The 135,463-nt window shown below is 35.4% G+C and overlaps 2 protein-coding genes across 11 annotated transcripts; one reads left to right on the top strand and one right to left on the bottom strand.

Moving 5' to 3' along the window:
• The first annotated feature begins 17,863 nt into the window (after window positions 1-17,863).
• On the top strand, window positions 17,864-99,126 carry LOC145291906 (uncharacterized). Of its 10 annotated transcripts, XM_080137737.1 has the most exons (7): window positions 21,088-21,281; window positions 28,949-28,999; window positions 33,721-33,812; window positions 50,140-50,270; window positions 59,487-59,535; window positions 64,766-66,738; window positions 93,789-96,852. In XM_080137737.1, exons 1-3 carry the CDS (start codon window positions 21,139-21,141, stop codon window positions 33,740-33,742), a joined length of 216 nt encoding a protein of 71 aa, XP_079993863.1. In that variant the 5' UTR covers window positions 21,088-21,138; the 3' UTR covers window positions 33,743-33,812; window positions 50,140-50,270; window positions 59,487-59,535; window positions 64,766-66,738; window positions 93,789-96,852. The 10 variants fall into 9 exon arrangements, with proteins under 10 accessions (XP_079993858.1, XP_079993863.1, XP_079993856.1 ...); XM_080137727.1 differs by lacking the exon at window positions 50,140-50,270; XM_080137730.1 differs by lacking the exons at window positions 50,140-50,270; window positions 93,789-96,852 and adding an exon at window positions 98,263-99,126.
• LOC145291905 (uncharacterized) lies at window positions 95,070-111,254 on the bottom strand. Its single transcript, XM_080137726.1, has 2 exons — window positions 110,979-111,254; window positions 95,070-97,081 (listed from the first exon to the last, which is right to left on the bottom strand). The coding sequence occupies exons 1-2, from the start codon at window positions 111,074-111,076 to the stop codon at window positions 95,149-95,151; spliced, it is 2,031 nt and encodes a 676-aa protein (XP_079993852.1). The 5' UTR covers window positions 111,077-111,254; the 3' UTR covers window positions 95,070-95,148.
• Window positions 111,255-135,463: the final 24,209 nt, after the last annotated feature.

Genomic DNA, 135,463 nt, shown 5'->3' with positions numbered 1-135,463 from the left:
ACTGCTTGCCTGTGGAAGTTTGTTCTGCTGGTCTGCTTTACAGCTGACTACAATATCATTATCTTCAAGTCCAACATAAACAAGTTCTTGTTGAGCCGTCCTCATAAATGATCTAATTATACTAAATTATTTCTACAAACGATTATTACACAACTGTCCCAATGTACAATACATACATTAACCCTTATCCTCGAGTGGCCTCTGAACCTTGATATATGGTGACCTCTTTATAAAAAAAAAAGTTCCAAGTTTTCAAGGATCATCATTTTTCAGTTGTTTACCATGAAACACTGTTTTGAAGATTTAAAAATAAAACAGTATATTAAATCATGTCTCCAGCAGTGTTGATCAAACACCACTTCCCTTAAACAAAAGAACAAAAAATTTTTCTAGATATTGGATCCAGTTTTTTACTCCAGATTAATTAGACTAACTTATTCATGCTATCAAAATTTTTTTTACTTACCTGCGCCATTCGTTTTTGTCTCCGAAAAAGAAACTTGTATTTATTATTTCCAAATCTACTGTATTTATATGGTTAGTATATATATATATATATATATATATATATATATATATATATATATTGGGTCAGTGAATCTCTGTCCCATTTGAGGATTCTTGGTAAAGTGCAGAAACGTATCTGTAATATGTATTTGTAATATATATATATATATATATATATATATATATATATATATATATATATATATATATATGTTATTATCTTATAATATTCCGAATTTTATTATGTTTATGTAATTGAGCATTTGGTAATCGTTCATAAACCAATAAATTTTAAGTCAGTATAAATTACTTAATTTGTAAGCTTCTAAATTACCAATTTTTGTAATCGAGCATTCATATATTATTTTCATACAAAAACAAGACAACAAAAGCTGGATTGATAGCAACAAGTAGTGTATTTTCATTGTTCGTTACAAATGTTTTGCAACCATTAGGACAATTTCAAACCTTATATCGTTTGAAAATATTCACAAGAACGGCCTCTCATAACACTTTTTATTGAACAATATGGATCCATTTCCCTTTTAAGGAAAACTACAAAGTCGTTGCACTCCTTCTGAAACCAAGCCTTGGTCTTTTTTGACTTATGCGCTGGTGCCAAGTCCTGCTATCACATCCAGGGTCTATCAGCGACCACCTGATTGCATCAGGGGATCAGCACACTCTTCAGTACATCCACGTACACTTTGGTGTTGACTTTCAAGCCGACTTCGAAGATATGAGGCAGCATGATATGGCCCTCACTTGAAACCACACCGAAAACCATAAATGTGGGTTGCTTAATGCGTTCAGCTGTACCCTCAAGCATTGAACCATCCAGATTTGCATCTAGAGGGTGCTGGCAATGGTCCTGTTGTCATAACTTGGGTCGGTAGAGTGCATGAGTTATACAGTGGCTCAGCTCTGATGTCGCTCGTTGAACATTGTGTCACTTTCAGACATGATAGAAGGCTCCTATGCTCTTGGGATTTGTACACAACTTGCCAACTAGAAGATGATCTGCAACAAAAAAAAAAAAAAAAGAAAGAAAACTGGTGTGGAAATAGAATCATGTCGTCTTTTTAGGGCGACAATTTTATTGTTCCACCCCGTATACACTTTACTATGTTATCAGTAACCAAAAGATATCTATTCTTTATGAAAATCATTGTTTTGTTCTACGTGGAAACTAATATTTTTTAAAAGAAACTACTGGATTAGGAATTTGTATTGCAATAACATATCAAAACAACAAATTGATGGAGACAAGTAGGCCAACGAGCCAAACGAGCTAGAACAAATGAAGCAGTGAATAGTTTAGACAATTCTGAAGAACACATACCATAATAGTATTTATAGAAAAGACTGAGACTAACACCACCACATCTTTGAGAGAGAATGTGTAAAGAATAAGATTTGGTCTAATTAAATTACAGATATGTTTCTGCTTTTTATCGAGAATCCTCAAATGAGACAGAGATTCATCATCCCAAATATATACTCTGTACATGGTCTTATTTGTATAGATACAGAATAGTCTTAGATGTGAGAAAGTGTTTGGAGCAATAGAGAGAACCGACTTTATGAGAAGTAGAAAGAGCAATGGATCTAATATATGAACCCCAAGTAAAGTTTGATGAGAATGAAAGACCAAGAAGTTTCAAAATCAATTTCTCATCAAGAGCAGAGCCATCTATGAAAATCTCAGGAAGAAAAGAAACTTGCCTATCATAAAAAGGCATGTGCTGTGTCTTAACAGAATTAAATGAAACAAGCCATTGTTAAACCCATGTACAGTTGACCATTACGAAAAACAAGCAATGCACATTATATAAATCAAGAAAAGATATTTAGTTTTTACTCTCTATTTTAGATAGGAATACTGATTCCTTGATTCATCATTTTGTTGGTCCAACCATGGTGCTATTCTTACTACTTTCTGGTCCCTTTCTGGCACAATAAGGGGAACACAATCATCAATGTTCGAAACTGGTACACCATCAGAATCAGTTCGCTACAATAATAATAATAATAATAATAATAATAATAATAATACAATTTTGCCCTGTTATGACACATTTTTTATGTCAGAGATGCTCCATGTTAAACTTGGATATTTGTACAATGACTGGCATTTTTTTTAAAAATCTGATTCGAAGTTGTGTTTTCTACTGAGCTCCATGGGCATGTAATGGACCAGAGTATAATACCCTAGCTCGCTACAAGAAAATAATGAAATGAATGGAATTGAAGGAAACAAAGACTCAATTGATGGATAAGATAAACGTCGTTTATTTGCTATTGAAAGAATGAACGTTTTAGTTATAACATGTGTTCATGTCTGCACGTGTGTAACCAATGTTCGTTGCGGGACTGGTGTTGTAGCAAGAAAGGGAATGTGTGTTCATCTCAAGTTCGGGTCACTATCGTTTGTTCGCGTGTGGGAATTGAAGTGAGTGTTGTAGTGGAAATGAGAATGATAGTCCAGCGTGTAGACGAAGAAGAGGATAGAGGTTAAGCTGTATGCCATGTTAGCAGTCAGCTATGCGGTGGTGTTCTCAGGGACCAGTAGTAAATAGAGAGAGAAAGAGTGTAGGTACTGTCTGTTGGCTCGTGCCCCATACATAGTCGCAGGGGACGTGAACGCGCACGAGTGTGCGCCTCCCTTTCGGGAGGCGGCTGGTTAGCCCAACCTCTCTGGTCGAGAGCTGGTCCTAAAAGGAGGAGCCGCTTGTTGCTTTCTCTTTTTATACTCGTTTCCGGTGGTCATTTGCACATGTGTATATTTCCTTAGAAAGTGGAAGTGATGTCGTCCATGTGTGCGTTCGTGTGCGCGTTAGCATGTGTGTCTATACATGTGAATGTGAGTGTATGTACGTGAACGTGAATATATGTATGTGTGTGGACATGGGCGTGTATGTTTGTGTGTGCGTATGTATATGACATAGCTTGAAATTTGAATGTGTGTTTTTGTGCGAGACTAGAAAAGGCTCGCACAATACTCCCCTTCCTAGGAAAAAAATATATATATATACGCAGTGTGTATATATATATATATATATATATATATATATATATATTTTTTTTTTTTGTGAGTAATGTTTTCGGCAATTGATTTTTCGTCCTGTTTTTTTTTTGTTTTTGTTTTTTTTTTGCTGTTGGTGTGGTTGTTTGAAAAAAAAGGGACAGAATGTCAAAAACGGAGTGTGTTTGTAAAAAAAGTATCTACTTACGCGTGGAAAATGCGTTTACTCTTTTTTTTTAGGCTGACATTTGTTTGTTTGGTTTTTTGTTGTGTGCAAAGAGTTGCTTGGACAGAGAAGTGAATTGTTCGTTTGGAAGGAAAATTTTTGTTTTGTGGTGACGGTGTGTGTTCCCAGTTGACGGTATCTTCGCAAGTGAGTTGCGGTAATGTGTGCATCGTTTGGACTGGCGCTAGTTGCGCGTTCGTTCTTGTTGAACGGGGTTTGGTTGCCGGCTGTCAACGAAACTTCCAAGTTGTGAGTTTATCAGCGTGCGTGGTGCATCTCAACTCGTATTGTTGATTCAACTTCTTCCTATATGTTGATAGGGATGTCCTGTTTCTTTGTTGTTGCGTCTGCTGTGCGGGAGGGAATTGCATAGGCCTATGCGGTTTTGCTGCTCGCGTTTGTTGCAAGGTAATGTCAGGAAACTGTGAAAATGTTTGTCGAGCTCGAATTTTTTTAAAATTCGCTATGAAGTCGACAGCTCTGTATTCGTTTTTCTGACGAGGGGTTTCGTCATTGTAGTTCGTTGAGGTCCTTGTCGGTAGCAGTTTTCTTGTTGAAAAGTTCGTTTTTTCTTTATCAAATAAAACGCGCATCTTGCTCAAAACAATTAATTTAAAAAAAGGTAGGGTCGCCATGCTTGTTCGTTTTCGTGTCAGTCGGGCGCCAGTTTGTTGTGGACTTATGGCATAGGAGGAAATGCGTGATCCTCGCGCGTTCATGTGTCACCAATTTGTTGAGGCGGTGAAAAATAGGGAAAAATGAATTGTCTCGAGGAAGAAACGAACGACGTGTTAAATTGAATTAAACGAACAGGAATTTCTTTCGTGAAAGAAACAAATGAAAGAAAAGGGTACCACACGTGGTTAGTTTTGCGTGCGTCTCTCGCTGTTAACTGGTGAAGAGGAAGGTGTAAAGTTTGGCGTGCGTCTCTCGTTATTAACTGGTGAGAAGAAAAGTATTGTTTGGCGTGTGTCTCTCGTTGTTAGCTGGTTTATTGTTGTAGAGAGAGAGTCTGTGTGTGTATGAGTACTTCGTTCAAAATCATCCATCTCATTTTAAAAATAATGGAGTCACCATTTCATGTTGCTTGTGGCAAGAAAAGGAAATGGAGTAGAGTCTCAAGTTCGGGTCACTATCGTTTGTTCGCACGTGGGAATTGAAGTGAGTGTTGTAGTGGAAATGAGAATGATAGTCCAGCGTGTAGATGAAGAAGAGGATAGAGGTTAAGCTGTATGCCCTGTTAGCAGTCAGCTACGCGGTGGTGTTCTCAGGGACCAGTAGTAGATAGAGAGAGAAAGAGTGTAGGTACTGTCTGTTGGCTCGTGCCCCATACATAGTCGCAGGGGACGTGAACGCGCACGAGTGTGCGCCTCCCTTACGGGAGGCAGCTGGTTAGCCCAACCTCTCTGGTCAATAGCTGGTCTTAAAAGGAGGAGCCGCTTGTTGCTTTCTCTTTTTATACTCGTTTCCGGTGGTCATTTGCGCATGTATATATTTCCTTAGAAAGCAGAAGTGACGTCGTCCATGTGTGCGTTCGTGTGCGTGTTAGCGTGTGTGTCTATACACGTGAATGTGAGTGTATGTACGCGAACGTGAATATGTGTACGTGCATATGACATAGCTTGAAATGTGAATGTGTGTTTTTGTGCGAGACTAGAAAAGGCTCGCACAGGCATCCTGACACAGAAATATGATTAAAACATAAAACTGTCATCATAAAAAAATAACAAAATAACATCATGAAAAATTAAAAAAATAGCATTATAAAGAAATAACATTAAATAATATTATAAGAAATAAAATAAAAATTATACAAATACAAAATCCAATATAACATGAAAATCAAAAAATGGCATTATATAAAAAAATAGTATTATAAAATAACGTTATAAAATAAAAACTATCATTATAAAATATAATCATTAAAATGTTAGCTTAAAAAATAGCATTATAAAAAATAAAAAACATCATAAAAAGGAAAAATGACATTATAAAAATAACATTATAAAAATAAAAATAACATTCTAAACAATGAAAAATAAGACTATAAAAATAAAAATTGTATTATATAAATAAAAAATAACGATAAATGCTATTGCATTATAAAAACAAAATAAAAATCTTATGAAAATAAGAAGTAAAATTATAAAAATGACATTTAAGTATAAAATAGTGTTATTAATATAAAAATAGCATTATAAAATAATAAAAATATCATTATCAAATATAAATAATAATACTATAAAATATATAATAATGTTATAAAAATAAATACTAACATTATAAACATAAACAATAAAATTATAAAAAATGAAGTATAACATTATAAAAAATTTTTAAAATGACAAAATAAAAATTAAAAACTAACATTAAAATTAATTAAAACAATAAAAAATAGCAATACAAAAATAACGTTATAAAAATAGCATTATAAAAATAGGAATATAAAAATAACATTATAAAAATAACATTATGAAAATAGCATTATAAAAATAAAATAGCATTAGCCAACCAACATGACCTCGCATTATAGAAAATAAAAACATCATAAAATAAAAAATGACATGATAAAATAACAAAAAATACAAACTATTATAAAAAATAAAAAGTAAGGTAATCAAAACATTATAAAATAAAAAATATTATAAAAATTGTAAAATAACAAAAAATAAAAAATTACATCATAAAAAATAACGTTATAAAAATAAATAATAACAAAAAATAAAAAAATAACATTATCAAACTATCATTATAAAAATGTAATACAAATTAAAACAATATAAACGATATAAAGTACATTAGAAAAGTAACAGTATAGAAAATAAAAATAACATCACATAAACAAAAAATAGCATTATAAAAATAAAAAATAGCTTTATAAAAATAAAATATAGCATTATTAAAATATCATTATGAAAAATAAAAAAATAAGATTATAAAAATAAACAGTACCATTATATATGTAGCAGTACGCCAGAGACATTAAAATAAATGAATAACATTTCAGCTACGCGCATATTGCTGTATACACCCATGCGAATTCTGGGAAGATAAAAAGTAAAACTTTGTCTTTTCATGCAGATGTAAAACAAAGCATACCACGTGACAGAGGGTATCTACTTTCCGTCCAGTCAGCACTCAAAGAAAAACACATGACAGCTTCGCTGAAGCCACCCAATACATATAAAAGGCATCGCACGAATATCAACTGTCTCTTTTCTCCTTGCTGGCTGGCAGCAAACCGTCTGGAGGCTTAGGACCCAGGCCAACCAACATGACCTCGCGCATCATGCACCTAAATACTCACCCAAAACTGAGCAGAATAACTACTTGGACAATCGACTCAGACACATCTGCATGGAAAGGATTTACCTTTAATTGGATCTGATTTATTCTAAGAAGATGTTTAATTCTTTTTTGACCCTATTTCTTTAAAGAACATTATTTCCTCCGTCCAGAAAGACTCATTTAATTCCAAAATCAAAAGCAAACTTTACCATTTATTTTCTCCTGCACGATGACAAAGCACAAATGTGCACATATAAAAAAGTGATGTTTCCTTCAATAAATTTCTATATTAAATGTTGAAACTCGTCTTCATATTGCTAATTACTGACACATTTTATTTGTTTTTAAGAGTTGGGAGATATTTACCTATACTCATGCCACGACTTTGATACCAGGCATCGGTGAATATCGACCAAACGTACTTTTGCACTGGTGATCCAATGTCAGTTAATTAGCTGAACCCGTAACTTTTGCAACCTACAAACTGGTGATGCCAATTTTGGACATATGCGCACTTTCTTTTGCTCCTACTGATTTGGCCATTTCGAGTGTGCACCTCTAAAAACACAGTTTTTCACACTGGTAAATCCAGCATCAGTTAATTAGCCAAGACACAGACTGAGTACCCACAATGGAGAATGACACTATCATTGACCACAGCCACACAAGCCGTACTCAAAATCCTGCCTTTTTGGATAATCGACCAAACCCCTTACATATAGAATGAAAAATAGCATTATAAAATGTTGCATTATAAAAAAACAATACACAGGCGAATCAATTTCATTGATATGGGACATTTTGCTTTAAGTAAATCTGCTTTCCTGGTGAGGTCAGGTGCACTCAGAAAGAGGAATAGGATCATTAAAAACAAAATAATAATAAAAATAAACACAGGAAGATTATGTTGAGATATTAATTAATTAATTTAATTTATGAAACTCACTATGTCTGTCTATCTGTCTCCATATTCTCAAACTCTATCTCTTCCGAAATTAAAAGTCGCAGAGCAGCGCTAGGGGCCTCAAATGATTGGATTTTTTATGAACCGTTCTTTTATGGGTCTTTAGCTGGTTAAAATAGTTTTATGGGGTCAAAAATGAATCAAAATTATACAAAGTTATACATTTTGTACATTCATCTTAGTTTATATTTAATCAGTTCATATGCGTGTCACTTTGGTATTGTGGTAACGTCACCAGCTTTGAATGCTACAGTTTTGATTTCAGTTTCGATTTTGGCTGATGGCACCCAAATGCTCTTAAAATATCATATTTAAGTGTATTTTACGACTAGGCAAAGCTGCCTGTTAAGTGTTGAGACATTATGTTGAACAGATTGCAGTCTCGATACTGAGTGTGAAGTAATTTCCAGTAACAAAGATGGCGGCTAAGTATTCAAATGCAGTTCATGACATAGCCAACAGCGAACTGATTGAATTCAAATTTCGACAATTTTTATAGTAACTTTGGAACATTTTCATTAGTTGGTTACAACAACCGGTGGTTATAAAAACGATTGTCGAAATCATTGGTGTCATACCCCCTCCCCGCCATTACTCGTGTTTGGCAAAGTATTATTATCATTCTTCTTATTCTTCTTCTACGTGTTATTCCTGTCATCATTTTTTTGTTGTTGTTGTTGTTGTTGTTGTTGTTGGTACCCACTTTTTTTTGCTGTTTTTTCTGACTGTTAAACTTTTATAACAGTTTTTTTCTGGACTTTTTAACCGTTTTATGACAGTTTGGCTATAGTCGCTTGTGTGAGCCAGACGCCTATTGTGGTTGACTCTATGGAGGCAGAAGACGCTACACCTTCTGTGACACCTGGAGTAAACCAACAAAAGTGGAAATAAATGTCAAAGAGTTTGTAGAGAAAGTGAAACAATGCCTGGATTATGTTACAGAAACAGGACTAATCAGAAACCTGCCTAAACTGGAAGAAATACAAAAGAAATGATTGACCTTGTTCGTCGTGGACTGAAAAACCAAAAAAGTAATAAGAGCTACAGCAGATATCATCATAAATTTATTGGCTTCAACTGGCGTCAGACCCTTACGCATTATAAAATATAAGGGGTACAACACATGGAGTGCCTTTTTTAACTCTATGGATGAATGCTTAACGATATCACAAAAGGAAATTATTACACAGACCTATATATTAAGAACTGAATATATGGGTAAATGGAGAACGACTGTCTCTGTTTTCCACATTCCACATCATGTAGAAGGGGAACACATAGGCGCATTTTTACTAAAATTTGGTGAAATAGTATCTATTCAAGTAGACGAATTTCATTGCATTTGGTCGTTTGATACCCTATTAGACAAAGAAAACTTAACAAACATTCCATTCTTCCTCGAAGTAGAGGAAGAAAAAAAAATCTATTATTGTAGCAGGCAGGAGGCCAACCTGCTGGAATTGTAGTGAAATTGGTCACCTCACATCAGAGTGCCCCTAAAGAAACCCCCTCCGAACCCCAAAACAAGAATAGGTCATCACTTAGGAATTCAACTATCAGTAAAAGACACCAACCCCCTCCCCCACGAAACAACTAATAACGACAACCCGGATGAAATTCTCAAAGGAGAACCCTGGCAAATCGCTGCTGGTAAAACTCCTGGCCGTCTGAGTCTTGATCAAATGAGAGAAGAGGCAATGCTGAAAAACGATCCCGGCAAAGCCAAGTATATCGAGATTGTTCAACTAAAGAAAAAACTTGATGGCCAAAGACCAACAACAGCAAAATCTCCCTCCCTCTCCCCTTGTAAATTGCAACCCCTCCCTCCAAAACAAAGCCCTAAACTCTCTACCAATCCTATCACACAGTCTCCAACAAAATCAAAAACTCGCTCTCCAGTCAGAATGCCCCCTCCTGTCACATTTCCTGTTCCCCACAAACTTCCCAAGTTAATTCCCCTTAGTCCAATGAAAAAACCAAGTAAACAATCTTATCCTGTTTCCTTCACCTCTGTATCCCCTCACATTACTCCTTCTGCATCCCCTGCAAAACCATCCTCCAACATACACACTGCCATGGACATCGAGAAAAGCCACTCCCTAGACAAGAAAAAAAACCCTCTACCTCCCTGGAAAAGACATTTGCATCATTAATAATGTAGCTTTAAATAATTATAAAAACTTTAAAGGAGTAGACATAACCAAACTAATCGAATTCAGGGAGGTAGGTGGGAAACTCATTGATATACCCACAAACTTTCCCAATGCAAAAACTTACAGTAATTAGGAAAAAGGAAGAAGCGAGGGACCTGTGGTCAATGCTCGAAGAGGAAAACAAGACTTTTAATCTTTCCCCTCCCCTAGTTGTTTTTAAAGATTCTGACATCAAAAACCTAAAAAAATGTTGTTTGAAAGGGTCCCGATAAAAATGTACCCCTTTCTGTATAGGATAGCAAAACTAACCTATCCTTTGCGTATCTCTCGTGACGGACTCATCGATACTCAGATGGGAACCTATTCCCTCATGAGAGCCATTGGCACGCTCATGACCACGATGTTCATTTCTGGTTCTCAACCCTAAGGCACAATCATGGATCTCAAACTTGCTAGTGTGAATGTCGGAGGGCTAAGGGCCGACTCGCGAAAATGGTGCTTGAGTTTGGACCTGCAGCACCTCGGAGTGGATATTTGTTGTGTGCAGGAAACCCATTTTATTCCTGGTAACCATTTACGTGCACTGCTTAAGACCTTTAGGGATTACTCAGCGTACTTTAATTCTTACTCTAGAGGGGTTTCCTAGCTAGTTAAAAGGTCCCTAGATGTGTTGTGTGACCTGTGCTACATGGATCCCGAGAGAAGACTATGTGTTTTGGATGTTACCATAAAGGGCAGGACGTTTTGTCTTATTGAGGTTTATGCGCCCAATAGCCACATTGAGCTGGTTGCCTTTTTTTGGTGAATCGAACAGTTCATATATACTTCTCGAATGGTTATCTTAGCGGGAGACTGGAACGCGGTTCTGGATCCCGAGTTAGATCGATTTGGGTTACCTTCTGTCCACTATTGATGTAACAGAAGAGACTGTGGAGGAAGAAATAGAGAGGGACGAGTTAGAAGAGGAAGAAGTAGAATGGGACAAGTCAGAAGAGGCAGGTCAGAGTATGCAGGTGGAACAGTTTGATCACAGGGAAAGATGTGATAGATCCAGATCTCCAAGGAAAAGGAGAAAGATAAAGGAAGATGTTCAGGAGGGCACGAGAAGAAGTACAAGAAGTACTCGCAGCATAAAGCCCCTCCGTTATAGGGAGATGTAGTGATATGCAAATTAAGTATAATTTGCATATGACCAGATTGCTTCATATTTATAAACTGACACCAACTAGAATAGGTTGGTTTTTGAATGCTTACTTAGCGTTATACACAACATATCAAGATAAATAATAATAATAATAATAATAATAATAATAATAATAATAATAATCGTAGATTTTGCTATTCCTGCAGACTATGGAGATGGAGAAGTGAAGCAAATACACTGAACTGGCCAGAGAGCTAAAATAGATATTGACAGTGAAGAATGTCAAGATAACACCAATAATTGTAGGTGCATTAAGAACAATCCCGAAAATTAAAAAAAATGAATGTGAGAAATTGGAATCACGGGTTTGGCCGAGAAGATACAATGGATAGCAATAATGAAAATGGCTGAAATATTAAGTAAAACCCTTGAATATGGAGATTAATAAACATGGGCTACAAACACTAACCAGCTATATACTAACTGCAACAAAAGTAAAACAAAAAGATAGAGGAACACCACATGGAACCAAGACTGAACTGAAAATGTATAATTGTAAGTTAACCTCTCACCCTCCCAAAAAAGAAGTTGTCATGTTGATATTAACTGGCGCTATACCAAATAGTCAAGAAGGGTCGAGGAGAATGGAAAGACAGATGTGAGAAACCACTAACCAGATCTCTGCTGTGTAAGTATGAACACTGGTACCTTGGGGAAATGACTAATGATCATTGCCTGTGATAAGTCAATGACAAACGGTTGTTGTGATGGTGTAAATTCATTTGCAAATGTTATCAGAGAGGTAGAGAGTATTGAAAATTTGGGGAATTTTGTCACCTAGACTTCATGGAATACCACTGGTTGTTGTCAGTGAACAATCTCTGATGGTGACCTGTGTGAGAACTCCTAGTGAGTACAAATAATCTATATATCTATAAAAGTAAACGTGTCTGTGTGTCTGTGTCTGTCTGTGTACATTTCCCTATGCAATAACTTTGTCAATTTTCATTCTACAAACTCGAAATTTGATATACAGGGTACTGAGATTTGGGAAAATCTTTGTAATCCATTTTCCGCCAGAAATTTGGCCAAAGTTCAACGATTTGACCTTTGAGAACTCTACCAAACTCCTCCGACAATTTTGGGTAAAAACAATTGAAATTTTAGATTTAGGTTCCTTGGACATGGATCTAACTTAATAACTTGATTTGAGCCTAAAAAAATAAATGTTAAGGGGTCATAATAAGGGTCAAAGTTAAAAAAAATTTGACCTCTGCGGTCTCTACCAAATTACTCAGACAATTTCTGGTCTAAACATTTGAAATTTTACATAAAGGGTATTCAGAGATAGAGCAAGCTTTTTAATCGGTTTGGGTTGAAAATTTGAGCTACCATTATATAAATGTATGAATGTATGTTTGCATGTCTGCCTAAAACTTTCGACAGAGACGACAGATTTTCACAAAATAAGAATCGTTTTGAAGCTCGACCCTTCAGATGAAGAAAAAATTGACTAAAAACATTAATTTCTTCACCCTCAACTGGGCACTTTTCAACAGGGAGGGGTCGCTTTTTTCACCGATATTTTCGAAAGTCATCCCCTCTTTTCGATTGTCTAGCCTTAATTTAAACCTACGTCACTTTCGATTTGACGGTGGTCATAACAGCAAAGACTTCATGTTTTTTCCCGTTATTTTCCTCCTTTGTGGTACAGGTTCGAGCCTGCCTTCCTACTACCACTTTTTTTTTCTTTTTTTTTTTTTTTTTGCTCAACACCCACCTCCAAACACCCGGGCAACACTGGGCTGAAATGCTAGTAATAATCATAAAAACCAAATAATAACTGCATACGCTACTGTAAAACTGTTGCTTGGATGGAACCCCAGTGCCTCAGTGATGTAACTAGTCCTGGGAGATTAAACCCCTAGGCCAAGTGGAGTGGGGCTGAAGCCGTCCGTGAATGTTTATAATTCCTACAAGCCACTTATTACATTACATACATCCTTAGTAGTTTTAAGGTAGGTGTATATGTGTGTTTTGGCTTAGTAAGAGATTGGATGCATTGATCAGGCGAAATAAAAAATAATTGTTTGAATTAAAGATTTATTTCTAAGCAAAAGGGGAAATGTTAATTTGCTGAGATTTCGATTGATGACAAAAGAAATGTCAGTTCTTTCTTGTTATCTATTATTGATTGTTTCAATGATCTGAACCATGATGCTCATTAAAATATAAATGTCTGACAGATCAAAAGAACGGCTTGTGTTATTATTTTATCTATATCGCTCTAACAGCGAGCAACGCTTCTGTTTGCTTTGTTTTTCTCTTTGTCTTCAGGCTGAGAATAATGACACATCAACCTGTCTGGTGAGAACTTTCCATGACTAACAACACCTCAACCCATTGCACGAAGAAATTCTATGCAGTACATACAGTAATTTTATCACATTTTAAAGTCGTGGTGTCAAGAACATTAGAACTCCCCCCTTTTATAGAGCTGACTTTATGGATAATGGTAACTTCCATTGATGAGAGCCCTGTTATATTACATGTGCTGACCAACCATATGGGATCTACAATGCAAGTAAATTAAAAGGATGGAAGGAGCACCACATAAACCCAAGGAAACTGAGACTGCAAGAAATCTTAAAAACTTCTTCTCCCCCAGCAACAATAAACCTCACCATGGACCCAGTACTCTTTGCATTCGGTTAGTGGAGGTCTGGATAGTGCTTTCACTCCTTGGTCCCTTCATCATCCTTGACCCTTCATGAATATTGAGAAAGCTTATTGTGAATATCAAATTCACAAACGGTTCCCAACTGCATGAGTGGCTTCCGGGCCTTGATAAGTGGTGATCACTGTGTAAAAAAAAAAAAAAAATATCCTGGTCATGGGAAATGACATGCAGTGACTAGCATTATTAAATGGTCACCCATCTGGTAGTGACCAGGCTCCACATCGCTTAACTTTGGTAATCTAGCAAGAACCTGTGTGCCAACATGATTATGTCATATCTTTATTTTAGAAGATTTAAAAATCTAAAAAAAAGGTGCTTGGTGATCTTTTAAACCAACACATTTCAGGTGAAAACATTATTAAAATGATCCAATAAAGATGTACTAGATGTATTTTTCACAAAAAAATCATCCACAATTACGTCCTGCTTAAAAATTGGCAGACCCTTAATTTAAGTCAATTTAAGTCAAAAGAGCTAAGTCAGTTTGTCATGTTGAATTGGTCACAAAACATTTACACATTAAAACATATGATAAAACTCAATAAAATTCAATAAATTCTATTTTTACTTGTAATTATTTTCCAACTGAATCATTTTTTTGTAATTTTTGGAAGCATGTAATAATGTTTTCAACTGAAATACGTTGGTTTAAAAGATCACCAATTTACATAAGCACCAAAAAGTTTGATTTAGCTGCCTTGGATGGGTATCAATGGTGTCGTTTGAGAATTATGCTTGTTAGTCTACTTTCTTATATAAAACTAAAAATACTTGACCATTTGTTGTAGCTTTTGGCATATTAGTCCAGTCAATCTAGCTCATTTTTTGGCTGAACCTCAAACAAATTGCTAACAAAGGTTTTTAAATTGCATTGTGGGCAAGAATATCTCCTCTTTCAGATAAAAAAAAGTTTACCAAAATTGACCTTGCAGAAAGGGGTCAACGACCGCCATCTTTAAAGGGTCCCCCCGATTCTAGTTTCCCTCTCAACTCAATTATTGTAAGTATATCTTAAAAAATTACAAATGTATCAATGTGAAATTTTATAAATCAACAGTTTTCATGAAGTTGAATATAATTATAAACTCATTGGTTTGGTTTTATTTGATTTTGGTTTACGGCATATCAACCCTTTTAGATTATTTGATACTAGTCCAGTCAATCTAGCTGGTTTTATTTTTGTCTCAAGCTCATATAAATTGCTAACAGAGGTTTTTAAATTGCATTGTGGGCAGGAATAACTCCTCTTTCAGATAAAAAAAAGTTTATTAAAATTAACCTCGGAGAAAGGGGTCAACGGACGCCATCTTTAAAGGGTCCCTCCGATTCTAGTCTCAATTACTGTAAGTATTCTTTTTTTATTAGCCGCACCTGCTTGCCGTCCCTGGCACGAAAATAAGCAATAAATTATTTTAATATTCTGGTGGTCATAAACCTGGCGCCTGTAGGCTGTGGTACTGGTCAAGTCTGAGCAAACTCTCTCTCCCATAAAAAAAAGTTTATTAAAATTAACCTTGGATAAAGGGGTCAACGGCCGCCATATTTAAAGGGTCCCTCCGATTCTAGTCTTCCTCTCTTAACTCAATTACTGTATAGTCCAGTCTTTGGTGTTGTGGCTGAACCTCAAACAAATTGCTAACAAAGGTTTTTAACTTGCATTGTGGGCAGGAATATCTCCTCTTTCATATAAAAAAAGTTTACTAAAATTAGCCTTGGGGAAAGGGGTCAACGGCTGCCACTTTTAAATCATTTGGGCCCTCTCGTAAAATGCGATAACTAGCGAAAAGGATGATACGCAAAATTAACAACTACCATAATGTAAAAGGACAAAATATCGACTGTGTCATCTTTTTTGCTAAATCGCCAAGGCCGATATATTGGCCTGAGTCTTAAGGGTAAAAATTCAACTTAACAGTATTAAAATTTCGATGCATAAAATTCCTGACAAGAATGTCCATTAAAACAATTAATTACAAAAATAATCATTTTTGGAAAAAAAAACCTTTATTAAATTACACAGAACAATTTATGAACGGACCATCCTTTTCTAATTTTAGGCTAATTTTAGTAAACTTTTTTTATATGAAAGAGGAGATATTCCTGCCCACAATGCAAGTTAAAAACCTTTGTTAGCAATTTGTTTGAGGTTCAGCCACAACACCAAAGACTGGACTATACAGTAATTGAGTTAAGAGAGGAAGACTAGAATCGGAGGGACCCTTTAAATATGGCGGCCGTTGACCCCTTTATCCAAGGTTAATTTTAATAAACTTTTTTTTATGGGAGAGAGAGTTTGCTCAGACTTGACCAGTACCACAACCTACAGGCGCCAGGTTTATGACCACCAGAATATTAAAATAATTTATTGCTTATTTTCGTGCCAGGGACGGCAAGCAGGTGCGGCTAATAAAAAAAGAATACTTACAGTAATTGAGACTAGAATCGGAGGGACCCTTTAAAGATGGCGTCCGTTGACCCCTTTCTCCGAGGTTAGTTTTAGTAAACTTTTTTTTATCTGAAAGTGGAGTTATTCCTGCCCACAATGCAATTTAAAAACCTCTGTTAGCAATTTATTTGAGGTTGAGACAAAAATAAAACCAGTTAGATTGACTGGACTAGTATCAAATAATCTAAAAGGGTTGATATGCCCGTAAACCAAAATCAAATAAAACCAAACCAATGAGTTTATAATTATATTCAACTTCATGAAAACTGTTGATTTATAAAATTTCACATTGATACATTTGTTATTTTTGAAGATATCCTTACAATAATTGAGTTGGGAGAGGGAAACTAGAATCGGGGGGACCCTTTAAAGATGGCGGTCGTTCGTTGACCCCTTTCCGCAAGGTCAATTTTGGTAAACTTTTTTTTATCTGAAAGAGGAGATATTCTTGCCCACAATGCAATTCAAAAACCTTTGTTAGCAATTTGTTTAAGGTTCAGCCACAATTTGACTGTTCTAAGGGAGATAAGTCATGACAAGAAAACTTATAAATTATCTCCCCTTATTGCAACAACCACTTGACAAGTTTAGCAAAAATAATAAAATTTTATTTTTACCCAGAATATTACATATATATATATATATATATATATATATATATATATATATATATATATATATATATATATGCATGCTATTATTAAAAAAAAAAGAAAAAAAGATTTGATTTAAGAATCTTAAGTAGGATGATCCCCGGTGTGTTTGTGGTATTATGGTGAATGTGTACTGTAGCTAGGATTAGCATAGACTACCCAAGATACAGTGACAAGGATGACCAAATACACCCCCCATCCCCCAATTTTTGAGGTGCCTGTGCCTAATTTTTTGTTTTTCTATTTTGTTTTTTGTAACACATCATGAAAATTAAAAATATATAACACACACACACACGCGCGCGTGCGCACACACATACACACAAATAAAAAAGAAGACAGAATTAAAGGTTTATAACGTGAAACTGTGACTTAATTTTAAGTCCGTTGGTAAACGTTACTATTAGCAACATAAATTATTTTAAATGAAAATACAATTGGGAAATGAACGGTATTCATTTTGAAGAAGACCCTGCTTTGATAAGCTTCTGGGTTTAACCTTCACTCCTAAAATAGAAGGCTTATATCATATTTATAATGAGTTGTTATGGCTGCTAACACATGGACACAAAAGAAATTGCATGAGTGTAGCACACACACAAAACAGTGTCGATCCAGCATTTGACATAGTGACATGACATCTAGGTCATTTCCTTTGACCTTTTACCTCTCTATCTATCCACTTCCATTTCTCCCCTTTCTCTTCTTCTTTTTCACCTCGACATGAAGCTGGTCGCACGCAATATCACATTACTCCGTAAAGATGTACAATCGAAGAGTAAATCTTCAGACTGTATTCAAGGTAAGATGACTTAATTCTCCATAAACTATTGGTCTGTCATGAACAATTGAACAAAATATCTACCACAATATTAAAAAACTATTCAGTAATTTTACATGTTTAGACGCATTTACCCACAACGAATATTTCAAGTTTATGTAAGTTCATACATGTGCACCCGCACACACACATGTACAACAGCTCACACACTTTCATGTTGTTTCTACATTGTTCATAAATAGATGTATTTTTTGTAAATATGGTATTTGTTGTCTCATTTTGAGGACAGAGTTGTGAACATGCATTTTATAATCCGCTACATATCTATTGCCAATGTTGCTGATAAAATGATCATTCTACTGTTTTGAAATGTATCTCACTCCTGACGCAATCCTTTACTTGTATAAAAGGCAAATATGTTCTGAGATGGAGTACTCTTGTCATATCTGGGGAGGAGCTGCTAAAAGTATGCTTTTCTGCCTTGAAAGGGTACAAAAAACTAGTATTTGAATCTAGTGTACGAGGAATTTTTCCCTTCCCTAATTCCTGTGTCCCACAAAAGGGATGTTGTGAGTCTGTTTCTGCTCTATCGTTATTTACATGGCAGGTTCTCGACTGAAATTCAATCTATAATCCCCTCTTAAGAACATTCGTCTAGCTACAACAATTGCCAACAATTTCCCTTATTCTCTATCTGTGCCTGAATCTAAACAAAAATTCTATGAGCAAAGTTTCTTTCCTAGAACTACCTGTGTGAAACATGATATCGTGGGGTTGCTTTCCAACTGACTATAACATGGTCATTTTCTAGACTAATGTAAACAAGTTCTTGTTGAGCAGTCATCTTAAATAATCAAACCCAACCCAAGTTCCACCATCATTAATAAAGGATTTTCAACCAATGGAAATCTTTCCAAACCCCCCAAATAGTTGGAAACCCCTATAAAGTGAGGAGGAAAACAACTAAAACAAGAGAGAGATTCTACCAGCTGAATGAAAAGAACCCAAGAAGGTCTTCTCCTGATTAAAATCTCTTTCCACAACTAAAATAAAACCATATGCCTGGAGCCTCAAGCTCAGATTTTTATCAAGAAAATCAGATAAAAAAAAATCAGCACACTGTTAACCAAAGGATTACATTCCATCTTCTCTTTGGAATTGGGGATGCTGATATTCTCTCACATGCACTCACACACACACATCCGTACAGATGCACAGAAACACACACATACTTATGTACTTTGACAAAAAGCGATACAAACATACATACACAAATGCCTACACTGTCCGAAAATAGTTAACAGACGCCTAATCAATTCTAAACTTATACACACATGCATACACACACATTCATGCACTTATTCAGCCTTGGTGGAGGAGAGACTAAAACTTGCTGCTATGGTTTCAAATGATCTGAAATAACAGCAAGGAGAGACTTGATTCCAAATATTTCTCATATGTTATAGCTCCCCTTTTTGGTTTTCATGCATAAAGTAAAGTTCACAGTTTATAAGGATTATTTGATACTGGAGATATTCATAATCATAGCCTATTTCCAAAAGAGGAGAGAAATATTTAGAATCAAGTCTCCTCTTGCTGTTATTTCAGATTATTTGAAACTATAAGAGCAAGTTTTCGTCTTCCCTCCATTAAGGCCAGAGGTTTTGGGGAAATATCAGATATATATCCTCTATATAAGCTCCTCCTTAACTGTTAAGCTTTCCATTATTTCGATGTTTCTTTTTTAAAAAATTCAATCATAGGATCACTCTAACAGTCTAGACATATTTATATAAATGTTAATTTCAACTGTATTTCTTGCCGTTTACATTGGCCATGTGGTTTGTTCCTTGCTAATAGAGTTAGAGATAGCTTCATGGCCGGATTCGAATCTCCCGACTGGCTGTAATCATAACTCTCTGCACTGATGATTCCCAAAAGGATGGAACACTAATGCATATAGGTATTAAATAAAAAATAATAATAATTATAGCAATATCTATATATATAAATCCGTATTCCTGTTTGTTTATTTGTTTGTTCACAATTTGATTAATATATACAAAAGGTCCATTACTTTATTATTTCATTCATTCCTATATATATAGTATAATTCTTGCAAAATATACGATTAAGAGGTGACCTCATTTGCATTTACATTAAAGAAAATCGATTTTATTAAATAACAGTGTATTAGTTATTGTTTATAGTGAGAGAATTGTTTTAAGTGTTCTATTTAAGTTTATTATTTAAATTTGATTTATATTGATAGCATATCTAATTTAATTTATTTTTACCAACTTCAATTTTTTTATAAATCAGTTTGAGTTATTTCCCCTATATGCTAACTTTGTTCTTTTTGTTTTTGTTTTCTTTTTTGGCGGATATTAAAACTAAAAACTTTCAAGTATTATTTTTGGAATTAGTTTAAATAAAATAATTTCCGTGATTTTGCAATTAATGTTCTAGTCCAGTGGATTTTTATTTTAAAATAAACAAACAATCCAATTCAACCACGATTCTCTATTTAAAACAAAAACCAAAAAACTTTCATTTATATTTTCTTACCAGTTTTTTCTTCACATTTTTCTGACATCGTAACTGTAAATTTTTTTTCTTTTAATAATGCAATAACTTATCATTTTTATAACATAAAAACGTGTATTTCGGTTAATACAAATTCTACTTTGGTATTTTTGAAATTTAATTATTTACAGTTTGTTTTTATTTTTTTTTTTATCTTTCTAGCCTGAGGTAGCATAAAAGAAATTCGCTTAAACTGGAATATAGTCATAAAATATCCAGAGAATAGCTTCTCTTTGTATCCCTTCTGTTGAAATATCTGGTGGAGAGTTTGTCACGTACTACTTTTTTTTGTGGGGGGGGGGGCGGTTACATTTTCGTGTTTTCATTTGTTCTTTTATTTTTGAAATTTTTGTTGGGGTAATGAAAAACTGTTCAATATTCTTAGTATAGAAGGTGTGACCAAACCAAACTTCATGTTGACCCTGCCAATGCTGGGTATCCATGCTAGTATATATATATATATATATATATATATATATATAGGGTGGAACGATAAAATTGTCACCCTAGAAAAGATGACGTAATTCCATTTCCTATTGATGAAAACCGGTTTTCTTTTTTTTTGCAAACCATCTACTAGTTGGCCAATTGTGTACAATCCCAAGAGTAATAGGAGCCGTCTATCATGTCTGATGGTGACACAATGTTCAATGAGCGAGATTGGAAATACACCACTGTACAACTCATGCTCTCTACTGATCCAAGTTATGACAACAGGACCATTTCCAGCACTCTCAAAATGCATCACTGGATTGCCATGAATGACAGGTATGTGCCCAGGCTGGTGAAACAAAATTTCCAGCTACGGTTATGGTCTTTGGTGTGGTTTCAAGTGAGGGCCACATCATGCAACCTCACATCTTCAAAGTTGCTGAGGATCTTGATACTGAGATACTTGGCGGTGTCCCATTCATGTGCAGTAATGACCAGTGAGACCCGCTAAGTTTGAGATATGGATTAGCGACACACAATTCAGGTATGGCTTTACTACATCCCCTCTCGACACGAGACTGATCATATGTGCTCATGTTTTACGTGTTCCACACCAACAAACCACAGTGTGGCCTGGCAAGTACTTGGAACTCTCCATGCCCGATGATGAGGATGACGAATTTGCCATTGAGCCTCATTAGGATTCAGGCCGTGTAGTATCAGTTAAACCTTGGCCACTACCCATAATCACAAGGAGTGTAGGAAGAAAAGTGTGTCTTGTCAACAACATCAGTTAACCACAACAAATACGTTGATCACAACACACTTGCCAGGCTATATCTATGTTCATTCCAACAAGAATATCTTCTGGCATGGCAAGTACCTACCCAATTTCAAGCAAAGGCCATGACAAAATCGCTTTCTGTGTGGTTATTGAACCAGATGACATGTTATCCTCTGCAGAGAAGTTGAAATTTCAGCAGCTTAATTCTGAGTTTTATGAAATTTTTGGAGAGGATCTATTTGGGTATAGTGGCTCGTTTAGCTTAACATGGGTCCTACTCAGCTGCCCCAACTTCGAGGCTGACTTCCACTATACAATGAAAACAGACTTTGAGAACTGCAACTTAAGTTCGATGAGTTAGAAAACATTGGTGTATTTTCCCGTCCAGAAGATATCAGAGTAGCAGTGGAGTATGTGAGGCCATCCTTCCTTGTTGAAAAGCTTAATGGAGGACATCACCTAGTTACTGCATTTTCCAGCATTGGTTGATAAGCGAAGTCTCAGCCATCTTCCATGCCGAACATTAACTCCACTCTAAGGAAGATAGGTATAGAATAAGAGACAACGAAATGGAATTTCATTCTATATTAATAAACAACTTTATTTGTCACCTTCGTTAGTAGCGTTAGTAGATAAGAGAAACGGGTTAGCAGGTGGAAGTGTTTTTGTGTAAAGATAGAATTAATATATTGCCAGCTGGTTGAAGGAGAGAATAGTTCCATTATACATGTTTATAGCTAGTAGTCACCGGGCGAAGAAAGCCGATTAAAGGAGAAAGGTTTTCAATGTGTTTTTGTGGGAGTGTGCATCTGATAGTAGAGACAGAACAAAGGGTGTGTGCATGTGTGTGTGTGTCGGTGTATCGATGAGAGCAGTTCTTTAGCATGATAAAGAATGTTCGTTTGGGTACCGCACGTGGAAACAAATGGGAGTTAAAAGGTCGCTATGTTAGCTTGTACTCTGTTTGGCCTGGGGCCAAAGCCCCAGGCTAATGTGTGCTGCCCAGCAGGGTAAGGATGAAAGAGGGTTAAGAGTTTCAGATTTCGCCTTTTATGTACTTGGTCACATGATTGAGAGCTGGCTTGTGATTGGACAAGCCAGGGAGAAAATAGATTTCAAATCTCAAGTCGCAAGAATTAGCTTCTGTCTGTGACTGTAGCGAGTTTCGGCTGCTACATAGGTCAGTGACAATGGATTATCAAAACCGACCTCACTAGTGCCTTCTATCAGATCCTCTTGGCAAAGGAATCTATGAAATATTGTGGTGCTGTGACCCCTTTCAGAGGCATGCATGTTTATACAAAATGCACAATGGGTATGCCAGGATCAGAAACAGCTCTGGAAGAACTAATTTGTAGAATACTAGGCTACTTGTTGGTGGAGGGATATGTGGCAAAGCTTGCTGATGATCTTTACTGTGGAGGGAATAGCGTTGAGAACCTATTATCAGTTTAGCGTAGAGTCCTTTCAACTCTATCTCTGGCCAATTTAAGACTATCCACCAGCAAAACCATATGTCCTTGAGTGGATATGGTCAGAAGGATCCTTGTCAGCTGGGCCTCACCGTATCACTACACTTAGCTCCTGTCTCCCAAAATTGTGAAGGGTCTATGATCATTCATAGGAGCCTACAAGGTCTTAAACCATGTCATTCCTAACTGTTCCCACTTTCTTAGCCCTTTAGATGAAGCCACTGCAGGAAAAGAGTCACAGGATGCTGCAAACTGGTCTGACAACTTACATGAGGTATTCTTCGCTGCTCAGAAGCACCTTACTTTGGCAAAAACCATTCATGTACCCTGTCCTGCCAACCAGTTGTGGATCATGACTAACGGTTCTGTCAGACAACACAATATTGGTTCCCTGATGTATGCAGACAGAGAAGGGAGACTACTGCTCTGTGGTCATTTTTCTGCGAGACTACACAGCCACCAACCCACCTGGTTACAATGTGAAGTCGAAGAATTGGCTATTGCTGCAGTGATCAAATATTTTGGCCAATACCTGATTCAGTCAGACATCATCCCACTGTCCTCACCGATAGCAAGCCCTGTGTTCAGGTCTATGAAAAGTTCTGCCAAGGCCAATTTTCGACCAGCCTCAGATTAACATTGTTCCTGTCAACTGTCTGCCATTTTCTGGCTTCCATCCAACACCTTGTGGGCAGAGGTAACTTGCCTGCTGATTTTGCCAGCCATAATACTTCTGAGTGCAGGCATCCAACATGTCAGGTCTGCTCCTTCTTACAGGTGCAGGAGGAGGTCGGTTTGTTTAGGACTTCTCTTAAAGAGATAATTAAGAGATCATCAAACCTCCGTATACCAACGGTTCTACATGGAAAGGAATTAAAATGAGTGCTCAAACCTTAGACGAACACGGGCACACCTGATGCAGGGAACTTGCCTGTCAAAGCAACTTAATGGCATTAAGGATATGAAAAAATATCTTCAGGCCGCCATATTAGCCTAGGATGGCCTTGCAGTTGTTTGTTAAAAGGATCCTCTTCTCCCACAACAAGATGCAATTATTTTTCCGAGACATGCCCTACATGCCTTACTGACGGTGCTGCATATTAAGCTGGGACACCCTACCAAACACCAAATGCAACAGGTAGTTAGCCAATATTTCTATGCCTTGGACTTGGCTGAAGCCATGAACAAAATTGTATTGTCATGTCACCACTGTGCTTCATTGAGCAGTTCCCCACTTGTAGCTGTTCCTCAGTCCTATAACCCCCCCCCCCCAATGCACTGAGGCTTGGATTTGCTGCTGTGGTTGTTGCAATAAGGGGAGAAATAGACAACTAACTTTTGTCTTACGGGAGCACATCAGTTCTTATACTGTGGCACTCCTTATTTCAAATGAGCAAAAGGACACATTGCAAGAGGCTATTCTAAAGACCTGTTTGTCCATCAGGCCCATCAATAATCCACTTGCTGTCGTAAGGACAGACTCTGTCCCCAGCTTCAATTCCTTAAAATGATGGGTTTCTGCTCACTCACCATATCTCAATAGAGATAGGTAACCCTAAAAACCTCAATCATAATCCTGTTGCTGAAAAGACTGTCCAAGATGTACAGCAAGAGCTCCTCAAGTTGATCTCAGCTGGTCTGCACATCTTTACAGTCTCTATCTCTGTAGCATGTTGAACTGTAGGTTTGTATCACTCGGTTTGTCCTCCAGAGAAATCTTGTAGCATAGGGACCAGTTTACCAATGAATGCATTCATTTCAATGATATAAATCCTATAGAAGAACAACATTATAGGCACAAGCCCAACCACGTTTACAGTGAACAGTGTAAGGCTCCCAACTACTCATGTAGGCTTTATATGGAGGTGAATGTTGGAGACATTGTGTACCTTCACAGTGACCTTTCAAAAAATAATGGATGTGAGTGATACTTAGTTTCATCCTAGCAAGATGAGTGGATATACATTCGAAAGTTTGCTGGCTCCCTGTTAAGGGTCGGTACATACAAGGTCCACAAAGATGATTACTTCAGGGTCCCTTCTACTCTAGGTAACAGCCTGAGGATTAGTTTTGAACATCCAGATGACAGTGATGAGGAAGATAGCGACCTGGCCTTACATACCAAGACCTCCATCCCTGAGATGATTAGCAGCATAACCAGCAACAAGAGGTTACTACTAAACAGTCAACCAACAAGCCCCCCTTCCCCATTGTCGATTCCTCCCACAGAAATGACAAAATACACCCCATCTCATTGATGGTCGATAGAAAAAGACATGCATGTCTCTCTCAGATGTAGGGCGAAACCATCCTACCTGAAAGATTATGCTACTAACCTTTTGTGACTGGCTTTATGAGCTTTAATCTTGAGAAAAGATAAAGAAAAAAAGAAAAAGCGTCACATCAGTATTGAATTATGATCGAATATCAGTCAAGAAAGATAACTCTGCATAAGGGTGTTATTTTCACGTGTTGTCTGCTTCTTCCATTTTATGTTTACGCTTTCAGTTTGATTTTGAGTTTCGTTCTGTACGCTCGAGAATAAAGTCTCTTTGTCCCTTCAAACGGATATAACTTATTTACTGGTGCTGTGCATATATATATACCATTTTTATTTATTATTTTTAAACAGTAATCTACGTACACGCGTGTTTCGAGTTAACTAACTCCCATCAGCGTATATATATATATATATATATATATATATATATATATATATATATATATATATTCAGTAATGTGATTGATAATTTAAAATTCAAATTAGAATTAAATTAAAAATCCGTTTCACAAGAAGGAACAACAACAAAATCAATAATTTGTACGATCGTTTTGGAAAGCAATGTTTTTATTGTGGTAGACATTAAGCCACGGACAATAGTTTTTACATATAGTATTTTTAACAAACAAAGTTTCCTCATCAGCAAAGTATTGGGAAGGGTTTTTAATATATGTAAAAGACACCATAAATAAAGCTAGCATTAAAAGTATAGGCAGATGTATCTGGAAAAAATTAAAATAAAGGTATGCATTTACTTGATAAGAAAATTAATATGGGTTAAAGATAGAAATAAAATAGAATACAATTATAAATCTGAATTTGGTTTAAATATAATATAATAATATATTTCTAATAAAATTCATAGACACACACACATATATGTATACATACATATATATATATATACATATATATATATACATATATATATATATATATATATATATATATATATACACACACACATATATATATATATATATATACACACACATACATATATATATATATATATATATATATATATATATATATAAATATAAATATATATAATTATTTACCTTTTAATTCTTCGGCTTTTGAAATCAACAATTAAGGTCAAAGCATTCATATGGATGTTTATTATAGCTTTCCAACTTATGAAATGATAAATTTTCAAAAAGAATGCTAATGGAATATTTTATATCGGTTAGCATACGTTTGATTAAAACGCTAAATTTTAAACTGAAGAAAGAAAAGGGGAATATAATCTTATTTCTTTAATTAAACAATGCAAGGGAGATAATTAGTGTTTAACTTAATTTATTAAGGAATAATAAATCAAGCAAACAATATATTATAATCTATTTTAAAATTATTGAATTTAATATTTGATAATTTATTTATTTATTGAAATTAAAAATATATAGGTTAAGGTTAAGAATATATTTTAATAATATATAATAATGGTTGATATATCAGATCAATTAATAATAACAATAATATTGATGATCAAAAATTTTTTTTAATAAGCATGTCAAGTTATAGTTTAATTTTAATATTGAATATTAATAAGTAACATTTTTAATGATTTAAGGTGGTTTATATTTATTAAATTTAAACCAACGTTTATGACTGCATGCTAAAATAAGTTCTTCTCTTGCATTTAATAGGGTGGTTCTATTTTTTATATCTTCATATTTTAAAATTTTTAGGGTCTTTTTTGTACACAGTGCACAGAATTTATCTCCTAGTTTGTATGCTTTATAAGACCCTATTATTTGCCATTTCAAATTGAAAGAAATATTGTTATCCTTGAGTCGCAAAATATGCTTGGATAGGGTAGTTTGGTTTAACAGGGAGTGATTTTTAAATGAATATCTGTACGTTGAAATTCTATGTTTTATTAAGCCAGATGTGGAACCAAAATATATTGCCTCTTGTTTAGTGTAATTATTTTCCGGTAGATTAGGTGTTTGATTATTATATGGTGGGTTGGTTTGTATTTGATTAGTAGATTGGTTAAAGTTGGTGTCATTATTTAATCGGGTGGTTGAGTTATGGTTGCTATTAAATTCATTTAGATTTGGGGTTTTTGATACTGTGCAGCTATAGACTACATTTTTTATTTTACATGAGCCTTGTAGGGGACATTTATTTTTTTTTCTACAGTTTCAGCCTGCTATATTTTGTATGATTGTATTTTGTAGCTTATTAATTTTTTTATTGTTAGAACTAATTATTTTTTGATGAAAGTTTGGCATATATATATATATATATATATATATATATATATATATATATATATATATATATAAATGCGAGCATGAAAAGTAATATGGTTAAGCTTAAACATGGAAAAGTAAAGAGAAGGACAAGATATCCTAGTAAAAAATATAATAAATTTATAACTTAAAATATTGCAGCATTAAGAATTGATTATATAATGTTATAAATTGAATTTTAAAAAAAATTCATAATGCTGTAATATTTTAAGTTATAAATTTATTATATTTTTTACTAGAATATGTGGGGAAAATAGAGAAGGTTTTCTGCAAAAACATGCTCGCATCTGTCTGTTGTGCGGGCTGAGAAGGATAAAAATGAAAAGATCCAAGATGGCGACCATGGTCTTTTAATGTTCACAGTCTCGAACAGTTCTTGAAAAATCGTGCCTCACACATGATTTTGAGGTGTGCCTAGGCACCATAAAAGCAAGTTGCTAGGGGGAGTGGGCAGAAGTGTTCAGACCTGTGTAGAGTGAACATCGTCAAACTTTTCCAAACTTGTTTACATTGGACTTGAAGGCAACGATATTGTAGCCGGTCAAGAAGCAAACCAGTAGAACAGTGTTCCATAGGCGGGCAGTTCTAAGAAAGAAGCGTTCAGACCTGTGTAGATTGAACATTGACGTGCGACTCAGACTTTTCCGATTCCTTTTCTTTTCGTTTTAACAACTAGTCCTTTACTTTTCCATGTTTAAGCTTACCATATTACTTTTCATGCTCGCATTTTTCTATTATAATCCATGATTTTTCCAGGCTTCCTGCAAATTCACTTGTTTTTTGTTTAATTCCAGTCTTATTTTTTTGCCCCCATAAACATAACATGCACATAACAATGTATGGCACTCGGCTGCTTTCAATAAAATCCGCCCAATTATCTCTCTTTTGTTCTTCATTCTCTCTGTTTCACTTGTTACTTCTCTTTTCGTGAGAGTGGTGAATTGGTAGAAACAGTAGTTTCACAATACAGCTGAGAAGGTTATCCTGCCACTTAACCATATATTCAAACACGGTAGTGTTTGAATGATATATTCTGTTTTTCATCCTCGTGGGAATTCTCACAAGGATGAAACATGGAAAATTCCGTGTAGCTTAATTGCCACATATATTTTAAAATCTTACTACCTAGCCGCTAACTCTACTCACATATTACGTACTGTGTCATGTTTCACGTCAGCTCATGGTGCCATTTTCTTTTCCAGGAACAAGTTGCCCTTACACTGTTTTCTCGTCAGTTCACGTGTCATCTCAAGGTGATGTGATTATTATATTCTCCATTACATACTGGGACTTTTAGTCCCATTTATCTTCTTTCCATTTCTCTGCTCTTCACCCTAGCTTGCTACATTCTATATTATTTCTTTACCCAAAATGTTATTTCTCTCATTTATGGTTAGCCAAGTGTACAAGTCCTCCTTTAATAAAGGACCTCTATTATCATGCTTTCTGAAACAGTTTTACAGTATCTTGTAAATTCAATTCATTGAATTCGATATAACTCATAATATAATGAATTTCTTGAACTACCGATATTACCATTGAATTAAGCATTGTTTATTTAATATTTTCACAAAAAAAAATTATAATAGCAAAGATATTTCTACTTTTTTATTTAAATTACAGATTTTCCATAATTTTTATATGCAAGATTTTAATAATTTCCTTGCTCGCAAGAATGTGAAACTTTCGGTGTAACATAATTTTTATATAAGCTTGAACAATAATTAAAAAAAAAATTTAAAAACAAGAACATAAAAAATAATTAAATTAAAAAATGATAAAAATTGATACAAACATTCAGAATAGGAATGTATGGATGCACGTCTGGTGGGGGGGGGGTGAAATCTTAAACCCCTACCTCCTTTTACTATCATGACTTCATTTTGAAACAGCGTTTTGATTGGCTGAAATTTTGGGCCTCCTTATAGTCGTGTTTACAAAGCTTTATTTGTTGTGTTTTTGGCGAATGGTAAATTAAATTATTTGCTTTTTGAGGGCTAATTAAGTTATTTTTGCACAAACAAGGTGTTTTTTTTAAATTATTTTAGTTAATTCAATATCTTAGGACTTTACTTTATTAATCATCTTTGAAATAGACCCAGAAAACTAATATTTATCTTTTAAAGGATTTTTACAATCAATTTATTAAACTTCAAAATTTAGCTGAATTGGTTAGCTCGCCGTGAAAACATTTTTCACTACTTTTTTTTCACGTGTACAAATATTTTGGTGCTAGCGTACTTACTGATCCACACTATTTTTTAAATCGTATTTCCAAGTTTAATTAAAGTTTTATATGTTTTTTTATTCAATTGTAAGGTTAAAGTATAGAATAGGTACAAAACACCCTCCCCTCCCCATGTTAAGAATGGCTTTTTAAATAATAACGTTATTATTTCAGCATGGATCAATAAGTGCACTAGTACCAATATTTTTTTTCCTTTAGGAAATTAACTTTAGTCTTTTATTTTTCAAATACTATCAAAAAGTAGTCGGAAACCTACAAAAAAAAAATTATGATAAATCGGCTTTCAAAACTAGGTCCCCTTATTTTTGCCCGCTCATTTTTGCCCGTACCTAGAATTGTTACATGATAAGGGCTGTCCCCTTTTCATGTAAGTATAAAAATAGAGAGATTTAGTTAAAATGAAAATGAAATAGCATAGACGAAATTCGAACCTCGTAATTTAGGTTTAGAAATAGATTACGAGAGAGAATTAGAAAATGGAATGTAAAACAAACGATTCTTTAGCTTAGAGATAAAATAGTTTCAAGAAAAGAATGTGCACTGTCAATTTTGTTATGAAAAATTCAACTGAGGAATGCAACTATACAAGATAATTTAATAAACATGTTTTAACATATTGGAAAAATAGGTTACTGAGAATATAGGTTAAAATTCCTTTTGTAAACAGAGGAAAAAGTTTTGGACATGTATGTCCAGAACACGTGAAAGAAAACACATGTTTTAACATGTGTATGACGTCATGGAAAATGGGAAGTTCTAGATATAGTTAGAAAACTTTAGAGTTAAAGGAGGAGAACTGGGGGAGAAGGGGGAGAAACAGAGAGAGAGTTTGAGGAGATGAGAGTCCAGTTGGGATTCAAACGTCTAGAAGTGAGACGGTCACTTTTGAAACTTAGAATGTGAAGCTTTGAATTCTTGATGATGAAAACCACGGCCGGTCGTGAGAAGAAATAAACCCATCATGTGTTTTTATAAACGTCGTCTTTGTGTTGTGATTCTACCAAAAGGTAAAGTGAAAATTGTTGTTATATGTCTTGTATATCATGTGGTTTAGAATGTCTTGACATACACATCTCATATCTACAATGTGAACTCTACATCTCATATCTACACTTCTAAGTAATGAACATTATTTTTAATATATATGAATCTTCATAACACGAACACAACAACATCATCTCTCAACATAAACTCTTAACAACATCTCTCTCACTAAGACTCTAAGACACAGCCACATCTCTCAACAATCACTCTCAATAAGACTCCTAAATATAACAGAATTATCTTTACTTTTACTTCGCCAAATAAATATATTCCAAGTTTTTTTGTACATGGTCACTAATTTCAACTAACCCTCCTATTTTATATTTCAAACGACAAAAAGCTATGTGAAAAGTGAGTCTAGTCCAAAATGAATAAACATTTTCACTCCCTCTCTTTACTTACCCCCCCCCCAAATCAAGAAATTAACCAATTTTAATAAAATATTCAGTATTTATCACGAATTATAACGAACCTATTATTTTTATTTACATGTAAGCGAAACGCATTATTTTGTTTAAGCAAAAAAAACTTTAATAAAGTTATGGTGAGTAAAAAAAAAAAAAAAAAAAAAATTGCGGCGGATGTTTAGGAAATTGACCCCCATCTCTAAATTCCAGAATTTACGATTAAAAAAAGGGGGGTGCTGTATTATTATACAGATAGATTCGAAAAAGTTGTTAAATAACATATATATATAACAAATAAATGCTATCAAAGGCAAGATAAGTTACTTTTCTACTTAACTGGATAATTTTTTAGTGTTTTTATTTAATGTAAAATGTTTATTCAGCTCGACAAAACAGTGTTTACCGATGTATTTGAAAACTACAAACGGCGCCAGACTCTGTTGAACACGGTAAGTTTGGGAAAAGGAGTTAAAAATTAAAAAAGAACTATACAAAATACTGTTAAAACCCCACCGAATATATGTCAGCTTATGTCACGGTAACATATATTGAGCGAGTTTCTAACAGTATTTTGTATAATTTTTTTTTTTAAATGACTATGAAAATAAAGCGGCAGTCTTGCAATTAAGCCCGGCAAACTCGAAAGTAAGTTCGACACCTCTAGAAGAGTCACATCAGTATTTACACCGTCAAATCATGTGTTAAGAAAATTATATTGAACGAATTGGTAGTAACCACTTGATTAAATAAAGTAAACGAACAAAATATACATTTTTATATATTTATAATTATTTATTTAACAGAAAAAAGAAACAATTTTAGAAAGTATTGTCTTAACAGAACAAAATAAAAAAAGATCCTGAAAACTTTGTCGTGTGTAAAGCGAAAGCGTAAACTTGAAATAAAATATTTCAAAAAATATTTTAAAACATTAATAATTCGTAATATCGTGATAAAACTTTAATAATTTGTAATATGGTGATTTGACGGTTTTACCCTCAAATGCAATTAAAAAATATTAAAATATTTTTTAAAAACCATAAAACTTTGCTGTGCATTAGTAATGCACTTATTGATCCGCGCTGAAATAATAACGCTATTATTTCAAAAGCCATTCTTAACATGAGGAGGGGAGGGTGTTTTGTACCTATTCTGTACTTTAACCTTACAATTGAATAAAAAAAAACATCATCAAACTTTAATTAAACTTGGAAATACGATTAAAAAATAGCGCGGATCAGTAACATTTAAATATTTTTGTAAATAATTTTTATCAAATATTTGTTTTTATTTAATGCTTTAACACTTTAATAATTCGTGATTTGACGGTGTAAATACTTATTTGACCCTTCTAGAGTTGTCGAACTTACTTTCGAGTTTGCCGGGCTTAACTGCAAGACAAGACTGTCAATAAAGCATCGTAAATTGTAACAATTAAAACAAAAAATAATTTTTTCAGGAACACTACGAAGTGTGGAAAAATTCCACTCAACGACAAGAGTTCTAAATCAATCAATCAATCAAGGTAAGGGTTGCAACAATGGTTATGTTCAAAATTTTGTGTGATAAATTTAACTGGGGGAAAAATACTCAATCCGAATAACACCAGGAATTTTTTTACTAGTAACTGTAGTTTCATTTTGCAAGGTATAATAATTAACGTACACAAAACAACGAAAATAGAAAACGCTTTTGAAGAAGATTTTGAAGTATTTAAACCGTAAATGTAATTTTTTTAAAACAAAAATAAAAAAATTAAAAAATAAGAAATTTGTTTTTCTTTATTTTAGGTAATCAGTCACTTCTGTCTATGATTTAAGTTTATTTTATTTTACTATTATGTACAAATCTATTTTTAAAAAAGAGGAAAAATGACAACGTTCAAAGATTCTGCACAAGATAAAGTGTTGCCTTTTCTCTTAAATAATGGAAGCATTTTTTTTTTGGCTAATTGGACAACAACTTCTTGATTAATTAACAAGTTTATTTAATTTTTGTTGATTAATTAACATCGTTTCATCTGTTTACTTTTGTTTTGTGTGCGTTAATAAGTTTATTTTGTTACTTAACAGTGTTATATTTTTAAGTTTGTTGATTAACTTCGCTAACTTGTTTCCTTTTCATGAACTGCTTCAGCAATTTCCGGAACTCGGCTACAGTAATCGTGTAATCATTTCTTTTTTCCATTTAACATTCTTTCATTGTTCTACTGGATTATTTCAGCGTCCCAAATATCTTGCAAAATATGCTTATTTATGCTGGTTATCTCCCTTAGATTTAATGATCCGTTGACATAAGCGCCGATTTTTGGACCCCTGTTTCAGTCAACTTTAAATTTCTCTTAGAGACCTTCCGAAAAATTAAAACGTAAGTTTTTATTTTATTTATTTTTTGTAAACGTCGATGTCGGAATACCCTGGCCACACCGCTAAAAATCGCCCGCGTCCATCAAACTTAAAAACAAAATGAAACGAACTTTACGGCAATCTTTCATAAAATCAATAATTTTTCAAAATAAAAACTGACTTTATTTCATTCAGTGGTAAAATGAATAAGAAATGTTTATCTTAAAGTTATAATGCATTATGAAATTCAGAATAGTTAAAAAGAAAAAAAAGAAGCCCTCCCTATAATAAGATTGGCTTTCTAAATAATCGTAAGTCGTAAATGCTTAAGTTCTTTTCACAAGAGAGTTAGTTACTATCTCATATACAAAAATGGCACTTGTACAGTTTAGTCAAGACATTAAAAAATGAAAATATCGAAAAAAGGTTATATTGTACGTATCTGTTTTGGACTGAAGATCTCCGGAAAAAAAATTCATTTAATTTGATCGAGTAGTTTTTTTTTGTTTTTTTTTTTTTTTACAGCAGAAAAATACGAGAGCGCGTTGAAGTCAGCAATTGTGAAATTTGCTGGAACTGAACAGCACAGGGGTGCCAGACTAAAATAAATGTTTGAAGCCAAATTTTTCAGGAAAAAAGGCCAAATTCAAAAGCAAAGCCACATTTTTTGGTAAGAAAAGGAAAAAAAAAAGAAGCCAAATTGAATATTAAAGAAAAATTGACTATATTGAAGTGTTTAAACAGTTTTTTCTGTATTAGTTTTGTCGTGTTTTCTTGGCAAAAACGTTACCTATGAAATTGAAACTGAAAAATGTTTTGTCCCCCCCCCCAGCATATTTTTCGCTTTTACTTTAATAGGGAATGGTTTTATTTTTAATACTTAGGCAAATAATTTCATTACAATACATTCTACAGTTTAGATATTTTTAACATTATACAAGAAAACGTTAAAGAATATTTAGTACTATTTTGATATTAAATAATTTAAGGAAAAGTCGGTAAATTTGTAGATGAGAACTAAGGTGCTCCCGTCCCCCAAAAATAACAGATATATCTACTGTTTTAGACAATTACGTTTGAATATCTTGAAAAACTTGGTAAAACAATTATTTTAGAATTCAGAGTGAGAGATCAGTCTCGCATATACATACGGTGATCACTCATTTCTAACAGAATAGCGTTTTAAAAGCATAACTAGAATTATGTTTTTTACAAGATTATTAACTTAAATTATTTAAATACTAGCAGGACCCGTTAACTGGTGTTGCCCAATGGAAGCATGCCCCCCCCCCCACTCGTACAAAAATTAAAGTATGGTTGTTGTTGTTGTAGCCTAACTCCCAACCTCCTCATGTTAAGAAAGGCTTTCGGAATAGACACACCCAATCTCTTCATGTTAAGAACAGCTTTCAGAATGAACTCCCAAACCTCTCTATGTTAAGAACGGTTTTCAGAATAGATACCTCAACCTCCCCATATTAAGAATGGCTATCAGAATAGACACTCCATTTTGTAAGGAAGGGGTTGTCAAAATATTTGCCCCAAATTTAACCTTGATAATCGTTGTTAGAATATCCACCCCCAAATACTATAAACTAACAAAAAATTGGGGGGGGGCAGTGTTGGTCGGATAGAATTAGATTTGTTCCTCAAGCATGCGTACAAATCTGGCGACCACTGATTTAAAGTGCGTAATACAGGTCTTTATATCTCGATAACTACTTATATCTGCCAAATATAAATGAGATTTTCTTAATCAGCATAGTCGAAAAAAAGGTCGGCATTTAAAAAAAAAAAGTGTGGATGTGGAGCTAAGGTAAAATTTTACCTATAAAAAAAAAAAACATAAACAGTGTCAATAAAGAGTCCAGAAAAGAGAAGTAAACAAAATACTCCACAGGAAGTATAATTTGTCTAAAATCAAACATAGCAGCTAACGTCCATTTTGTGAGGGGGGTGTCAAAGTATTTGCCTCAAATGTAACCTTGATAATCATTATCAGGATACCCACCCGCAAATACTTTTTTTTTTTTTTTTTTTTTTTACACAGTGATCACCACTTATCAAGGCCCGGAAGCCACTCAAGGATAAGGGTTATTGCAAGTACATTACGTTAGTGTGGAGATTTGATGAAGTGTTTACTTAAGGGGACGGTTCATTAGGAATTTGTTAACGTTGGACTTGAAGACATCCAAGTTGTAGTCCGGTGGGAAGCAGGCAGACGGAACAAAAACAAAAAAATTGGGGGATGGCATTAAATAAAAAAAAAATAACTCCAAAATCGAAAAATAAAAAATGATACCCGTACATATTTTTTTCAGGGTTTGTTTTTGTTGAGGGGGGGGGGCGATAGTAGCGTGTTGTTAATGTGTGCATAGGTAAGTGTAAGGTTATTAGTATTTAATTTTCTGTTTATGAGAGGTTATGTTTGTATTTGGTTTATTTTTTTAAACGATTGCCTCTTGTATCGCCATATTTGAAAAGTTCTGGAGCATTTGTCTATGTATTAAGAGGTAGATTCCAGAATAATCGAATTGTCAGCTCTCAACCAATGAGAATGGGCGGAATTTGAGAAGGGAGAATTTATTATGTTTGAATCGGGAAATGAAAAGATTATGCTATGTCTATGAATTTATGATCCCGTTACGAGAGGTGCAAGCACAATATCTGTAGAAGATGTATTTTTCCTCCCAGTTTTGACTGAGGATGATAGAAGGACTTATTATTTAGGTGGGGAAATAGGAACTACTTTCTCTAAAGATGCTGCAATTGTGATGGTGTTGTTTCTAGATGTTGTTGTTTGTAGGATTTTATGATAATGACTAAATGTGTCGAAAATGTGGTTCTAAAGTTACATAAGATAGTGGCTAATAGTCAAGACAATAAATTTGTATGTGTCATCTGTTGTTGCAAACCTACTGTACTTTCATATTTTCACCTGTGTATTTTTATCGATAAGCACCAGGATAACATTAAGAAGTTTATCAAATTAAAATTAAATTATATATATATTCTAAAGTAGATGAGGACCTCAGCTATCCCTCATAAAGATGTGATTTTAAGTTTTTCAAATGATTACGTGTGAACATCCCGGAAAAAATTATTTTATGATTAATTAGTTTTGCATATAAATTAAACATAAAATGATCCTCCATAACTTTTTAGGGTAGGTAACTTTTTTCTATCTCTAAGTCTGACTGGCAAAATCGTAAAACCAGATGAAATCGCCTAAAAAATTAAAAAGCACAGAATTTATCTCTCATAGCAAAAATATGCTCCAGTTTAGAAGAACTTTTCTTTCACTGACCAAGAACAGACTAAATAAAGTATAATATCAGAACAAGTACTACATTTTAACGCAAGCATTGATTATAATTTTTTTTAAGATTATGACATAATTAATGCTTTGGAAGTAACATCTATTTAGTATTATATGTGAAATCTGAAAAATGAATAAATATGCTAGTATAGTCGACAGATTTCTAAGATGACATCAGTATTGAAAGGTAATTAATTATTAGCTGAGACTCCACATCTACTTTTAAACATAGATATGATTTATTTTTAATTTACCAAGTTATGTTTTCCCTTTATACATTGCATCCAAGATTTTCATAAACTCATGAGATTTTTATCTATATCTTTCACTCCTGCTATTTTTTCCACATTTAACCAATTTTACAATTTTTGCTTGTGCCAATTTTTGCATGCCATTTTTATTGATACAGTTTGTACATAAGTTCCTATTTGTCTACTCTTTTTGTCTATCATATTCTTAGAGAAGAATTATTTCAGTCACCACAATACCACATTTACTCATGGGAGGGGGATATCAACTTAAAATATCTCTAAAATATTGATAAATTTAATTTTAGTCATAACTCTAAAAGTAGATTTTGTTTCCAAGAACAATCTATGCATCATTATTAAGACAAATGTATCTATTAATCCAAGATAGTTAGAAAATCTATAATTATTGATTTTTAATGAAACTTTGGGACTTACTCAGGAAAAAGTATATTATTATTTTTAAACATTTCTTTTTAAATACAACTTTAAATAGCTATTTGAGAGATAGTTTAACAGTTATAAGTTTTCAAATTTCCATAAATTTCTATAAATTGTTTTTAATTTCAAAGTACTCGGTTTAAAGAATTTCAAACGAAAAACACAAACATTAATTATTTCAGAGATATACTCAGTGACCTGATTGGACAGAAGCACTAAAAAAAGTTTTCAAAACGGTTTCATACCCAACTGTGAACTCTCTGAGAGGTTCCATATAAACGTTTAGTAAGTAAGTGTGAAAACAAATTAAAACAATAGATGTGAGATTCCTTCAGTGGTTGGGGGGGGGGCTAAGTCTTTAGAAAAAGATATTTTTTGTGATATGACAAATGTTAGCTGATGATTCCGGGGCTGTTTTTCTCATGCAATTCCATGAATCGAAAAACAAAGCCAACATTTAAAAAACATACAAGTTTTGACATCCAAACTACTTTTTAAATTACTTAATTATGACTTTTTCTTTAATAATTACTATTAAAAATATTTGCATAAAATGATCAGAAAAAGGCCAAATTTGAAGCCAAAGTTGAAAAAAGGCCAAACAGAAATTTCGAAGGCCAAACTGCTTTTAAAAAGGCCAAATTCGTTAAATTTGGGCTTAAAAAAGCCAGGAACAGCATGTCACGGGGAGATAACTCAATGTAAAGTGACGACACTCCCTTCCCATCTTTAATTCTAGCTTTTTTTTCTTCCTAAAAATCGAACCTTTTGCTCGGTATCATAACAAATTGTTTTTTCGCTGTAAAAAAACTACTTGATGAAATTAAGTGAATTTTTTTTTTTTTTTCGGAGAACTTCGTTTCATAAAGGATACGTGAAATATAACCTTTTTCCGATATTTTCATTTTTTAATGTCTTGACTAAACTGTGCAAGTACCACAAAAATAATAAAATGACGAAAAAGTAAATAAAAACAAATATGGGGGAAAATGAATTTTTTAATAATAATAATAATAATAATAATAATAATAATAATAATAATAATAATAAAAAAGATCGACATCTTTTAAAAACGGAGGATGGGAGAGAATAAATAAATAGATAGATTCTCTGCACGCAGTGTCGCACAGTGGTTGATTGTCAGAAACCAGTAATAAACACGACACTCGAACTCTAAACTAGGTTAAAGTTAAAGAAATTAACGATACTTGTGCAGTTAGTTTACTAATGTTGTTTATTTAGAAAGCCAATCTTATTATAGAGAGGGCTTTTTAAAAACTATTCTGAACTTTATAACACTAGAATTTTTATATAAACATATATTAATCATTTTACCGGTTTATCTGAGTCAAATAAAGTCAGTTTTTATTTTGAAATTTTTTTTATTGTACGTACCTAAAACGAAAGATTTCCAATTTTATTATTATTAGAAAAGATAACATTTAATTTATTTATTTACTGACTTACAAAAATTTTTAATTTAACATTTTTAATTTATATATGTGGATAACTTTTTGGTAAATTTTTACATTAGATCTGCCTCCACGACTTTTATAGATTTTCGACTATGCTGAATAAGAAAATCTTAGTTAAATTTGCTCCCCTCCACATATTTTAGTTTAATTTTACAGTAGATATTGTTCTCGGCAATAAATAATGAAAGATGAAAGATATTAGGTGCGGGCACAAATAGGGGGACCTAGTTTTGAAAGCCGATTTATTATAATTTTTTTATAGGTTTCCGACTACTTTTTGATTGCATTTGAAAGCTTAGAGACTAAAGTTAATTTCCTAAAGGAAAAAAATATTTTTATACGTGAAAAAAAAAAAAAAAAAAAAAAGTTATGGAAATGTTTTCATGGCGAGCTACTCAATTCAGCTACATTTTGAAGTTAAATTCATTGTAAAAATCTTTTTAAAGATAAATATTAGTTTTCTGGGTCTATTTCAAAGATAATTAGAAAAGTCCTAAGATATTGAATTAAATAATAATAAAAAAACACCCTCTTTACACAAAATACAGCTTAATTAGCCCTCAAAAAGCAAGTAATTATGCCGTTTGGCAAAAACGCAACCGATAAAAGTTTGTAAACATGAATGTACGGAAGCCCAAAATTTCAGCTAATCAAAACGCTGTTTCAAAATGAAGTCATAATAGTAAAAGGAGGTAGGGGTGTCAGATTTTTTTTCTTTCCCAGACGTGCATCCATACATTTCTATTCTGAACGTTTGCATCAATTTTTATCATTTTTTAATTTAATTATTTTTTAGGTTCTTGTTTTTAAATTAATTTTTTTTTAATTATTGTTTAAGATTATATAAAAATTATGTTCCGTCGAAAGTTTCACATTCTTGCGAGCAAGGAAATTATTAAAATCTTGCACATAAAAATTATACGAAATCTGTAATTAAAAAAAAAAATAGAAATGTTTTTGCTATTATATTTTTTTTTGTGTGAAAATATTGAATAAACAATGCTTAATTCAATGGTAATATCGGTAGTCCGAGAAATTCATTTTTCTTTGAGTTATATTGAATTCATTAATACTGGTACTTATACAGTTTAATCAAGACATTAAAAAATGAAAATATTGAAAAAAAAAAAAAAAAAAAAGGTTATATTGTACGTATTCATTATGGAACGAAGTATGACCTGCACGTTCACCGAGGTGCACGACTTGACACAAAAAAAAAACTTCTCATTCAACTGCTAACGCACGCGTCACTGTAACGTCCAATGACAACAACAACAACCTTCTCACTCAACCTGCCTTTTATGCCACTCTCTCTCAATCCCTCCTCTTGCATATGCGCCCAGAATTTCCTGACAACCTCGAGATTCCGCTTATAAAAAACCCCAAGTTTTGTTGTTGCGCATGCCTACACAAGGCACAAACACATGGGCGTTTGTCTTGTTGGTAAGTACTACACTCCCCCCTTATCTGATGATCACATAGAGTTCACTCCGGGGGTGGCCTCTTAGTTTGCTGGCTTCTGCGAAGGGTGGTATTTACAATCTCGGATTCAGGTTCTGGTTCTGGGTGTGGTTCTGGTTCTGGTTCTGCCTGATCAGACGAACTACAACTACCACTCTCTTGCTCGGTGACCTCACTTATCAGCAGCTCATCATCTGATGATTCATCACTCTCTATAGTTGTGGGATGTACTTCACTAGCTGGGCGAAGATCACGCACATGGCGTGGGGTTCCATCAACAAGGACCGACTGCTGGCTTGTAGGGGACTAGGATATATAAATACCCCAATCCTGTTACAAAAGAATAATGAAACGAATGGGAATTGAAGGAGACAAAGACTCAATTAATGGATAAGATAAATGTTTATTTGCTGTTGAAAGAAATGAACGTTTTAGTTATAACATGTCCGCGCGTATGTAACCTATGTTCGTTACAGGACTGGTGTTGTAGCAAGAATAGGAAATGTGTTTTCATCTCAAGTTCGGGTCACTATTGTTTGTTCGCGCGTGGGAAGAGAAATAAATGTTGTAGGAAAATTGAGAATGGTAATCCAGCATGTAGACAAAGAAGAGGATATTAGAGTTGTCATCAGTTAGTAGTCAGCGACGCGAAGGTGTTCTTAGTGGCCAGTAGTAGATGGAAAGAGAAAGAGTGAGAATGTATACATACAGTCTTTAGCTCGTGCCCCATACATAGTAGGAAGTGGGCGTGAGGTACGCGTGCGTGCGCGCCGAAACGGCGGCGGCTTGTTAGCCCAACCTCTCTCGTTGAGAGTTGGTTCTAAAGAGGATTAGAAACAGCTTATCGCCTTGTTTTTATACTCGTTTCCAGAGTGTATTTTGCGCATGTGTATTTCTTTAGAAAGCGGAAGTGACGTCGTCCATGTGCTGTGTTCGTGTTCGCGTGTGTGAGTACATGTGTATACGTAAGTGTGTGTGCGTATATATACGTGAATGTGAGTGTATGTACGCGAACGTGAATAAGTGTACATGTGTGGACGTGGGCACGTATGTTTGTGTGCGCGTATGTATATGACAGCTTGAAATATGAAAGTGTGTTTTGTGTGAAACTTGAAACAGGCTCGTACAAATACTCCCCTTCGTAGGAAAAAAAAATACATGCAATGTATATATATTTATGTATATATATATATTTTTTTTGTGAGTAATGTTTTCGGCAGTTGACTTTTTTGTCCTGTTTTTTTTTTTTTTTTTTTTTTTTTTTTGTTGGTGTGGTTGTTTGAAAAACAACGTCAAAAAGAACGGAATGTCAAAAACGGAGTATGTTCGTAAAAAAAAGTATTTACTTACGCGTGGAAGATGCGTTTACTCTTTTTTTTTTTTTTTTTTTTTGGCTGACATTTGTTCGTTTGGTTTCTGTTGTGTGTTGACATGTGCAAAGAGTTGCTTGGACAGAGAAATGAATTGTTCCGTTTGGAAGGAAAATTTTTGTTTCGTGTTGACGGTATCGTGTGTGTGTCCAGTTGACGGTAGCTTCGCATGGTTCTGCGGTAATGTGTGCATCGTTTGGACGGGCGCTAGTCGCGCGTTTGTTCTTGTTGAACGGGGTCTGATTACTGTTGTCATCGCAAGTGCGTCTGCGGTAGTGTGTGTACATTGTCTGTACGGGCGTTTGTTGTGTAGTCGTTCGTGGTTGCCGGCTGTCAACGAAACTTTCAAGTTTTGAGTTTATCCGCGTGCGTCGTGCATCTCAACTCGTATTGTTGATTCAACTTCTTCCTATGTGTTGATAGGAATGTCCTATAATTGTTTCTTTGTTGTTGCGTCTGCTGTGTGGGAGGGAATGTGTATAGGCCTATATGATTTTGCTCCTCGCGTTTGTTGCAGGGTAATGTCAGGAAACCGTGAAAATGTTTGTCAAGCTCGAATTTGTTTTTAAATTCGATATGAAAGTCGACAGCTCCGTGTTCGTTTTTTCTTTTTTTTTTTTTTTTTTTTTTTTTTTTGCAGAGTCTGACGAGGGTTCGTCATTGTAGTTGGTAGTAGTTATTCCTGTGGGTGGTGGTTTGGTTCGCTTGGTTTTCTTTGTTGAGAAGTTCGTTTTTTTTCTTTATCAAATAAAACGCGCGTCTCGCTCAAAACAATTAATCTCAAAACGGTAGGGTCGCCATGCTTGTTCGTTCCAAGTCAGTCGGGCGCCAGTTTGTTGTGGACTTGTGGCATAGGAGGAAATGCGTGCTCCTCTCGCGTTCCGAGGGAAAATGAATTGTCTCGAGGAAGAAACGAACGACGTGTTAAATTGAATTAAACGAACAGGAATGTCTTTGGTGAAAGAAACAAGTAAAAGAAAAGGGTACCACACGTGGTTAGTTTTGCGTGCGTCTCTCTCTGTTAGCTGGTGAAGAGGAAAAGTTTATAGCTTGGCGTGCGTCTCTGGTTAAGTGGTGAAGAGGAAAAGTTTATCTTTGTAGAAAAGAGTCTGTGTGTGTATGAGTGCCTCGTTCAACCTCATCCATTTCATTTAAATAAAGAGGTCACCAAATTTGTAGAGGACTAGGATATATAAATACCCCAATCCCGTTACAAAAGAATAATGAAACGAATGGGAATTGAAGGAAACAAAGACTCAATTAATGGATAAGATAAATGTCGTTTATTTGCTGTTGAAAGAAATGAACGTTTTAGTTATAACATGTCTGCGCGTATGTAACCTATGTTCGTTACAGGACTGGTGTTGTAGCAAGAATAGGAAATGTGTTTTCATCTCAAGTTCGGGTCACTATTGTTTGTTCGCGCGTGGGAAGAGAAATAAATGTTGTAGGAAAATTGAGAATGGTAATCCAGCGTGTAGACAAAGAAGAGGATATTAGAGTTGTCATCAGTTAGTAGTCAGCGACGCGAAGGTGTTCTTAGTGGCCAGTAGTAGATGGAAAGAGAAAGAGTGAGAATGTATACATACAGTCTTTAGCTCGTGCCCCATACATAGTAGGAAGTGGGCGTGAGGTATGCGTGCGTGCGTGCCGAAACGGCGGTGGCTTGTTAGCCCAACCTCTCTCGTTAAGAGTTGGTTCTAAAGAGGATTAGAAACAGCTTATCGCCTTGTTTTTATACTCGTTTCCAGAGTGTATTTTGCGCATGTGTATTTCCTTAGAAAGCGGAAGTGACATCGTCCATGTGCTGTGTTCGTGTGTGTGAGTACATGTGTATACGTAAGTGTGTGTGTATATATACATGAATGTGAGTGTATGTACGCGAACGTGAATAAGTGTACATGTGTGGACGTGGGCACGTATGTTTGTGTGCGCGTATGTATATGACAGCTTGAAATATGAAAGTGTGTTTTGTGTGAGACTTGAAACAGGCTCGTACAGGCTGACCACTCCAGATATTCGTTCTCACTTGAACTTGGTGGTGCACCGGTTTCCAGGGGGTCTTACCCAAACTGGATCCCCTACCTTGTATTTGTCATGACTCTCCTCGTCGATTGGCTGGACAGTGTCAATGCCCTTTATCCTAACACGGTATGTGTGTATGGCATTGGCCGGTGCTGTTGTTAGTGTCTTCCCATCCTTTGGTGTGATGTTATACCAATACGTGGCCTCCTTGAATGGTGCATTGCTTTCTGGCAGCAATTCTTTTGATGCTGCGATGGCTCCTCTCAGCAATGCCATTCCCTGATGGCACATGAGCACATCGCAGTCGTAGTCGGACACCCCACTCATTCACAGTGTCCTCATCGACACACCATTCTCCACGGGCAGGGTCCTCCTTGTCAACTCTCTCTAGAGTTTCCGTCGTCATCAGAGTTAGAAGAGCATCATCAGATACATCATCCCAACCTGTAGTTACTAAACTTGCCCTGTGTTTGATGACGCCCACAGCTGCTCAGAGCCAGCCACACACTGGTAAGTGACCAATAAGTTTCCCACACAAGGAAAAAATAGTCCGCCGCTTAATAACATCAGGGATATTTGGAATCTCACTGCCACGCCTCCATCGTAAGGTACCGTCTTTCCCGCAGACGTTCAATCCTAATACCCGTACTCCATCCTTCAGACGTTCGGGATCCTTGCACTCCAACCCGAATTCAGCTAACTTTTCTCTGACGTGCGATGCAGGTTGTATATCTTCATTGATGTACACATCGTCAATATAGGTCGATGTTGCATCCTCAGTGGTCTTTTCCTGGGACAACACTGCATTTACAATGGTCTTCATGATTTGCGGTGCCACATTCAGCCCAAAGCCAAGTCGAGTAAGGCAGTATCTCTGACCCCGGAACCACACTGTCTGGAACGGCCACAATGTCTCATCCACTCGCACCTGCAAATAAGCCTTCCGCAAGTCTACTATAGACACATTGGAGCCCTTCTGGCGCCATTCTCTCAGCTTGCTGGCGCACACGTCAGCATCGGCAGTGTACGTCTCAATGTATCTATTGAGTTCACAATAGTCCAGCATTGGACAAACTTTTGATTTGTTATGCTGGACTACCGCCATTAAGGGAATCAGACCCTTGGGTGGTCCCAGCTTGTTGGGGTAGGGGATCAGCCATCCATCCTGGATCCATGCCTCAAGCTCCTTCTCGTATTCATTACGGGCCTTGTCAGGTATCGAGTACTCTGCAATGCTATTCTTGAGTTTGGTTGGCGCCCTTCCTTCTGTCCACTTCCACGATGCAGTCCATGCTTTTTGATGATGGTCGTAGTCCACCTTAAAATCAGGCCGATCAATGTGAACTGCAGCACACACTGGGGTTTCCAAAAACCGCACAGTCCCATCTCTTCTGATAACAACTCCCCCCAGTGTCTTAATAGCATCATATCCCAACAGTACATCAAATTCCAGCAAATCCCCTCGCATCACCAGCACATTAATGTCTGCGGCCACACCAGAGTCTGTGTGGACTTTGACAGTTTCGGCTCCACAGCAAGCTTGCGTATTGCCACCTATTGTGGTTACTTTGATGTTCTGCTTTGTCCAGTTTCGACACAACTTGGCACTCATGATGGTGTGTGAGCACCCGGAGTCGAGAAGAGCTGAACAAGGCACTTGATCCACGTACACATTTATTGTCGGTTGCGCCTCAATTAAATCTTGTCCGGGGAATAGGGCGGCGCTGACGTCCTGCCCCCTGATGCATTTCCCGCACAATTTTGGGATAAATGTCCATAACTACCACATTGGAAACAGCGCAGGCGCCCTCGCCCCTTGTTAGTACAACTTCTTGCAAAATGGCCTCGCTGGCCGCAGCAGAAACATCTCCCATTGGTCATGGGTCTCAAACTGGGACTCTTTTCAACATTAGTCTTGGCTGCCTGCGCCATCATTACAACCGGTTCCCTCAGGTCCTCCTCATCTCTGATAATGGCTCGAGCGCGTTCCAACAAATGTTCCATGGGCATTACAGATACGCTGGTGGAAGCCCTCAACAGTTGCTTAATGTGGGTGGGAAGGCCGGCCACAAACGCATACGCCAGTGTCTGCTCTGACACTCCATTGCCAAATAGAACTGCAAGTTTCTTCAGCTCCGCGAAGAAGACGTCCACGGTTTTTCCTGGCATGAACTTCCTAGAGGCAAATGTTTCGTAGGCCGTGCAGGGATCCATGGCAAATGCCTTGTATAAAGCATTTTTTATAGAGGTAACATCAGCCTTCTCCACGGCACTAAGTTGCTGATACACACTCAGGGCGCCTCCAGCCAATCTCAGGGGAATCACGGTATGCACCCCCTTTACTTCACAGAGGTTGCAGGTCAGCTCAACCCTTTTGACCCAGTCAACAACAGAAGTGGATCTGTCGAATTCGGGTATCAGTTTTAAATCAAACTTTGCCCCAGCCATAGTTGTCCAGGAAAAGAGGCAAAACGAAATCGCCGAAATAGCTTATGACCTTCACCAAGGTGCACGACTTGACACAAAAAAAACAACTTCTTACTCGACTGCTAATGCACGCGTCACTGTAACGTCCAATGACAACAACAACCTTCTCATTCGACCTGCTTTTTATGCCACTCTCTCTCAATCCCTCCTCTTGCACATGCGCCCGGAGATTCCTGACAATCTCGAGACTTCCGCTTATAAAAAGTCAAGTTTTGTTGTCGCACATGTCTACACAAGGCGCAAACACGTGGGGCGTTTGTTTTGTTGGTAAGTACTACACGAAGTTCTCCGGAAAAAAAATTCACTTAATTTCATCAAGTAGTTTTTATTTTACAGCGAAAAAACAATTTATTATGATACTGGGCAAAATGTTCGATTTTTAGGAAGAAAAGCTAGTAATAAAGATGGGGAGGGAGTGTCGGCACTTTAACTGGAGTTATCTCCCGTGGCGTGTTCAACAAATTTCATAATGGCTGATTCCAACGCGCTCTCATAAAAACGTGTTTTTCTGCTGTAAAATAAAAACTACTCGATCAAATTAAATGAAATTTTTTTTGGAGATCTTCAGTCCAAAACGAATACATACAATATAACCTTTTTTTTTTTTTTTTCAATATTTTCATTTTTTAATGGCTTGATTAAACTGTACAAGTACCCCATAACTTTAGTAAAGGTATTTTTGTTTAAACAAAATAATACATTTCCAGTCAGATTTAAATAAAAATAATTAGTTCATTATATTCCGCGATCATTATTTGATAAATACTGAAAATTTCATTAAAATTGGTTAATTCACTGATTTTTGGTGAATTTTTAAGTAAAGGGAGGGTTCAAAATGTTTATACATTTTGAGCATCGGCATTCATTTTGCCCGTACCTGTTTAATATGATTAAATATGTTTTATTTTATAATTTAAAATTAAAAACATTGAAAATAGAAAAATAAAATTTTGGTTTAATTTTACAGTAGATAAACTTTTGTTTACATTAAACGTGATACCGGTGTCTACCGAACTAGTCCTTTTTATTGATTACATGGTTCGATAGGAGTATCAGAAGCTGCCATTGAAAATTTGAATAAACATCTGATTATATAAACTCTCTCTGTTTCAAGGCTTATAATCAATATGAAAGTGTAATTTCAAACCATAATTTTTTTTTCAATAAAATGAGGAAAGACCAAATTTTAAAATAATGAAAGGTTTAATCGAAAAAAAATACAATACTTTTTTTTCATCGGTTTTCTTTAAAAAAAGATTTCATGAAATTCAACAAATTTTAACTGATACCAAAATCTATTAAATATATATAAATGCCAAAAAATCATTTACCTGTAAAAAAAAAACTGAGCAATGGCTGGTTCAATTCTTTATTTATAAGAATTGTCAATATTTATATCTTATATTCTATGTATTTTTTAAATAAAAGGATTTTTTTTAAAGCAAGGGTTCCAGAAAATCACATTTTCGTAACTTGTTTTGCACCATTAGTTTCTAATTTGCAGCTTATCAAATATGGATACGTCAAAGGGACATAATTATTTCCAAAACGTAAAAACAACACATTAGACGAAATACATTTCAAAAGTAATCTCGATAGTAAATATATGAATAAACTAACATTTAATGTAATAATAATGACAAACACGTTTTTTTTTTTTTTACTATAAGCATATTTTATTCAGTTTTTAAAAAAATAAATGAATGTTTATGTATATACCAAAAGTATTAAAAGAAAAATGTTAAAAAAAGTTGGTCCCGATGGGTTACTGTACATGAAAATCAGCTCACATTTCGCTCATCAGTTTTTGCCGATAAAAAAAAAAAACAAGTCGACCGATTTTTGATTTATTTTTTTCTTCTCTCTAAGAAATACATGAGTTTCTGATTGAATATATTTTTTCTACTTTATGGAGTGAATTTTTTTTTTTAATATTTATAAAAAAATACATTGAATGAAATAGAAATAATTGTCGTAATTAAACAAAACTTTCTGAAAAATATAACAAGATTATAAGGTTTCACTTTAAAAAAAAATTCAACGTGGTTTAAAAGAAAAGGTTTTACACTTTGGACTTTACAGGTAAATTTGCAAATAACTATTTTTTTTTTGTTTTAAATTAGCTTTTTTTATTTCTTGAACTTTTTTCTTCAATTTGTGATATATAAATTTGAGGTGAGAAAATTAATTATTTATATTTTAATAGACATTTCAAAATGGGGGGCGGTGAATTTAAAAAAAAACAACCCTTGTCTAGAATATTATATTCGGTTTATTGGAAAGAGCATAAAATTTAACATTGAACCTGAAAATATTGTAAAAATTGAATCAATAGAAAAATTTTGATAGATTTTTAAAGTGAAAAAATTGAAAAAAATTAACTCGTAAAATTCAATTGATTTCATTACATAAAACATGGCTGCTGAACGCTTGCAGGTATTTTGTAAACACTGTTTTTTAAACGAATTTAATGGTTTATTTTGGAAGTATAGTCCATAAAGAAAATAAACAACCCACTTTAAAAAAAGAAATTACGAGTTTTTTTATATTTTATTCACAGTTTTGTGTTAGGTGTGTCAAAAATTCCCCCCAAATTCTGACACAGCTAATGGTTTGAGGATATTTGTACAACTAAACGGTAAATCTGCCCGTTTGTAAAGTGAGTAATTATCAATAAATGGTTTAGTTACTTTTTTTAAAAAATATTCTTTAAAAAGGTTAACAAGCCAACCTAAGTTAATAAATAAATTAAAAATGTTATCCGCACATGCGCTAGCCTTTCGTAAGGGAGCGGCTATTAAATAAATATGCTGGCTGCCATGGAACTCAACCGTCAAGGAGTACCAGGATTTGTTTTACTATACACATATTCGAAAAAGTTGTCAAAAAACAAATGTATAACAAATAAATGTTATCAAAGGCAAAATAAGTTACTTTTCTGTTCTACCTAACTGAATAAGTTTTTAGTGTTTTTATTTAATGTAAAATGTTTATTGGGTTTGAAAACCATACAGTGTTTATCAATATATTTACTAAAATATTAACGGGAAATACATCTTGACACTTGATGAGGAGTGTGGACTCCTGGGCAAACATTTGCTTTCCAAGAACCGCTCCTTTAGCAGACATGCGCAGGTTTTCAGTGGTCTATTTAGTGATTGAATCATGTCAAGTACAAATTGGAATCAACAACTAACTTATATCGGACTTATATCTAAATGAAATTTCTTTAACTTTTTTTGTGCGCTAGTTTATTTCATTTTACAACTACATTTCTTTCATTTTTTTTAATCGAACGTATTCTCCGTTTTGACTTTTTTTGCTTTGAGTAAATTTAATTTATATTTTTATTTTGTACTTGCTTTTATTTTATTTGTTCATTTTCAATTTATTTTTATTTTGATTCATTTAAAATTTTTACTTTATTTCATTCTAAATTTGTTATTTTATTTAGTACATGTAACAATTTGGAGTTTAAAATCAATTTGGCATTTTCTTTGGCTTTTTTTTTTTTTTTTTAAAGCTTGAAAAAGTTTTTCATGGCTAAATAGACCACTGAAAACCTTCTGCACATGTCTGCTAAGGGAGCGGTTTTTGGAAAGCAAACGTTTACGCTGAGTCCACACTCCTCATCAAGTACCTACATCTTTTCTGGTAATAATAAAAATAAAGTTTGTTTCATTTTGTTTTCGATAGGCACAGACGATTTTTTTTTTTTTTTTTTTTTAGCGATGATTTGGTCAGGGTATTGGGTTATTGTGTGCTAAATCATCCAGGGCTTGACACCCATATCAACAATGGCATCAGATTTTCTTAAAAATGAAGCCTTAAAGAGATATTTAGAGATTTTGGATTTTCCACATGTGCCCCAAAATCGAATACAAAAAAGGGTGTGGCTGGCATGGTAACATATTTCTTTTTTCATATATTGTTTTTAGACATGATAAATTTTCTCTGGACCAAAAATGGTTAAAAGTTTTTGTTTCGTTCACTCATAGTTTCTGTTGAAAGTCGGGTATATTTTTGATGATAATGAAAAATATTCCCTCCCCCTATTGGATGTGATAATCAATTTAGACATGTGTTAAACTTATGTCACACCTCAATTTTGAAATAAATTTTGAAGTAAGCCAGATGCTAAAAGTAAACAGGCTCAATTCCATAAGATATCTATATATATAAAAGCGAAAATATGTGTATGTATGTATGTTCGCTTTTTGTGTATGTCTGCAAAAGGATTTTTTCTGGCGGCTTCTCATTTTTTAAACTTTTTATATCACGTCAAAATCATAATATCTATGAGTTACGAATGGGGGTCGCGTGTGTATTTAATTTGCCCGATTTCCTAAAGCTAAATATTCAACATTTTTCGACCGGCGTGTGTAGATTCTCCTTTTTCGTATAATAAAAGCAAAACTAATACAAAGGTTGTTGCATCGTTCCCAGCGCGATCGCCGGAACATCCTAAAGCAATCAGCTTTGATCAATGCGGTTTTTTCCTTATATCAAACAATTGCTATTCAATTTGAACAATCCCCTTTCAATGGGGAGCTGGTTTCCCCCCTCCTATCATCATCATCGCAGTAAACAAAAAAATGATCCCGCAGTGAAACAAAGTAAACAAACGCCAAAAAACTGCCCCCGTCATCGTAACACTCCCGCGATGACCTCATTAAGCGTCAACCTGTCAATCAAACCTTCTTGACTTGACTCACGTTAATCGCTATTACATTAATATTGTCGCCATAGCGCAGGTGTTCAGGCTCAGGCTATAGGCCTCAAGGCTCTGAGTTCGAGCCCACATGCCACCAACCCCCGTCTTTTTTTTTTTTTTTTTTAATTGCTATCGTTAAGTTTCCTTTTTGTTCTGATTTACCCCCCCCCCCCCAAAAAAAAAAACACACACACACACACCTACAAATACTCTGGGCAACGCCGGGTACCCCCCATTAGTTTACAATAAAAGTAGTTTTCACAAAGGCTTTCTCCATATATTTATCTCGCACATTAAATTGTGTCTTCACCAAAAAATGATTAAAGATTCTTTTGTTCATTCATGTTATTTGTTAAAAGTAAAAACTTTTGAAAAAGTCTTGAGACCATTCAAAAACTTATGTACACACTCATTTTCTGGCTTTTTGACTCCTACTCTTGTTCCATTTTCTTATACAAAACATGCCAATTTTGCTAAGGGTTGTTTGTTTTAGCTAAGCCCTTCTTTGAACGAAGTACTATTCCATACACAAAAACGAATTTGAACTATTCCCTGAGAAGTACCTTCATGGGAAGCAACCAGTTTCGATGTGTATAGAGTTAAGTCAGGGGAGTGACCATTCGTGCCAAATTCCATTAATTTCATCTTTAAACAGGTGTCCATTAAAAAAATTTGAATATGTAAAAATGGGTAAAAATATGTAAAAAGATAAAATAGTTGCAATGAAATGATATTCAGAAAATAGTAGATTTCACAACTAAAGTCAGCATTCAACATTTACTTATATTGCTGTGTTCTTTATGCCATTGAAATGCAGAAATGTTTTTTGATACTCTTAGTCAGTTATTGTATATGTCCTTTGGTACACGTTGTTGAGGATACAGCACAAAGAATTTTCTTAATGGGAACAAATCATGTATCATCAATCGGCAGCCAACTTTATGTCTTGCGTCGTCCATGGAGATGCATGAACCTGACAGTTACATTACCTTCCTCTGCATTTATTTCATTCACGATACCAACCCACCAGAAAGAGTTATAAATACAGGTTATATATTGAATTATATATATGTGATGTGAGAGATATAAAGAATTGATGGCAAGTTAGTCATGAATATCAATATATAGTTCATCCACACTGGGCAACTTATGGCCAATTTGTGATGTTGACAATGGTACAATGGTGACTATCTCTGGTTCCTGGCACTGGAAAACATTGCTTCAAGCGATTTTCTCACCTTCTCCATGGTTTCTTAACTGATCACAAAAAAACGGATGGCAGACATCTGGTAGATAGCAAGCATGGCTTTATAATCAAAGATTTGATTATTAAGAGGGCATTGGAGTGACAGCTTAGCCACATAGCGTTTTATGAACCATCAATTTCATCACAAGGGGATTTTCCATGACTGGTGGCGAAGAAAACCCACTCACCTTCAATACCAAAGTCCTCCTTATGCAAGCATAAATTGATGAAATTCTTGAAGTTTTTATGTTGAAACCTGCAGCAATCATTTGTTCACATGCGGTAATAAAGTCTGGATTAAGTGAACAGTGTCCGAGTTTGATACACAAATGCAATGTCATGGGTGTTGTCATTGGAAATAAAACACAATGAAATGTGCTTTAGCTGCTGATCAGAATCTCGGTAGTAAATCACTGCAGGGTGCAATATTCCTTGCTCCAATGATAACTTTGAATTTCATCTTATATTAAAAATTGAAAGTTTTCTCCAAAGTCTCCCAGAACAAGGACCTCATTCGAACAAAGGTTCTATTTCTTTTGATTCAAGTATCTGGCTTGGCATTTTGTTAGATATGAGTGTTTAGCAAGATTACCAAAGGTGTCAATCAACAGATCTTTATATTCTGTATATGTTAATGTTGCATGGCCGGTTTTGTCCCATTGACTAAAATGAAACTGGTCATTGGGGTTCATATTATACAGCTTCTCATCCAAGAATTTCTGCAATACTACTCTACCAGGGCAGTTTTCAGAGTGATGCATCATATACTCTTTGTTAGAAGAATCACAAACTAACTTTGAAATCAAATCTTGTAAGTGATGTTCCACTTCATGGCATCGACAAAATATTTTGCATTCTGATGTATGTCACAGAACATAATGTGTAGATCCAGCTAAGATACACCACTTACAACATACAGTTCATGCAAATTACACACTATCAAGCATTTTGTTTGCGAACAAGCTTTGCTATACTAACAAAGTCCTTTTTGTCTGGTATTTGGCGGCTGTATTCATCATTCTCATACATTTGTATTATCACGTTGACTGTTTCTGGGAAAAATCGAGGGGGGTTTTGACAAAATACTATTTGTCAGTTCTCTGGCACTCTGAACAACATACTCAGATACCTTGAAGAATTTGGAGTTGTATTCACAAGATCAGAAATCAGGAGAAAGTGTCATGATTTGGATATGATCAGGAGTTGAAGTGCTCTGTAACCTCTTTCATCAGATAATGTAATCTATCCAGTTCTGCTGCTTTTTCTCTGGTGTCTGTTTCACTGGGCATTAATTCTGCACATTCAGTTCACCAACACCAACTTTATCACCATGGACATGTCACTTTCGAATGTTTCAACAGTTTGTTCTAACTTCCTTTTGACGCTATGAACACGGCTATGAGAAGCAACACTGCAGAACTACAGGGGAAACATTCATGGATACCAATCTCGTATTCAAGTTTTTTTTTGTGAAGTTTTCACACAACTCACAGGTTCCTAGTCTGGATCCATTGTGTCATCAACTGTCATTTATGCACTGACAACAAAAGAAAGTGACCTGGTGTTACATTTGCCTCCAGATCTTTTGCCATCTGCAAAGATATCGGTTGTTCACCTTTGACCTCTTGTGTTGTAAAAATCCACTACAACATTTTGTGGTCTTTGCTTCATCACAAACAATATTTTGGAAATATTGTTTGTGATGGAAGCAAATGGTTGATAATTCACCTTCATTTTCTTTCAGTCCAACTCTCTACAACAATGTTTAACAATTCCTTGCTCCAAGTCTGATAGATTCTCAAGTCCCTTGGACCGATTATAGTCAAACTTGTGACACTCAAATTGAGTTGGACACCAATGGAGCAAGCTTCGTAAGTAATCCAGTTTTCTGAAAAAAGGTAAAAAAGAAAATTAGAAACTAGTTGCACTACATTTTGCTTACATGCTTTTTTATAAGAAACATGAGTTAGCCTCCTAATACAAGAAGTTTCTTAATTTTTGATACGTAATTCCAAAAATGTCTTCATTAGTTTCTTAATCAAATTTGTCAAATGCTCTGGAAATGTAATTTAAGGATATTTGAAAGGTATTTTGTAAGGTAAACACTGTGTATGTGTGAATATTTGGGTCTTTCTGGTACAAATAAACCATTTTCACTTTTTTCATGAGAGCCAATAAGGTAATGTAGGATTTGTTTCTTAACCCTCGCAAAACCATGTTTTTTCCAGAGTGCAGTGAACTGGGGTGGGGGTGGGGAGTCAACTTGACCCAGAATTTAAAAATTTGTATAAACACCATGAAACACAAGAAATTGAAACAATTTTTAGTTTTCTTAAATCACATATCAACAATTGTTGATGTGCAGTGACTTCAAGATACATGGTCGAAAGAAATCTTGTGATTTTTTTAGAAAAATGCTGATTTTGATTTTCAGGAAAACCAGTTTTGCTACTATAATCAACATTTATGTTTTCAGATTCCACATAGTTTTGAGTATCCAATCATGAAAAGCAATAAAATTTTGTATTTTGATCATTTTTAGATCACTTTTATTATTTTGGAATTTCTGAAAAATTTGATAGAGGTTACTCTCAAGGACACCCCTGGAGAAAAATTATTTTGTAAATTTAATTTTCTCACACTTTATGATAGATTAGAAATATCAGGAAGCTATATAGAAAATCAAAGCGAAAAAACGGTTTCAGGAAAATATAAACAAAAGTCTAAAAAGTTGCATCAAAATGACTTCCCCTCGATAGTCTTTTGAGGGTTAAAAAGTTTCTCAAGAAGTTTCTTGATCAAAATTGTTGGCTTGAGATAGTACTAGAAGTTTCTTTTTACCATCCTATTACTGGTTTCTTATCTGGCTTGGTGTTTCCAACCTCATCAACTAATATTGAAGATGGCTAGGTCGTTGAAATTGTTACCAAAACTTAACTGTTTTAGTATCTGGCTTACTCCAAAATTTATTCCAAAATTAAGGTGTGACATCAGTTTAACACATGTCTAAATTGATTATCACATCCAATAGGGGAAGAGAATATTTTTCATTATCATCAAAAATATACCAGACTTTCAATAGAAACTGTGAGTGAACGAAACAAGAACTTGTGACCATTTTTGGTCCAGAGACAATTTATTGTGTCTAAAAACAATATATGAAAAAAGTAATGCGTTACCATGCCAGCCAGACCCTTTTTTTAATTCGATTTTGAGGCACATGTGGAAAAATCCAAAAACCCTTAATATCTCTATAAGGCTTCATTTTTGAGAAAATCTGATGCCATTTTTGGATTTCTTGGGTCAAAAAACTTACCTGAGTGAATTTTTAGAGCGATACGATCTTTTAATCAGAAAATATTAAAAGAAATGACATCACAAAATTATCGCCCGGGTGTCACATTATGTGACTAACGCCAAAACAAAAACTGCTCTAAATCGGGAACCGCTTGGAGTTTTGTGTTCAAATTTTCAGGATTTCTTAGTTCCTATATTGTCTATCTGCAGTGCAAACTGCAGCCAGATCTGGGGATATGGGTTTCAAAATCCTATATTTCTGGATGATTTGACATGGAATGACCCTATTCCGACATTGACGTTTACCCCCTTTTTTTTTTTCTTAGTTTGTAATTTTTTCAATAATTATAAATGATTATTATAATTTTTTCAATAATTATAAATAATTATTGGCAGTGGATCTGTACGAGAGTGCCCACCCCCTAAAAATGCATGTTTTTTTCACTTTTTTTTTCTTTTTTCCGACAATATCATAGATTAGTAAAGTATCATATTAGCAAAATCAATTTTGAAAAAAGATAAAGTATTATTTTAGAAAAAGCATGAACTCGAACTAGTAGAAAAAATATTGGTTTTGTAGATTTCGGTGTGCTGAAAAAGAATCTGAAAAACGTATCTGTCGCAAATTAATAGTTTCGGAGATATTAATATTTTTCCAAGGAATTATTTCTTTTGTAAAATCAGCTATAATGGCATAAGTCAGTTGATTGCGCGAGCACGCAGATGCCATTTCACTGACTTCATTTACGCTACGCATAAGCGGTAGTAACGTGACATTTCACAAGGCGCACAAATACATGGCGGATATTTTAAATCACAAGAAATATTCTCATAAAATTAAAAAAAAATTAACAAAAAACATTTTTACGTTTTTCATTCTTTTTTGTTGTGGGAGGGTATTCAATTATAGAACTTGTATAGCTTAACAGGTGCTTCTGTAGTTTAATTACCCGTTTTTCCATAAGTAACGTGCCGACATTTATCGAGCAAAGTACTGACTAAAATTTTACAAAAATTCTGTAGTTACATTGGCAGGGTGGATTCATTGGATCCTTTGGTCGCAGCCAACACAGAGACAAAAACAATTCTGAAGTCTCTGGTCTCGGTCAATATGGAGACCAGAACAACTCTATCCAAGCTACAAGCTGGCATGAAACAGATTGAGCAACAACAAACTCATATTATGACCCAGAATCCATCCAGTATTCGACATAACAGTCATAGAGCAAAGACTGGTCAATGCCAATGCAGAATAATCCGCTACAATTAAGAATATAGAGGAAAAGGTGTCCAAACTTGCTAAATCACACATCCATCCACCAACCCCAAACACAAGGAGCCTTAGAGAGGGACTGAAAGAGCTTGAAAATATAGAACAAAGGAACTGAACCTGATTATTTTTAACTTTCTAGAATCAGACACACCGGAGACGGACACCGAAGCTGTCCAAGAAATGGTCAAAAAGGAATTAAAATTGACAGTGAAAATAAACTAGGATACCTGCCTAAGATTTCTCAACAGAGGAAATAGTATACTACTTAAAGTTGAGCTGGATTCTCTTGGTGAAAAGAAACATATTAGCCAGGGTCAAGGAATTATATAACACCACCCAAAAGACCCACAGCAGATTTTTTTTTTTTTTTTTTTACATAGACGTCACCACTTATCAAGGCCGATAGGCCACTCAAAGATAAGGGTTAAAGAGTGTAGAGTAGTCAAAAGGACAATATAGTAATCGATAGTAATGGAAGTTCGGTAAATTTGTTAACTTAAGTGGAACGGCTCATCAGAAACTTGTTCACGTTGGACTTGAAGACAACCATATTATAGAAAGCTGGAAAGTAGGAAAACGGAAGGTAATTCCACAGGCGTGCAGTTCTAAGAAAGAAGCTTTGATCATGGAATCTATGTTTAGGTTTAGGTACAGATAAAGAGTGGGGAAAATTATTGATAATGTTTTCAGCTAGTCTAGTGTTTCTTGTGAAAGTTTGGCGAGGGGGGACCATAGATTGAAGCTCAGTTGAACACTTTCTATGAAAATAACGATAAAGCAGAGACAAACTCGTAACATCTCTTCTGTGAGATAGAGGTTGCGGCGAAGAGAAAAGGACATCTCCCACCAGGCCACGAAGTCTATTTTGAACCCTATCAAGGCAGGACAATTCTTTTCTAGCAGCTCCTGCCCATATGTGGCAACAGTATTCCATCCTTGGACGTATCTCGCTCTTATATAGATAGAGAATTGCATCAGCAGTGAGATATCTACTGGATCAATATAAGGATCCGACCATTTTATATAAGACCTGACCTGACCTGACTAAAAACAACAGATTGCCTTGGAAAACTTGTAGACTCAGCTCCTGAATATCCGTAAAGAAGACTCCACTAAAAATTGGATCATCAAATGAAGCAGAATCTTAGAGCAAGAATCCACTCCTGATTCCACAGCAGTACAGCTAACACAAAGGAATAAAGGTACCGCCAAGGCCACAAACTTGGACTACAGAATGGAAGAACCACAAAGATCTACATCAATCCCAATTTTCCTACTGAGCCAGTGACCCTACCGTCATATTTTTCATGTGAACTACTAGTGCTACTTGACACTCTTCGACAGAAGAGGATCAATATCTTATGGTATTAATATCCTAGTCGGGTAATCCATGACCTATACTTATTTTTAGGGGGTAGGAACTCTCGTACAGGTCCGCCTAATTATTTTCTTTTAAATTTGAACCCTATATAAATATTAATGGTGTTAAATTTTCAGTATAATTACTGAATAGGCAAACCTGAATGAGAATCATCCCCTCCCTATAATTTTAACCGGTATTCTGCAATTGATATTTTTTTTTTCTTATGACCCAACCCAGTGTAGTATAAACACCCCCAAACTCCCCATGTTAAGAATGGCCTTCAGAATAAACGCCCCCCAACCTCGAAAACTACACTACATACTTAAAACCTACTATAAAAATTATGGGGGATGGGAGTGATTTTTGTTCAGGTTCGCCATTGTTTTAACTTTTTTAATGAATAAATTGTCATTGTAACTAATTGATGTTTCAACACTTAAAATGCACCTTTTAGTTTTTGTTGTGGGGACATACACACCCTTATAGCCGCTAAGATGGACTTGTCCATTAGGCATATAACCAGCAAGTCTAGACTGCTCAATGGGGAGGTTAGAGGTGTTTATATAAAGCTGGATACTCTCATGAAAAAATACCAACGTATCGACGCATTTAGAGTAGCTGACAAAACAGAAACGGGGTAAAAAATATGCACAACAAATATTACCAAAAAACCAGCTAAGTTATCTTTCTACATAACTAGATAAGTTTTTTTTTTGTGTGTTTTGAATTGTTTTTTTCTGTTTAAAAATAAAGCTAGTGCAAAGCCTGCAGAGTTAGAATGAAAAAAGGTCTCTTTAGTGCTATAGTCTAGCCTCGATGATCGCTTGAAAATTGAAAAATAAAAAAATACTGAGAGAAACATAACTAATAAATGTTATCTATCTTGCAAAAATCTGTTTTACAATTATTTGGCTTGTGTAAAATAAAAAATATTTGTTCAGTATAAGATAACCAATAATTTTATTTTTATTTTTAAGGTACACAGATGTGGTCTGAAAATCCAACCTTATTCTGAGTTTAGGAAAGGTGAGTTACGCTGTACTCTGTTACCGGTGTCAAAGCAGAACCTAGCCACTTTGAATAAAGTGCTAAGTTGTTAACTTTGGACAACAGAAAAACAGAAAATGTGTAACATGGAACAAATAAATGCTACCAAAAGCAAGATAAGTTAAAAGAAAAACAAGAAGCAATTCAAAGTAAAGAAAGAAACAGTTCGAAGAATTTTCAAGCATTTATTATTATACACGACATTTTAGAATTAGTTTTTTTAATTCAGCAGTTCAAATAATTAGATTTTTTTTAATTCTACAATTCAAAGAATTAGAATATTTAAAAATTCAACAGTTCAAAGAATTAGAATATTTTTATAAGTATACAGTTCAAATAATTAGAATTAAAAAAAATAATGTTTTTTTACAATTAAACAGTTCTAAGAGCTAAGTATGCTCCCTTAAGAACGCTTTCACCTCGTTATAGCAACCCCCAAAACTTGCTCATACTGTTTATATCCATGTTGAAAGGGTTAATGTTTTGCCGTGTTTATTTAAAGGGGTTAGGTTCTCCTTGATACTCGTTACAGCCTCACCTTTCCCTTAACTCAGAACAAGGCTGGATTTTCGAATCCCATCTGTGTACCTTAACCAAATTTTTTTAGGTCTTCATAATTGTCAATTTAATAAACTTCAAAAATAAATAAATAAAGGTATAATAATTTTACACTTTCTAAAATCTAATACAAATTCATATAATCAATATAAAAGCTAATGGGCATTCCAGCATATTGGGTGACTGTTTTGGAGTTGTATAGCTCTTCGACTTCAAAATAATCGCCTAATATTCTGGAACACTATAATGGGTTCATTATATTCTATGATCATGAATTAATATAGACTGAAATTTCCATAAAATTGGTTTATTTCCTGAATTTTGGTGAATTTTTAAATGAAGGGAGGGGTTTGCGATTCCAGAACAGAGTCGCTCAATGTGCCGGAATGACAAATAATGAAACAGATTGTTTTTATGTGCTTTCATACTTTTTGAATTTTGGTGCCATGTGTTATTTAACACAAAAAAAAAACAAACCTTGTCACTACAACTGGCACATTTTTGGACAATTATTTCCTTTTTATTTATTTGTTTTAGCTAAGTTAAGTACATTTATTAATTCATTATCTTAAAACTTTAACTTAATGATTTACTTGGAAATAATTCTAGAAAACTTATGTTTATCTTGCCAGAAAAATATAAACAAGATCTTTCTCATGACACATTTTTTACATGAAATGTAGGGTTTTTTAGATTTGCGATAAGATTTTTCCATGTATTTTTTACTTCACGCACTTTTTTTTTTCCTTGAGAGATTAACTTTTAGCTATAATCTTTCAAATACAATAAAAAATTAATCGAAAATCAAAAAAAATATTATGATCAGCCAATGTTCAAAAGCATGTCTACTACTGAGTCGGTCATTAAAATGCACATCCCTACAAAAAACAAGGTACTTGTGTAGAATTTGAACTAGATGTAACTAACTGGCTGCTTGGCTTTGCTCGGAACATGGCGTTAACTGCCAGCTTTTGCTGAGTGTCGCTGATTATCAAAGCGTAAAAATGCTACTCTAGGAAAATACTGAAGAAAACATTTAAATATAATAAAATCACCAGAAAAAAAAAATATATAAAACGAAATATCTTTTGATAAGAGGTTTCCGAGTAGAAGAAAATAACAAAGTCCTCATCATTAAGGTTTGTTAGAGTGAAAGTAATTAAAATTGTCTCTCGTTGATAAAAAGTTCCAAGAAGAAGAAAATAACAAAGTCATTAAAATTTGTTGTTGCCGACATTGAACGAATGGCTTCTGCTTTTATGAAAAAGAAAGGGTGAAGACGTTCGAGTTAGATGTTGCTGCTGCTGTTAGGGAGAGAAAAAGTAATTCATATGAGTCGTCCAGACAACCTCTGTCACTGGCTGCTGTTATGAGAAGGAAAGGAGCGAAGATGTTCACGCAACCTCTGCCACCAACTGCTGATGACGCAATTCCTTATATACTGTGCGTAGACGTAGTTGAGAACAAGTTTGTGCTATGATCAGAGGAAACATTTTGTTGTTGTGTTGCAATGTCATGATTACTCTTGTTGTAAGGGGATGTTTGTTTCCCGGAGTCCAGGTTTGTTTCCATTTAAACTTGTTGTGTCTGTGAAATAATTTAGATTAAGTTTGTCACTTGTAGTCCTTTTGTAAATATTTTATCACATATTTTCGTATCTCATCTGTTGAATTTTTTCTGGCCTTCTCTCCTAGTGTAGCTATTTTCTTGGGTAATGTGTCTTGCCCGATAATTCTTTGCTATAATGAACTGTATATCGTAGTGGAAGGATGAATAAAAGAAGCATAGTCGTTAACAGTCACTTAAATATTGTAGTGAAGCACAGGTCGGTGCAACTGTCGCTTATATATCGACATTATTATATCTGTGGCTGCACCTGGTGTTTGAATATCTTCACTCCTGCTTATGCAATCTGTGTTTTGTTTACATATTGTTATTGGCTCAATGGAGATCTGTATTTAACAATATAACGCTGTTGAGAAGTTCCGTTGATTTTTTTTTTTTTTCTCTCAATATTTTTTCCAAAGATCATCTGCTCCTTAGCCACATATTGATTGGTGTCTTACGTCAGATTACAGTCAAAACCGAGTGCATGACGTCATGTTCCAAGCAAAACCGAGTGGCCAGTTATGTTTGATTCAAATTCTACACAAGTATGAAAAACTAAATTGAATAAATTTCTGTGTTTCTTAATACTCTTCTTTTTTTTTTTTTTTAACCTTTTTTAAATTCATGCATTTGTTATCACCTTTATTTAGCCAAACATTTCATTTCACTCATTTTCTTACATTTTAGAGTGTTGAATAGGGTAATTTGCTAAAGTTATATCTTTAAGTACTAAAAAAAAACACATGAGTATATTTTTTGATTTTATGAAAATAAATATTCTAGATGTTAACAATTAAAAAGACTAGGCAAGCTAAGTTACCTTTTTTTACCTACCTTAATGTTTTTTTTTTTTTGTTTTAACTTATTTCAAAGTGTTTTTACTTAAAAAATGGTGGTAATGTCAAGCACATCAAGTTAAAATGAAAAACAAAATGGTGGTCTCTAAATCATAGCGGAGCCTTGATAATCACTTAAAAATCAAAAATAAACATATCCAATAAATATCACTAATCATGCAAAAATGTTTTAAAATTAATTTGATTTTCGATTTTTGAGTGATAATTGAGACTTGACTCTGAGATTACTTTTTTTTTTGTTCTAACTCAACTAATATTTTGAAGTAAAAAAATACAAAACGAAACACTTTAACATAAATCAAAACACAAAAAATCTATCTAGGTAGGTAAAAGCAGCTTAGCTTACATTTGGTAACATTTATTTGTTGTATATTTATTTCTTTCACCAAAAAGTTTAACACAACATTTTACAGAAGTTTTATTCCAAATTCTAAGTAAAAACACTGATGTCATCGGTTATCCTCGAAATTAACTCCTATATGTAATATTGCTCGTAATAACGAAATAACAGAAACGTTATGTATTTGCCTGTTAAAAATGGAATGTACATCAAAAATTGTACAAATTCACAAAGTATTTTTGTTTTAGAAAAAAAAAATCACTTTATCGATGAAAGTTGTCGACCTTATTAATGTCAGTGGGCAAGGAACAAAACTCAAACTATTTAAGGGAAGAGATAATAAACCTATTCCATTCTCATGTTGAATGGCTTCCTAAGTTTGCACGACGATTTAACAGAAATATTTGAATTTGTATCAATTTCAGTGTGATTTTTTTACGTAACAATTTTGTGCAATGTTCTTTTTTAGATGTGAGGGTTAATCTGTAAAAGTACCATGCCATTAACAATTCAGGACTATTAACAAATTAAAAACAAAATAAGTTTTTTAGAGGAAAATAAAAACCTTAATTGTGTACAGTTGAAATTATTTTAAGTAAATAAACATTTTCTTTTTTAAGATTTAACAGTTAGAAAAACCAGATGAGTGTGAAATTGTTTTTAATAAAAATTGCTATTTATTAAAAATAAAATTGAAATTTAAAAAGTTTTTTCAAATAATAAAATATTCAGTACTTGTGTAGAATTTGAACTAGACATAACTAACTTGCCACTCAGCTTTGCTTAGAACATGACTTTTCTAAGGTTACATCAGACGATGTCAAAGTAAGGTGAGAAGAGACAGCAGATGCAGTAGGCAATTTCGCTAACAGGTAGCTTTCCAATATATGGTTATGGTTTAAGATAAACAAAAGGATCATTACCAAATTTCTGTCTCCACCATAAACCCAAAAAGATAACTGTTGAGAAGCTCCTGGCATTTGCAACTGACTGTCGATCCATTGTGTATATTCAACTTGTATAAAGTTGTTAAGAACGACAGTTAAAGGGTGTGTTATTTACTTAATTTAATGTTTTTTTTTAATTTCTTCCAGTATTTTCCCCAAGAGTCATCTGCTCTTTTGCTGTGCATTGATCGGCGTCTTTCGGCAGATTACAGTCAAACATGAGCACATGACGTCATGTTCTGAGCAAAGCCAAGCGGCCGGTTCGTTATGTCTAGTTTAAATTCTACACAAGTACCCAATATTCATCTTCAGGAAATTGGGCAGTTGTTCTTTTGTTTTTGTTTTTTCTCTTTCTTTTTCTTCCTATTTCTTTTTCTGCCATGGTGGTGATAAGTCCTGACATGATTTGAGGTGCTTGGAGTTAAGTCAAAATGATGTTTATATGTCCAATTACAGTTTTTGGCGTCTGTTAAATGCATGTGCAATAAAAGGAAATCCACTGTTTGAAATACGTGATAATAAGTTAAGATTTAATGGTTTGACAGACGCCAAAAACTTGGACATATAAACATCATTTTGACTTAATTCCAAGCACCTCAAATCGTGCCAGGACTTATCACCACCATGGTACATAAGAGGAAGAAAAAGAAAAACAAAAGAACAACTGTCTAATTTCCTGAAGATTAATATTTTATTATTTAGAAATTTGAAAAAAAAATGTTCATTTTTATTTTAGTAAATAGCAATACTCATTAAAAACAATTTCACACTCGTCTGGTCTTTTTAACTGTTAAATCTTAAATTATTATTGAGTGTTTCAAAATGTGGATTTCCTTTTATTTCCTTTTTTATTACAGCAAAATTAAATTAACTTTCTTATATTTCCCTTTAATTTTCAGATGTCTTTGCTAGCATATGTCCAAAATCGCTATCCTATAGTTAAGACTGGCCGTCCAGTTTTAGTTGGACATGTGTTAAAGAAATTCATTGATAAAGATTTGTCTATGAGGAGTATACAAGAATGGGCTACTATGGAAAACACACAAAATGGTTACCCACCAATAACAAATTCTATAATTTCAAAATTGAAATTATTTTTTAGGAAAAGGCATAATCTACATTCAACTACATTAAAAAAAGAGTGCAAAATCAAAGCACATAAATGTGTCCGCTCAACTACCACCAACACCACCTCAACTACCACCACTACCACATCTCAGATTGATACCAAATCAACAACTGTATCCAGTGCTTCTGCTTCTGTTACTTCTCCAACTAAAATTATTCTCTTAAAAGAACTAAAAAACGTTAAAAGAGAACTTCTCTTTCTGAAACAAAAACTTGATCATACAAAACGTCAGTGGCATGCTCGAATGTCAAACTTAAAAAAGAAGTTGGCAGATGCTGAAAACAAACTTCAAATATCCAACAAAAATTTGCATTTATTACAAAAAAAAGTTAGAGAGGCTAACAATCGACGTAGTGCTAAAGGCAAAAATCACAGTGCTAAAATGGACCTTAGTATTTGATGCCATGACACAAATTAGGGTGCACATTATTGCATTTTAGTTACAATGTCTAATTATATTATTGCATTTTAGTTACGATTTTTCCCATCTTGTGTTCCTAGAACATATGCGAGGTGGCACTGCAGTTAGTTATAAGTTCAATTATTTGTTCAAGCATCTTACAGTTGATCAAAGTTTATTCAATGATGATTAGCCATTGTGTTAATGACTTGTTACAAAAATTAATAACTAAAATAAACAGTGTTTACTGATCGAGCTCTCTTGAACCATTTGTTAAAGGCGTGGGAAAGAGCTTAATTAAGCTCAGCTGCAATATTCATCCATTAAAGGCAGTTTTCTATGCACCCAGAAAGGCTCTTGCAGATTATGAAAGTCCTTGCATAAAAAATTCTTCCTGGTGGTGAATGTCTAGCTTGAAAAATTGCTGAGTTTAAATTCCTTTTGATATAGTGACAGAAAAGGTAATATTAGGGCATTTAAGGTTTTCTTGTATGAATTAGGTCTTAAATTGTCCTTAAGGCCTAGATTTTGAGAGAATTTAATTCACATAATGTTTTATCTAGGTGCTATTTATTTTCAATATTATGAAAATTAAAAATATTTTTTTGCAAGATTTGACAAGCAAGAGCCAGAACAACAAAAAACAAATCTGCAAAGAGCATTTCAAGAGGAGACAACTGCTGCTGTAAAAATTCAAGTATTGGGAGTTATCAGAAAACTTAACTTTGCATACATTTTATACTTCATAAACCTCTAATTTTTAAATATGAAACTAATTAAAAAGATTAAAGATACATTAAAGGTGCAAGTCTGAGACCCTTATAACATCTTCAGATATATTATTTAAACAATTTTTTCTTTTTTTGGTGGGGAGTGAAGGAGGGTCATCCCTTGCTGAAAAGGGAAAATATTGATAAAATTATGATGACTCCTAATATGATCTTCTTTAGCAAAATGATGGCCAATTTAAGTAAGATAGTTTGTATGAAAATTTATTTACCATGGTAGCCATATCCTTAGATGCAGTTATGTCATCACCCAGTGACCACACTATGCTGATAGGAAACTACCTTCATGAATTCTGTAAAAGAAAATCTTTTGCACACAATTTATGTTAGTAGCATCAACGATTTGGTGAAGGTCAAACTTAATACAGTCAGAGAATTCCTCAATGAGATTGATGCCAACCCTCTGAAATGAACAATTCCTTATAGCAGGCAGCTTCTGGATTTTTACCACTTACGAGAAAAAGTTATTTAGAAATTACCTGAAGAATTTTTAAGAGGTCTAATAAAGAAGCAGCAACACAAAGGAAAATGCAGACAACGCTGCAAGGTTTAAAGGTACGTATGTTTTTTCAAATTTGGAAATTATTTTGAATTTAATTCAAATGAAATAATAAAATTATAATAACTGTTCACCCTCATCAAACTGTCTTTAATTATTTTACATTTATTTTTTAAAGGATATTTTTCCTTTCCTAACATCAAAGAGAATTTCTCTGATATATCAGATGAACTGCTGATAGATCTACAAGGAACACTGTAAGAGACCCCTATAAGCAAAAGCATACTTAATTTATAGGAAATGTGTGGTTAAATTCAGAGATTTATAGGGGAAATGACAAATTTTGAAAACATTTATGAAATTTATTTTTCTATTCCTGAAGATACTTATGCTCAGGTACATGCATTAGAAGATTTTAATGTCCACCACAGTAGTTGGTTTAGTTACTCGAGTTATGCAGCTGGTAGCAGTGCATATGGCTTCTCTATTTCGCATTCTTTAACAGATAGTCACGTTCCCGACCAGTTTTCCAGATCATGAAGCTCAGCAAGTCCCACTTCTAGATCTATTCTTTACCACAGTAGCCAAGGATTGTAACAAATGCTCATAGTCTACTCGGGAATGCCGATCACCGATTTGTTCGTCATAAGTACAAACAGGCAAAAGTATATAGATGCTAGAAATCATTGTGAAAGTCAAATAACTTCAGCCAAGAGAAGGCATACTGAAATAACCAGAAAACATAGTCATAGATGATAGGAGCTTGCAATCTTTTTTTGAAAATTTATGACAGTGTAGTAAATAAAGGACAATCATTAATTCTTCCACTATCTTATATTAAAAAATTTGCATTTTTTTCAATGTCAAAACCGATTCCTTTGTTTTTTTTTTGTTTTTTTTAAAACTTAATTTACTATTATTGATACTAATAAAAATTTTCTAATTTTAGACTACCACTAAATCTTATTTATATACTCCCCCCCCCCCCAATCACAAGTGTATTTGCAAAAATATATGCACATATTACATGGGTTTTTATGGTAATCTAAAAAGTCAACTTTGTAACTAAATATTTAGAAATTGAAAAGAATCAGATTTGAGAATCGTATTGGAATTGTCCCACCAGTGGTGTAAATATTTTTCTATAAGATTATATGAAAATAATTAGCATTTAACAATACCTTTGCATGTAATGGTAATGTTTGTCCCTTTTGTATTTCTTAGATATTTAATTTTTTCCAAGAACTGTTGTGAAGAAGATTTATTTATATAAATGTTTTACATTCTATGGTTGAAAATAAATATTTTGAAATATGAATATAAGTATTAAGGCCTCCATCCAGTTCACAAGTATAAAAATAAAATAAAACACAGAAAACACAAATTCTGACACATTCTGTAAATATCGGTTACACTCTAGATTTGTGTTTGATACCATCGATCCCCTACACGTTAACGTCCACAGCTACATGGTCATCTATTGTGGTTGCGTTTATCAGTTAACTTTAGCTCATTTCAATCTGCCTCAGGCCACAACTTGCGTTCGATTGTGCCTAACTCACAACTTCTGTCAACTGTAACTGTTGTCAACTGTCACAAACACAAAACTTCTTAACTGTCATAAAACTCACCTTCATACTTTAAACTGCTTGTAAAATAACTAAATATTTATCTGCTCCTTTTGTTCTTGTTTACTGACACACCTTGACCAACAATCATATGTCAGCTTCCTTTTGTGTGCCTTTGTGAACAACTTCTTATCCATTGCTCTGCCGATATACCCATTGCCCCTTTCTATTATCATGCTTCTTTCTTCCCTACTTCTTAATACTTGGGGGCAGTAGAATGTCAATAGCATCATAATATGGATTTTTATTTTTCATATTCATAACATTATTTTAATTAATATTTTCTAATTTAAAATGACTTCCAGAAAGAAAAAATAAAGACAAAAAGAAAAACAATAATCTAAAAATTAATACATTCCTTATTTTTTTTTCAGTTTGATGTGCCATATTTATTCTTTTTCATGATGGCTTCCAATCAATATGAATCACTTTATGAGGATGTCTGCTTTGAATGCCATGTAACTGCACTTTCCAAGTCTTTTCTCTGTTTGTATGGCATATGCCATGCTTTTTTCAAAGACACCTGCGATGAAGGAGAGAAAAAATATAAATGTCCTCAATGTAAAGAAATCTTTGAGAATAATTAACATTTGAGCGTGTCACTTATTCTGGCCAAGAACTTGATGCCGCAACAACTTGCTTTGTTAGAATGGCAATGTGATTGGTGCTCCGAAGATGTCTCATCTGCTGTGAAATATTGATGTAATGCATGTGAGAAACTTTTCCAATTGCATCTGTTGCCACAAAAGATTGCGCAAAATCATTTTTAAAAACTTGCAACAAACTGGAAAGGATGGTTATAATTGCAATGATGATGATGAAGAATTGTGTTTTCCATAGAAAAGACTTGGAATTATTTTATAATGAATGCACCAGGTATTTCTGTAAGCGATGTTATAATGGTCATGTGAATGAGCTCACTACCAACATCTATATGAATGTGCCCATTGAGGGTGAGAGGAGGCTTTGTAACAAAAGACTCAACTTCCGAACTTTCAGAAAGAAATGAACGAATTTGAGAAAAGTGTAAAGGTATCTAGTAAAAGTCTTTGGAGAAAAAAGTAATGATTTAAAACTTTAATGGAATTTGAAATAACAGAACGTTTAGACAAAGGACGAAGAAATTGTGGTGTGATACCGCAGCATCCCTGCTCTACAACATTATTGATGACCCTAGTGCTGTTTCTGTGATTACTTTTATCTTCTTTTCTTATGACCGTCTTCCACATTGGTGGCTGCTGGGAGTGTGCATGAGTTCACAAGTATAAGAAATAAAACTTAAACCCTGGCACATTCTGCAAATATCAGTTGCACTCTGGATGTATGTATGTGTGACACAATCAACCTGAATGCTAAAGTCTACATCTACTGTCAAGGCTGTGTTTGTCAGTCATTTGATCAATTCATCTCATGTCTATCTCTTAAAGTTTTTCCAATCTCATTTAAGCCATGATCTAGTTTGACTGTGTTAAACTCACAATGTTCCTCAACTATCAACCAACACAAATCAAGACTGTCAGTAACTGTTCCTAACTGTTGAAAAACTCATTTCTACTTCTCAAAGTGCCCACAAACTATATATATATATATATATATATATAAAGCTGAATGTCTGTGTGTGTGTCTGGTCACGAATAGGCTCCTATATGGTTGACTATTTTAAAAAACTGATTACATATAATGATAGGAGATGTATTGAGACACAGGAATGGGTATGTTTGATCTGGCAGAACAGTGGTTCATTAAAACTGTGGTGTCTGCATTCATGCCTGGTCCACAAAGTATGGAAATAAAAAATTTAAAAATTAAAAAAAATCGTTTACAAGTGTTTTTGATATAGATATACATAAGAATACTTTGATAAGTATGTTTTAACTTAAATAGGGATGGTATAATAAAATTATCGGGTGTTCGTTCATGCCTGACCTCCATAGAATGGAAATATGTCACAAAGTTTAACAAGGTTTTTTAATATAGATCCACAGAATATTGTGATAAGTGTTTCAGTGTGAATAGGTATGGTATAATAAATTATGGGGTTTATCTATTTTATTTTTACTTTCATCATATTTTGCTTTGGTTTTGAGACCCCCAAATTTGAAGCTATCTAATTACAACCCTTCCTTTTCATAACCTATCATACTTTCATAAATCAGAGTCCATTTTCTGTAGGCTGTTTTTGAACCCAGTCAACGACGGGTACTTTTGCTAGTATATATATATATATATATATATATATATATAAAGAAAGGATTAACTTCAACACATCATAAAAAATATACCCATCACATAAAACTGGATCTACTTAATTATTCTTATGATGAAAACAGAAGAATTGCTGAGAAGAATGAAGTGGAAGGCTTATTTTTATTTGAATGGATCCCCAAATAAAAACAAAAAGAACTTCAGATTTAAGAGTCAAGAAAGGGCATTATTTGTTGAACAACTTGAGGATTTTGAAAATGATGTAATGACCATGATAAACCAAATAACTTTTCACAAAAGTAAAAATCATTTCCAAAGGCAGCTCGAGAAAACAGTCAAGAAAATCTAAGTACATCTTTGTAAAATCAGATAAGACCCATAACTTCTATAAACTTGAAAAACCTGAATACAAAAAATTGCTTAAACAAAACATTACAATCAACTATAAAAATCTAACTCTGATATTGTTCAGAAAATAGACTCTAATAGTAATGCAACAACTGATAAACTAGATATTAGTGAAAAAGTAAATAAGCTGCATGAAAAAGAAGCATGTATACTATTAAAACATCATAACCCTAATTTCTTACATAAACCCTCAACTAGATTGATAAATCCCACCAAAACCAAAATTGGAAAAATTAGTAAAAGAATTCTTGAAAGAATCAATGCATAAATCAAAACTACTTATAAACTTAACCTCTAGATTAATACAGCTGAAATGATTAATTGGTTCTCTAACATAGAAGATGCTCTTTTATCCAATTTAACATAGAAAGCTGCTACCCTTCAATTACCAAGGAAATTTTTGAGGAAGTATTGGAATTTGCAATTCTTCATATATATCAGAGGATAAAATAGAAATTATAAAGAGATGCAGAACTACTGTGCTACTAAGCAATGGAGAACAATGGATTAAAAAAGATCAGGTTGCCCTTTTTTATGTTTCTATGGGTGATCTAGATTCGGCTGAAATGACTAACGTAGTGGGATTATAAATCTTGTATAATTTAACCAAGGACATTGAGATAGAAGATATTGGCTTGTATAGAGACAATGGACTTATGGTCATAAGAGACTTATTTTTTTAGATGTAACTCTAGGTCTAAAGACTAAGACATATACACCCGATCAAAAAGATAATACTGACCCCCATATACGTAAACCCACATTCAAACCATTCAAAATTTCGTGTAGGTCTTTTTTATGTCAAACCCCAACTATAATCATCATTACCTCACCAGGGTTCCAAAATCGACCTGCCCTAATGCATATACATAAATGTTTGTGCATATATTTACACATAGAGACAGTTACACAGATGTACACAAGTCTACATAAGCGATTGTAGGGAGAGAGAGCGAGAGAGGGATGAGAAAAGAGGTATAGGTGTGCGATACGACGGTTCTAGGTTCAATCTTTGGCTTGGGAGAGATGCTAGTCTAGCGGCACTGATGAGTTGTGATACAGCGAAACAGGACTGTATGTCGATGACTACAAATATATTTTAAGCCCCACTCTTTGGGTAGAGCACTGTCGTAAATAATCTCACCCGCTACTTAATTGGCTGAAAATGCGAAGCTCGTTGTTTGTTTGTTTACGAACATGCGATTTGAGCACTATAAAGGTGGTGACTGGTGTCTATTTAAATAGACATTCTGACGAGTTATTTACGGGCGTCAATTCCATGGTCAAGTGGGAGAACCGCCGACCGTCAAAACGATGGTTCTAAGTTCAATCCTTGGCTTGGGAGAGATGCTAGTCTAGCGGCACTGATGTGATACAACGAAATAGGACTGTATGTCGATGACTACAAATATATACGGTAATATGAAGAAAATTAACACTTAAAGAAAATGTGCTTTGAAAAAATGCACACACATACACATATATACATATATACTGACATGTACATACACTTTCAGGTATATATACACATACACTCGCATAAATACATACATAGTTTCTTTTTGTTAAAAATATCTACACTTGAGGAATTATTGCTTATTTTTTTTACTGATGGAATTTGGGATGTGTTTTATTATACTTTTCGAAAAATCAATAAGGAGCAATACGCTTTCGCTATATGGGAATATTACTTTCTCCCCTGGGCCTATTTTCTGCCTACCTGGATTTATAACCCCGAACGACATTGGACTCCTCTGATAATAGATTAACCAGGTTGTATCAACTTCTCTTTCTGTATAATTTTTTCCATATAATTATCCACAACCACTCAAAAAAACTATTTTCAATAATTGTGCTGAAAAGCAAAATTAGCGTCCATTCGCAACTGAACATTTTGCAAACCGCATTTCATTTTCTCTGATGATATAAGCCATTGTTGAAAATCCATGGATTAAGGAAATCAAAATAACCTCTTCTATATATTCCTTTTGTCAAACAATAAATTCTTAAATCGAATATATGTCTCTATATGTTGTTTTTTCAGAATTTAAAATTTAACCACAAAACTTATATATTGCTCTATTCTTAAATATTGAGCTTTTCCTTTTTGGCTAGGATCACCTTTGAAAGTATTACTTCAAGTAATATATCAGGATTTTTCATCTGAATTCTATCAGTGTCTTATCTCGCTTATATATATATATATATATATATATATATATATATATATATATATATATATATTATAACTTGGTGAGTTAGAAGAGAGTAAATTCAATTCTTTAAGAGGAGACTTATCGGGATAAGACAAAGCTCAACAAATTTCAATGGAGCTTATACAAGAGACAATAAGAGTGGAAAATTAAGTCACAAAAACCATATATTGGTATATATAGAATGATTGATTTATTTACTAATACATTTAGTTGGGGGATAAAGGGGACTCTTTATACCAAGGTATTTCGAAGCTTAATGCTTCTCATCAGAAGAGTAGAGAAGATGCTAGGTGATATATATGGGGATGTGACGTCTAGTTAGGGATTCATCAGGCGTGAAATAAATAAATAAAATTATTGATGTTTTTGGGGGAACTGTATTGAACTCTAAGATAAAGAAGCATATTATATAAAGTGTAATGTAAAAAGGTGTGTAAGGTTTCTATCATAGTCTTAAAGAACGTGGGTAGTTTATGTGTTTAAACTCAAGGGGAAGATATAGAATAGGTTGGGTGGTGGTTCGATTTTATCCCTATGTAAGATGTGTAGTATCTATGCAGGGGGTTTACGCTAAAAGGAATTTTATCAACAAAGGTAACCGAGATCACAACAGCACTTAGAGATGGTGTATGTTTTCAGGCATAATATTATGATGATGAATTAAAGCGAGGGGTATATGCTAAGTAGGATTTCATCAAATGTAACGGTTATGACAGCATTACTTATAAGAGGACTTTGACTTATAGTGTAAGGTTATGAGATTAATGAAAGTTGTGGTGTGGATTACATGGGGCGTCATGTACTAAGGTTTTAATTTAATAAGATAAGGGAAGACCCGACGGTGAATTAAGGGAGTAAGTTACAAGGGGGTATAGGGTAAGTAGTTGCAAAAATATAATAATTTTCAGAAGATAATATATAGTAATAGTCCTACATGTTGCGCTGTTACTAGGTGTAAAGGGGGGGGGGTGAAATATAAGGCAAAGGTATAAGAATAGGGGAATGAGGTGGATAAAGAGACAAAAATAATTAGGATGTGACGAATTGCGCAGTGGGATAATAGGGAAAAAGAAATAAATAAAAAAATAAAATAAAATTTAGTTAATGAGAGACAGCGTTGGAGAAATAGGATCCATATATACAAAAGTAAGGTATAAAGTATATACAGAGGTAGCCAGCAAAGCAGAAATATTCCGATAAATACAAATCTCTAGGCCAGAAAAATGCATGCAGATGTCAATATTATAGTCCGGTATTCCTTGGTTGCAGGGGTCAGTGACGAAAATTATTTATTTATTCATTTATTTTTTTACATGGAGGTGACACATATCAAGGCCCAGAAGCCACTCGGAGATAAGGGTTATTGCGTGTACAGTAATCAATGGGATAGTGTTGTAGTAATCGTTAGTATTGGAGATTTGATAAAGTGTCTTACTTAAGGGGGCTCTTTGTCAGGAAATTGTTTATGTTGGACTTGAAGACATCCAAGTTGTAGTCAGGTGGGAAATAGGCAAACGGAAGAGAGTTCTACAGTCATGCACTTCTAAAAAAGAAGCTCTGCTCATGGAATCTATACTCGGATTTATGCACAGATAAAGAGTGGGGAAAATTAATGACAGTGGTTTCAGCTAGATGGGTGTTTTTCATGAAAGATTAGCAAAAGGAGACCAGAGATTGAAGCTCAGACGAGCACTTGCCATGGAAATAACGATAAAACAAAGACAGGCTTGCAACGTCTCTTCTGTGGGAGAGAGGCTGCAGGAAAGAGAAAAGGGCATCCCCCACTAAGCCACGAAGTCTATTTTGTACTCTGTCAAGGCAGGATAGGCTGTTTTTAGTAATTCCTGCCCAGATGTGGCAGCAGTACTCCATCCTTGGACGTACTTGGTTTTTATACAGTTAGAGAATTGCATCATTGGTGAGATATCTTCTGGAGCGGTAGAAAGATCCCACCATCCTTCCAGTGACCTTGGCAACAGACCTGATGTACGTGTTCCATTTCAGATCAGGAGTAAAGGTCAAGCCCAGAAGCTTATCAAAGCATGGAGCTTCCCATAGTCGTGAGCCCTCCATTTCAATTGATGCCAGATGGGGATCAGAGCGTTGATGATGTAAAGATAGGAGCTTGGTTTTAGATGCATTAAAGGTAACCAGCCACCTCTTCCCCTACTGTACCATGCGCTCGAGATCAGAGGAGAGAGAATCAGAGAGAACTTTGTCATTTACAGCCTTTGATGTGTTGCCATAGATGGTTGTGTCATCAGCATAGATGTCAACGAATGATTTAAGTATGTGTTTTGGGAGGTCATTGATGTAGATCAGGAAGAGAGTTGGGCCCAGGATGGACCCCTGAGGGACTCCAGCATTAATACTGAGGGCCTCTGATTTCTGCACATCAACCACTACTCTTATGAGCCTATCGGAGAGATGATTTAATGATCGAGAAAACATTTCCAGTCATACCGTAGCTGGAAATCTTGTGAAGTAGGCCTGTATGCCATACTTTATTAAAGGCTTTTGATATGTCAAGAGCAATTGCCCTAGAGAGGAAGCCTTTGTCAAGAGATTCACTAATCCTATGAGATATAATCATCAGCACATCTGCGGCAGATCTTGCAGAGCGGAAACCATATTGTATGTCACTAAGAAAGTTATTTCTGCTGAGGTGGTTGACTACTTCTCTATTTAATATGGGTTCTAGCAATTTACTCATGACACACAGGAGACTTATTGATCTGTACTGAGAGGAGGACGACTTATCACCTGAATTCTTAAATACAGGTCATACTGATGAGGTTTTCCAGGATGTTGGGAAACACTTCTCTTTAAGGCAATGCTTAAACAGTTTTGTAAGTATGGGGGCAAGTTCTGGTTGGAGCTTTTTCAGTACTATAAGTGGAATGCCGTCAGGGCGAGTTGCTTTACTAGAATCAAGGTTCTTGATTAGCTTGGCGACTTCACGCACAGATATTTGTATGTTGCATAGTGTGTTGTCTGTTCTAGGAAGAAATATGGGGAGTTGATGGCCTTTGTCACATAGAGTAGAATTAGCTGCAAAGTTCTTGGCAAATAGTTTGGCCTTGTCTGATGCTGACGAGATGATCTCAGGTCCATTGATGATGGTTGGGATAGAACACGTGCTTTTGTTCAGGATCCTGTTTTCTATTTGCCAAAACTGATGGGATCCAAGCCGCTGCTCAGCTACTTTGGATTTAACGGACTGAGCATATAGCTCTCTTGCATTTTTTATTACTCTTTTACAGTGGTTGCTGGCAGTCCTGAAAGCAGCTTTACTCTCAGTACATCTATTACATTGGTAGCTAGGAAAAAAGTGATTTCTGTGCGTGATGGCAGCAGCACATTCTGGGGAGAACCATGGCTGGCTGTTAGGTTTTTGTTGGAATTTTTTGGATGGTATGAATTCGTCTATGCCTACAATTAACTATTCGGTCAGGTCAGATACTATAGAGTGTAAGAAAAAAAAATGTAAGGAAAAATTAAAGATGGCGCCGACTCTCTCTTTAACACGGTAAGATATCCTCAACACGGCACAAGAAGCAACAGCCACACGATTCCCCAGCCAACTCAATCGTCACTCCCCACGTCTTTCCCCTCACCCGCTTTTATCGTCGTTCTAGGCCGGCTAAATTTGCATATTCCGAGAATTCGTGTGACTTTGCGAGACATCATACTTTACAAAAGACGGCGGTCGCCATCTTGGTCCCTCTTTTCTATTTTTGGTCGGTAACGCTGAGCTGGTCTCGAGGTAAGTCTTTTTCCCCTCATCCGTCTCTCCCACGTACCCACACAACACGCAAACACGCGGGCGCTTATCTCCTGGATGCACGTTACACTCCCCCCTGATCTGATGATCACATAGAGAGCACTGGGGGGGTGGCCTTTTAGTGCGTGTGCTTCTGCGAAGAGGTACATTCACTGTTTCAGATTCGGGCTCTGGATCTGGTTCCGCCTCATCAGATGAAGTATCGCTATCAGTCTCTGGAAGGGGCTCACTGAATCCGTGCATCGGCAGCTCATCGCTAGACGCTTCACTGCTTTCTTCTGTAGTTGTATGACGCACCTCGGTAGCTGGGCGAAGATCTCGCACATGTCGTGGGGTTCCATCGACCAAAACAGACTGCTGGCTAATCACTCCAGATATGTGTCCTCGCTTAAACTTGTCGGTGCACCGATTTCCTGGAGGCCGCACCCACACTGGATCTCCCACTTCATATCTGTTATATGTTCCCTTGTCGGTTGGCTGCGTAGTGTTGATTCCCTTCACTCCGACTCGGTACGTGTAAATAGCATTCGCAGGTGCGGTTGAAGGGGACGTCCCGTCCTTTGGCGTAATGTTGTACCAATATGTTGCTTCCGCAATAGTACATCGCTTCCTGGCAGCAATTCTCTTGATGCTGCGATGGCTTCTTTCAGCAATGCCATTTCCTGATGGCACATGCGCACATCGCAACCGTAGACGGACGCCCCACTCATCTAACAACTGCCGGACTTGCTGGCTACAAAACGCTGCATCATTGTCAGTCAGGAGCTCTTCCGGCGCACCTCGCTCCAAAAAAATGGATGATAGGTGGCGAACAACATTTGCTGAATCCTGTCTGGTCATCTGCCGCCACACCGCAAATCTCGTAGGCCCGCAATCAATGAGAGTTAGAAAGGGCTTGCCACTGTAATGGGTAATATCCATGGCCAGCCGCTGCCACACACTCTCAACTTCCAAGCGACCCTTCTGCCATCGCTCTGGTGCAGGATCAATAGACTGGCAAGCCTCACAATTTCTGACGATCTGTCTGACATCCATCTTGGTCACTGCTGGGTATGCACGCGTCACAAAATAAAGGGTCCTCTTGATACCCGGATGTCCGCTCTGTGCATGAATTTTTTGTATTTGACATGGGTCGATTGCAACTGCACAAGATCGAGCAGTAATCTCCATTCCCATCTTCGCGGCTTCATACCATTTGTGAGGTACACGGGTCAGTTGGTCAGCACGATTCTTTAAGAGTTACAGTAAAAATGAAATGCAAAACTAGTGTTACGGTTTTAAAATAGGAAACGCCACAAGTTAAGTCTTGTGGGCATTATAGGTACATGAACGGTAAGAATTTAAAACCTGGAGATCTTCAGCGAAAGATCTCAAACTTTCCAGATGTGGAACTAGTTATCACTGGAATATTTCTGCCACACAGACTACATTGACGTTCATCCTTTTAAAACATGGAATGCAGAGGTAGATCAGATATGACTGTACGGAAGATATCCCAGTCAGCCATAGAGTACCGATATACAGTATGGTGAAGAGGTACGTCTGAAGATTTATAACATTTCATTTTTATCTTAACTGATACCATGAAGTGGTCGGAGGATCCCAGAGGAGATAGAATGGAACATGAACATAGCTCAGGGGAAGTTGTGAGAAAAAGTTCTAGAAGGCTTGCATACTTACCGGTAGTATCAGGCACATGGGTGGGTTCGTGAACAATATGAGTAAGGTCATAGGCATTGCCAAAATCATGACAGAACCTCCCCTCATCATCTGTCTTGTTTGAGTGGGTCGGCCATTCCACATTATGGATATTGAAGACACCACAAATGTGAATGTTAGCCAAAGGATGAACAAACTAGATATAAAGAAAAAATTGTGTTTATGGAGATTGGATGAAGTGTGTTATTAATGGTAGTGAAAAAGATTTGCAGATTTAAATCGAGAGTTCGTCTTTGAAGAAGATATGAAAGATGAGAACATTACCTCTGTCTTAAATAAGGATGATGAAAAGATTGAAATCCATTACTTCCAAGGCAGGTCTTAATATATCCGCATTTGTCGGGTATATTAATGAGCTAGCCATCCTTTCCTGCTTCTTTCCCAAAGAGCGATGCAGATACGCCCGGTACATCATATATTACTTTTTTTTTGTTTTTGTTTTTGTTTTGTTTCTAACCATAAGACCTAGCCTTAAGCAGTACTTTTTTTTTCCTTTCACATATACCCCACACGCCCCCCTGATCTTCGAGATCAATAAGACACTTCATAATCCTTCATCCAAGCAGGCCTCCTCCTCTCATGTTGAGGCCTCTGGGGGACAACTTCTTGGGGGTTGACATTTTCAGATTCATTACAGACATTCTCGTCCAGTTGTAAAGAACCGCAATGTAGGGCTAAGTCGAATGGGGGTACATCGTTAGCTTCTTGGTGGATCTCGATTCCTCCTCTTCATTGCCATCACTGCACACCGGCAGAGTCGCACAACGCAGGTCTAGGATATGCCATTCACCATCACGTTGTTCTTCGACTGCGTTCCCGTTACAACCCCCCTTCCCCAGCGAGTAGTACATTTTGCATTGGGGGGCTTCACCCACACCTCATCGTCCACTTTAATGGTAGCTTCTTCACCCTCAATTCCTGCTGTTTTGTTGCATGGATGCCGCCACTTATATGCAAAGATGGTTCTATGAGGCACAGTTGTCTCATCTTGTCTGGTTTTTGGTGAGATGTTATACCAAAACACTGCCTCCATGGGTGAAATGTTGCTTTTTTCCACATCAGCCTTGATGGTACAATGATTCCTCTCCACTATCCCATTGCCACTCAGCTGATATGCTGCCCTAAAAAATTGCCTTACTCCCCACTTATCACACACCTCTTTAAAGGTTTCTGATCGGAAAGTGGGGCCATTATCCATTAACAGTTCCTCAACTGGCTTTCTCTCCAAAAATATTTTTCGATGACCCCTCCGATCGCCCATGCAGCTTCTGCCCTGATCTCTCTCCAGATGGTAAACTTCCCCAGTTCACAGTTGAGCATGGACAGGTACAGTTTATGGCGACAATGGGTCACATTAATGGCCAATCGCTTCAAGTCCTCGACAATGTGTAACTCTCCTGCTTCATGTCTTGACGGTTGGTGTCTATTGATTGGCACTCCTGACAGTGCTCCACTACCTTCCTGACCTCCTCCTCAGTGGTGGTCAGGAAGCCTGCACTTGATCAGCATTTCTGCAGCATCTCTGGTCCTAACTCTCTTATCGCCAGTCACTGCCGACCTAATCCATGAAACTACTGTTGCCAAATCGAATTTGATTTCAATTATTTTCTATCCCCACTTCAGGGCCAGATTGATTCCTTTCATAGCGACCTCCAGTTCGGCTACGTTGATATGGGAATAGTCGTTTTTCTTTCTTAGCCACACCGCATCTTCCACAGTTACACCTTCCATCTCTAATACAATGCCCAATGCTAGGCTGCTGGCATCACACCAAATCACACTCATGTCTCAGCCGCTGATGTACCATTCCCCCTTCACTAGGTCCTCTTTTGTCACTACCACGATGATTTCTTGCAGCATGTTCATGACCTCCTTTGTCACACGGCCCTCCCAGCCATCAGTGCCCATTTGTCGTTTAATAAAGCTGCATGCTCTCCTAAGCCAGCCAGTGATTGGCTAGTGTCCCATCAGTCTCCCACAGACCAAGAAGAGTTCTCGTTTTGTCAGGTCAGTTCCGACTTCGGGTATCGCATTCCCTCGTCTAAAGACAAGGCTTCCTTTTCCATCTCGCCATAGTTTCAACCGCAACACTGCTCTTCCATCCAGGGACTCTGTCAGTTTTGCAGTCAACCCATACCTCTCGATATGGCCTCTCACTTTCTCCACTGTCATCTCTGCTTCCTTCACAAGAATGTCGTCAATGTATGAGCTAGTGGCTTTGTCCACTGTACAGTCTTTACTCAGCACCGTCTTCAGCATGGCAGTCATAATTTTGGGGGCTGAGCTCAGCCCAAAGCCTAACCTCGTCAGGCAATACATCTGCCCCTTGTACTGGACCAGTTGATGTTGCCAGAGTTTTTCATCTACATGGATCTGCAGATAGGCTGACTTCAGGTCGACAATCTTAGTGGCCCGCTCTATCCTCCTCCATTTGCTCATAACCTCTTTGCATACATTAATCCCCTTTCTTTTTTTTATTTTACTTTTGTTAGTTTGAAGAGATCAAGGGGCTCCTTCCTGGAGCTAACACTTGATTCTATTATAGTTTAAATTTATATCCGAGGGCTCTTTTAAGAATAGACACTGTTCCCTTTATGGCTGCTATCTGTATTTCCTTACAGCTTGGTTTTCCAGGGATTGCTTCTAAGTATTTTTGAAGGTTCTTTTTTATTAGGCCAGTTGCTCGTCACAACTGGTATAATGTTTATTTCAGAGACCATGTTGTTTTTAGATCATTTTTTAGGTCCTGATATTTTGTTATCTTTTCCCGTTCTGCTCTATTAAGACCAAAGTCGTTTGGAACTGTGACATCGATAATGAGTGCAGTCCTTTCGGGCTTGTTCCATATAACTATATCTGGCTTGATGGCCTTGTCTTTTATGTATTTGCCTGCCTGTATGCCTTTGTCGTTTCCATTTGATGTTATCGGTGGTGGTTCATGTTCCCAGATGTTCGACGACCTATCTAGTTGCATCTCTCCACAGATCTTCCAATATAAGTATCTACATACTTTGTTGTGGCGAGCAGTGTAATGACCATCGACTAGAAGGATCTTGCATCCAGACATTAGGTGGCTTAGGCTTTCAACAGCTGAGTGACAGAATCTACATTGGTCGGTTTTTTGTAGACCAGCCATTTTCTTAAATCCATTTGTGAGTAAGCCTTGGTCTTGTGCAGCTATAATTAATCGTTCTTCATCAAATGGAAATTTGTCACTCATCTTTTTTTTTATTTAACTTCAGTAAGTTTTAAGATATCAAGGGGCTCCCTCCTGGAGCTAACACTTGATTCTGTTATGATTCAAATTTATATCCGAGGGCTCTTTTAAGAATAGACACTGTTCCCTTTATGGCTGCTATCTGTATTTCCTTACAGCTTGGTTTTCCAGGGATTGCTTCTAAGTATTTTTGAAGGTTCTTTTTTATTAGGCCAGTTGCTCGTCACAACTGGTATAATGTTTATTTCAGAGACCATGTTGTTTTTAGATCATTTTTTAGGTCCTGATATTTTGTTATCTTTTCCCGTTCTGCTCTATTAAGACCAAAGTCGTTTGGAACTGTGACATCGATAATGAGTGCAGTTCTTTTGGGCTTGTGCCATATTACAATATCTGGTTTGATAGCTTTGTCTTTTATGTATCTGCCTGCCTGTATGTCTTTGTCATAGAACACGATCACTTTTCCATTTGATGTTATCGGTGGTGGTTCATGTTCCCAGATGTTTGTTGCTCTGTCAAGCTGCATCTCTCCACAGATCTTCCAATGGAGGTACTTACATACTTTGTTGTGACGGGCAGTGTAAAGACCATCTGCCAATAAGATTGGACATGCAGACATTAGATGGCTTGGGCTCTCAATTGCTGAGTGGCAAAACCGGCATTGGCCATTTGCTTGTAGGCCCGCCATTTTTTTAAATCCATTTGTGAGTAAGTGTGGCAGGCTACGTGTCTGTTTAATTCTCTGAAATCCAGTACAGGTCTAATTTTGTTCTTGGTGGGTTAAACAACCGCCGGTAATGGCAGTATTCCTTCTTCCCCTGTCCACGGTTTCAGAATTCCCTCTTCTATCCAACTCTTCACTTCTTCCTCGAATCCTTTTCTTATTTCTCCTCACAGTGTTTTCTCATAGCAGCTTACTTTGTTTAGTAATTCCGGAGGCCCGGAGATCCATTTCCATTCCACCATCCATCTTTCGTCATCGAACCTCGCCAAGAAATCCTCGTCCTCAATGCAGCAAGCCTCCGGTTTTTGTGTTCTGATGTTTTTATCACTTTCCACTCCTGCCATCCCTACTGCGCCAAGGTGTCCAAAAGTCACTTGGCCTCCTCTCAACGTAGCCCCCCCCCCCCCAGTTGGTTGATCGCACTTACACCTAAAACCACATTAATACCACCGACCAGACGATCCAACACCAGGGCTCGCAGTCCTATGGGCAAACCTTGTAATAGTACTTGTGCTGTCGTCTCTCCCAGGCATTTCACCTCCCTGCCAGCCACAGTCCTAATACTGCTGGCTCCACTCCATGACCTAGCGACATTCTTCACTACCAACGTCGTGGTGCAGCCTGTGTCAACAACGGCCATGGCTTTCTTCCCATTGACTACTACCGGTAACCGAGACAGTATTTCGTTGTGTATCATTTCCACATAGAAGGGGTAATCACTGGTGCAATAGCTCCCCTTCAGTCATTTTCCTGGTCCCACGAAGTGATGCAATAGCGGCTGATGTGCCCCATTCGTCCACATCGGTAGCAGGTGATCCCCGGTCTTGGCTCTTTGCAGTCCTTGATCAGGTGAGGACCCTGGCACCGGAAGCACTTGATGGCTGTCGCCTTGCCGCCTGTCTCTCGTCATTCAAGTGGGACCTTGATATTCTTGACTAGGACTCTGGCGTGGACCAAGAGATCGTCCACTTCCATAGTATTGATCTCAGTGATTCTCTGCATGTTCGCAGAGATTTCTTTTGGGAAGCCGTTCACTAGGTATAGCTTTACCATCATCTCCAGGCTCCTCCCCACGTAACCAGCCAGTCTCCTGATCTCCGCAGCAAAGACGTCAACAGACTCGCCAGTCCACCTCAAACTTGCAAGCTTGCTGAGTGCTTCAAATGGACTCTCAGCAAAAGCCAATTTCAGTCTTTGTTCCGCTGAGGCAAGGTCTCCCTTATCTTCATCGTGCATCTGCTGGTAAATTGTGAGGGCTTCCCCCTCTAAGTATAGTGGCAGCAGAGTGACCACGTCTTTGATTTTTTGCAACCTTGCCACCATCTTTAATTTTTCCAGCCATTTAATTAGGTCACCTTCCCAGTGAAGAGTCTCAACATCTGAGTGTTCAGTCTCCAGTCAGCCATGTTAATCTGCTTGACATGCTGAAATAGCTTGTGAGGTTACGATCGAGATTCAGTTCTGGGGTTCAGGAAGGAGTGAGTCACTCACTTGACAACAGCACGTTTCTGCCCTTTTCTTTTCTAATCGACCACACCTGGCCTCTCATCACCAATGTCACACCACACAATCTGAACCCCAGCAACACAAAATACTTTTCAAGAAATCTTCACGACTCTTTTCTTTTCGTGTCCCGTGCAGGGAATTTTTCCCGGCTTTTAAATCCTCCTATCAAAAAAAAAAGGAAGAGACAACAACAAAAAAAATAGCTTCTCCCATCATGCACTGCCTTCCCAAGATGCCCTTTGTGTATATAAATGAGCTAACCATCCGTTCCTTCTTCTTTCCCAAAGAGCGATGCAGATACGCCCGGTATGTCGTATATTACTTATTTTTTTTGTTTTTGTTTCTAACCATAACCTAGCCTTAAACGGTACCTTTTTATTTTCCTTTCGCATATACCCCACAGTATGCTGTTATTTATTAAGTTATGTGTATTTTTGTTGGTATTACTGGTTCTATGGGCTTGGGAGGTCAAGTTATTGGCTGTAAGTTCTGTCACTGTGCAGGAGTATATGACGGCAGTTTTCTGGGTTGTTGCAGTTACAGTTTGAGTAAACCAGGCTTGGGGTGCTACTAATTATTTGCTGTGCTGATTCTATTTTTCTATTATTTGTGTTTATAATAGTTTGTGCTATATTAGGCATGGATGAGAAGGATATTTTGATGGAGTTTTTGTTTAAGATGGTACTGTATTTGTGAGGGTTTGAATGAATTTTTTAATATTTTAAAGAATTCTTTAAGGATATTAATTTTAACACTATTATTGTAGGGGGGGGGTTTGAACCAAATATTGATATTTCTTCTGATTTGTTGTTTTAGGGTGTTTGCCCTTTTTCTATGGGCCTGTCGTGGATTATTTTGCATATGATCATTATGACTCGACCTTGTCTTATTTTTTTTAGTAATGTTGTGGGTAACTATGCTTAGGGTGTTGGGATGTTTCTTATTATTCGTATCATACTTAATTTTATCTTTATATCCTGAGTTAGCTAGTGCATTGTTGTAAAAGTTGGAGTTTTCATTGAATATGTTATAATTTGCAGAGAAGTTGGAAATTCTTTTGGACACTGATACTGGGATTGCTTTAATGCTGGATCTGGGGTGATTAGAGAATCTGTGGACATAGTGTAATGACAAATTTGCTTATGGTAAGGGCAGTACAATCCTTCCTTTAGGTTTAAGGTTACGTCTAAGAAGTTTGAGGTATTTTTTTCTTTTTCTATTCTTATACTAAGGCCATAACTGCTAAAGAATTCTTTTAGTTTAATAATTATATATCCTGGGTCTTGCTCCAGTTGCTACAAAAAAGCCGAACACACACGGGAGGGGCCGAAATAGCAAGAAATTTGTAAAAGTCGATGTAAATAAATCTAGACGTGACGAGCATTTGCAAATTGTATATATTATGATCTAGGGAGTATATAAACCGTTCTAAGGCACAGTACCCCCCCCCCGAGAATCTTGGCAAAAAAAGCTTTTGATAGACATACATAAAATGTGCACACACATTTTGCCTTTTATATATATAGATTAATAATAATTTTGGTTATGGAACTATTATTTTAACCATTAAAGATAGTAATTATGGAACTATTATTTTAACCATTAAAGATAGTAAGTTGTTCCTATAACATTTGCTATTCCAAAAGCAATCCTTTTATTATTTTTAAACTTATTTTACATTTCTTGCACTAAAGACTAAATGTTGTGTTTAAACTACCAGTAAAACTTAAATTTATAGATCATAATAATGACTTCAGGTGAAAATGGAACTGAAAGTACAAAAATGTTCTCAGTGTATTTCTACTTTTGAGATGATAACTTTACACAGGTTGAGATGCTGCTGCTGCTGATGATGAAACTTTACACAGGCTTTTACATTAGTTTGGACCAAAAAATCTCTGAACGTATATACCATTCACTGGACAAAGTGGGGGAGGGCAGAGCAGTAGCTCTAGATATATCCAAGGCTTTTGACAGGGTATGGCATGAGGGTCTCCTCAGGAAAATTAGATCATACGGTATCACTGGTAGAATACTTAACATAATTAAATTCTTCTTAGATAAGAGAAAAATTCAGGTTGTCCTCGACGATCGTACATCTAAACAATATGATATAAATGCTGGAGTGCCTTAGGGGTCTATCCTTGGACCTCTATTATTCCTGATATTCATTAATGACCTCCCTGACAAAATTGCCTCTAAGATGGGTATATATGCTGATGACACCACACTCTATAACAGGCATGACAGGAAAACAAATGAACATATATCTAAAGAAATGGCAAAAACACTAGAGGATGACCTCCAATCTGTAGTGGAATGGGGACAAAAATGGATGGTCACATTCAATACTGCCAAGACTAAACTGGTTTCCTTTAATAACTACAAGAAACCTTCTCTGCCACCAATAGCAATGGCCAGTGACTCCCTGTCTGAGAGTACATCTTTCAAACTGCTTGGCCTAACGTTCACAGGAAACATGAGTTAGAACAATTACATTGAAAGCATTGCCAGGGCCACTGCGAAGAAGGTAGGCTCTCTCTACCGTGCTAGAAAACTACTGACACCTGAAAGTATCCTGTATCTCTATAAGGCCACCATTCGCCCATGTATGGAGTATTGCTGTCACATTTGGGCTGGTGCATCTGCTACTAGTCTCTCGCTCCTAGACAAGGTTCAAAAGAGACTCGCCAATCTGATAGGCCCTGAACTGGCATCTAAGCTTCAGCCTCTGTCCCATCGATGAAATGTTGCATCCCTCTGCCTGTTCTACAAGTATTTTAATGGTGAATGCTCTGGCGAACTGCAGACACTTGTGTCCCCACGATGTAGACACCCTCGACAAACCCGACAGGCAGCTAAATCCCACCCCTACACAGTAGAGATCCCTAGATGTAAAAGATCTTTCTACTCCAGTAGTTTCTTCCCCAGAACCGCTAGACTCTGGAATTCCATTCCAGGTCTCTGCTTCCCCAACTGTACTGACATGCAGAAGTTCAAGTGTAACGTGAACCGACATCTTGCTGCCCAAATCCCAACATAGTACCCCAGTAGTTGTTGGCCCTGATAGTAGCCCCCTACACCAAAATGGCAATGTGCCTTGTTTGGGGTGAAATGTAATAAAAAATATAAAATAAATAATACAAACAAACTAATTATTGATCGATTATCTTCCAAGAATTTGAGTTCGTTTACATTTTAATTTTCTTAGTTTTTCTTTATCCTTTTTTTACTTTTCTCTTACTTCTTTCGTACTTAATTTGTCCAGCTTTATTTATATTTTATAATTTAAATATTTTTATCAGAACTTTATTGTAAATTTCTTTGAATCTTTGAAAAACTAAAACTTTTTGAAAATAAATTTTTATTTTTTTAGATTTTGAATTTTTGAATTTTTTTTATAAATCAAAAAAAAAAAATCCTATTTCATTCTATATATCAAGTTGACAAAGTTCTTGCGGTTTTTAACTTTTAAATTTAGATGAACATATCTCGGCTCAGACAAAAATTTATTTATTGCACCATCAGAATCAGCACACTTTTGCCAATGCAAAACAAGTGTATTTATGCCAGTAATGTAAAATTCTTGCGTTCTGGTGGTGATGAAGTTGCTGAAGGTCTTTTTGATATAGTTTAGGTTTTCAAATCATTTCTCATGCAGAAAGTTGTCAAGATGCTTGAAAAAGTGGTTATCAGTAGGTGAGAGGTCTGGAGAGTATGGCAGTTTTGTAGGCCAGGGTTGGTTTAGCAACGTGTGGTCGGGCATTGTCATGGACAAAAATTGTGCCTTTTCTGTTGACTAATGCTGGGTGCTGTTGAAGTTTCAGGTGCATTTCATCCATTTGTTGACAGTATTTCCACCATAATGGTTTCACCTGCATGAAAAAACTAATGGATGAGACCAGTTGCAGACCACTAAATAGTCAGCATAACCTTCTTTTGGTGCAATTCTGGCATGAAGCTTTGTCAGTGTCTAACCACCGAGCTGAGCGTCACTGGTTATCGTAAAGAACCAACTTTTCATTGTAAGTTACAACCCAGTCAAGAAACCGGTCACTCTTATTACATAAAAGAAGGGAAGATGACACTTTATAATGGCATTTGTTTTGGTTGTCGTTCAATTCGTGAGGTACTCATTTATCAAGTTTTTTGTCTTTTCAATCTCAAGTGGTTGGAAATCATCATATGTTACATTTAATTCAGAAAGTTTTCAAACAGTTGTGTATGGATTGGCTTTGAGTAAAGCTCTTAATTGATCATTGTTAACATCTGATCGCCAGCCACTACACTCATTATCTTTAAGCCTCTCATCATCCACACAAAATTTCTTAAACAACTATTGTACTGTGCATTCAGTAGTGGTTCCTAGGCCAAATGCTTTGTTGATATCGCTAGCTGTTTCAGCAGCTTTTCGGCCTAGCTTGAATTGAAATAAAAAAAATAGTGCGAATTTGCTTTTTTTCCATCTTGTATTCAACATTCAGAAAAAAGGCATATTTGTTATAAAATGATTGTAATTTAAACAGTTAGAGTAAAAACACGCTCTTTAAAATGATATATAAAGTAAAGATACTATAACGAAAACTTATTTGAAAATACATCATTTGGAATCAGAATTAAAAATATGGAAATAACTTTCTTCTCAACCTAATATATATTGTTTTATATATATTTTAGCTTTTATTGTTTTTTTCTATCTCTTATCTCTATTATCCTCATCATACTATCTCCTATAAACATTTTTTCCAATTTTAATCTAAAAATTTTTCGATTTCCAATTTGAATGTTTTCAAAGTTGGTATTGCCTTTTTACTTTTACATTTGTATAATTTTGACTTTTTCTCCTTTTCTGATGAGAAGCATGTAACTTCAAAATGTCATGGCCTAAAGAAGTTTCTCTCTTATTTCCCTTTCTATAACTCTAATTGACTTGATAATGTAATTAAGTTTCTATGTAACGTTACTCTTTATCTTAACTTATTCTATTACACACACACACACACACACACACACACACACATATATCCATATGTATCTATATATAATTATCACTTCATGTATTCATATGTTATTGCAATGATTGTATATCGATTTTCATTATTTACTTCCACAGTGTTCGATATGTAAGTAGAGCTAGTTGTTTTATACTGGCCTTTCTGTATGACATGCAGGTGTGTATAGTGAATGTATATAAAACAGGTATGTATAAACAAGGGGACAAAACCGTGTACATTTTAATATAGTCATATATGTAATGTTCATTGTGTGTGTGTGTGTACATTTTAACACATAATAAACAGATATAAGTACTTTTAACAATAGTTTAACAAATGGAACAAATAGCACCATTGTCTGTTTGCCCAGGCAAGAGAAGGACATACCTTTTTGGTTGGAACCATCGCTGTATTGTTCCAGATATGTTTCTAAAAATGTAAGTCATTTTCTACCTCGACAACTCAGACAACCAAATTGTTTTCCCACATTTATATTTATTCCTGTTACGACTTATTTTGTTTTAGGGTTGCACATCATTACTTTTTCAAGGATTACATATTACTGTCTTTCCAGCTGAATGCTTCCATAGCTGAACAATTCTCAACCAGTTGAGAACTTGCCTGCCCTATCTATTCATTCCAACTTGTTCGCTCAATACTTCTGACTAACTCATAACTGATTACATATATTTCCAAACCATCTTGTTACGTTAATAACTCTACATGACCAAAGACATAAATCAAATCATCTACTTTTGTCACGTATTTTGTTTTTGCTCTAAAATTCCTTTCTATTAAAACATATTTGTTTTTATTTATCTAAAATCCCTTCTTGTTATTGTTTATAGAATCTAGTCAAGTTAAATTCCTAAAACATCATTTAACTATAATTGTCCTTGAATTGCATTTTTCTCTTTAAAACAAATCTTATTTGATGCACATGATAATAATTATAATCTTCTGGTTCAGATAATTCAGCAATACCCCGGGTGTGCTAATCTGCAACATAGTTATGAAAATATGTTTATGGTAAATAAGCTACACAGAGGCGTACGCGTTTAATCCCCATAGGAAATCGTCAGAGTAAAATCACTTAGTTTAATAATATCAAAAATAAATGTACCTTCTTACAATTTGACATTGTAGATTTTTATCCATCCACATGTAAAGAACTCTTCAATATCACCATAATGTTTGTTGAGGTATATACAGAAATATATATTATTGATGGGACGATTCCAATATTTTTCATGATTCCGATACAATTACAAATTCTCTTCTAAATTTCCGATTCCGATACAATTACCGATCCTGATTCCAAGGACAAAAGCACCTGATAAAACATGCAACAGCATACAAGTAATATAGACTCCACCGCCTCTATCGAAAGAGTTCATTAAATGGCATTGATTTAAGTTCATTTATATAGAGATATTCCAATATTTGGAATTTCACTTATCGCAAAGAGAACAATGAGTTTTAAATATAAATATTTTAAAGTTATTTAAAAAGAAATCAACTACCAATTTGTTTACGTCAGTTTTTATTTTCTTTCTGTTTAATAATTTTGTAGTGGAACAAAATCTATAAATATGTTCATTTTTTATTTGTATTTCACCGATACAAAATAGACATTGGGAAACTTGTATATAAATCATAAATACTTTTCATGTGATAGAAACTTATGCATTTATAACAATATTATAAAGGCCACTGGAAAAACATTTTATTGATATTTTTCGGGCATCTTATGGGAAATATTTTTTAATCATAAATTATTAATAATTGTTTTAAAATATGATATATGTATATATTCAACAAATTGATACTATTTTGAATAAGAGTAAATGCGATATTGTGCTGAGTGAAATGATTCTAGCTCAAGAGTAAGATAAAGGATCACCAACGATCCCCAATTTCCCACACTTTTGATGGCATTATTCTATGTTATATTTTTTAGCAAATAAATAATTCAAAGTGTAGTACCTGCTCTGATACTACACTTTCTTTTGTATCCTAGATTGGAGCAATATTTTATTTTTATCCCAATTTAGAATGCCCCCTACTTGGAGATCTGGATACTGTACATCATAAACCAACATTGTGTCTAAATCTGCTCCAGTGGGATAATAACCAAAATGATTGAGATATAATTAATGACACCTTTAACTAAATTATTTCCCTTCAAAATGAGATTCTACTTTTTAGGTGATTATGTATAACTGAGCACTCTGAAAAACTTGACAGAAAAGAAAAATCAAAAAGAATTATTTTAGAATTTGGACTGGGGGATCAGTTTCTTATATGAATTTAATTTCTCTACCACTACCCCCAAGTCTGACTGGGATGATCATAAAACCACACTCAATCACTTAAAACAGTTAATACCCCCCTCCCAGAAATACACAAAAATTATTTGAACAAATTAATTTTATTAACTGTCCTAAAACACTAGAATAGCTCAGAAATTTGGGTCTCCTTTTCATGTTAAATTTACATGTGAAACTCTAAATTCTCAAAGAATTCGTATTTCCCTTCCCAACAAATTTTTAGGGTGTTCACACATAACTGCCTAAAAAAACTAGAATCTCACTTTTGTTTAGGGGAATTTTCTGAAGACTTTCACATGCTACAATAACAATAATTATTTTTTATATAGGAAAATAATCTATTCAACTTCTATATTTACATCAAAATATAAGTTTAAATATTAAACGAAATATAGGAAAAAACATTTTAGTAAAATATATTTTAAATTTCTTTCAAATGCTTATTTAAAAAATACGCACTTACATTTTTGCTTACAGACAAATTTTCATTCTTTATCTGTATATCTGCGTGGAAGGAATATAAACTTAGTGGATAAAATTGTCTCAATTATATTAATTCTTAATATTAATTAATCTTGAATCATTTATTACTGGTTATAAGTTTATGACCTTTTATCCACATATTGAGAACTTGCTTTTACGACCAGTAAACTCTACTAAACAGACAGGATCAAAGAAACACCGATGCCAAAATGTGTCTAGTGTAAAAGTGTGAAAAGTCTCGAAGTCCACAAATTCATTTAAGTATTTTTTGTCAGGTTTGTCAATGATGGACTGGGCAAAAGCCAAGATTTAATTTATTTTATTTTTGTTTTTTGGTACAAAGTAAAGTAAATTTACATTGTTTTTTTAAGGATATTATGATGTATATATTTTAATTTTACTTATTAACTTAATAACAATAAATATTCATCATTTGCTCTTTAGTATCAACAATGTAAAATTAAGTTCAACATGTTTTATAAAGAATAGTTTTTTTGGAATCAGAAATTAGACTAAATTTTTACCGATACCCCCGAAAAGTTAAAATTTTTCCGATTCTGATTAATTATTCCAGCACTAATAGATATATACATATGGTACATGTATTGTTGTTGCTTCTGAGGTGTTGATCCAATGAAACTTTAATGATCATATAATAGGGCTCAATAACAGGTAGAGCTATATTATAGACTATTTTTTCTGTATAATATATATGTGTGTGTGTATATATATGTGTGTGTATATATTTAATATTCGTTACCTTTATATCAGTAATTTACGTAACTGAAATAGGAATATATCATACGTCAGTTTAAAGACTTAAAGGACACTATCAAATCTCAAAAGGCCACCAAACGGTAAACATTTGCTAATACTGTACTAATAGTCAGCATCCATTTTACAAGGCATTTACATAGCAAACTGAACCCGCGTCCTAAATATGAAACTTTATTTTAATTCTCACAATTTACATTTCATTGCAAGAAGAGTACATCTTTGACCTTGAATTTTCTCTTTACACTTTAATTTAAGTCAGAAATATCTTTCTTTTCGACAGTTTGAAGGCTTCAGAATCATCCTCAACTTCTTAACCCTAAACAATCGGATGTTGTGAAATATTCACATTGAAGGGCTCTGAATACTCCATTTTTTTCTCCACAATTGATGGTTGGAGAAAAGGGCGACAAATAGCAATACACATGCCTCCCTAGGGTCCCATATACTTTTGAGACCCCCACCCTCACTCATTCACAACACAATCAAAATGGAAAATTTTATTCACACAAACTTCTAAGAAAAAAATTTTTTTGCAAACAAATTTAAATTCCAAAATTTACAAAACTTATTTTCAATAAAACATTTTGAAAAGTTTAATAAAATCTTTTCCCTCATTTTTTATCCAAACAATCATTTTGTTTCTAAAACTGAAATCACAGGAAAATCTAATTCAGCTTTTTTGGGAAATTTGTATACAAGTTTTTTTTCCTGTAAAAAAATAAAACATCCCTTCTTTAGTTGGGAAATACAAATGTCCGAATTTATTGAAAGAAAAATAAAAAAATAATTTTCCTTCTTTTTTAATGGAATCAAGTTTTTCTCCTTCAAAATTAATTTTATGACAGTCATACTTTGGCCACCAAAAGTTTCCATTGAAAGGATCTACACGAATTTGAGACCAAATTCACCAACACGAACCCATTGGCCCCGTCGTCAAACCATCAACTTTTATGAATCTTATCTTTTTGTCTTCTTTTGAAAAAGAATAAATTTTAAATAAGAAATTGCAACATTGAACAAAAAATCATTTTTTGAATACAAACAGTAAAAAGGTCTCACAGTTTTGACGTGTGTTTTGAGTTTTAAAAACGGGTAATTTTTCTTTTTTTTTTTAGGAAAAAAAGAAGAAGAAAAAAGATTTTACCTTCACCTGTGTACCCCCCTTCACCACAAACCACCACTAGTGGGAAATGATCTCTCTTCTTCCTTGCATCTCCTTTCTCCAAAAAAGTATTTCCATAGTAGATGTTCAACTGAACTTCAATCTCTGGTTTTACCCTGTAAAACTTTCTCAGCAAGAACTTGTCTTCTACCAACACTGTAAAGAACTTTCCATGTGTGGAACATGTTATTGTAGAAATGTTTCCCTACATATTACAACATGAGCGTTTTCAAGTCCAATGTCAACAAATATCTTGTGTCACCCTGTGAATTAATCATATATCTAAATCCTTTTATAGTACTGTTCCACCATCTAATTGAAAATCTCACTAACCCTTATTCTTGAGTGGCTTTTGGCCTTGGTAAGTGGCGAACTGTTAGTAAATAAACAAAGTACAATTAAAACATTTATTCAATAATTACATTGATTCGAAACATGTAAAGTTGTTCTTTAATGTTATTAATTATTGAGCACTTACATAAACACAGTAAGGATTAGAGTTACCCCCGATTGTGTGAGGGATAGCATAATATACAGTATCATATTAAGGAGAGTTTACCCAAAGTCTTTTCACTACACTATAATCCATTCACACTTGGATTCCAGATTTTTCCTTTGGTTTCATAGATTAGTTTCATTAATTAATTGATTGACTGTGACTAGCTAATTAGTTAATTGATTTTTTTTCTATTGAAAATACCCTTTTTTCACAAAAAATTCTTATATATATATTTCAAAATATATTTTCAAATTTAAACTAACCAGTGATGCATTTTTATTAATGTTTAAATTCTGACAAAAACAACTTATCTTTGAAAATCTAAAGGTAAAGATTTTTCTTTATTATAATTCCTTGTTTGAAGTTTGATGGATTAATATTTATTCAATTTTTATTTTCACCATCAATTTGTTTTGTTTCTTCAGGTCCACACCAAACATTAATTATCTCATTAACTCACACTGAGTTTTTCTATTATTTTAAATTGAACAGCTTTCTTAAAATCTTTTTGAATTATAGAAAGGGTTTCACTTGGTTTTTACTCCTTCTCTTGATTGGACTTGACAATCTAATATTTGCATTGTATGTAAACCTTTTGGACTAATACTGCACCGCTGAACTCCTTTTAAAACCTTTTTGATAGACATGAATATACAGTTTATGCATAAGTACCACTGATACAAGTTTCTTCCATGAGGACTTCTCTATTCTCTATGTCATTAATTCACAACAAAATCAAAATGGAAAATTTCATTCACACAAAATTTTAAGAAAAATTCTTTTTACAAATAAAATTAAATTCCAAAATTTATTTTCAATAAAGTATTTTGAAAAGTTTAATCAAATCTTTCCCCTCATTTTTTATCCAAACAATCATTTTGTTTTCTAAAACTGAAATCACAGGAAAATCTAATTCAGCTTTTTTGGGAAATTTGTATACAAGTTTTTTTTCTGTAGAAAAATAAAACATCCCTTCTTTAGATGGGAAATACAAATGTCCGAATTTATTGAAAGAAAAATCAAAAAATAATTTTCCTTCTTTTTTAACAGAATCAAGTTTTTCTCCTTCGAAATTAAAGGAAATAATTTCAGGACAATCATACCTTGACCCCCAAAAATTCTTACTGAAAGGATCAACACGAATTCGAGACCAAATTGACCACTGAGACCCCATTGGTCCTGTCGTCAGACCATCAACTTTTATGACTCTTATTTTTCTGCCTTCTTTTGAAAAAGAATGAATTTTAAATGAGAAATCGCAACAAAAAATCATCTCATTTTTCGAACACAAACAGTAAAAAGGTCTTACAGTTTTGACTTGTGTTTTGAGTTTTAAAAACGGGTAATTTTTCTTTCTTTCTAAAAAAAAGATTTTACCTCCACCTGTGTACCCCCCTTCACCACAAACCACCAAAATGTCAGACGAGATTGAACACACGTCAAATGGTGAGAAGACGACTGGATATTTATCAACAAAATGAAATTCAGTGAGAAATTCTCCGCATTCACTTAATTCGATTATTGATCTATTTGCCCAATCGACAAGAAAGACATGCTCATCTTCTTTAACAATATAAATCGATCGAATCCGTCGTGTTTTCAATCCTGGTCGAAGATGCCATTCTTCATATGGACAAAACTCATTTCCTTTAATAATCCACACACGCGAAGAAATGGGGATTGATTTACTATTTAATGGAAAATCGATCAACAAATTGGAAAAATCGATCGTTAAATCGATTTTGTTAACTGTTTTGGCCACTCGATTGCTTTCCTCCTGCCAGGATTGAACCATTGAGTTCAAACGATTTAAGCTACGCAAAACATCAGTGTCTCGGTTGGATTCATTTCCTTCACTGCCCAACAGACGTTGATAATGCAAGAGGCATGTTTCAATTTGGGGTAACATTTGGTTATTTGCATCCAATGAGTAGCGCATTATTCTCTCTTCTTCAAACTGCTTTCGGACCACAGTCTCACACAACTCAGTTGCTTCGACTCGCGCCCTCTCGACGTTTGTTTCATATCGTTGCCAGATCTGGTCAATTTGCAGCTGGCATTTAGCAGCAAGTTCAGCATTACATCTCACAAGATTTGCATTTGATCTCTTCATCCCTTCCAGGAATTCTTTCATTTCTCGTTGAAGGATGAAGCTTTCTCCGGTCTTCTGCCTTAAAAGCTCATCCTTCACACTGAAAACACGCTCACCCACACAGCCTGATTTCTGGTGATTCTCGGTATAACACGTGTTACAAAAACACATGTTACATCTTTGGCAAAACATGTTACGGTCAGTGCCATGAGTAAGGCAGCAATCATTCATCACCAATGAAATCCATCCCGTCTCATCAACCCTTTCTAGATTCTGACAAATGTGGGTTTTTAGTAATTGTATGTGATAAAAGTTACAATCGTCACAAAATAATTTGTCACACGTGTGACACCAATAGTTGCCATTTGCAACACCGCCTTTTTCAACACAGATGGCACACTTTCGCTCCCAGTGTCGTTTAATGTCTGTCAACAAAAATGGTAAGAGATGCGATTCTTCCACGTTAAAGGCTTCTGTACATTTCGGACAAGTTCCAACCTTGGATGCTTTTCCATTTTCTCTCACTATGTTCTTTTCCATGCAAGCATGGCACACATTGTGCAGACAAGCTAACGTGTGGGAACTGACATCCAATTTCTTTTCACAACAACTGCACCGAAGAAGGCAGTTTGTGTCGACTGAAGCCATTGCTAATCTGAAAAAAAATGAAAAAAAAAATTTAATCAAGAAAAAAATATGTAAAACAAGAAAAATATGAAAAAATAGATATTTTTGCAAAAGTTAAAAATGGACAAAAGTTATAGCCATTGATTTAGAATGAGTGCTGTATGGCAAATTGATGGTTGAATGTAATTAAATACTAATCCGTATTAAACTCTAACTCTGCACCAAACGAATACAATAATTTTTAGTTTGCTGCATCAAATACAAAATTTCAGCCCAATCGGTCTAGTAGTTTCTGAGAAATAGTGAAACGAACAGGTAGGCAAATAAACAAACTATTTTGTCTTCTCTCCATATTATTATGGAGAGAAGACAAAATAGAAAAAAAAGAAAGAGAAAGAGATGGGGAAGAATAAAAAAAAGGAAAGAAAAGAAAGGAGAAAAAGAAAAATGTAAAATGAGCTTGAAAGAACAGAAAGAAAAGAAAGAAATAAAAGATAAACAAGTAATGGAATAGAAATAAAATGTCTTATTTTTCAAACTTTCTTTCACCCTTTCTTTATATTACAATTGGTATTAAATAAAATGATTTTCTTTCAACTGATTTTATAGAACGATCATTTTAATTTAAACTTATTAAATTCGGAAAAAGATGGGAGAGAGAAATACAGTGAGAGAATATGGGGAAAAGAAAGAGTGGAGGCAAAGGAGAGAGAAAGAGTAAGATGGAACGTGGAGGCATAAAAAGAGGGCAAGAGAGACAGAAAGTAAGAAGGCATGAAAGAAAAAGAGAGAAGACAAGTATAATAACACCAAATGTCCAGTTTCTACACACAACACCTGGTTATTGTGCATTATAAGTGGATATCTAAAAAGTAAAATACTGCATTTTAAGTAAAAACACTAATATGTATTTACATGTTCATGTTCAAATTAGTAAAACTTACAAAAAATGATCGAGTAGAAAAGTAATTACAAGTAAAAATAAAATTTATCGAACAATGCAGTTTTTGTTTCTTAAAATAAAAAAGTTTTTTTTTATGATGAGAGATGTAGCAGATGGGATTGCAACGAACACAGGCAGGAGTGAAATCTCATGGCTGGAGATTTTAAATGCGCTTTCTTCCTTACTTGTCCAATTAGAATCCCGCTCTCAATCAAGTGACCGAGTTTATAAAAGATTAAACCGGCAACTCACCCTTTTTTTTTCAGATCTTAGACTGACAACAACTTTACATGGAATGGACCTGTCGGCCCCAACTTCTCTCTTGGGCCTCAACAGAACTCTCCGGGCCTGGGGTTCGACTAAGACGTGAATACAAACAAGCCAACATGGCTATCTCCATACATGGACTTCAATGCAGTAAACACACGAACTCTCTCATTCTACAGTATGTCTAATCTTTTGTGACGCACATTTCTACTACTAACTTTAAGGAGAGAAATAATAATACGTCATAGCTACGGACCATACCTTCAACACACACACATGAACTCTTCTCTCTTTCAACAGGTCTGTCTAATCTTTAATCTACACCTTCACATAGGAACACTTTCCACCACTAACCCTTTCTCTATATAACCTACAGACGAAGATAACCAATAAAGCTGTTTTTTTTTTTTTAAATGTTAGAATGTGACTTCTTTTCTTGTCTTCATATTCTACAAGGATAAGTCAGTTTGTTATATGCAATTCCGTATGACAAACTGACCTAACGATCCCTTGTTTCTACAATTTCAAATTAAAAAATGTCGGATCGATAATATACAATAATGTATATTATTTTTATTTGTAATTATTTGAAAGTTAAATAGAATACTAAATTATAAATAGAAGCAAAAAAAAAAAAAAAAAAGAGACGTGTTACATTTAACACTTTAAAGCCAAATAACAACGCGATTTTTTTTTTTAAAACTTTATAAAATAAACAGATGTTTATTTTTAAAGAGAGCGGAGCTATACACTCCCTTTTCAATCTGTATATATATATATGTATGTATATATATTTTTCTTATTCTTCGTCATGATGTTGAATAGAAGAATTTTAAGTTAAGTCCACTTGATGTTAGCTGTGTTTTTTTTTTCTGTAGCCGGATAAGTACGCATGGTGGCGCGTGATTTGAAAGTCTAGGTAGGTTTATCCATTAAAGGCGTTGAGTGAAATTTCTCTTATTTTTCAAATTTCACTCAACGCCTCTAATGGATAAACCTACCCAGACTTTCAAATCATGCGCCACCATGCGTAATTATCCGGCTACAGAAAAAAAAACAAAAAAAACACAGCTAACATCAAGTGGACTTAACTTAAAATTCTTCTATTCAACATCATGACGAAGAATAAGAAAAAAACCTAATTTTTAATACTCTACAGAATAAACAGAAATCTTTTATATTCCTTGTTTTTAATATTTCATTTACTTTTATCTTATATTAATGCTTTATCTATAATATAGGGTATCCTTTTACCAAGATAGGATTTAATATTATATATACAGGGTGACCCACAAAAAACGGGCTCCAATTAAAATTAGGCCCCGTTTCTTAGTGTTTTGTCGGAATGAAATGAAACTTTGGTCATAAATAGTTTATTATATTCAAAACATCACATCAAAACACTAGCATCTTTGGCCTTTTTTTTTTTTCATCGACTGTAAAATGCTCAGAAAAACAATTGAATGTCCTCTGTTTTTTCTTTTTGGTCACCCTGTACATATATATATATATATATATATATATATATATATATATATATATATATATTCCAAAAAAAATTAAGAAATAATTTCATATTACAGATAGTAATATAATGTAAAGTCTATGTAAATATTAGTAAGAATATTTGTAAGACAATCCCACCCAGATAAAAAAAAAAAAATCAATATACGAGATAGAGCAGTAGTATGAGTAAAAATTTGGAATTAGATTCTGAAAATTAAAAATTTACAACAAATTTATTATTCGACAAAGAATTAAAAAATTTAAAGTTTTTTTTCCATATTCCATGGAGTTTTAATGAATCGCTCATATCCTCAGAGGAAACGTAGTTAACAAAATAATATCCAAAAGTAGTTTATAAATTTTGATGGTCAGCACATACATCGAAAACTAAAATTTGTATTAAAATTTATAAGAGACCAAAATAAAAGGATATTCCAAAATGAAGTCCAGGCTTAATGAAGAAAAGTAGAAACATAGTAGTATAATCCAAGGCCATGAAAAAGTTTGTTCATATGTATATATGCATATGATATAGTCTAAAAGAAGTTGTAGTAGGGTAAAATCCCAAAAAACTTGCTGTAATAAGGAAATTCACTGGAAAAATATATTTTATTTCAGTCAGCTGTTAAATGCAAAAATATTCTAGAATACCCCCCCCCCAAGAAGAAAAAAGAAAAAAAAATTGCTTTAGGATTTACTACTTAACTATTTCTGTATAAATATAAACGAAATCCTCCCTTCATCGCTACCCTTTCCACCCAGTCTACCATAAGGACAAACTCGAAAGCAAGTCAATGAACGAAAAGCCTTCAACCGCGCTAGAGGTGTCTTTTGGATAAGAAATGTTTAATGAATATGTCAACACGTAAAAACTCCGCAGCGGTATTTAAAAAATTTATTTTGGTGCTAAATATCCTTGTTATAATTTTTTGGAGGTCTCTCCTGGATAAGAAAAAGTTTAATACCTTAAACGGAAATTACAGTAATGTATTTTATTTTGATTTCATTCGTAAACATGGTAGGGGAATTTATCTTCAAATATCTTTAATTTCGAATTAGAACCACGGACTTATACTAAGTAATTATTAATAAGTCTTTTAAACCCCTTTTTTTAATGGAGAGTAGACAACGCATTGTGGATGCATTATCGGCAGCTCTCGGTACTCTCGCTTCTCCTTATTTGTCCCTCAGTCCTCATTTCAAATGAGTGATTTTTCTGACAAAGGGTGAAGAAAAAGCTGCTTTCCAAGACGGCAGTACTTCATGAACAGTAGCCTGAGATGTCGGAAATCTTCTGTTTCTATATCTATCCTTGTGGCCATGTCACTAGTAAGGGTGCTGGAGGTAAACGTTTCATCTGGGCTGATGTTATCCGCCTGATAGACAGAGACCTGAACCTTGGATTAACAATTAAGAAGGCTGTCCTATCAGCAGGTGCAAAGTACTGGGGCTGCTGTATTGCCATCTGGTGAATGGATTCTGGACCATGCAGTAGTTTCTGGTGGGGCCTCTCGATGCCATACTAGTAGGTAATTGTTACGGCTTTACCTTATCATGTGCTACAAAAAAAAAAAAATTCCTATCTTTTTCTCTCCTGCTTTCCCTCTCTGTCCTGCTCTAACCAAGTCTGTCGACCTGTTTCACAAATCCCTAATCCTCAACATGAAATATCTCCAGAAAAAAATCACGAATAAACCTAGAACCCCATCCTCCAACGCAGACCCCTACTACCATGTCTCCTTCTCTAACATCAGGGGTTTACATTCCAACCTTCCAGAGGTTGAAACCCAATTATAGGAGACAAAACCGGACATATTCTTTCTAAGTGAAATTGGAATAGGGCCAACCACTTCCCTAGACGAATTCATAATTAAAGGATACTCTAACTTAACATCTAAATCTGACCCCCAAGATCGCCATGGGCATGGAATATGTGCCTACATTAAAGATGGCTTCCCATGTGGTAGAGATATCTTCAGTGAAGACCCTAATTTACTTTATATGTGCTTCCGGGTTGCACTTGCTTACACTACTGCATTTATATTTGCCCTCTATCGCCCTCACAACAGCAGAGTTGCTATCTTTCAGAGTATATCTAAGAAAATTGACCACATCCTGTCTGCTCATCCTTCGGCTAACATCCACATTTGTGGTGACTTCAATGTCCACAATGTGGAATGGCTGACCCACTCAAACAAGACAGATGATGAGGGGAGGTTCTGTCATGATTTCGCCATTGCCTATGACATCATCCAGATTGCTCACAAACCCACCCGTGTGCCCGATACTTCTGGTCAGTACGCTAGCCTTCTAGACCTTTTTCTCACAACTTCCCCTGAGCTATGTTCATGTTCCGTTCTGTCCCCTCTGGGATCTTCTGACCACTCGGTTGTATCAGTTAAGATAAAAACGAAATGCAATAAGTCTTCAGACGTACCTCTCCACCGTACAGTATATCGATACTCTATGGCTGACTGGGATATCTTCCGTACATTTATATCTGATCTACCCCTAAATTCCATGTTTAAAAAGGATGTGTCCTCCATAGTATCAGACCTGACCGAATGGTTAATTGTAGGCATAGACGGATTCATACCATAAAAAAATTCTAACAAAAACCTAACAGCCAGCCATGGTTCTCCCCAGAATGTGCTGCTGCCATCGCGCATAGAAATCACTTTTTCTGTAGCTACCAATGTAATAGATGCACTGTGACTAGAGCTGCTTTCAAGATTGCCAGCAACCACTGTAAAAAAAGTAATAAAAAATGCAGGAGAGCTATATGCTCAGCCCATTAAATCCAAAGTTGCTGAGCAGCGGCTTGGTTCCCACCAGTTTTTGCAAATAGCAAACAGGATCCTGAACAGAAGCGTGCGTTCTATCCCAACCATCATGAATGGACCTGGGGTCATCTTGTCAGCATCAGACAATGCCAAACTATTTGCCAAGAACTTTGCAGCTAATTCTACCCTACATGACGAAGGCCATCAACTCCCCATATTTCCTCCTATAACAGACAACACGCTATGCAACATACAAATATCCGTGCATGAGGTCGCTAAGCTAATCAAGAACCTTGATTCCAGTACAGCAACTAGCCCTTACAGCATTCCAATTATAGTGCTGAAAAAGCTTCAACCAGAACTTGCCCCCATACTTACAAAACTGTTTAAGCATTGCCTTAAAGAGAAGTGTTTCCCAACATCCTGGAAAACCTCATCAGTATGACCTGTATTTAAGAATTCAGGTGATAAGTCGTCCTCCTCTCAGTACAGATCAATAAGTCTCCTGTGTGTCATGAGTAAGTTGCTAGAACCCATATTAAATAGAGAAGTAGTCAACCACCTCAGCAGAAATAACTTTCTTAGTGACATACAATATGGTTTCCATTCTGCCAGATCTACAGCATATGTACTAACGGTTATATCTCATAGGATTAGTGAATCTCTTGACAAAGGCTTCCTCTCTAGGGCAATTGCTCTTGACATATCAAAAGCCTTTAATAAAGTATGGCATACAGGCCTACTTCACAAGATTTCCAGCTACGGTATTACTGGAAATGTTTTCTCGATCATTAAATCATCTCTCCGATAGGCTCATAAGAGTAGTGGTTGATGTGCAGAAATCAGAGGCCCTCAGTATTAATGCTGGAGTCCCTCAGGGGTCCATCCTGGGCCCAACTCTCTTCCTGATCTACATCAATGACCTCCCAAAACACATACTTAAATCATTTGTTGACATCTATGCTGATGACACAACCATCTATGGCAACACATCAAAGGCTGTAAATGACAAAGTTCTCTCTGATTCTCTCTCCTCTGATCTCGAGCGCATGGTACAGTAGGGGAAGAGGTGGCTGGTTACCTTTAATGCATCTAAAACCAAGCTCCTATCTTTACATCATCAACGCTCTGATCCCCATCTGGCATCAATTGAAATGGAGGGCTCACGACTATGGGAAGCTCCATGCTTTGATAAGCTTCTGGGCTTGACCTTTACTCCTGACCTGAAATGGAACACGTACATCAAGTCTATTGCCAAGGTCGCTGGAAAAATGGTGGGATCCTTCTACCACTCCAGAAGATATCTAACTGCTGATTCAATTCTCTACTTACGTCCAAGGATGGAGTATTGTTGCCACATCTTGGCAGGAGCTGCTAAAAACACTATATCCTGCCTTGACAGAGTACAAAATAGGCTTCGTGGCTTAGTGGGGGATGCCCTTTTCTCTTCCCTGCAACCTCTCTCCCACAGGAGAGACGTTGCGAGCCTGTCTTTGTTTTATCGTTACTTCCATGGCAGGTGCTCGTCTGGGCTCCAATCCCTGGTCCCCCCTCGCCGATCTTTCACGAAAAACACCCGTCTAATTGAAACCACTGTCAAAAATTTTCCCCACTCTTTATCTGTGCCAAAACCAAAACGTAGATTCTATGAAGAAAACTTCTTTCTTAGAAGTGCACGCCTGTAGAACTCTTTTCCGTCTGCCTGACTACAATTTGGATGTCTTCAAGTCCAACATAAACAAATTCCTGATGAACTGCCCCCTTAAGTAGACACTTTATCAAATCTCAACATTAACGTACTGTACACTATATCAAATCTCAACATTAACGTACTGTATCCTTATCCCCGAGTGGCTTCCGGGCCTTGATAAGTGGTGACCACCTTGTAAAAAAAAGATTTACTGAAAATTAATTATAAAATAATATATTTAGAATAATATGATAAAATATTGGTCTCCTACGATAAAAAACTAAATTCCCATCAAAGATGAAAATATAAAATAAGTTAAACTTTAGAATTTTAAGTAGAACTAGATAATTCTATTTATAGACTGAATTAAAGTTTGTTTCTGGGCTTTGGAGGTCAATGTGACCTAGACATTAATATATCGAATATTTTAGACATTAAAGAAAAAGAAAAAAGTAAGGAGAAGAAGGAAAGAAGGTGAACCAGATTGGAGAGATAAATTGAAGCGAACAAGGGAGGGAAAAGATACTACACATGACACAGACAGATATAAATATATATATGAAAATAACTATACAAACATATATGCATGCTCACAGGCATATACACATAAGTATAAGTACACAAATCCGCAATCAAGCTCAACCATCAAAACTTATTGCAATTTATATATGCAATTATTTAGTTAGAAGTAAAGAAAAGGAATTATAGGCAGGAGATAAAATTAACATTACAGTAATTTAAATTAAAATTATTAATTTGAATTAAATATAATAAAATTATAACAAACCTAAATTTAATAGTAACTTTATAAAGTAAAATTCCTGTAAAATACTAATGAAAATGAGCAAAATGTTTTCCCTTATATAAATTATTCAAAGCAAAGTATATTCAAAAGTATCGCAACATTAAAGTAAATTAGAAAGCTAATAAAAAACAAAATAATATAATTAATTATTTAAGATGAAATAATTAAAAAAGGGATATCATTATCAAATAGGAAAAGTAAGTGTAGATCATATCTACATTAAATAGTCAAGATATTTTAATCGATTTTGGCTTTAATTAAAACAGGTTTAAGACCATATGGAATTGTATACAAACTTTTACAGTAGATTGGAATCTAATTTAGAAATTAAATAAGTGTAACCGAATCCTTTGATAAACAAACCTGACAGTAATAAAGAAAAATTTGATTAAAACGTTTATTGATATCGAAGGACACCGGGCAATTCCAGGTGGCCTGGGCGGGGCCGCCTTTGCTGCTTGATGACTCCTCAAAGCAAAGAAAAAATTAAACCGAGCTGATTTGGGAACGATAATAACATTCAGATGATAATAATATTTCACTAACAAAACAATTGTTTGACAATGAATATAGATAGGTTGTTGTTGTTTTGGGTTTGCTGAAAGCTGGGATGACCGTTGGAATCAAGTACTGGAACTGACTCGACATGAGAAATTTGTCATTGGAAAATTGCATGATTGCGCAATGTGAGCCGTGACCAATTGATGAAGAAAGGATTCTTACGTAGTGATTATTGATTGGTGGGGAAAAACATCCTGGTTTGCCAGACCCACCCCGTTACCTGGGTATAAAAACACCGGAATGAGCAAATATTTCGAGTTTTGAACAAGCTCCCAACTGCCTAAATATCTTCCCCTACACCGCCCACTCACTTCATGCTCACTGATCACTAGGCTGACAGGAATAATAGAAGAAAAAGAGAAAGAACAAAGTCGTTCATTGCAAATAGATCTTTTTTTGAAACTAACTGTTACATTCAACTGTAAATAATTGTGTTGTTGAAAAAGAAGTATTCGGAATTCAATTCCACTGTACAGGACATTGTAGTTTAGAAGTTTTATTTGATAATAAAATTTTTGTAAAAACAAAAAAATAATGACTGGAGATTTTATTTATTGTCTACAAGATTTATAATTTAGCTATCAGGCCGGACAGTCCACTGGAGTTATTTTTTTTTCAGGAGAAAGTGATTGGAAGGGCACCTACTCTAGCGCCGGGAACTGGCTGTGGCCCACGGACCTAAAAAAAAAAAAAAAAAAAAAAATGCAACATGGGCGCATACCATACCTACTTCCCTGAAGATTTTTAATTATTTTCCTTTTTTTTTTTTTTTTTTTTTTTTTTTTTTTTTACTTTGTGGACTGTTTGTGGAAAAGGAGTAACTAGAATTGTGCATGCAACCCTGTCATCATATAGACGGTCAAGGCCAAGCTGCTGAACTTTTTGGGTGTTCCGAGATCAGAAGCACCTAGAACTGCACTTACATACTGGTGAACACTCCTTTGAGTCTTTGTCGGGTTATATAAGAGGATAATTTAATATTTAAGTTCAGGTAATATAGACTAATTAGTATATTATAGAGGTGTTTCAAGAGTAGTTATTAAAGAAGCCCAAAGGACAGGGAGAATGCTTAGCGAGCTGTCAAAATATGGGTGGTATTCCATTAGTGGGTTCATAACTAAACAACAATTAATGTGAATAAGAAGTTAATGAAATGTAAAATCAAGTCTAGAAAATATGAAATAAAGTATCAATTGTAAGCATCAAAAGTTGGAGCAATCAAGGTAGAAATGGCAGAAAGATGAGTACACTCTAGGCATGGGTTTTCTTTGAATATGCAAACTTTTAAGCATTGGAAAATTCCGAGATAGAGAGAATAGTAATTACTTATTCCGAAAATATCTAAAATTTAGAAGATTTGTAAGGAAAATCTGGACGAAGTATGGAGTAAGGATCCTGGAAACCGAGAGACTTAAAGGGCCCACTTTTCAATTGACACCGATTGACTGCCAACGCATGTGTTATTTGTAAACATACACAACCTGCCTGAGATATTACACAAATTGAATCATGTCGCCTTATTGGTTGATTAGTTCATTACATTGTTTTAAACAGCCATTCTTATTGGTTGAATTCTATGTGAGTTGCGGGTCTTTTTCAACTGAAAATCAGTTCCGGGGGGAAAAAACTTTGAAGATGCTAGACTCATGTTATTTTCTTAATTAATTTAAGGGCCTTTGACGCTCAAATTGTCATGGTATCTTTGAGCTAATTTAACCTAATAAGTTAGATATTTCTTGACGTAATATCGTCTTTTCAGTCAGCAGATTGTTAATTTTGGTAATTACAACCTCATTGGATGCATCCGAATTACTAATTGATCATTGTATTAAAAAGAACAGCTCTTCATGCCAAGGATAATTACTAATCTTAATAGAAGATTCTTCAATTACCACTTCATTTAGAAGTCAACTAATAAGCTTAGCAGACCCGATAAATGAAGCAACATATTTTTAAGTAAAGAAGATGACCTGTAACTAAATCATCAGGTAAATGCACTTTTCAATTTATTGTGTTTTAAATTTTGCGCTCTGCCAAAGTTATGTGGGAATAAAATTCTTAAGCCTAAGTTGATTGTTTTATTGACATTCCGAATATTCTTCAAAACATTTTATAGTTGCATTACCTTCTTTGTTTTCTAGACGATGATAGATGATTCGAATCCTTGACAAACCATCTTCCAACTGATATTCTGTATTATAATATACAGGGTGTCCGTAAAGTTACTATACAGTCTTATTGTTTTATTGTATTATATTTGTATTAATAGTTAATATTTATTACAGGGTGTCTGTATAGTAACTTGTAAGACTGTATAGTAACTTTACGGACGCATAAGTGGAACGATTCTTACTTTTATTTAATAAATGTGTAATATTTATTTTTTGTAACTTAACTTTCTTTTTCATGTGGAACATTCTTAAAAATAAATAAACATATTTTTTAACAGAAAAGTATCATTCTTACACCAAACTACTACTACTACTACTACTACTACTACTACTGCTACTACTGCTGTTGCTGCTAATAATAATAATAATAATAATAAGAAGAAGAAGAAGAAGAATACTAATAATTCTACTAAGAATGTAATAAATTTCTTCAGTTAAAATATCTATTGGAAGATGTTTTGTTGGAGACGCCAAACTATCTATCACCATCTAGATAACAGGGGAAGTAATTCAATAATGAAATGTCTCGAGAAAGATGCCAGGATGCTATTTTATTCGTTGATTTTTAAATATTAAGGAAAGATTTTCAGAACAGTGAGGGAATATATGTTTTTTTATGTAGGGTGCGTTTTTTCGGGGGGGGGGAGGGGGTCATTTTCTTAAAACTTTTAAGCAAACGAACGCAGAGATGGTGACTGTCAAGTAATTTCTTATTTTAAAATGAGTTCACTCTCTACAATTATTCAATATCGTTGCTTTTCTTTTCAGCATTTAGGAAAACATTAAATATTTATTTGTTACTGTAAGCTGCCTTTTTAATTTTTATCTTGGTTCTCATGTACTTTTTGTATCCCTGTTCCTACACTCGTTTTTATTTATTTTTTAAATTCTTGTTGACATTCCAAAATCGTAGTAGTGGGGGGCTGGGCTTCCATTAATCGACTTTTTATTGCACAGTAAAAATAATTAATTTAAAACGAAAATCATTTTTCTTATTTCAAATTATTTAATCAAGTGAAAAATCCATTTTAACAAATTTGAAGATTCTTATGGACTTTTGCATGGAAATTTTACTTGATTAAATAATTCGAAATAATAAAAATGAGAACCATTCATATGTTACTGCGCTATTCTTTTTATATAGTATTTTCAAGTTAAATTCAATTTGTTTATTAAATTGCTAGTACAAAATAGTCACAAAATATCCTCCCCTATGTTAAGAATGGTTTATAAATAATAATTATTTCAGCACGGTAACTTCATTTTTTATTTCGAATTATTTAATCAAGTAAAAATTCTTTGCATAGATAAATGAGAACCTTAAAATTTGTTTGAATATTTTTTAAATTTAGTAATCAAGTAAAAAAATGGAATTTTTACTTAAATATTTCGAAATAAGAAAACATAATTTGGGTATGTTTTACTGTTCACAGTCCTTAAGTGGTAAAAATCAAATACATAGATAAATTTTATCAAAGGCCCAAATAAGTTACTTTTTACCTATCTGGACAATTGTTTTAGTGGTTTTGCCCACTTTAAAACGTTTCATCGGTTCGAAAAACAAAGTGTCTAGCGTTTATGTGAGAGCAAGAAAAATGGCTGCGCGCTTTTGGCTTGTAAAATCCAAAATTTTGAAAATGACTTACAACTAAAAAAATTATACAAAATACTATTAGAAACCCACCCAATCTATGTTATCGTGAAATATATTGGGTGGGTCTCTAGCGGTATTTTGAATATTCTCTTTTTGTTTTAATAAATCTTTCCTTTATATTAAAAAATTAGAAACAAGCAACTCAGATTGTGTATGTTTGTTGACAAAATCATTCTTAACGTGGATACGGTTTTACTATTCTGTACTTTCACCTAACAAGCGCCCCACTACTACAAACTCGATATATAAGCGAGAACAAATGAGAGTAGAAACAGGAATACAAAAAGTACATGAGAACCAAGAAAAAATAAAAACGCAGCCTTCATTAAAAATAAATAACATTAAAAAAATTAAAGGATACTCTGACTTAACTTCTAAATCTGACCCCAAAGATCGCCATGGGCATGGGATATGTGCCTATATTAAAGATGGCTTTCCATGTGGTAGGGACATCTCCAGAGAAGATCCTAACTTACCCTATATGTACTTCCGGGTTGCATTAGCTCACACTACTGCATTTATATTTACTCTCTATCCCCCCCCCCCCGCACAAAAGCGGAGTTACTATCTTTAAAAGTATATCTGAGAAAATTGACCAAGTCCTATCTGCTTATCCTTCAGCTAACATTCACATATGTGAAGACTTCAATGTTCACAACGTGGAATGGTTGACCCACTCAAACAAGGCCGATTATGAGGAGAGGTTCTGTCATGATTTCTCCGTTGCTCTCTCTCTCTCTCTCTCTCTCTCTCTCTCTCTCTCTCTCTCTCACTCACACACACACATTCAGCTTTATATATATAAGATTTATTTGTGTGTGTGTGTGTGTGTGTGTGTGAACTAGCATAGAGTGTAAGGGTAAAATAATACTATGACCCTTTTCATAGTAAATTGAATATTAAGACTGTTGAAAATTGACCTAGAAAAAACATAAGTTTTAATAATCAGAATAAAAGTAAAATATACTCTGGGGGATCGATTTTTTAACCAACAAATAAAACAGATCATTTTGATAGAATTTTGGCAACATTCATGTTTTTAAAGTGAGTAGAGGAATATTTGGTTCTTATTTAGAATTCAACCTATTAAAAATACGGAAAATATAGAAAGATCTTAGTGATGTATGTACGTACTTGTCAAGTTTTTTTTTTAAATTAAGAAAATCGAATTTTATGAGTAAGCAAAAGGAGACTGTCTCCCGTCACCATCTTGAAAAACCGAGGAAAAATACGTTCACAATAATTCAAACTTATGAGATCAGTCTTGTAATGCTACCGATTTCACACTAATCACTTTAAATTGTTTAAAAATGGTTTTCTATATAAATAGGAAAACTATTTGATCAATTTACGTAATTTTTGCAGTATGACATTTCTGTTCCGTGACGGATATGTACGCAATAAAGTTTTTTCTGCATTTTTTAAAAAATTAGGTTGAACTCTAAAGAAGAATCGAATACTTTTTTACATCAACAAAATCGGCGACGGCGAACGTCAAACAGTCTCGACTTTTCTTTCCTAATAAATGATAAAATCTGTACAAACCTTTCGCTGTGAAAATTTTTTAAATGCAAAGGCGAGTAAAGGTATTTTGTCATCTCAAATATTTTCGGACGAATGACTCGCCCACAAAAGACGATCATTTAAATGTTAACCTCGCTCGACGCTCCGCTCCACCACCCATCTTCGAACAGAAAACAAAAAAATCAGATTAGAAAAAAGATAAAATCGTCCTCTACCGTTCCTTTTATGTCAAGTGGTTTTATATTGCAAGCGTGTTTTCACAGTTTATAAAAGCATTTTAACTTTTTTGTAGCTTAAAAATTGAAAAGGTATTAATAAAATTTGGAAAAAAAAAAAAAAAAAGAAAAAACTTCCCGCGTTTTTCTGTTCTCTTTTTACTTATTTTAAAGTTTTAACTCTATTCTGTTGATTTTCAAATGTTGTTTTTGTTTGTTACCGACCTACTGCAAAATAATATTTTTTTATGGAAGTCATTTCAGACAAGGCATGGGGCCACTTGATGTGAGGAGGTAAAAATACTACTTCAAGGCCCAAAACTAACCAATGATAAGTGTTAGATGGATAAATTTCGAACCCAGAAAACAACAATTCTTTCCTCTTTATCAGAAATACTGCTCGTGAAATATGAGGACTAAAGGACAAAATAAGGAAAACGAGTTACAAGGCTGTTAAAAGTACACCTAAGATCCAGTTTCTACTCTCCTTAGTTCAGTTTATTTAATAATCTATGATGATAAAACACATATATTTTGCCATTTCATTTTTATAATCTTGCTCTTAAAAAATATTTTGTTCATCCAAAGTAAGGTATATTGCCACTGAGGCATAACATGCTACCGTGATTAGGCGCCAGATTTATGAGGGCCATTCTAAGCAGAGAGGTCAGCAGTAAGATGTTTGTTTATATAACATTTACATTTATGCATATTAGTACAGCCAGGGAAACAGGGAGAAAAGAGGGAAATCCAAAAATAAACGCCCTGAGGAAAGAAGTGATTAAAATAGAAATTTTTCTTGTATCTGAGGACCTCCACAGTTAAGGGGTAGGATCTTCCTGCTAGTTGGGTTGATCATGGGAATTTATGTCGAGGAGTACAAGTGCAATAAGTTTACTTTTCAACATATACTTTTCATACACATATTTGTAAAATTGACTTTTCATATACATACTCGTAAAACTAACACAAGGATGTCACATTGCGAAGATAAGGCAGGGGTCAGAGATTGCTAGAAAGCACGATACCTATTAGGCTAAAGGCTTTATTTATTTATTTATTTTTTCATTTTGTTCTCTGAACTAGCGGTTGTTGCACCTGTCCAGATATGTCCACAATACCTCAATGCATGAGCGAATGGTGACTATAAAAAAGTAGCCATGTAAATGGAGCCCACTCTTTTTGCAGCAGACTTGACAGTATCTTCTATGTATTTATTACAATTCACATTGCTTTTGTATGTTAAGTCAATAAGTTTAAATACCGGGCTCTCGAAAACGGTGCTACCAGTCATGACAACCAGGGTTTGGAAATGTTCCTTATAATTGTTAAAGGAAAAGAGTTTTGTCTTGGTAGTATTGAATGTGACCATCCATTTTCGATTCATTATACTACATACTGGAATTTAGTTTCTACGAATTCAGCTATTACCTTGAATTTGAGTGTCAGATTTTGTTCACATGGCGAAAATAGAGCGTTGTGTAATTAGCAAATATACCCATCTCGAACGTGATTGCACTAAGGAAGTCATTGTGTAATAAAATAAAAAAAACATATATTTCTTACCTATTTTTGAGATGATGATTTTCACAAAGTTCTCATAATATAGATGGACAATACCTTTTCTGTTGAATCACAACACAAAGACGCAGATACACAAAGATGATGCCGTCCTTTATTTCATGACCGGTCCATGATTTCGCTCGAGGAATTCAAAGTTTCTTTACATGGCTTTATCTTCTCTAATCTTTCGCTTCCAAGGTTTGACGTCAACAGCCGTCTCTGACCTTTCTCTCGGCTCTTTCTCCCCGACTCTTCTCCTCTTCTCCCCAGACTACATCTAAAACTCTACATATATTGAGAACTCGTCCCAACATCGCATGATTAAACATGTGCTCATAAAGCACGTTGGATGACATGCATCACACTGACATGACCCAACAAGTTCAGTAACCTATTTTTCGAGTAATATGTTTACAATTTCAATTGACGATTAAATTCCTTATTTTAATTTTAATTTTTATAACAGAACAAATTTCATCATTACATTCCTTTTCCAATAACAGATATGTAAGATAAACAATTGCAATTCCACATTCCTTATTTCAATAACATTCTGTATTTATTTTAACTTATGATTGGAATTTTCAATTCCAAATCTAGCTTCGCAAGTTCGAATCCTTGACTATCCTATTTCATATTTACATTTAACTAATTCCCTATTTTTTTACTTACATGAAAAGGGGACAGCCCTTTATCATGTAACACTTCGAGGTGAAGAATTATCCCGTGGAACTCTGAATAGCACAATTCCCGCTAGAATAATATTCACAACTTTCCCAGCTTCAATTTGATATGACACATGAATATAAACCTCAAACAGATGACTACCTACAGCACTTTAAAGACACAAAAACAAACACAAATCAAGAACGAAAAACGATGACCAACGCTGCAAAGCCATGATGTCTACAACTATGTCCGCTGGTTAAGTACAAATACAGTGTTTTTTTTTTCAACAAGCAGTCAGTCGCAGCTAGATCACCGCATGCCGAGGTTGGGCCCATCAGCAGCCCAACCCAACTCAGCAGCAGCAATCATGTCCGCACAGAACTGTTTTTACTACCTTCCTGACAACAGCCGAATCCAGCAGCAGCAGCAGCAACGACCGCTCGCCTTCGACGCACCAAATTCCTAGCAGTCCAACTTCTTAAGCCAGCACATGTTTCCCGTAACTACTAGCGACGACCTCGCAGCCTCGCCTGTTCCAACACCAGCTCGATTCCAACTTTCAGCCTGATATCTCCTACAACCATTCGGTTTCTTGAACAAAAATAAACCTGAACGGATTTATATTCGTCATCATATTTATATAGTCATCTCTTTTTTGCCATTGTCGTTCTTTCGTCTTCTTCTTGCCTGTGTCATCTTTTAGTTGTAGGGTCGATTGCTACCGACATTCGCCCCGCAACGAATGCATAAAAGTTAATTAAATTCATTAATTATGCTACTGACAATGTATTCATTGAAAAAAAAAGTTAGCATCATTATTTATTAATATTAATACATAATTACAATTGGTTTAGAAAACAATTTATAATTATTGAAAAAATTACACACATGATTAGAATTAGCAGCGAACCGGATGTTAACGCATCCACCATGAGAGACAAAATGAAAAGTCGTCTTTTGCACATGACTCCACGCATCGCTTCCGCTTGGGAAGAAAAAAATAAGATAACCACAAAATAATTATCGAACAATGGCAGAACTCCGCGCCTAAAATAAACACCTCAAATATCACAGTCACTGGGAGCCAGTTTGCCACTATAAAGCGAGGGTTTTAGGGAACCAGAGAAGGGAAGAGGAGATTCGCCAGCAGTCAGTGAACGCACGGACAGATTCCCCCACCCGACCTGAAGAGACATAATGAAGAAGAAAAAGAAATAGGCACCAGTGAACTGAAGCCGATTACGCTCTCATGTTATGGGCCAGACGCCTTCAGTTCTAAACACTGCTTAATTCACACAAACCAGAGAGGAGAAAAAAAAAAGAAGACGAAGATGTCGGGCTACTAGCTGCTGATGAAAGAAGTCACTCGCTTTCCAGTTACAAGCCAGGACACGCATCACCGATAGCAGGATGACCGGCTCACCCCTACCACATCCATCGTCTAAAAGATAAGTTACGTTTACGAACATTCATTCCTTATCAATTCATACATACATATAAACATTTTACGAACCTTCATTCCTTGTCAATTCATACATACCTACACATATTTTACGAACATTCACTCCTTGTCAATTCATACATACCTACAACATCTTACGAACATTCATTCCTTGTCACTTCACACATACCTACAAACAGTTTACGAACATTCATTCCTTGTTAAATCGTACATACCTGCAAACATTCTACGAACATTCATCTCCTTCGTTAAATCACATTCCATCCTAGGAATACTTTGCCTCTTCTAATACAAACTGTTAGTAGTAAATAAAATCGGTTCTCAACTTTCAACATTCGTCTGTCTTTAATTATATGGAGTCAGAATCTACACACTTCCAACGTTATTTATTTCATGTATTCTTGGTTGTGGACTCCATGGCATCCTTTCTCACCCCTAATCCTTTTATAAACTTCAAGGCCATAAATATAAACTTACGTTAAAATTTATCAGAATGTCCACGTGAAATTTAAAGTTGATAAACACAAACAGGCGGGTAGTTGAATAGAGGAGGAGGGTGAGCAAAACAGACTGGTTTTCTTTTCAGGTCTGTGCATCCGTGCTTACCGACATGGAAGATTCGTATAATTTTTACCATTTTTTATTAAATTATTTTTCTATGTTCCTGTTCTCCTATTTAATTTTGTTTACTTTATTTTCCAAGATTATATGAACATTATCTTACGTTGATGATTATACGTTCATGCGTGCAATGGAAATATTAGAATCTTACATATAAAGATTACGTTGAAAATGTAACCGCAATTTTTAAATTTTGGTTTCATGTCAAATGGGATATTTCTTGAGGGATTTATAACGGGTTTTATATCTAGGTTTATAGTTTTGTGGTGAGGGATCCATAATTTTCCGATGTCACCAAAGCAATCTTTGTGTCTTCCTATTGCGACTTCTATATCAGTCTTATTTATCGCATATATTCTTTTTATCAACCCCAGATTTTCCGCTGTGTTTGCACTAATTACTGCATTTTCATTGGTATCTGCTGCAATAAACTGGATATTTATTTTATGTCTTTGCTTTGTAGCCGTATCATGCATCTTCCTATAATAGGAATTTTTGTACAATTGTATGCAGTCAGTGTTATTGTTGTTTTTGCTAATTTAGGTTTCGGTTTTATTGTGTTGTAAATCTTTACTGGTATTACATTCACTTCAGCTCCTGAATCAATTTTAAAATTAATAAATGTTTCATTACCTTGTAGTTTTATTTTCAACTTGTCAGTTTGGAGCACGTGCATATTTTTTTTCAATATGGCGTCCAGGTTAAACTGGTCTGACTCCACGTGGTCTGAGTTGTATGATTGTCCAACATCGTATATTTTTTTATTTTTTTGTTGACACATTCGTGCATAATGCCCTTTTTTCCCACAGTTTCTACAGGTTTTGTTGTATGCCGGACAGTTGTTTTTCTGGTGCGAACTGGAGCAATAGATACATTTTTCGATCCAGTACTGTGTTTTGGCGGGCTTTTTGTCTTCTCGTTTAAAGGTTGCATGGGCAGACATCTCGTTTTTTGTTGCTCTGTTTTTCTTCATGTCCGAATTAGCTATATATTTTCTGTATCTGACGTGGCCATTATTTTAAAGTGTCTCTTCGTTTCCCCTGCTTAGATTGCTTTTTTAAATCCAACGACGGTTCTCTCAGCATTCTTTCTCGAAGCATGTTATCGTTAATGCCACAGATTAGAATATCTTTTATTAGTTTCTCAGTAAGTTCTCCAAATTCGCATTTGCTTGCTTTTTATCGTAGTTCGGTGACATATTCATGAAATCTCTGCGTCTCTTTTTGTTTGCAAGTCAGGAATTGGTATGTGAGAAAAGTTAGTTTTTTTTCTTGGTTGGCAGTGCAAGTCAAATTTTTCTATCACATTTTCCAAGTTGTATTTCTGTTTTTCGTTCTCGAAACTGAAGGTGTAGTAAATTTTTTCTTCCTTCATTTCCTATACAGGTAAATAGCACCGATGTTTTAACCTTCTCTGGCTTTTTATCTGACTCTGTTACTTGTAAAAATACCTGGAATTGGTTTCTCAATATTTTCCATTCTTGTCCGAGATTGTCTGATGAAAAGTTGAGTTCTTCGGGGTGCGGCAGAAATTCCATAGTTTATATATATATATATATATATATATATATATATATATATATATATATATATATATATATATATATAAAATAAAAAAAAAATAAAAATTACAATACGTTTACCAAGGTAATCAAAATGGTAAACTTAAAATATATTATAAATATTAAAGAGTTAATATTTACAAGTAAAGTAATTTCAACCAGATGTAAAAGCTCAATAAAACCGAAAAGGAAATAGAGCTTATAATATGAACAAATGATTAATAAGACATCTTGAAAAAGAGTTAAAAACATATTTAATTTTAAAAAAGAAGCACAAGATAAGTGGATAGTCTTTAATCCGCGGAGTTTCGAGGAAATACTCTCCTTCTCATCAGAGAGCAGGAATTAGATCGGATTTTGCATGTAAAAGTATTTAATGAAATTACAAGTAAGTCACAGATCTTACTTGGTTAAAAAAAGGGTGAGGTAAGGGGAATAGGAGGTAAAAGAAAAATGATAAAAAGATTTCACATGAATGGATAGTCCGGTGAAGGGTAAAAAATCCAAGAATGGTACAATATATATATATATATATATATATATATATATATATATATATATATATAAATATATATATAAATTATCGCTATTAGTAAAGGGTTAGCGATAACATGAAGAGGAGAGGGACACACACATGTGAACGGAGCAAAAGCTTTATTAATACTAAGAAAGATTAGTAGTTTTTGCTACTACGATATACCACGTGATTGTGTGGTGGGAGGTTGCAAGCAATGGGAATAGTGCGAGTAATCCCAGTCAAGGGGAGATAATTCGTGTTACTTGATGTATATAACAAAAATGTGGCAAGTAAGAGATACGTTGTTTGGAGGTAATGTATTTTTCGGGGATCTAGCAGAAGTCGTTTGTTTAGGTCAATTGAGATTTGTGGAAAACCTGACGGATGGATTTATTTTTCAAAAGTCTCGAGATGTTCCATAGTATGGACGGTTTGATGAAGCTAAAAAAATATTCGAAAACCAACCTATATGAAGCTGAAACTGAGGCGAGGAGGGAAATCACGAGAGTTTTCTCTACATATGGAAAGGCTGACGTGATGTGAAATAATGGGCGGTCATAGTCATTTGGTGGGTTAATTGGACTTCTGAAATACCAAAGTTATGCTTACGAATGATATGAGCGAATTTTAGAATAAAGTTGTGAATTGTGTGATTCGTTTTTGAATTGCGATATTGATTGGCATGTGTGTTGAGGTCGACTTTTCGCCTCCCCCACTTCTTAAATGTGGTGGGGAGTGCTTCAGTGTATGCGAGCAGATGGATTTCATAGATGAGGGTCAGAGTAAACGAAAGACATTAGAGTGAGACGTGGCCCTGTTTTCGCGATCTGATGCATATCGATGTGTATGACGGAAGTAACTTTCCATCTTTTGTCATGTAGTTATAACCATGCGATGGGTCAATCATGTAGAGTTTGGAGTTTCTGCTTTTTCTAGTAAAATAGATTGAAAGTTGGATGGAGGTGTGATGTTTTGCAAAGCTTCATGCTGGAAGTGCTGGAGTATCTCAAATATGTTGGCTGACCATATAAGAAGCCATTATAAAACAAAGAGTTTATATATATATATATATATATATATATATATAATTATTTACTATAATAATTATTAAATACCTACAAACACTAGTGTTTCATCCTTTTGGGAATCATCAGTGCAGGGTGTCACGATTCACATTAACATTAATATATATATATGCATATATATATATATATATATATATATATATATATATATATATATATATATATATATAAAATTTGACTGCAGAAATTCCCCTTTAGAAAATTTCTCTGTAGCCTTCCGAACACGCGCTCCACATAAAATTACAGTATGCCCGCATTAGTTGTATATCATTTCTCCATTGAGTCACGTAAATATCTTCCGATTTTAATCACTACTGTAAAGTTCAGTTCCATCCGCAGTCACTCTCTCATGCAAGTAACATTTAAAGGGAGTGGGACAATTGCCCCTCTCTAAATAATTAGTCCTATACCAACCCATTGGCAAAAACTACTCAGTGAACGATGACCACTGTGTAAGTAACAACAAATATTCCTTTTTTTATTGGGGGTGGGGGGCGATACCAAACAATATTCAGCTTTTACTGAAAACAAAAAAAGTACCAAAAACTATTCATCTTTTTTTGAATAAAAAAAACACAAAACTTTTGCTAATTAAAAAATTGAGTATTCTTTACGACAGTACCTACCATACTATAAACAACCTCGACATCCACAAGTTAAAAACGTCTTTCGGAATAAACACTTCCGACATTAAAAAGCATGTTAGTTAACGTTTAACAAATGTGCATAACGTCAAAAATTGTGCATGAACCCCCAATAAAAGTTTAGTTTGGTTTGGTTTGGTTTGGTTTGGTGGTTTTGTTTTACGTTATATCAACTCTTTTCAGTTTATTTAATGCTGAATCCAATTATTTTGGAAATAGTATTCATATTACATCCAGTTATTTTGTAGAAGGTTTTTATTCTTCCAGCTCTTTGTATCTTCAATCGCTAGTTTGTAGTGTTTGGTTTGGTTGTTTTATAGTGGATTTCGTTTTTGTTCCCTGCCCTACAGGACATGAATGAGTTTTGCCATGGCGTAGGGGAAAAGGGTTACAGTATTAATGTTTGGTGCATTTTAAGTTAGGAAACCAGTCAGAAAGTGGAGAAAATAGAAAGAGAAAGGGGAAATGGGAAGAAGGAAAAGGGGGAAAAGATGAGTTGGTGTTTTTGTTTTTGGTTTTGCAGAACATAATTAAGTTTTGCAAAAGGAAGTAGTAAGACAAAAAGCATCGATGTTAGGTGCATTTCATCCTAGGAAGCCAATATCTTCAGACAGCCTGATCTGGTAACACAAGCCCAATAAAGGAAAGTAATGAATAGTAGTAGCAATAGTAACAGTAGTAACAGCAATAGTAAGGAAGAGATAAATAAAAAATGTTTCCGAATAAATACTTTAATCAATCCTGAAACCATTGGTTTCTTGATTGTTTCCCTGAAGGAGAAATACTTCTAGACTGACGTAATTTTTTTGGGGGGCTAATCCACTACACTCTGCTGCAAGGTGCGCAATTGACTCTGAGGTTTTGTCACAAATCCGGCATTCTGCAGCAACTTCCTCTCCTAGAACAACTTTTTTTAACAATCGTGTTCCTAATGCCTGCTCTTGTGCTGCACAAACAAAAGCTTCAGTACTCTTAGCCAGATATTCAGCGCTAAGCCATTGCCATGATCTTTCATCAGCCACTTCTGCTATATCCTGGAAGAACCTTCATTTTCTTCCTAGCCAGTTCCTCTGCTCTATCCATACGTTTCACATAATCAGACTTGATCTCATATACCTCCACTTCATTGGCCACAACCTTAAGCATCCACTCCTCACTTCTAACCACATGCTCCTTCAATGACATCTCATCAGTTCTAACACAATCTTTTACACTTTTCAATCCTCTCCCAGCGTCTTTCCTCATTTGATACAGCCTCGCTACGCTACTTTGAATTTGGAATATACCAAACATTGCTTTCTTTCATAATTTCTCAATTTGGCAGCACTATTCCATTCGAATGAACCTTTACTCCCCTTTATTTATTGAGATTGTTGGACTGACTTCCTCATCTTAATTGTTATAGTCACAACGTTTCGGCCGTTTTGCCCTCCGGCCTTCATCAGGTGTTCACAACGTTTCGGCCGTTTTGCCCTCCGGCCTTCATCAGGTGTTTTGTATGCAAAACACCTGAGGAAGGCTAGATGAGTTCATAATTAACGGATACTCTAATTTAACAGCTAAATCTGACCCCCAAGATCGCCATGGGCATGAATATGTGCCTACATTAAAGATGGCTTCCCGTGTGGCAGGGATATCTCTAGAGAAGATCCTAACTTACCCTATATGTGCTTCCGGGTTGCACTTGCTAACACCACTGCATTTATATTTGCCCTCTATCGGCCCCACAACAGCGGAGTTACTATCTTTAAGAGTATATCTGAGAAAATAGACCACATCCTGTCTGCACATACCTCGGCTAACATCCACATCTGTGGTGATTTCAACGTCCATAACGTAGAATGGCTGACTCATTCAAATAAGACAGACGATGAGGGGAAGTTTGGTCATGATTTTGCCATTGCTTATGACCTCACTCAGATTGTTCGCGAACCCACCTGCATGCCCCTGAGCTATGTTCATGTTCCGTTCATTCTCCTCTAGGATCCTCCGACCACTCCGTCGTATCAGTTAAGATAAAAACGAAATGTAATAAGTCCCCAGACGTACCCCTCCATCGTACTGTATACCGATACTCTATGGCTGACTGGGATAGCTTCCGTACATTCATATCTGATTTACCTCTGCATGTTTAAAAAGGAAGTGTCCTCTATAGTATCAGATATGACCAAATGGTTAATTGTAGGCATAGACCAATTCATACCATCTAAAAAATTCCAACAAAAACCTAACAGCCAACCATGGTTCTCCCCAAAATGTGCTGCTGCTATCATGCACAGAAATCACTTTTTTCATAGCTACCAACGTAATAGATGCACTGAGACTAAAGCTGCTTTCAGGAACGTCAGCAACCACTGTAAAAGAGTAATAAAAAATGCAAGAGAGCTATATGCCCAGTCTGTTAAATCCAAGGTAGCTGATCAGCGGTTTGGTTCCCACCAGTTTTGGCAAATAACAAATAGGATCCTGAACAGAAGTGTACGTTCTATCCCAACCATTATCAATGGACCAGAAGTCATCTCGTCAGCATCAGACAAGGCCAAACTATTTGCAAAGAACTTTGCAGCTAATTCTACCCTATGCGACGAAGGCTATCAACTCCCCATATTTCCTCCTATAACACAGAACACGCTAGGTAACATACAAATATCCGTGCATGAGGTCGCCAAGCTAATCAAGAACCTTGATTCCAGTAAAGCAACTGGCCCTGATAGCATCCCAATTATAGTGTTAAAAAAGCTTCAACCAGAACTTGCTCCCATACTTACGAAACTGTTTAAGCTCTGCTTTCCGACTCCCTGGAAGACCTCATCAGTTTGCCCTGTATTTAAGAATTCAGGTGATAAGTCATCTCCCTCTCAGTACAGACCAATAAGTCTCCTGTGTGTTATGAGTAAGTTGCTGGAATCCATATTAAATAGAGAAATAGTAAACCACCTCAACAGAAACAACCTTTTTAGTGACACACAATATGGTTTCCGTTCTACAAGATCTACCGCAGATGTGCTGACGGTTATATCTCATAGGATTAGTGAATCTCTTGACAAAGACTTCCTTTCTAGGGCAATTGCTCTTGACATATCAAAGGCCTTCGACAAGGTATGGCATAAGGGTCTACTTCACAATATTTCCAGCTACGGTATAACTGGAAATGTTTTCTCAATCATTAAATCATTTCTCTCCGATAGGCTCATAAGAGTAGTGGTCGATGGAAAAAAATCAGAGGCCTGCAGTATTAATGCTGGAGTCCCTCAGGGGTCAATCCTGGGCCCAACTCTCTTCCTAATCTACATCAATGACCTTCCTAAACACATACTTAAATCATTCGTTGACATCTATGCTGATGACACGACCATCTACGGCAACACATCAAAGGCTGTAAATGACAAAGTTCTCTCTGATTCTCTCTCCTCTGATCTCGAGCGCGTGGTTCAGTGGGGGAAGACGTGGCTGGTTACCTTTAATGCATCTAAAACCAAACTCCTATCCTTACATCATCAACGCTCTGATCCCCATCTGGCATCAATTGGGATGGATGGCTCTCGTCTGAGAGAGGCCCTGTGTTTTAACAAGCTTCTGGGTTTGACCTTTACTCCTGATCTGAAATGGAACACATACATCAAGGTCGCTGGAAAGATGGTGGGATCCTTCTACCGTTCCAGAAAATATCTCACTACTGATGCAATTCTCTATCTATATAAAAGCCAAGTACGTCCAAGGATGGAATACTGCTGCCATATCTGGGCAGGAGCTGCTAAAAACAGCCTGTCCTACCTTGACAGAGTACAAAATAGACTTCGTGGCTTGGTGGGGAATGCCCTTTTCTCTACCCTGCAACCTCTCTCCCACAGAAGAGACGTTGCGAGCCTATCCTTGTTTTATTGTTATTTCCATGGCAGGTGCTCGTCTGAACTCCAATCTCTGGTCCCCCCTTGCCAATCTTTCACGAAAAACACCCGTCTAGCCGAATCCACTTTGAAAAATTTCCCCAACTCTTTATCTGTGCCTAAATCAAAACGTAGATTCCATGAACAAAGCTTCTTTCTTAGAACTGCACGCCTGTGTAACTCTGTTCCGTCTGCCTGCTTCCCACCTGACTACAACTTGGATGTGTTCAAGTCCAATGTTAACAAATTCCTAATGAACCGCCCCCTTAAGTAAACACTTCATCAAATCTCCACACTAACGTTATGTACGTACTTGCAATCACCCTTATCCCTGAGTGGCTTCCGGGCCTTGATAAGTGGTGACCACTGTGTAAAAAAAAAAAAAAAAAAGATGAGGAAGTCAATCCGACAATCTTAATCAATGAAAACACCTCATCTCAAAAATGCAGACAATTACTTTACTCCCCTTTTCATCACCAGCACTGCACATTTACTAATCCCAAACTCCATCCTAATGTCTTCCGAGTATGTCCCTACAAGCTCTACCAGTCTCTTCATTTCCTTTTCATTTCTACCGAATGTCTTCAAATTATCCATAAACAGTAGATGGTTGAGGCGTCTTCCACCAGATCCAAAGTTATACCCCAGTTTCTCTCTCTTCAAGATGATGCTCAGTGGCATCATTATCATTACAAAAAGAAGTGGTGATAACGAATCTCCTTGGAATATTCCACATTTAATGCCAACCTGCCCCAGCACCTCTCTGTTTGCTGTCAGCACCGTTTTCCATTGAGCCATACTTGTCTTCAAAATCCCTACCACATTCTCAGCAACCTTCATCATCAATAGTGTTTCACGGATCCATGAATGAGGAACAACGTCGTAAGCCTTTCTGTAATCGATCCATGCTGCACTCAGATTCTCTTTGCATTCTGCATTAATGCTTTATCAATTAGTAATTGCTCCTTGGTACCCCTCCAGCCTTTCTGACACTCTTTCTGTTCATCAGGGAAAACACCATTACTCACAAGATGTCCATAAATTTTTTCTGCAAAGATTCCAGTTAACAGTTTCCACATTAGTGGTAGACATGTAATTAATCTATAATTGCTGGCATCTGTTCCCTTTGCAGGATCTTTTCAAATTAGTGTCGTCCTTCCCTTAACAAGCCAATCAGGGACATCTCCCGACTCTACGACCCTTTGCAGGGCAGCAGCTATAAGTGAATAAAGGCATTGGAACTGTTTGAACCAGAATCCCATCACGCCATCAGGCCTTCCTGTTTGTCATCCTTCGTATGCCAGTCTTCACGTCATCAATGGTTATCTCAACATTCTTCATCTGCTGCATTCCTGATAGCCTTTCTCTGACCTCTCCCAACCAGCTAGCCTTCTTATTATATCGCCCTTCGACAGACAAAATCCCACTCCAGAACTTCCTGGCATCATCTGCATTTGGATTCCTGCCTGTTTATTACTATTTAATTCTTTATACAGCTGAGACTGATTGTTCCGGAAAAGGTTGTTCTACCAGAATGCAACACTTTTTTTCCAACAGTTCCTAATTTTCATACCTCCAGTATGGACCTTCTCTTTCAACATTGTTAGAACGGTCATCGTTCCCTTTTCCAGCAATCTATGCCTCCTTTCAAGCTCGTCTTTGGCTTTCTGTCCTTAACTCCTTTTCTTATTTCTTCAATTCTACCAATGTCTTTCCGCCACCGTTTAATACTTTCTTCAAGCTGCCTCTGTCAGTATGGCCTTCTATCCTTCATTTCCTTCTTTTTCTTCAACAACATATTACGCTGCATATAGAAGCCTGTTAAGTTCCGTAATCGATATGTTCTTTCTTATGATGTTGTGAATTACTCCTTGAACTATTCTTACCTCGCTTTTCACCTTCCGCCTATCACTACTCTTCATGTTTGGAATATCTATGATCTGGTCTCCAAGAAGAACCTCTCTTAACTTCAGAAGTACTTCTTTTTCTACAGAAGTCAAAGCTCGAACATAATCACCACTTCTCTGTACATCTGCTCTTTCCACTGGTTCCATTGTCTCAGTCATTGATCTCATCTGCCTTAAATCCTTCAAACTCCTTCTCATCATTTCCCCTAACGATAGGATTCCAGTCCTCCTCAGTTGCCTGCTTCCCATCACCGCTTACATTTCCCTTTCCTCAGAAATAGTTTCATCAGTTTTACTTTCGCTATTTATTTAATTTCTAATCATCCGTTCAATCTCTTCCCTTACAATCACAGAAAGTAGGTTGTTATTTTTAATTTGTTTTAACTGGGATACCAAACTCGCGATACTCCTAGTTCCTTCTCCTCTCGATTCTCATTCTTCCTTCAATTTTCGGATATATCCACCAGATTTGGTACTTCCACTTCTTACAAAGCATTCCCACAGCATTCTTCTTTCCCCATCCGTTTTTTGACATTTCCTGTTCCAACTCCCTTCGTGTCTTGGGACTCTCTCTGCCAATTCTTCTTCTTCTTCTTCTTCTTCTTCTTCTTCTTCTTCTTCTTCTTCTTCTTCTAACAACAACAACAACAAGTAGTAGTAGTAATAGTAGTATTTGTAGTAGTATAGTAATAGTAGTAGTACTAGCAATGCACCAATAAGAAGACGTTCTCTAAGCACACGTACACACTCTTTCTAAGAGAAACTTCTATACAGAGGTAAATGGTTTTGCCATGTGCTCACTCAGCTAAGAAGTGAGGGTTCGAATCAAAATTAGCAATGGCAAAAGGCAAAAAGAATGTGCCTCCTCCAACGCTGGCGCCTGTCATGTATATAATAATTAGTAGTGGTTTTTTGACAGTCGAGGCCCGATTCTTTTTCTTTCTTTATTTCAGTATCAAAAATGTAATTGTCTAGTTTAGATGCTTGAAAATACCATAAGGTTGAAATAAATTATTGCATCGACAATTATGTAATTTCCGCGTTATATTTTTATGTTATTGCTCTGTTTACCACATTGAGCTCTCATACCCGGATTTCCTCCTGGAATTATTCCATTATAACACTATATATATATATATATATATATATATATATATATATATATATATATATATATATATATATTAATAGATAGATAGATAAATTATCACAAGATCTTGTTCCTTGAAGTAGCCTCTTATAGCTATGCTTGGACACATGTGTGCTCAACGATGAAAATATGTGACAGACCGAACAATCGACGGACAAAACCTCTCACATACATTCATGGTTGCATAAAAAATAATGATGATACATTGACCTTTTTACTTTCCATGACCTAATACGTCTTAGTTGAATGTTTTAGTCCAGGAAGACCTTGTAAATCCTTATTGTTTACACTCGACCGCTAGTTTTACTTTATTTGGTAACTGTCAAACGTATCTATCTGGCTAATATTAAATATTCTACAGTTGTTATCAAAGCAATTATTGTTACAAGCGGCTTGCAGAAATTCAATGCACTAATGCTCACCTGCAACAAAGTAAAAGCATGCCCCATTTAACTACTGGGTGGAACGATAAAAGAAGACAACATTACAGCTTTATTTTAAAACTTTTATTGAAAAAATCAATTCAGGTAACTTGATTATGTAGTAGAGCTGACATCTATACAATGAAGCCACCTTCACCCTCAATCACTGTTACAATACAGGTCCGGAAATGGGAGCAGACCTTTTCCACAAGTGCTGGCGGGAGCTAGGCACATACTCACTGGATGGTGGCAATCAGGCTGGATTTGGTGGTGTGGGAGGTCATGTTGGTGATGTTCTCGACATATTACCAGACGAAGTAGTTCAGCGGGCTCGGATTGTGGTGGAGGGGGGAGCAGTGAGAGAAAGTTACAAAGCTGTAACACTCTTGAAGTTAAGCCTGGGTTTCTTTGGACTAGTGAGCGGGCGCCAAGTCCTACTGCCACACTCAGAGTCTGCCAGCAGCCACCTGATTGCACCAGGAGATCACCACGTTCTTCAGCACATCCAGCTACACTTTGGTGTTGACTTTCAAGTCGACTTCGAAGATGTGAAGTGGCATGATGTGGCCCTCACTTGAAACCATATCAAAGACCATAACCGTAACCGGAAACTTTGTTTTCATCATCTTGGGCAGCTCCCTGTTATTTGTGGCAATCCAGTGATCCATTTTGAGGGTGCTAGCAATGGTCCTGTTGTCATAATTTGGATCAGTAGAGAACATGAGTTGTACAGCGATGCATATCCGATCTTGCTCGTTGAACATTATGTCACTTTCAGACAATAATAGAAGGCTGCTATCGCTCTTGGGATTTGCACATAACTGGCTAACTAGAAGATGGTCTGCAACGAAAAAAGAAAACCGGTTTTCATAAAACGTAAATGAAATCCTGTCGTCTTTTCTTGAGCAACAATTTTATCGTTACATTCTGTATTATTTAAAAAGGTTGATTTTAAATTAAAATGACTCCATATCAAATTAAAAAGATTTGAAATCAAATTAAAAATTTAAGTAAAATGGCTCAACATCAAAGTTTAAACGTACAACATCAAAACCTGCTGGACATCAAATTAAAAAAAGATTAAACGTCAAATTGCATAGGCTTGGCATCAAATAAAAAGAATATCAATGTCCTGTTATTTGATCGAAAACGTCGATATGACACATAGGTTGCTGCTATAGGGGTTATAATTTTTAATTTTTGTTTCAGTTCAGAGTGGCTTTTTCAGAGAATTGGGTTTTATCTACATTAAAAATTGACCTTGTCTCTAACTCTTGACCCGTGGTGAGGCAAGTAACTAAAAACAAGGCCCAAAAAACCCCACTAACATGGTTCAATCTGCCATCGAGAGGATCCATTTCACCATGGTCAAGGTGGGTGTCCATATAAACACAGGTAATTCCAAGACAGTTTGAGTACTTGTTCCACCGGCTGATATACAATCGATAAAGATAGGGGTATATGTACACCTAAAAACATTAGCGTTTCATGCTAACGCAATTATCAGTGCAGGAAGTGATAATTAGTGATGGACAGGAGATTCTAACTTAGTCAATAAAGCCAACCTTAGTTTTGCCAGCTAGTGTTTTTCCTTTCATCCACCTTCAGGAATTAACCTTTAAATTGAAGTGAATGTAGATACTTATGAAGCCATGTAAGCAGGCTTGTCATAATCAATGGTCAAGAAAGTATTCAACAAACAGGAGCTTAGGATGATGCATGTATGCTAATTGGCTTTTTTTATATAGCCTATATAGAGCACTAGCTGGTCACCCGACGTTGCCCAGTCGCAAAATACGCTTAAATATGATATCTTAATTTATGCAGATTTTGTATTTATTATTATAGAGTCAATTCTCTATCGATTATTATATAATATATTGTACCCAATATATAGTAGTGATTTCGACAGTAAAAAATGACTTGGGTACAATCAGCTAAAATCAAAACCAAAACATATAGCACTCCAGCCTTGGTCATAACCGTTTGAGCTATTGTTAGATGATAAGAAATAGTAAAAAATGAATCGACTTTAAGTATGTATATTTGTGCATGTATGCAAATAACTTGTTTAGTCGACTTACACCTGACAAGTTCTAATTTTTTCAATTTGACCCCTTACCAGCCAGTTGTACCAGCTAGTTGCAGGGATACTATGTAAACAGTTGAGCAGCAAGATGTCTGTTCGCATTACATTTGAACTTCTGCATGTCAGTACAGTTGGGAAAGCAGGAACACAGGAAGGAGTTCCAAAGTCTAGCAGTTTTGAGAAGAAACTATTGGAGTAGAAGGCTTTCTTACATCTAGTAATCGCTACCGTGTAGGGGTAGGATTTTTCTGCTTGCCGGGGTTATTTACATCAAGGGGATACAAGGGCTTGTAGTTTGACAGAGGATCAGCCATTAAAATACTTGTAGAACAGGCAGAGGGATGCAGCATTTCGTCGATGGGACAGATGCCGAGGCTTGGATGATAGTTCAGGACCTAGGCTGACAACTTTTTTATTTTTAACCCTGTCCAGGAGTGAGAGACTAGTAGCAGCCCAAATGTGACAACAGTACTCCATACATGGGCGAATGATGGCTTTGTAGAGGTACAGGATACTATCAGGCATAAATCACGTTTTAGCACGGTAGAGAGAGCCCACCTTCCTCGCAGCAACCCTGGAAATGGTCTCAATGTATCTGTTCCAACTCATGTTCGCTGTGGACGTTAAACCAAAGAGTTTGAAAGAAGTACTTTCAGGTAATGTATCTTTAACCATAGCTATTGGTGGTAGAAAAGGTTTCTTGTAATTATTGAAGGAAACAAGCTTAGACTTGGCAGTATTGAATGTGACCACCCATTTTTGTCCCCATTCCACTACAGATTGGAGGTCTTTCTCTAGTGTCTCTGCCATTGCCTAAGATATGTGTTCACTTGTTTCCCCTCATGCCTAGGGCGTGGTGTCATCATCAAATATATCCATCCAGAGACAATTTTTTCAGGGAGGTAATTTAGTAATATTAGGAATAATAAATGTCCAAGAATAGACTCCTGAGGTACACCCACATGTATATCATATTGTTTAGATGTCCAACTGTTGAGGACAACCTGGATTCTTTCCTTAATTAAGAAAGATTTAATTATATTAAGTATTCATCCAGTGATACCGTATGATCTTATTTTCCTGAGAAGACCATCGTGCCATACTTTGTCAAAAGCCTTACATATATCTAGGGCTACTGCTCTACCCTACCCTGCTTTGTCCAGTGTATCGTGTATATGTTCAGAGATTACAGTTAGGGTATCTGCTGTAGAACAGGGTTGCCTAAATCCATGATGTTTGTCAGTCAGTAATGTAGTATCTGTAAGGAGATGAACTAGAGCTTAGTTAATTATGGACTCAAATATTTTGGCAAAAAGAGGGAGGAGGCTAATGGGGCGATAATTTAATAGGTCAATTCTTTCGCTAGAATTCTTGTAAACTGGTACCACAGAAGCAGTTTTCCAGAAGTCAGGAAAATAAGATTCGTTAACGAATCTTGTTGTAAAGTTTGGAGAGGACTGGAGCAACCTTAGCGGACCCTAACACTAACCCTAACCCTAACCTTAGGGTCCACATACTTTTGAGGTGTCTAAGTTTTTTATGATATCATGCCTCTGAGAAGAGGTAATTTTCACATCATCTAGTGTGGTGTCTGTCCGCAAAGGAAAGTCAGAGAGGGAATGGTTTGCTAGGTCCAAAATGGAGTTTGAGACAAAATGACTGGTAAGCATTTAACTTTCTCGGTAGCCGTGCAAACAACCTCATGACTGTTGAATAGTAGGGAAATTGTTGATTGTCTATTATTTACTACACTATTGTAGATTTTCCAATAATCACAGATTCCTAATTTTTGTGCTTTGATGCATTTTCTGGTGGTTTCGGTAGATTCTCTCTTAGCTGTTGCTATTTCTTTCTTACTTCTAGCTTCTATAAACTTCTGTCGGTTTTTACTGGACTTATGTCGGTTAAATCAGCGGTATACATGCTGCCTTTGAGCAATGGCAGCTGTACAAGTAGAGATAAACCATTGGAGAGAGTGGAGTTTGCTATAGAATTTCCGCAATATATATATATATATATATATATATATATATATATATATATATATATATTGTAGTGGAGTCGGGAAAGGTGAAAGTAGGAAAACATGACGACTGGTGAGAATACAAAGAACATTTATATCCAGAACAGTGTTAGTGATACAGGAAAATTACTAAGTCTGTGGGGAGTCGTCTCTGTACGACATCCGGATAGCTCTCATTGAGCGGTCTATACTTGCTGCTTATATGGCTAATGGATAAGTCCATCTTAGTGATTATAAGAGTGTGTATGTCCCCACAATATATATAAGTGAATTTGTCTGTGTGTGTGTGTATCAGTTTGTGTACATTTCCCTATCAAACTATTCTGTTAATTTTCAGTCTACAGACTAGAGATTTGACATAAGGAGTATTTAGAGTTGGGAAAATCTTTTAAATCGGTTTTCAGCCAGAAATTTGGCTGTTAAGGGGTCAAAGTTCAACGAGTTCTCCTTTGAAAACACCACCAAACTCCTCTGCCAATTTTGAGTCTAAACATTTGAAATTTTAGATCTAGATTACTTGCACATGGACCAAACGCTTTAATTTGACTTGAGCCCAAAACAGTAAATGCTGAGGAGTAAAAATTGGGGTTAAAGTTAAAAAAAATTTGACCTCTGCCAATACTCAGCCAATTTTTAGTCTAAACATTTGAAATTTTACATAAACTGTATTCAGATATAGGGCAAGCTTTTTAATCGGTTTTTGGCCGAAAATTTGGCTGCCAAGGAGTCAAAGTTCAAAAGATTTTACCTTTGCGGTCTCTAGCAAACTATTCAGCCAATTTTGGGTGTAAACATTTGAAATTTTACGTGAAGGGTATTCAGACATGCAGCAAGCATTTTAATCAGTTTTTGGGCGAAATTTGGTTTCCAAGAGGTCAAAATTGAAAGAGCTAACATTTGCAGACTCTACCAAACCTCTCCGCCAATTTTGAGTCTAAACACTTGTAATTTTAAATGTAGGTTACCTGGACATGAGTCATATGTTTGATGCATATAAAGTTATGAACAGTACATAGGGCTCGAGCAAAGCCGGACTGAACTGCTCGTAATATATATGTACTTTTCCTGTCTTATTTGTCACCCCCCCCCCCTTCGCGACTACAATTGAAACAGGCAAAAAGTTAGGACTTTATTTAAAAAAAAAAAATTTAAATTTAATATTTACACATCTGAACGTAACGACTTTTATTCTATAAATAGATAGGCACACGTGCACAAGTTATCCAGAAATAGAAATCTTCTTACGCTCTAGAAAGACACGACAATATGCCAGTTGGCAAACGACGCCGAACCATTATGGCAAACAGACGTTAAGTATTTTTAAAATTCATCCTAACAAATGTTTTTCATGTTACCTTGTTTAAACTTGTTTTTCTTGTTTATTAATGCATATGTATTTACTTGTCTGTACTTTTCCTGTCTTATTCGTCACCCCCCCCCTTCATGACTACAATTGAAACAGGCAAAATACTGCTCACCCATGCTACAAAGTAAACTAGCGATAAAAAAACAAAATGCAGGGAATTATTTTCTCTATTACAGTAGACAAATTTAGGACTTTATTTAAGTAATATACTTAATATATAATATTACTGCTTATATTGAAAATGCTTGCTTCCTAACTAGCCAATCAAACCATCTAATATAGTTAGTCTTATTTTCAATTATATTCGAAATATAATACAGTGACATTAGCAAAGTAAAAGTCACCTATGAAAACGAACCTCCTAAATTAAAACCTTGAATAATTATCTAAAATCAAATGCAAATTAATATTAAGCCGACTTTACAAATTGATAAAAAAAACTTCCACCCATTAATATGGGAGGGGAGATTATCATCAAAAGTGTCCTGAATTGATAATTTAGCACCGGACTTTACTACTTAGATATTATTGATAAGTCACTTGTACCCATTCCCCTCCCCCCCCTTTTTTTTAATGGAGAGCAGATAATACAGTGGATGTGTTATCGGCAGCTCCAGTAACTCTCCCTTCTCCTTTTTTGTCACTCAATCCTCATTCAAATGAGTGATTTTTCTGACAAAGGGTGAAGAAAAAGCTGCTTTAAAGGTCGGTAGTACTTGGTGAACAGTAGTCTAAGATGTCGGAAATTTTCTATCTCTATGTCTGTCCTTGTGGCCATGTCACTAGTAAGGGTGCTGGAGGTAAGCACTTTGTCTGGGCTGATGTTATCCGCCTGATAGTCAGGGACCCGAACCTTGGATGAACCACTAAGGAGGCTGTCCTATCAGCAGGCACAAAGTACTGGGACTGCTGTATTGCCATTTGGTGAATGGATTCTGGACCATGCAGTAGTCTCTGGTGGGGCCTCTCGATGCCATACTAGTGGGTAATTGTTACGGCTTTACCTTTTCGTGTGCTACAAAAAAAAAAAAATTTTCTTGTCTTTTTCTCTCTTACTTTCCCTCTCTGTACTGCTTGGTTAGAACCAAGTATGCCGACCTGTTCCACAAATCCCAAAACCTCAGCATGAATTATCTCCAGAAAAATAAACCTAGAACCCCATCTTCCAATGTAGACCACTACTACCAGGTCTCCTTCTCCAACATCAGGGGTCTACGTTCCAACCTTCCAGAGGTTGAAACCCAATTACAGGAGACGAAACCGGACATATTCTTTCTAAGTGAAACTGGAATAGGGCCGACCACTTCCCTAGATAAGTTCATAATTAACGGATACTCTAATTTAACAGCTAAATCTGACCCCCAAGATCGCCATGGGCATGGAATATGTGCCTACATTAAAGATGGCTTCCCGTGTGGCAGGGATATCTCTAGAGAAGATCCTAATTTACCTTATATGTGCTTCCGGGTTGCACTTGCTTACACCACTGCATTTATATTTGCACTCTATCGGCCCCATAACAGCGGAGTTACTATCTTTAAGAGTATATCTGAGAAAATAGACCACATCCTGTCTGCACATACCTCGGCTAACATCCACATCTGTGGTGACTTCAACGTCCATAACATAGAATGGCTTACCCATTCAAATAAGACAGACGACGAGGGGAAGTTTGTCATGATTTTGCCATTGCTTATGAACTCACTCAGATTGTTCGCGAACCCACCCGTGTGCCCGATACTACTGGTCAATATGCAAGCCTCCTAGACCTTTTTCTCTCAACTTCCCTTGAGCTATGTTCATGTTCCATTCATTCTCCTCTAGGATCCTCTGACCACTCCGTCGTATCAGTTAAGATAAAAATGAAATATAATAAGTCTCCAGACATACCCCTCCACCGTACTGTATACCGATACTCTATGGCTGACTGGGACAGCTTCCGTACATTCATATCTGATTTACCTCTGAATTCCATGTTTAAAAAGGATGTGTCCTCTATAGTATCAGATATGACCAAATGGTTAATTGTAGGCATAGACCAATTCATACCATCTCAAAAATTCCAACAAAAACCTAGCAGCCAGCCATGGTTCTCCCCAGAATGTGCTGCTGCTATCGCGCACAGAAATCACTTTTTCCATAACTACCAACGTAATAGATGCACTGAGACTAAAGCTGCTTTCAGGAACGCCAGCAACCACTGTAAAAGAGTAATAAAAAATGCAAGAGAGCTATATGCTCTGTCTGTTAAATCCAAAGTACCTGATCAGCAGCTTGGTTCCCACCAGTTTTGGCAAATAACAAATAGGATCCTGAACAGAAGTGTGCGTTCTATCCCAACCATTATCAATGGACCAGAGGTCATCTCGTCAGCATCAGACAAGACCAAACTATTTGCCAAGAACTTTGCAGCTAATTCTACCCTATGCGACCAAGGCCATTAACTCCCCATATTTCCTCCTATAACACAGAACACGCTAGGTAACATACAAATATCTGTGTATGAGGTCGCCAAGCCAATCAAGAACCTTGATTCCAGTAAAGCAACTGGCCCTGACGGCATCCCAATTATAGTGTTAAAAAAGCTTCAACCAGAACTTGCTCCCATACTTACGAAACTCTTTTAGCGTTGCCTTAAGGAGAAATGCTTTCCGACTCCCTGGAAAACCTCATCAGTATGCCCTGTATTTAAGAATTCAGGTGATAAGTCATCTCCCTCTCAGTACGGACCAATAAGCTTCCTGTGTGTTATGAGTAAGTTGCTGGAATCCATATTAAATAGAGAAATAGTAAACCACCTCAGCAGAAACAATCTTCGTGACACACAATATGGTTTCCGTTCTGCAAGGTCTACCGCAGATGTGCTGATGGTTATATCTCACAGGATTAGTGAATCTCTCGACGGAGGCAACCTTTCTAGGGCAATTGCTCTTGACATATCAAAGGCCTTCGACAAGGTATGGCATAAGGGTCTACTTCACAAGATTTCCAGCTACTGTACTACTGGAAATGTTTTCTCAATCATTAAATCATTTCTCTCCGATAGGCTCATAAGAGTAGTGGTCGATGGACAAAAATCGGAGGCCTGCAGTATTAATGCTGGAGTCCCTCAGGGGTCAATCCTGGGCCCAACTCTCTTCCTGATCTACATCAATGACCTCCCTAAACACATACTTAAATCATTCGTTGACATCTATGTTGATGACACAACCATCTACAGCAACACATCAAAGGCTGTAAATGACAAAGTTCTCTCGGATTCTCTCTCCTCTGATCTCGAGAGCGTGGTTCAGTGGGGGAAGTCGTGGCTGGTTACCTTTAATGC

Source organism: Euprymna scolopes, chromosome 13 (assembly GCF_053919585.1).
Source record: "Euprymna scolopes isolate OS-2025 chromosome 13, ASM5391958v1, whole genome shotgun sequence".
Taxonomy (NCBI): Eukaryota; Metazoa; Mollusca; class Cephalopoda; order Sepiida; family Sepiolidae; genus Euprymna; species Euprymna scolopes.
The sequence above is the reverse complement of the archived record's forward strand: the minus strand, read 5'-3'. Positions and strand labels throughout refer to the sequence as shown.

Coding starts and splice junctions, on each gene's coding strand:
- LOC145291906 (XM_080137730.1), top strand. CDS start 64,766: ATGTCTTTGCTAGCATATGTCCAAAATCGCTATCCTATAGTTAAGACT.
- LOC145291905 (XM_080137726.1), bottom strand. CDS start 111,076: ATGATCGTCTTTTGTGGGCGAGTCATTCGTCCGAAAATATTTGAGATG. Junction 97,082..110,978: donor AAAAATTTTCACAGCGAAAG/GTTTGTACAGAT, acceptor ATTTTTTTTCAG/ATTAGCAATGGCTTCAGTCG.